The 144,179-nt window shown below is 46.5% G+C and overlaps 2 protein-coding genes, 1 non-coding gene and 1 pseudogene across 3 annotated transcripts; 1 reads left to right on the top strand and 3 right to left on the bottom strand.

Moving 5' to 3' along the window:
• Positions 1–10,467: 10,467 nt before the first annotated feature.
• On the top strand, positions 10,468–11,348 carry LOC101604398 (annotated as a pseudogene).
• A 33,470-nt stretch (positions 11,349–44,818) lies between these two features.
• Bnip3l (BCL2 interacting protein 3 like) lies at positions 44,819–75,966 on the bottom strand. The gene is made up of 6 exons (XM_004665830.2): positions 75,775–75,966; positions 64,250–64,433; positions 55,466–55,538; positions 50,685–50,788; positions 50,387–50,536; positions 44,819–47,402 (listed from the first exon to the last, which is right to left on the bottom strand). The coding sequence occupies exons 1-6, from the start codon at positions 75,872–75,874 to the stop codon at positions 47,354–47,356; spliced, it is 660 nt and encodes a 219-aa protein (XP_004665887.1). The 5' UTR covers positions 75,875–75,966; the 3' UTR covers positions 44,819–47,353.
• Positions 75,967–84,198: 8,232 nt separating this feature from the next.
• Positions 84,199–141,363, bottom strand: Ppp2r2a (protein phosphatase 2 regulatory subunit Balpha). The gene is made up of 10 exons (XM_004665829.3): positions 141,081–141,363; positions 139,300–139,374; positions 108,117–108,214; positions 99,588–99,753; positions 95,335–95,447; positions 94,356–94,533; positions 91,429–91,593; positions 90,605–90,774; positions 87,197–87,288; positions 84,199–85,198 (listed from the first exon to the last, which is right to left on the bottom strand). Exons 1-10 carry the CDS (start codon positions 141,085–141,087, stop codon positions 84,919–84,921), a joined length of 1,344 nt encoding a protein of 447 aa, XP_004665886.1. The 5' UTR covers positions 141,088–141,363; the 3' UTR covers positions 84,199–84,918.
• Positions 98,221–98,328, bottom strand: LOC123453859. The gene has a single exon (XR_006633036.1). It is a non-coding gene; the product is annotated as a U6 spliceosomal RNA (small nuclear RNA).
• Positions 141,364–144,179: the final 2,816 nt, after the last annotated feature.

Below are 144,179 nucleotides of genomic sequence, written 5' to 3'. Positions count from 1 at the left end.
AGAACATTTAAACTCCTTTCAATTTATTACAGTTATTAGGATACTTATATGTACTGATTTTCTTTTATGTTTTACATTTATTATATATATATTATTTTTTTGAGGTACGGTGTCACTCTAGCCCAGGCTGACCTGGAATTCACTCTGTAGTCTCAGGGTAGCTTTGAACTCATGGTATTCCTCCTACCTCAGCCTCCCAAGTACTGGGATTAAAGGCATGCACCACCATGCCTGGCTTTTCAGTTCTCTACTTTCTGTCTTTGCTGACTCTTGGTAGATTCTTTTTCCTCTACTGACTTGGCCATTATATGTTATAGTTATAGTTTTCTACTGGTTTGCCTTAACTTTAAACTCATTTTTTCCGGGGTGGGGGATGGTTCAAGGTAGGGTCTTGGTCCAGCCCAGGTTAACCTGGAATTTACTATGCAGTCGCAAGCTGGCCTCAAACTCACAGCAATCCTCCTACCTCAGCCTCCCTAGTGCTGGGATTAAAGGCATATACCCCCATGACTGGCTGGTTTTTTTTTTAATATTATTTATTTATTTGCAAGCAGAGAGAAGAGACAGACAGAGAGAATGAGTTTACCAGAGCCTGTAGCCACTGTAAATGAACTCCAGATGCATGACCACTTTGTGCCTCTGACTTTATGTGGGTACTGGGGAATTGAACCCAGATTGTTAGGCCTTGCAGGCAATGACCTTAACTGCTGAGCCATCTCTGCAACCCCTAAATTCATTTGTCCTATCGAAATCTAATGCTGGTTAAACTACATACTGGTGGGCTAGAGAGATGGCTTAGTGGTTAGGGCATTCCTGCAAAGCCAAGAAAACCAGGTTCAATTCCCCAGGACCCACGTAAAGCCAGATGCACGAGGTGGTGCGTGTGTCTGGAGTTTGCTTGCAGCAGCTTGAGGCCCTGGCACACCCATTCTCTCTCTTTCTCTCACTCTCTTTCCCACTTTCTTTCTCAAATAAATAACTAAATATTAACATTAAAAACTTAAACTACATATTGTACCCGAGTATGCTAAATATGCATGGTAGGAAAGCAATAACTTTGAGCTTAAGCGTTCTTTAGTAAAGAAGTGTTTTCTGTTGTTTCTAGGACCAAGGAAGGGAAGGAAAATAGATCATGTACCTGGAATGCTATTCTGAGCCAATTTTTTCCCTATCTATCTATTATCTGTCTATCTATCTATTTATCTATCTATCAATCAATCTATCTATCTATTATCTATGTACCTATCATCTATCTATCTGTCATCTATCAATCATCTATCTATCTATCTATCTATCTATCTATCTATCTATCTATCATCTCTCTATCTTGGTGTGTGTGTGATGTGTATATAAGTTCATGTGTGTGAGTGAGTGAATGTCTTGAGGTCAGGGGATAATTTTTGTGTGTCAGTCCTTCCCCCTCACCTTGTTTGAGGCAGGGTCTCTCATTGTTCATTACTCTGTTCATCAGGCTGGCCCGTGAGCTTCTGGCAGACAGATGTACTGGGGTTACAGACAGAAGCGCTGTGACATCCTGCTGTAGGTGAGCGCGGGGCATCCGCTAAGCACTCGTGTTTGCACGGCGCTTCAGCCGCTGGGCCATCTCCCCTCCTCCTTCCACAGCACAGCTTCTCTTTTCCTTTACTTTATGGGAAAGTAATTGAAAGGGCTTGTTTCAAAACATGAATATGAGGGCTGGAGAGATGGCTTAGCGGTTAAGCGCTCGCCTGTGAAGCCTAAGGACCCCGGTTCGAGGCTCGGTTCCCCAGGTCCCACGTTAGCCAGATGCACAAGGGGGCGCACGCATCTGGAGTTCGTTTGCAGAGGCTGGAAGCCCTGGCGCGCCCATTCTCTCTCTCTCCCTCTATCTGTTTTTCTCTCTGTGTCTGTCGCTCTCAAATAAATAAATAAAATAAAATGAACAACAACAAAACATGAATATGAGGAAAGAGGAGAACCTTATCCTCATGGAAAAGAAAAAATCAGCATTAAATTAAATGATGGAAAATGTCAGGGTGCAGTTGATTTGGGGGTTTGGGCCTTTCCGCAGAAACTTGAATGGCACTGTGAAGGTAATTCCTCCCAGCATGCTTTGGCCTCTGCTTGGGACTGGGTTGACACTTGGCCAGAGAGGAATTTGAGAAGGCCTGAGAGTCAGATGGCAGGTTGCCTTCTGACGAATGTCATGGCTAGGAACCAGGTCTCACGAGGAGGCTGCAGCGATCCAGGAATGTGGGCTGTGTTTGACAGTGATGAGGGGGCTCTCAGCTCTTGATTGGGCTGTAACTTAGGGTGCCGGACACTCACAGCCATACAACACCTCTTGTCCTACAAATTTCAACAAATGAAATCCAAACACAATAACAGTGTAAAGTTTAGAAAAACTGTATTATAATAAAATAATTTTTTTGTTGTTTTTTTTGAGGTAGGGTCTCACTCTAGCTCAGGCTGACCTGGAGTTCACTATGTAGTCTCAGGTTGGCCTCGAATTTACAGTAATCCTCCTACCTCTGCCTTCCAAGGGCTGGGATTAAAGGCGTGTGCCATAATCTCTACGGAGATTATAGAGTTTAGGAGAATAAAAGACAGTAGAGCTCCTGCTTTAGGCAGGAGGGGTTCCTGGAAAATGGGAAAGCCCACCTGGTGACCCCAATTGAGGTCTTTTATGTGAGCTTACTGGATAAGGGCTAAGATGATCACTCCAGCCCCTACCTCAGGTGTCCAGGCACCACCGTGTTTCCAGGAAGAAAATAATTTCATTTCATTTCTTTCTTTCTTTATTATTATGGTTTTTTTTCTTTTCACAATTTTTATTAACATTTTCCATGATTATAAAAAATATCCCATCCCTCTCCCCCCCCCGCACTTTCCCCTTAGAAATTCCATTCTCCATCATATTACCTCCCCATCTCAATCATTGTACTTACATATATACAATACCAACCTATTAAGTACACTCCTCCCTTTCTTTCTCTTCCCTTTATGTCTCCTTTTTAACTTACTGGCCTCTGCTACTAAGTATTTTCCTTCTCACACAAAAGCCCAGTCATCTGTAGCTAGGATCCACATATGAGAGAGAACATGTGGCGCTTGGCTTTCTGGGCCTGGGTTACCTCACCTAATATAATCCTTTCCAGATCCATCCATTTTTCTGCAAATTTCATAACTTCATTTTTCTTTACCACTGAGTAGAACTCCATTGTATAAATGTGCCACATCTTCATTATCCACTCATCAGTTGAGGGACATCTAGGCTGGTTCCATTTCCCAGCTATTATAAATTGAGGAGCAATAAACATGGTTGAGCACGTACTTCTAAGGAAATGAGATGAGTCCTTAGGATATATGCCTAGGAGTGCTATAGCTGGGTCATATGGTCAATCTTTAGCTGTTTTAGGAACCTCCACACTGATTTCCACAGTGATTGGACCAGATTGCATTCCCACCAGCAGTGTAGAAGGGTTCCTCTTTTTTCACATCCCCGCCAACATTTATGATCATTTGTTTTCATGATGGTGGCCAATCTGGAGTGAGATGTTTTTTTTTTTGTTTTTTTTTTTTTTTTGTAAGTAGGGTCTTGTTCTAGCCCAGGCTGACCTGGAATTCACTATGTAATCTCAGGGTGGCCTTGAAGCCAAGGCCTCCTACTTCTGCTGAGATTCAAGGCCTGGACATTTCTTCATTTCCTCTTTTAGGAAAGGAAAAGATAAGGAAAAATCCAAATTCCTCCTTGGGTTCCTGCCTCTAGCAAGTGGAGGCTGCCAGGCTCCTGTAGGGATAGAGAGATAAGACAAACCAGATCCCCTCATACTGGCTAGAAGACATTTCTCATCTTTAGCCACTTTTAGTTGACTGCTCCCCCTAAACTGTCTCAACAGAACTTACCAAAATTTGAGCTGAAAAAGAGGCCAATAGTTGCTGTCAACTGCACCTAGGACGTGTGACAAAGCATCAACGTGCAGCAGGGAAAAGCACATCCCTAGAAGCAGGAGGCTTGTCACTTGTGGCCAGTGGGGAAGCACCAGGGCGGGTCAGGAGAGAGCAGGGAATGGGGACAACAGGCTTCGTGAGAAACGCCGGCGTAAACTGGGGAGGAGTGCGTCTGCATCATCTGCCCGGGCCCCGGGAGCAGGGCTGCCCCTGGTTGCCTGGCACGTGGCCCAGGGATGATTAGGCCTGAGCTAGACAAGAGCTGGAGGAAAATCCTCACTGGACTTTGGACTGAATGTCTAGCATGTGAAAGGCACTCTTGGGGCAGTCTTGAAATCAACTGGCTCTGGGAGGAGCAGTTTCTCTGGAATCAGCAAGGTCTCAAATGTGCCAATTTCTGTGTGAGGTCGGGACAGGCTACCAAAATGGAATCACCAAGGACAGCAGGATGGCCACAGAGACTTACCCACATTCCTCAAGAAGTCGCCCAGCCATTATCCCTTCCTTGCCTAACAATGTCCTCAGGTCATGGTTTCCTGCCCCCTTTTCTCCTAAGTCACTTGCTCACTGCTCTGGTTTCACACCCTGGCTATTTGGCCTTTCCCTCCCCCTTCACCCCAACGGAAAAGCCCTATGAAGCCCACTATCTGGAAACTCAGGTTGGCCCTGCTCCTCTCTTCTGATCAGCCCTGGCTTCTCGTGTTTCTCCCAAATAAACGCTTTCTTCTTTGCCTCGGAGGGGTTTGTGTAGTCTTGATCACTCCAGAACCTCACAATCTGAAAACACAGAAAACTAAAATGAAATGAAAACATGGTTAATACAGAAATCTCAGCTCAGAGTGGGAACAGAGACCAGGAAACAGGAGCAGAGTGACGGCGGTACAAGGTGGTAAGCAGACGTGACATTAACGGGACCCACTTTTCTCCAGAGAAGCTCTGGGGCTTCTAGACGGTAGCCTGCAAAGGTCCAGACTTGGCCTTCTAACGTCCTGTGTCAAAGGCTATATTATATACACAGTGTTGCTCAGATACAGAGAACCGTGTTCCAGTTACCCCTTCCCTCTCAGCTTCCCCAAGCTTCACGTAACAAAAACATAGTGAAAAATGTGTGCAAAATATTGGATTATGCACATGTGTGGTGCATTCATATGTGTGCGAGTCTGGGCTCGTGTGTGAGTGTGCATATACACGTGTGCACATGCATGTGCAGGCCAGAGGTTAATGTTGGGTGTCTTCGATCACTTTCTGCCTTATTTATTGATTTTTTTGAAACAGGGTGTGGTAGTTTGACAAGATATTCCCCAATAGATTCAAGAGTTTTATTAAAGCTTCTTAGATCTGCAGCTGTCTGGCTGGAGGAGGTGTCGCTGGGGGCAGACCCTAGGCTCCAGCCCTAAGGTGTGGGGCTGGGCATGGAATTCCAGTCTAATGATAGGCAAAGTACTGGAGCTTTGCTGGAGTTCTGCTCGTGTTCCTGAAGGGTGCTTGTTTTTTCTGGTGGCTTCTCCTTGTTTGCCTGGGCCTGTGAAAGGGGGGCCAGCTTCTTCTGCCCTGATGGAACGTCGCTCAGATCTTAAAGCTTCAAATAAATCCATTCCTTCATAACTGTGCCTGGTTTGGGAGTTCAGCCCAGCGACCTGAAGCTGTCTGCCACACAGGGTCTCTCACTAACCTGGGGCTCCTGGAGTTGGCTAGACGAGCTAGCCAGCAATGGGATTACAGGCACACGTCACTATACCTGGCTTTTTTTTTTTTTTTTTTTTTGGTTTTTCGAGGTAGGGTCTCACTCTAGCCCAGGCTGACCTGAAATTCGCTATGTAGTCTCAGGGTGGTCTTGAACTCTCAGCAATCCTCCTACCTCTGCCTTCTGAGTGTTGTGATTAAAGGCGTGCTCCACCATGCCTGGTTTATACCTGGCTTTTTATACAAGTGCTGAGGATCCAAATTCAGGATGCAAAGCAAGCACTTTACCAACTGACCCATGTCTCCAGTGCCCCCTGAGAAAAGATTGTATGTGTGTGTGTGTTAGACTACATGTGTGATGTGTTGTGCATGCATGTGTGAGTGCAGATATATGCACCTATGTGAATGTATACAGAAGGCAGAGAACTTTAAGTATCTTTCCCTCATCCCTCATTCCTGTACTTAGTTGAAATGAGGATCTCTCCCTCAACCCAGAGCCTCTGACCCTCAGCAGGCCCCAGCGATTGTCCAGGTTCGGCCCTACCCTACCACCCATGGACTTGGAGTTACAGACATATGTGGACATAGCCAGCTTTTTAGGTGGCTTTTAAGAAGTTGAACTTGGGCTGGAGAGATGGCTTAGCGGTTAAGCACTTGCCTGTGAAGCCTAAGGACTCCGGTTCGAGGCTCGGTTCCCCAGGTCCCACGTTAGCCAGATGCGCAAGGGGGCGCACGCGTCTGGAGTTTGTTTGCAGAGGCTGGAAGCCCTGGCGCGCCCATTCTCTCTCTCTCCCTCTATCTGTCTTTCTCTCTGTGTCTGTCGCTCTCAAATAAATAAATAAAATATTTAAAAAAAAAAAAAAGAAGTTGAACTTGGTGGTTCCCAGCCTGAGAAGCCCTCATGTTAAAGCAGCAAAGGCTCTTAACTGTTGAGCCATCTTCCCAGCCCAAAAGACTTTAGTTAATTTATTCATGTGTGTGTGTGTGTGTGTGTGTGTGTGTGTGTGTGTGTGTGTGTGTCTTGCTGCTGCAATTGAATGTCTGTCCAGCTTTATGTGGGTAGTTGAGGAAATAAACTTGGGCCAGCACACTTTGCAACCCTGAGCCATTTTCCCAGGCCCCAAAGATATATTTAACTAATGAATTTACATGGAAAATTTCAGAGACAACTTAGATGCCACTGAACTGTTACATTTAGCAGTTCATCTACACTTCACTGAATAACAAAAAAGAAGCTGAGCTAATCTGGAAAAACCCAGCCCAGCCAGCCTGCATCTCCATACGCCTGGCAGTTGGTTTCCAGTAAGTAACTCAATAGGTCCGCTGCCCCTGCTGATGAGCTTCCAGGAGAAGCAGAGGACAGAGTGCCAGGCCCCCAGAAGAGATCCCCTACGGGACATCCACTTGCATGGGCCCTTGAAGCCCCCCATTTAAGTAACTCAATAGGTCTGCTGCCCCTGCTGATGAGCTTCCAGGAGAAGCAGAGGACAGAGTGCCAGGCCCCCAGAAGAGATCCCCTACGGGACATCCACTTGCATGGGCCCTTGAAGCCCCCCATTCTGCCAAGTCCAGCTGAGACATGAAACAGAGTCCACAGTGACCGGAAGGCCTCTGAGAGCCGGGGTCTGACGTCATTGAAAAGGCTTCTGGCTGTGGCCCTAGAAGCAACATGTGACATTCTTCCCCCCTCTGCAGTCTTGGCAACTGAACGCGCTGCAGCACAAAGCAATGTGGAACCTTAGGATGGCTGCGGCCCAGATGTTGTGATTCACAGGGAGCAGGAGAAAGAAGGACTCTGTCCAGGGCTGGAGAGATGGCTTAGCGGTTAAAGTGCTTGCCTGCAAAGACTAAGGTCCCTTGTGTGACTCTCCAGATCCCACATAAGCCAGTCACACAAAGGTGAGGCAAGCGCAAGGTTGCACATGTCCACTAGGTGGCACAAGCGTCTGGAGTTCGATTGCAGTGGCTGAGGCCCAGGTGTGCCAATTCTCTCTCTCTCAAAAAACAAAGAAAAGCACTCAGTCCCCGCCTTCCGGGCTTCTCATCACAGGTAGAGGCAAAACTGGGGACTGTGGGTTCAAAGAGTTTACAACTATCCAGTACTGCCCGGCACTGGGGACTATGCTGTGACAGGGTATGCAGATGGCCACATTCGGAAGGAGATTTATTAGACTGGCTTACAGGACGAAGGCTGACTAGTCCTGAAGTGGCTGTCTGCAGCCAGAGAAGCCCACAACCCCATGGATGCTCAGTCCAGGAGGCTGGAGACTTCAGCCAGTCCCAATCTGGCCCTGAAGGCCTGGAAGATTCCTGGCAAGCTGCTGGTCTTCGATCTGCATTGAAAGCCTGAAGAAGCTGGGTTCCGGCGTCCACAAAGGATGGAAGCAGCAGGGTAGATGCACTCACCAGCCAGCAGCAAGGGCAGCCGGGCACCAGGGACCGCCTTTTCCTGGAATCTCTCTCTCTCTCTCTTTTTTTGAGGTATGGTTTCACTCTAGCCCAGGCTGACCTGGAATTCACTGTGTCGTCTCAGGGTGGCCTCAACCTCATGGAAATCCTCCCTGCCTCTGCCTTCCCAGTGCTGGGATTAAAGGTGTGCGCCACCACGCCTGGCCTCTTCTGCTTTTTTTTTTTTTTTTAAGTTTCTCCTGGGTCTTTAAAAAAATATTTTATTTTTATTTGTTAGAGAGAGAGAATGGGACCACCCAGACCTCCAGCCACTGCAAATGAACTCCAGACACATGCACCACCTTGTGCATCTAGCTTACATGGGAACTGGGGAATCGAACTTGGATCCTTTAGGCTTCACAGGCAAGCATCTTCACTGCTAAGCCATCTCTCCAGCCCCACTGAATCTCTTTCTTTTTATTTAATTTATTAACCACCTCCAAACATACACATGGTGTAGCCTGATCATAATCCCCTCCCACAACCCTCCTCTGTGGAACCTCTTAATATTTTTGAGAGAGAGAGAGAGAGTGTGTGCATGAGAGAGAGAAAGAATTGGCACGCCAGGGCTTCTGCCACTGCGATTGAACTCCAGACGCTTACGCCACCTAGTGGGCATGTGTGGCCTTGCCCTTGCCTCACCTTTGTGTGTCTGGCTAACGTGGGATCTGGAGAGTCAAACATGAGTTCATATTTACAGCACCCCTGTAATGCTGGATGGGCATAGAGGCCCACCTATGATCCCAGTGCAAGCCGGGGTAAGCTGGCTAGTCAAACTGCTTAGCTCTCTGTTCAAACGAGAAACCCTGTCTCAATAAAATAAGGCAGAAAGGATCAAGAAGGACATTCAATGACAACCTCTGGCCAGTACACATACCAGCTCATACACATGCATCTACACCCGTGTGATCACACCACACACATGCGAAAATATGGTTAAAAATAAAAACAGTCTCTGGGTGTGATGGTGCACACCTTTAATCACAGTACTCTAGAGGCAGAGGTAGGAGGATTGCTGTGAGTTCGAGGCCACCCTGAGACGACATAGTGAATTCCAGGTCAGCCTGGGCTAGAGTGACACCCTACCTTGAAAAACAAACAAACAAAAAATAAGGAAATGGTAAATTTTATGTCATGTATGTTTAATCCCAATATTCTTTTCAAGGAAGGTTTCCAGGCTGCCTCAGGAAGACAGCATTCTCTGGCCTTTAGTCTCATCATCTTTAATAAGAAAGGCTGGACCTGAGGCCTCTGGGTCTGCAGTCTCATGTTTCCATGGTAACCATAATAGGCCGATGCCTCTCAGGCAGGATCTCGCTATGAAACCAGCAGATCTCACCCCACTGGTCTCCCTGCATCTACTCCAAGCTGCCACTCCAAGAAGGAAGACTCACTGCCAAATCTGTAGCTGATGGGTGACAGAAATGGGCTAGGCAGTTAGAGTAACCGAAATTTGGCTTTGTATTCCTTGACTAAAAGCAGGAAATGTCATTCATCTTGCAGAAACCCAGATGTCACACCCACCAGGAAAGATCTCTAGATTAAGCTTGCACCCTTCCTGGAGGGACAGAAACTCTGATCCTTACCTAAGACAAAAAATAAATAAATAAATAAAAGCTGTAAAATCTGGTCTTTGTCCATAGCAACCTGGAGATCTGGTCTTCCTCAGTAGCCACTCTCCATTAAGGAAAAAAACAGATCTGATGGGCTGGGGAATTGGTTTAGGGGTTAAGGCCCTCGCTGCGAAGCCTAAGGACCCAGGTTTGATTCCCTAGGACCCATGTAAGCCAGATGCACAAGGGGGCTCATGCATCTGGAGTATGTTTGCACTGGCTACAGACCCTGGCATGCCCATTCTCTTTTTCTCTCTTCTGCCTCTTCCTCTCTCTCTCTCTCTCAAATAAATAAATAAAATATTTTTTAAAAAAAGATCAGAGTCTCGAGGTGGGCTTCTCAAAGGCCCTCTTCCCTCCCTGGACAAGAACTCCACCTTCTCTTATGTTCCAGGCTCACACCCCTTTCTCTTCATTTTCCTAAAGCTTCAAACTGTAATAAAATCTTCCTGAACCTCATCCTCTAGTCAGTGGATTTCATTCTTCAAATTCATAGGACAAAGATCCAGGGACACCCTAAATTACTGGTGCATTGGTGTACAAGGAACCTATAACTCCTATACCATAGCCTCCACCCTCGGAGGCTGGCTGGTCTCTGGGGGTCCTCCGTGCCCCTCTCTCCACGCTGCGGAGGCTTTCTTCCTCCCCTCCCTCGCTTCACTGCTTCCCCTACTCCTTCTCTTCCTTGGCATTCCTCTGAGCTGCTGGGGCATAAAAATATTAACACCCTAACGGGTGACACCTTGACACACTGACAGGCCTCGGAAGCTTGCTCGGAGGGTCAGGCGTAGTGATGCACTCTTGTCATCCCGGCGTGTGGGGAGCAGGTGCCGGAGAATCAAGAGTTCAAGGTCGCCCTTGGCTATATAGCAAGTTGGAGGGCAGCGTGGGTTGCGTAACATCAGTATCAAACCGCCCTCCCCCACGTACATCCAAAAGGCTAGGGAGGTGGCTTAGCCAGTCAAGTGGTTGCACAAACATGGGCTGTGCAGTTTCAGCGGGTACAAGATCTACCCCTGGCATAGGCGGCAATACGCCAGGACCAACTGCAAGATTTTCCTCTTTCTTTCTTTCCTTCTTTCTTTCTTTTTCCTTTTTTTTTTCTTTCTTTTTTTTTTTCTTTTTTGTTGTTGTTGTTTGTTTTTCGAGGCAAGGTCTCACTCTAGCTCAGGCTGACCTGGAATAATTCACTGTGTATTCTTAGGATGGCCTCGAACTCACTGCGATCCTCCTACCTCTGCCTTCGCAGCTGCTGGGATTAATTAAAGGCGTGCGACGCCTCGCCCGGCTCTGGTTTTCCAGTTTCCTAATGCAAAATGCGAGTCAGCATTCCTTTCCAAGAGGACTCCTCGGCAGATAAAATGGACTGTCTTCTACACAAAGAGGGACAGCGGGAGGAAATTCAGAGGAGACCCCAGCGGGCAGCCAAGTTCCAGAGGGCCATGCACTGGGCCACCCCTTGCTGATGTCACCGCCAAGAGGAACCAGAGATGGGAAGTGGGAGAGGCTCAGCGAGAGCAGGTCATCTGCGCTGCCAAGGAAGTAAAAGAGGCAAAGCAGGCCCCCAAGAAGACGGCCATGGTTGCGGCTAAGTCTCCCGCAAAGGTGGCGCCTAAGCAAAAGGTTGTGAGGCCTGTGAAGGTTTCTGCTGCCAGAGCTGGTGGAAAACGCTAACTGGTGGATCAGATTTTTAAATAAAGGTCCTTCGATTAAAAAAAAATTATATATATATATGTGGCTGGGGAGATGGCTTAGCGGTTAAGGTGCTTGCCTGCAAAGGCAAAGGACCTTGGTTCAATTCCCCAGGATCCACATAAGCCAGATGCACAAGGTGGCGCATACATCTAGAGTTCTTTCGCAGTGTTTGCAGTGGCTGGAAGCCCTGGAATGCCCATTCTCTCTCTCTCAAATAAAAATAGAATATTTAAGATATATACATATATACGTGTGTGTGTGTATGTATGTTGGGCATGGCGGAATGCTGGGAGGCCAGGATAGGTGGCTCCCCGCGGCTCTTTGGCAGCCAGGCTAGCCTGCCTGGTGAGCTTCAGGCTGTTAAGAGACACCATCACAAAGAACTTGGGTGCTGCCTGAGGAGTAACGCGCAAAGTAGTCCTCTGGCCCCCACAAGCTTGGGCACACATACCCACACACATGTACGTACATAGAGAAAAGGAGGAAGAGGAGGAAGGGAGGAGGGGAGAGAAGGAGGAGGAGGAAGCTGACCCTTATCTCAGGCTGGATCTCCCAGGGAGAGGCGGGGTTGCCTTTAGTCTTCTCACTGGAAGCTCATTGGTCAGAAAGAACTAAAGATGACCCAGGGAAGAAAGACTGAAGTGGACTGCAGACATGGCTCAGTGGATAAGGCCCTGGCCTGCAAAGCCTAATGACCTGGCTTTGATTCCCCAGGACCCACGTAAATCCAGATGCACAAAGAGGTGCATGCATCTGGAGTTGTGGCTAGAGACCCTGGCATGCCCATTCTCTCTCCATATCTGCATCTTTCTCTCACTCTCCCTCTCTTATAAATAAATGGATAAATAAATAAATAAAATAAAGATACGGGTGTGGTGGCACACACCTTTAATCCCAGCACTCGGGAGGCAGAGGTAGGAGGATCACCATGAGTTCAAGGCCACCCTGAGACTACAAAGTGAATTCCAGGTCAGCCTGCGCTACAGTGAGATCCTACCTCAAAAAAACAAACAAACAAACAAAAGTCATTTAGTATTGCCCTGACCTTCTCCATTCTCCTTTCTCCTACAGAAGAAGGGGTATAGCGCTGGGAGGTGGCTCAATGGGTAGGAGTGCTTCAGTGCAAGCTTGAGGGTCTGAGCCCAACCCCCGCCACTTGCATAAAAACCCAGGCACAGGGCTGAAGAGATGGCTTAGCGGTTATGGTGCTTACCTGCAAAGCCTAAGGACCCATGTTTGACTCCCCAGATCCCAGGTAAGCCAGATGCACAAAAGTGAGGCAAGTGCAAGGTCACACATGCCCACTAGGTGGCACAAGTGTTCAATCGCAATGACTGAGGCCCTGACATGCCAATTCTCTCTCTCTCTCTCTCTCTCTCTCTCTCTCTCTCTCTCTCTCTCTCAAATTAAAATAAAATAAAATAAAAACCAGGCACAGCTATGCACCTCTGTAAGCCCAGTGCTGAGGCAGGCAGAGACAGGAGGACGGCTGGGCCTTGCTGGTCACCCAGTCTAACCAAGAAATGGCACAAAGCCCAAGTTCAGTTGAGACCCTGTGTCAAGGAAATAAGGTAAAAGCATGACAGAACATCCGGTGTCCTCCTCTGGCTGTTGCATGTGTGTGCGAAAGTTTGGGTATTTTTTTCCCTGTTAGTGTTAATAAATTTGTATGCCTTTTCTTTTTATTTATTTATTTATTTGAAAGCGACACAGAGAGAGAGAGAGAGGCAGATAGAGAAAGAGAATGGGCGCACCAGGGTCTTCAGCCACTGCAAACGAACTCCAGATGCGTGCACCGCCTTGTGCATCTGGATTACATGAGTCCTGGAAAGTCAAGCCTCGAACAGCGGTCCTTAGGCTTCACAAGCAAGTGCTTAACCACTAAGCCATCTCTCTAGCCCCTATATGCCTTTTGTATCAATCTGCCAATTCTCTCTCTCTCTCTTTTTTTTTTTTTTTTTTTTTGAGGTAGAGTTTCACTCTAGTCCAGGCTGACCTGGAATTCACTCTGCAGTCTCAGGGTGGCCTTGAACTCATGGCAGTCCTCCTACTTCTGCCTCCTGAGCGCAGGAATTAAAGGCATGAGCCGCCACTCCCGGGTTGCCTCTTCTCTCTTAATTCCAGCCAACCTGCGGAGGGCGGAAGGGAGATTTCTCTTCACCCCAGCAGGGTAGAGCTGATGCACTCCTTCCTTCCTCTACACGCTTCTGCTGACTGCCCCAAGCATGGGCCTGCTCTCAAGAGAAGACAGTCACGGGGCAAACGACAGGCAGGTGAAACATTTCCAAGACGGGTGGCTCTTCCCAGGTGCCTTTGTTTAGTTTAGAGAGAGCTTGTGGGCACAGACTTTGGACTCAGAACCCGTAGGACAGGAAACCCAGGTCACTCTACCAGCTGTGTGCCCCTGAGCAAGTCACTCTGTCCTCCCTATCAACTGGGGTCACATTTCCTAACTCTTCAGGATGTTGAAATGACCAGATGCAGCAAGGGAAGAGAATCCATCCAGTCAAACACCTCTTTTTTAACCTAGACACCCCGATTCCTGCTTGCTCTACATCCTCCCCAGCTCGTTTCCCAGGTGGCAGGCAGTACTGTTGTAAAATGCACAGGGGCAAAATAAATAAATAAATAAACAAATAAATAAATAAATTTTTCAAAAAGGAAAAGAAAAAAATAAATTAAAAAGTACACAGGGAGGGGCTGGGCAGATAGCTAGTAGGTAAAGTGCTCGCTGAACAAGCCTAAGGATCTGAGTTCAGATCCCCAGAACCTCTATAAAAGATAAATGTGGCAGCGTGCACCTAAAATCCCAACACCAGAGAGGCAGAGACCGAAGGATCCCTGAGGTTTTGGGGCCAGTCATCTCTAGCTCAGTTTGGGGAGGGATCCTGTCTCAAAAATTAAGAAGGAGGAGCTGGAGAGATGGCTCAGCAGTTAAGGTGCTTGCCTAAAAAGCCTAACAACGTGGGCTGGATTCTCCAGTACCCATGGAGAGCCAGATGCACAAGTGGCTCCTAGGTCTGAGGTTTGTTTTCAGTGGCTGGAAGCTCTGGCACACTCATTTTCTCTCCATCTGTTTGTTTCTTTCTCTCTCTCTGTCCCTTGCAAAAATAAATGAAATAGTTGTTAAAAATTAAGGTAAAGAGATGGCTCACTGGTTAAGAACACTTTCTGCACAAGCATGAGGGCCTAAGAGACTGCTGAAGTTCAAGCCCCAGGACCCACATAAGTAGCTGAGTGTGGCCTTGTGCACTTGTAACCCCCCCTCTCATGCGGAGTCGAGACCTGAGAATCACAAGAACTCCTGAAAAAACAGCAAGCTCCAAAATCAGAGAAAGACTCTGGATCAAGTAAGAATAGGTGGAAGGGCGATGGAGCGGGTCCCCCAACACCTGGCTCTGTCCATCCATCGCAGGCTAGAACGGGAGCAGCCGCGTGGGCACACAGAGCTGCGTACACCACACACAAGCCAAATAAGCAATGATTGAAAACTGGCTTCTAACGTTGACCCCTGGCCTCCATCTGCATGCTTGCACTCTTACCCCCACCACACACGCACATAAATATGTAAAAATAAAGTAACCCTATTGGCAGATTGAATTCATGGGACACCATGGCTCAGAAAGAGCTTCTAGGCTAGGCCAGCTGTGGCTTCAATCTGAAATGACCCCTATAGGCTCTTTTCCCTGGCTGGTGGCACTATTTGGGGAGGCTGTGGGATCTGTAGACGTTGAAGCCTGCCTTGTGGAATGAGGTCAGCGGTGGGAGGCCTTTGAAGGTAATGTCCGACCCTCTTCCTGTCTCCGGGTACACCAGTCTGTGGGATCCCTCTGTGACATCCTCCTGCCCCCACCTCATGATGGACTGAGGTCTTGTGAAGCTGTGAGCCAAATACATCTTTGATACCTTATGCCCAGTATTTTGGTCTCAGGTATGAGAAGTAAATAATGTAAGGCCCATCACTCTTTTATTGGACTTAAAAATATTTACAAAGTTCATCAAATTACACAGATTAGCTGCAGTAATGCCTATCAGTAACCTTCAAAAAGCAGTTCTTGGTCAAGGAATAATATATTTTACTACCAACCTTTCGTGGTGCTTCTTGGGCTTTTTGTGTGTGTGTGTGTTTTATCTGAATTGTATTAATTGTTTCAAGTGGCAATAAATTTCTCTACCTCTTTAAAAAACAATAATAATATAAGGCCCATCAGACCACACCAAAATGGGGTGCAGAAAAAACACACTGAAGACGCACCAAAACCAAGCCCTGGCATGCCCATTCTCTCTCTCTCTCTCGCTGTCTCCCTCAAATAAATAAATAAGTAAAATACATTTGTTTTCAAAGACACTTCTCTGACCAAAGGTGAGCGCAACACTCATCTGCAGGCACAAACATAAACATTTAGCAGGCAACTTGATGGACACAACATATGTATTTTGGCTTGTTGTTTTTAAACTCAGCACAATTACATCACGATTCATCCATGGAGTAAGCCACAATTTGTTGTTGTTATTGTAACGAGCTTTTCATTCTCTGCCACTGTGGTGGGTGTTGTGCTGAGGCCCTTATCACAGGGTTAGATGGCATTTTCCTAGGGACTAACGGCGCTGAGCGCTCTTCGGGCGTTCGTGTGTCTTGTTTGGTTGAGTGTCTGTTTGAAAGAAGTTTGCAAAGAAAATAAACGCAAAATCTAAACCCATTATATAATTGTTTTTTTTTTTTTTTTTCAGTGAAGTTCACTTCTATGGTCTATTCTCTTAGATGTAAGGTTCAGGTTCAAGAGACAGAGGACCAACCAAGATGAACTGTTTCTTGGGCCCAAGGTTTATCTAATGCCAGCATAAATTGGCAGGATCCAAAGAGAAAGGCTTCAGAATCCTGGGAAAGGGGACAGAATAGTTTTTTTTTTTTTTTTTTGCTTTGTTTTGTTTTTATATCAATTGTGAACTTTATGAAAATATTGCAAGTTGGTCATATTCCCATCAGGTTATGCTATTACGTCCCCTCCACCCCATTCCACTGAGGGCTGTATTCAATGGTCAATTAGTATTCACTGTGGGGTCATGAATGTACCAGTGTCTGTTGCGGGGGACGGGGGACGGTAATGCTTCAGGATACTCCTTCCACAATCTTTCTGTTCCCTCTTCCCAGTGTTCCCTGAGCCTTGGAGGGCATGTTAGTTATAAGTCTCCTTAGTGCTAAGTTCTCAGCAACCTCAGATTTTCTGCTTTGATGAGTTTTGAGTCTCTCCAGCATAACATCAAGAATAGATTGTAAGGGTCTGGAATAAGGGGAGTGGGGATGGACATCTCTCTATGATGAGGAGGAGGTAGCATTCATTCTCTCAGCTCAGGAGTAAGGATACTTCCTCCATTACTATACCATACTTGGGCTGCAAGGCCACTGAGAAATCCTGCTGGAACTGAGCTGATAACCTCCTCCATGTAGACCAGCTAACAGAAAGCTGGAAGAAGCCATTCTGCATGCAGTTCAATGGGAGAGAGAAATCACCAGTGAAAATACTCAACAGGGGACACTGCAAGCCTTAAATATGGCCAGCCAGGCCAAATGAGCCAACGGGTGCAACAGTGGCACACCTGTCATGGTGGAAACCAACTGCCCTCTAATTGGACTGGAAGCCTGCTCCATGGGAGGGAATACATCCCTGATACTGAAAACTTAAAACAGGAGTAGTCATGAGTCCTAGGGGTGTAAAGTCTGCTGCTGTCTGGCTAAATGTATGTACTATGCTCATCAAACTACCCAGTAAGCACTTCTCTTAATGTTCATACCCTTATATTAATGCTAATCTCACTTTTGGTTAGAGAAACTTCTCTTTTCAGATGGCAGTGACTTTAGGATGACTCAAAAGGCACCATAGTGCTGAAAAGAAGTGACAGAGGAGTGCTCAGCACTGAAATAACTCTATCACAGCTTCCAAGGCTCAGAGTCCATTGCAGAAGAGGTGGGGTAAAGAATGTAAGAACCAAAGGAAGGGCAGGATTCCTTACAACGTGCTCCTTCAGACACAAAATGGCCTGGATATCCATGACCTCACAGTGCTTGACACTATCTACTCAAGAGCATCATAATAGGAGGTAAAGATGATGACATCAAAATAAAAGAGAGACTGGTTGAGAAGGGGAGGGGATATGATGGAGAGTGGAGTTTCAAAGGGAAAAGTGGCGGGGGGAGGGAGGAAATTATCATGGGATATTGTTTACAATTGTGGAAGTCATCAATAAAAAAATAAAAAAATAAAAGTTTTTTTTAAAAAAAGAGCCCATGTGGGATGTAGGGGCTAGGGAGAAACTCACCAGAAGCTGGAGGTTCAAGAGTGGTCAGGCAGCCCAGAGACCTTGCTCTCAAATGTGTTTATAACTTTATGGTGGAAGGCCCTCCCTTCTGGCTCAGGTGAGCCAGAGGGACAGTGGTTGGTTTGGGCTAAGGGTGTTTCAGGAACAGGCTAGCCATGATGCCAAGGTCTGGGGTCTAAGCTTGACCAACCACAAGGTCAGGGTTCTAGAAAATGACTTCCCTCCTATGGGAGGGGCTCAGGTATGGAAAAACAGGTCTAGAGAACCAGGCAAGAGATCAGAAGTCAGATCATCCTTTGATCTCTAGCAAGTACAAACCTGCCTGCCTTTTTACTTCCAGGGGTCACCCTAACTACCTGACTCCCTCTCAAGACTACAGAGTGAATTCCAGGTCAGCCTGGGCTAGAGTAAGACCCTACCTCAAATTAAAAAGCATCAAAGGAAGGAAACAAGTACGTCTCACAAGGCTGTCTTCCAGACACAAAGTGGCCTTGACATTCATGACCTCACGCTACCTACACAAGACCTGCAGAGTAGGAAAATAAAAACAGGTGACAGCAAAATAGAAGAGAGACGAGTTGGGAAGAAGGGATTCAGTGGAGGGGGGACTTAGGAGGGGAAAGGAAGGGTGGTGGGAGGGATTATGATTATGGTATATTGTTTATGCTCATGGATTTGTCAATAAGACGCTTATAAACAAAATTGTTAAAAACGTGCTGTCTGTGAACTGGGGCTGGAAAGCAGGGCCTGCCGCTGCTGTGTCCCCAACTGTGCTTATGACCCTGGTGGCTCTGCCTCATAGGAGTGGATTCAAACAGCATTTGTCCTTCTGTTGTTGCTGTTTTCATTTTGTTTTGTTTCGAGGTAGGGTCTCGCTTTAGCCCAGGATGACCTGGAATTCACTATGTAGTCTCAGGATGGCCTCAAATATAGGGCGATCCTCCTACCTCTGCCTCCGGAGTGCTGGGATTAAAGGCGTGCGCCACCATGCCCGGCTTCAGTATTTGTACTTTTGTGACCATATTATTTCACTTATTATAGTGTCCTAAAGGTTCTTGTTATGCTTAAATGTTTCATAATTTCTTTCTACTTTGAAGCTGAATAATGTTTTAGAAATATTTCTATTTATTTATTTATTTATTTGCAAGCAGAGAGATACAGATAGAAAGAGTACAGCACACCAGGGCCTATAGCCACAGCAAACTCCAGATGCACGCGTCACTTTGTGCATCTGGTTTATGTGGGTACTGGGAAATCGAACCCAGGTCATTGGGCTTTGCAGGCAATCGCCTTAACCGCTGATCCTTCTCTCCAGCCCTTCTCCCCAATAATTTCTTACTGTATGTAGGGATGTGATTTTGTTCATCCATTCATCTGTGATGGAACCTTCGGTAGTCACCTTTTGGCTACTCTGAGTATGGGTATACAAGGGTCTATGAAGTCCCTTATTAACTGCATTAGCTTTTTTGCTTTTGAGGGCTATTCCCTCCCTGATGCAAGCCCGACAGACTGGCCTTTTTATGTGAGAGAGCGAGAAACAGAGTGTGAGAGAGAATTGGCACGCCAGGGACTCCAATCACTACAATCAAACTTCAGATGTGTGTGCCTCCTTGTGTGCCTGTGTGACCTTGTGTGCCTATGTGACCTTGTGTGCCTGTGTGACCTTGTGTGCCTATGTGACCTTGTGTGCCTATGTGACCTTGTGTGACCTTGTGTCACTTGGTGCATCTGGCTTACGTGGGACTTGGAGAATCAAACATGAGTCCTTAGGATTCACAGGCGAGCACCTTAACAATGGAGCTATCTCTCCAGGCCTGTTTTTGACTTGTTTTGTTTGTTTGTTTGTCTTGAGGTAGGATCTCACTCTAGTCCAGGCTGATCTGGAATTCACTATGGAGTCTCAGGGTGGTGTTGAACTCATGGTGATCCTCCTACCTCTGCCTCCCAAGTGCTGGGATTAAAGTCATGCATCACCATGCCTAGATGTTTTTTATTTTTATTTTTTGAAAAATATTTGTATTGGGCCGGAGAGATGGCTTAGCGGTTAAGTCATTTGCCTGAAAAGCTAAAGGACCAAGGTTCAACTCTCCAGGACCCACGTAAGCCAAACACACAAGGGGGCGCATGTGTCTGGAGTTTATTTGCAGTGGCTGTAGGCCCTGAGCATCCATTCTCTAGCTATCTCTTTCTCTTTCCTTCTCTGTCTCAGATAAATTAATAAAAATGTAAATATGTATTTTTTTAAAAAGGTGGAGAGATGGCTTAGCAGTTAAGGTGTTTGCCTGTGAAGCCTAAGGGCCCTGCTTCAATTCCCCAGGACCCCTGTAAGCCAGATGTATGTGGGGGAGCATGCATCTAGAGTTCGTTTGCCTTGGCTGGAGGCCCTGGTGCACCCATTCTCCCTCCCTCTCTCTCTCTCTCTGCCTCTTTGTCTCAAATAAAAAGAAAAGTTAATGTTAAATAAATATATTTATTTATTTGTTTCAGAAGAGAATGTCGGGGATGGGGAGAGGAATCTCAGGACCTCTACCCACTGCAAATAACTGCAGATGCACGCACCACTGTGTGCATCTGGCTTTATGCCTTACATGGGTACTGGAGAATTAAACCCAGGTCAGCAAGTTTTGGAAGCAGGAGACTCTAACTGCTAAACCATCTCCCCAGCCCTGTATTTGATTATTATTATTATTTTTTGTTTTGTTTTGTTTTTCGAGGTAGGGTCTCACTCTAGCCCAGGCTGACCTGGAATTCACTATGGAGTCTCAGGGTGGCCTCAAACTCACGGCAATCCTCCTACCTCTACCTCCCGAGTGCTGGGATTAAAGGTGTGCGCCACCACACCCGGCTCTGTATTTGATTTTTGAAGCAGGGTCTCAAGTAGTCCAGGCTGGCCTTGAACTTTGGATCCTTCAATATCCACCTCCCGCCCTTGGATGACAGCGATGTGCCACCCATGCCTGGCCACATCAACCTTTATTAATTGCCTTTTAATGATTTTCTCCCATTGCATACGATCATGTCTGGCATGCGGTAGGCAGTTAATGAAAGCATGTGACATTTACAGTCAAATGATGCGCGAGTGAGAAATGAGAGAGCAAATCCCCAGTGGACACAACCCAGACGGCACTGTGTCTGTCCTTTGGGTGTCAGTCACGGTCTCCTAACGCGTCATTGGTGAGTCAATCCCCCGCCTTGGTTTGTCACCCTTGCTTCAGACTGCTGCCCTACAGGAGGCCAGCTGTCTGTCACCCCAGAGGAGTTCCTTCCTCAGGGACACGTGAGGACCACCCACCACATGCCACTCTTCCCTGCCACGTTAGCTTACTCTCTCACATGGCTTGTCTGCAGGATAACAATTAATTGTTTTCGTTGTGAAGGCAGAAGGATCAGGAGTACAAGGCCAGTCTTATCTACACAGTGAGCTTGGGGCCAGCCTGTGCTACTCGAGACCCTGTCTCAAAAAACAAAAACAAAACGCCTTTAATCCCAGCACTCGGAAGGCAGTGGTAGGAGGATCGCCTTGAGTTCGAGGCCACCCTGAGACAGCATAGTGAGTCAGCCTGGGCTAGAGGGAGACCCTACATCAAAAAAAAAAAAGAGTGAAAAGAGTGATTGAAGCCAGGCATGTTGGCGCGTGTCTTTAATGCCAGCACTCGGGAGGGAGAGGTAGGAGGATTGCTGTGAGTTCAAGGCCTCCCCGAGACTACAAAGTGAATTCCAGGTCAGAGCGAGACCCTGCCTTGAAAAACCAAAAAATAGGGCTGAAGAGATGGCTTAGCGGTTACGCGCTTGCCTGTGAAGCCTAAGGACCGTGGTTCGAGGCTGGATTCTCCAGGACCCACGTTAGCCAGATGCACAAAGGGATGCACGCATCTGGAATTCATTTGCAGTGGCTGGAAGCCCATTCTCTCTCTCTCCCTATCTGCCCTCTTTCTCTCTCTGTCATTGTCAAATAAATAAATAAATAATAAATAATAAATAAATAAATAAATAAAAATGAACAAAAAACCCCAAAAATAAAAATAAATAAATAAAAATAAAAGAGAGTGATTGAGGATACTTTACATGGACCTCTGGTCTCTTCATGCGAGCATGTGTACGTGCGTGTGCGTGTGTGTGTGTGTGTGTGTGTATATGCACGCCTGTATGCAATGCGGACTGAATGTGGCTGAGTGTGCACACTAACACCAAAACCATACATGAGGACCCCTAAAGACCACACCACAAAGAATCACTGTAGCCACGTTGGGGGCTTCCCAAGAACAATGGAAGCGGGGAGGCCAGACCCCTTCCTGCCACAGTGACCAGCCACAGGGCAGGTGGAGCTTAGGGGCTGACTGGTCTCACCTGGGAAAGGCCCTGAATGACATTCTTGAACCACGTTACTCCGGAAAACCCGAAGTGCCACGCCCTGTTCCTCCTGAGCTGGGGCGGGAGGCATTCCTGGCCCTCTGGTATCCCAGAGTTGTGCTGCGGGGTGAGGTTCTTAGAGGACGGAGCTGGTCTCCTCCCATGAGAGGTCAGGGCCAGGGGGGGCAGTGGTGACAGGGCCTGGACGCCTTCACTCGCTCCTGACAGTTTAACCTTCCAATTCTAAGGTAAGTATGATGGTTCATCTCGGTTGTCAACTTGTCAGGATTTAGGATCACCATGGAGACAAATCTCTGGGCATCTCCGCTAAGGGTTTTCTAGATTAAGTCAATTTAAGTGTGAGGACCCATCCTAAGTGTGGCAGCCCCTATCCCTTGGGCCGGGATCCTTCCTGGATTATGTAAAAGGAAGAAAGTCAGCCGAGCGGTCCGCACTCATTGCTCTCTGCTTCCTCCATGTGGACTGCTTGTGACTAGCTCCCCACCCCATGGACTGCAGCCAAAATGAAGGCTTCCTCCCTTAAACTAATTTTTGTCAGCATTTTGTCCCAGCAACAAAAGGTAAGTAGCATAAAGGATGCTATTTTTCTTTTCCTCCTGAGGAATCTCAAGTCACTAGTTTGTGAGATTGTGGTTTTATTTTGTTTTTTATATTTTCCATTTTTCTGAGATAGTCTTTCTCTGTAGCCCAGGCTGACCTGGACTTCACTCAGTCATCTCAGGCTGGACTCAAACTCATGGTGATCCTCTGCTTCAGCCTCCAGAGTGCTGGGATTAAAGGCAGGCGCCGCCCCGCCTGGCTGAGATTGCGATTTTATAATGGCACATCCTTCACACCATTCCTGGCACAGCCCTCATAAGATGCTTGGAATTTCCTTAATTGTTTATAATGATGAGATGACTCTTGAAGATGGAGCTGGGCCCAGGAAATCAGCAGGTGATTCGAGGACTGGAATGTCCAGTCCTACCCTAGGCCCTGGGGAAGCAGTTGGTTTGCAGCCTGAGTCTCCAGTGACCAAGGGTTTCATGACTCACGTCTAAGGTAATGAAATCTCCCCAGAGAGGGTCAGGCAGCTTCCCCGTGTTGAAAGCACACAAGTGAGGCCAGGGTGAGCCCCAGGGAAGGCCCACGTACCCATTCCTCCCCATGCCTTGATTCCTATCTCTTTTCCATTTTCAGTGGTGCTTGAGATTGGACCTGGGGTCTCATGCACACTAGCCACGTGCTCTATTTTTTTAATGATTTATTTTTGGTTTTTCGAGGTAGGGTCTCACTCTAGCTCAGGCTGACCTGGAATTCACTATGTAGTCTCAGGGTGGCCTTGAACTCATGGCGGTCCTCCTACCTCTGCCTCCCGAGTGCTGGGATTAAAGGCGTGCGCCGGGAGCCGGGCGTGGTGGCGCATGCCTTTAATCCCAGCACTCGGGAGGCAGAGGTAGGAGGATTGCCATGAGTTCAAGGCCACCCTGAGACTACAGAGTTAATTCCAGGTCAGCCTGGACCAGAGTGAGACCCTATCTCGAAAAACCAAAAAAAAAAAAAAAAAAAAAAATTACTTTGGGGACTGGAGAGATGGCTTAGTGGTTAAGGCGCTTGCCTGTGAAGTTTAAGGATCAGGTTCAATTCCCCAATTCCCACGTAAGTCAGATGCACAAGGTCGCACGTGCGTCTAGAGTTCATTTGCAGTGGCTGGAGGCCCTGAAGTACTCATTATATCTGCCTCTTTCTCTCTCAAATAAATAAATAAATAAAATATTTTTATCAGCCGGGCGTGGTGGCGCACGCCTTTAATCCCAGCACACGGGAGGCAGAGGTAGGAGGATCACTGAGAGTTCGAGGCCACCCTGAGACTACATAGTGAATTCCAGGTCAGCCTGAGCCAGAGTGAGACCCTACCTCGAAAAACAAAACAAAACAAAACAAAACAAAACAAAACAAAACAAAACAAAAAAATTTTTAAAAATAAAGAAATGTGAGTTTAAGAAAAAATAAAATTATTTTGTTATTTTTTTTTAAAGATTGCTGGGTGTGGTGGTGCACGCCTTTAATTCCAGCCCTCGGGAGGCAGAGGTAGTTGGATCACTATGAGTTCAAGGCCACCCTAAGACTACATAGAAAATCCCAAGTCAGCTTGGGCTACAGCGAGACCCTACCTCGGTGAGAGCCAGACACACATTAGCAATGTTTGGATGCTTCAGGAGAATAGAGACTGCATGCATGGTGTCTCCGGGAGACTGAGGCTCCAGGTGAACTTGGCGTGATCCGTGTGGACAGCTGCAGGTTACAGGAGACTGTATGTAAGTGTGTGGGATGACTGGATGCCCCATACCCTCACAGCTGAGCCCAGAGGAGATGGGGAAGGATGGGGGTAGGATTGCAGTAGGATTCTGTAGATGGGAAGAAACTTTTGGGTTGGGGAGGCTCCCGAGTGTGGGGATAAAGACACAGTTTAGGGCTGGAGAGATACCTTAGTGGTTAAGGCACTTGCCTACAAAACCAAAGGGCCCAGGTTCAATTCCCCAGGACCCACGTAAGGAAGATGCACAAAGTGGTACATGCATCTGGGGTTCATTTGCAGTGGCTAGAGACCCTGGTGTACCCGGTCTCTCTCCCTCTATCTGCCCCTCTCTCTTGCTGAAATAAATAAATAAGTGTATATATATTTTAAAGACACGATTTAGCTTGCTGAGGTGACTCCAGTAATGCTGCATGGATGACGAGGCATGGAGACAGTAGCCTGGCCTTGGTAGGGGAGGGGCTCTCACAAGCCATCTACCCCCTGAGCCACGCCTTCCGGTCCTCAGGATGTCCCGGACATAACTGCGGACACCACAGAGACCCCCTGTGAAGTTGTATTATGTAAGCTCTGTGGAAAAGCACTACCTCTTAGAATGTGCCTGTCACCAAGACAGGAATCAAGAGCTGGGCTTCTGAGGAGGGACACTCTGCTGTCACTCATGGCCACACTGCAGCTTAGTCCCCACTATTCCGTGAAGTAGGCTCCTGGCTCAGTCCACAGCTCTGGAAAGCAAGCCGCAAATGGCTAGCATGGCCCACACAAAGCCACACTCTGTCACTGGGGAAGCTCAGCGTCACGAGGCCACCTCCCCGTAGCCCTGTTCCTTCTTTCCCGTTGCGGACGGCGCCTCCCCGGCCAGGCTGGTCCGGACTCCCTTCCTGTCTTTGTCACTGTTGCAAAGATCCAGGGCTCATTCCACTCTATGGAAATGCTGGTCCCATCCACCTGCCAATTGCCTCACCGAGGGAGGAACTGCACCTGCCCCAAGAAAAACTAAACAGCCAGGGCTCTTGTCTCGGATTTACACGTGGAAAAGCATCCTTAACACTCCAGTGACTCAGGCAGGTCAACATTCCACCGAGCCAATAGCGTGCCTCCAGGCAAGTGGCCTTGCCCTGTGTGTGGACGTGGGTTCTGGCCAGTGCCAGCCATGATACCAGTAATTCTGCAGGCCCAGGCCTTGCCTTCACTCAGACTGTCGTGTCTGGGCTACTGAAACTGGAATCCCAGACACGTGTGGTGGCAAAGGACTGACATCACCACACTCAAGAGGTTTAGGCACAAAAGGTCAGCCTGGTTATGTAGACAGACAATGTCTCAAACAAGCCAGTGGCATAAATGGTGGAGCCCTTGCCTAGCATGCAAAGCCCTGGATTTGATCCTGGGGGCAGGGCTGTAGACCCCTGCGTGCAACACAGACTTGCAAATCCAATTCCATGGACTCTGGCTAGGGCGGTGTTATAGTCAGGTTCATGTTGCTGGGATGAACTTCCAAACCAGGCACAGTTTATGGGAGGAAGGGATTTTTTTTTTCAAAAATTTTTTTTATTAACAACTTCCATGATTATAAAAAATATCCCATGGTAATACCCTCCCTCCCCCCATTTTCCCCTTTGAATCTCCATTCTCCATCATATCTCCTCCCTCTCTCAATCAGTCTCTCTCTTATTTTGACGTCATGATCATTTCCTCCTATTATCATGGTCCTGTGTAGGTGGTGTCCGGCACTGTGAGGTCATGGATATCCAGGCCATTTCGTGTCTGGAGGAGCACGTTGTAAGGAGTCCTAGCGTTCCTTTGGCTCTTACATTCTTTCCGCCACCTCTTCTGCAATAGACCCTGAGCCTTGGAAGGTGTGATAGAGATATTGCAGTACTGAGCACTCCTGTCACTTCCTTCCAGCACCATGATGCCTTCTGAGTCATCCCAAGGTCACTGCCATCTGAAGAGAGAAGGTTCTCTACCCAAAGTGTGGGAGAAAGGGATTTATTTGAAGCTTACAGGTCCAGGGAAGGTTCTGCAGTGGCAGAAGAGGCCGGCCCCCTTTCACACAGAGAAACACCACCACGGGCACCATCGAAAGCAAGCGCACTCCAGGAACCCCAGACAGCGCTCAGACACTCTGAATACCTCAGGCTGGAATTCAGATCCACCCCCAAACACACCCAGGGCTGGCTCACCCGCAGTGAGCCTCCTCCAGCCAGGCCGCTGGCCATTTAAAGCTTTACTAAACTCTTGAGTGTATTGGGGGCCCATCCACTTAAACTACCACAGGTGGTTATCTTTGAGACACAGTCCATTCTGATGCAACTCAGAGAAGGAATCCTCTTTTGTGCTCAAGAAGCCCAAAGCCCTGTGTGGTGGTACATGCCAGCCAGGCCTAATGTGCCAGCCAGTGCAATGGTGGCATATCTGTTATGGGATAAACCAACTGCTCTCTGGTTGAGTTTGAGATCTGCTCAAAGGGAGGAAGTCACGTCTGGTACTGAAAACCTAATCAAAAGCCTTTGGCTGCAGAGGTCATAGGCCCTAGAGGAGAGGGGAGAGTACTATGACCCCAGGCTAAATGGATATATTATATGCCCACCACACTGCCCTCTAAATACTTATTTCCATGCCCATATATCTCAGCTTTGGGTCAGAAAAGTTTCTTTTTTCAGATGGCTGTGACCACTGAGGATACTCAAAACTCACCCAAGTGCTGAGAAGTCACGGTGGTGGAGAGTTCAGCACTAAATGACATATCTCTATCCCACCCTCCAAGGCTCAGAGAACATTGCAAAAGAGGTGGTAGAAAGAATGTAAGAGCCAAAGGAAGAGAGGAGTGCTTTGCAATACTGTCTTCCAGACTTAAAGTGGCCTTGACACTCATGACTTTACAGTGGCTGATACTGAAGGAGGACAGGAGAAAGCTAGCTTTAGAAATATTTACTTATTTATTTATTTGAGATAGAGAAAAAGAGGTAGAGAGAGACTAGATGGGCCAGGGCCTCTAGCCACTGCAAACGAACTCCAGCTGCATGTGCCACCTTGTGCATCTGGCTTATGTGGGTCCTGGGGAATCGAACCAGGGTCCTTTGGTTTTGCAGGCAAGCACCTTAACCGCCATCTTCTCCAGCCCTAGCTTTTTTTTTTTTTTTTTTTTTTTTTAAGGCGGTTTCAGTTAGGGATTGAGACTCCAAGAGAACCATGAGATGTCACTGCCAGGCCACAGGCCACCTTGCCCTGAAGCAAGAAGAGAACTCTTGGCAAAAAATGGAACTCGTGTCTGAGACTGCTCCACAGTGCCCCCTGCTGGCTACAGTGTAGCACGCTATCTAAATAAAATGGTTCTGGTGGCCTGGCTCTGAAATCCACCCCCCAGATTTACTGGGCAATCAGGTCTTCCCTTTATATACCTAAATCTGATCCTATAAAGGTTTGGACCTTCCAGCCCCTCTGTGTGCATGCGTGGGTCTCCAGATTTTATCTGGTGCTACTCCAACGCACACCCAGCCTGGGGTAGGACAGCATTGCACTGTTTCTTTTTCTTTGTCTTTTTTTAGTTTATTTTTATTTATTTATTTGACAGTGACAAACAGAGAGAGAAAGAGGCAATGAGAGAGAAAGAATGGGCACGCCAGGGCCTCAAGCCATTGCAAATGAACTCCAGACGTGTGTGCCCCCTTGTGCATCTGGCTAACGTGGGTCCTGGGGAATCGAGCCTCCAACCAGGGTTCTTAGGCTTCACAGGCAAGCACTTAACCGCTAAGCCATCTCTCCAGCACTGCACTGTTTCTTGATCTAAACTTTTCCACTTGCCTCAGCTTTATAGTTTGGGGTAACTTCTCACCTTGATTTCGTACATGGTTTTCCTCTGGTCTCCGAAGCTACCACATGGTGCTCTCACCAACTCTAGACTTGCTACCTGTGCGCTTGTCCTAAACTCGGGGTGACCATGAGTGTACCCCTCTTCATCACTCATTTCTCCTCTGGATTTCTTGGTCTCTGCTTTGAGTCTCCGTCTCTGGAAAGCACATGGCGGATGCCCTGTGTGCTCTTGCTGAGTCTCTGCGCATGCATCTAAGTTCTACTTTCCATGTGCTTGCAACTCCATTCCAGTCTTCTTTCTCTTAAATGAACCTTATAAAGTAGACAGTGTTTCCTCGCTTCCATGTGGTTAGCCTCCCCTCCTAGACCCCAATCTCCCTTAATGAACCCACAATTTGTGATTTCCCCCTAAACAAACTTAATTTATCCTCCTTGCGGCTGTCTTTATTAATTTTTTTTTTTTTTTTGAGGTAGGGTCTCGCTCTAGCTCAGGCTGACCTGGAATTCACTATGTAGTTTTAGGGTGGCCTTGAACTCACAGTGATCCTCCTACCTCTGCCTCCTGAGTGCTGGGATTAAAGGCACGCGACACCACGCCCGGATTCTTTATTAATTTTTTTAAATTTTATTATTTATTTATTTGAGAGCAACAGACAGAGAGAGGAAGAGGCAGATAGAGAGAGAGGGAGAGAATGGGCATGCCAGGGCTTTCAAGCCATTGCAAACAAACTCCAGACGCATGTGCCTCCTTTGTGCATCTGGCTAATATGGGTCCTGGGTCCTTAGGCTTCACAGGCAAGTGCTTAACCACTAAGCCATCTCTCCAGCCCTTTATTAATTTTTTATTAAAGGTAGGTCAGAACCCAAACTTGGAGTTCATAAATTCTGAGAGAACCCTCCTACTGCAGTCAGCTTTGCATTGCTGGCACAGATCACCTGACCACGAGCAGCTTGTAGGGGAAAAAGGTTCATTTTGGCTTACAGACTCGAGGGGAAGCTCCATGATGGCATGAACAGAAAGGGTGGACATCACCTCCCAGCCAACAGCCCGTGGACAACAGCAACTGGAGAGTGTGCCAAACACTGGCAAGGGGGAAGAGGCTATAACACCCATGAGCTGGCTCCCAACAATGCACTGCCTCCAGGAGCGTTAATTCCTAAATTGCCATCAGCTGGGAACCTAGCATTCAGAACACCTAAGTTTACGGGGGACACCTGAATCAAACCACCACACCTCCTGAACCCCCAGATCCTGCATCAATACTCCCTACACAAGATCTGCATAATAGGAGAGGGGTGGCATCAAAACAGAAAACTAATTGGAAAAAAAGGATTCAATGGAGAGAGGATTTGGGAGGGCAGCGGAAGAAGATTATGATCATGGTATATTGTCTATGTGTATGGAGGTTGTCAAAAAGTTGAAAAACAATGAAAATAAAAATTAAACTAAATTCTTCCAGGGGGCTGGAGGAATTGCTTAGCCTGCAAAGCCAAAGGACTCAGGTTCGATTCCCCAGGACCCACGTTAGCCAGATGCACAAGGGGGCGCACACATCTGGGGTTCGTTTGCAGTGTGGCTGGAGGCCCTGGCGTGCCCATTCTCTCTCTCTCTCCCTCTTTCTCTGTCAAATAAATAAATAAACATTTAAAAAATCCTGCCAGAGCTGATGGCTCAGTGACAAGGGCTAATGGAGTCATGCAATAAATAAATAAGTAAACAAACAGTGGGCTGGAGAGAGAGAGAGATGGCTGAGCAGTTAAGGCGCTTGCCTACAAAGCCTAGGAGCTGGGTTTGATTCCCCAGGACCCACATAAAGCCAGATGCACAAAGTGGTGCATGTGTCTGGAGATCCTTTGCAGCAGCTAGAGCTCCTGGCGCGCCCATTCTCTCTGGTTTCTCGTGAAATAAAATAAAAATTACAGAACAAACAAAAATCGTAACAAAATATCCACAGGTTGATAGTTAAAGTCTCCCTGCGGATCCAGGTAAAGATAAGGGCACCCAGAACTCTAACATCTAACATCTGGGCTGGGCAATACTCCTGAGACACTGAAACCCCCCTCTCTCCACACCCCTCCAGCAGTGGGACACCACCAGGTGTCCCCTTCTCCTGGCCCCCTCCAACCCGCCCTCACAACTCCAGCAGCGCGATGAGAACTGGGGGCGGGGGGGATTTCGGGGGTGCGGCGGCTATGAGCTCCCATGTATAACACTCGAGACGCCTAGACACCTGCAGTGACCCCCCCCCCAACCCGGGTGAAGCGACAGTGCACAGGTCATTGCTTGGACCGTGCAGGAAACCCATTCCGGCCCTAGAGCTCCGGGTCCCCACCCTTGCCAACTCCCTACTCCCCTAGGGGACCTGGAATCACTTAGCCAGGGACACCGGGCCTCTGCCCAGCGCCCACCCGCGCGCCCATCTCTGTCCCTACTGCTGCCCGCAGCCCTGCGTCCTTCTCCGCGGCCCCCTTCTCTCCTGCCCCGCCGTCACTGGTGCCCACTCCGGATGCCCAGCTCGTTCCTCTCCCCTCCCCCAGCCCTCGCAGCCCAGGCGCCGCCCACCCGGCCAGAAGCGACAAGGTCAACCGTGTCGCCGAAGTGGCCAAAGGGGGGGGGGCGCAGGGTGGTGGTGGCAAAAACCACGCACGCACGCGGGACACTTTTTACTATGTCCCTTCTCCAAAACGTCCTCGTCCGGGTCTCCAGAGCCGGTGCCTGTTACTGCAGCGCACAGGTACGGAGAAGCACCCGGACCCCGTCAGGACTTCACGCTGGTGGCTTTGTGTGTCAGGATCTTTTTTATGTTTTTTTTTTTTTTAAAGATTTTATTCCTTTTTACTTATTTAGTTATTTGAGACGGAGAGAGAGACATGAGTGGGAATGGGCATACTAGGGTCTCTAGCCACTGCAAAGTCCAGACGCATGCTCCACCATGTGCATCAGGCTTACGTGGGACCAGGAGAATCGAACCTGGGGCCTTAGGCTTCGCAGGCATGCGCCTTAACCGCTAAGCCATCTCTCCAGCCCCAGGGATTTTTTTTTTTTTTTTTTTTTTTTAAAGCGAGGCCAATGTCATTGATCTCTTTGCGCGGAGGAAAGGGAAGCGAGGAGAGATGGAGCGAGCCGCCCCCAGGCCCCTGGGCACACACCCACCTCCCCGACCCAGCTTGTTTCCCCGGTGCAGGGCGAAGTCCGCGGTGACAGCTTGGTGGGCAGCGGCGTGCAAGGAGGTGTGAATGGATGGATGCACGGACGGACGGACGGACGGACGGACGGACGGACGGACGGACGGACGGGGCCTCCGCAAGGAGTCGCCTCGGACCTTCAGCTTCTGCTCTCCAGGGGCCGGAGAAGAGCGACCCGAGCAGCGACGGGACGGCCGAGACCCGGGGCCGGAAGGCAGCCTCGCCCTCCGTGGTCCCGGGCTCGCTGCCTCCGCCCCAGGACGCCTGCCCCGGAGGAAGGCCGGGCAGGCGGGAGCCCGGCAGGGCAGCCGTAGTCGCCCTCCCCTCCTTCTTCTTGCGGGGTCCCCGGCCTTTCCCACCCCGCCCCTCGTCACACGCCCGCCTTAACCCGTGCCTTGCCCGGCCTCTGCTCTCTGGCGCCGACACAAACGCGGATGTGTTTAAATCACCTGCGCGTCTTACTAGGTAGGACACAGGCTGGAGGGGGCCCCCATCTCTCTGTAGAGGGCACTCAAAACAGAAAACATGCTAACGTAAATTATATAAAATTATATAAAACACTATGTGTAACACATTATGCTTTGCAGCCCCAGGGTCCCCCCCCTCCCGCCCCCCGCAAAGGACCGTATGTTAAAGACTTGGTCCTCAGCTGGGTGGGCTTGTGCGCGGGGGCGGCACCTTTAAGAGGTGGGGTTTGGTGGGAGGAAGTGAGGTCATGGGGTGTGTCCTTGAGGGGGAGAGTGGGAGCTCTATCCCGGCTCTTTCCACTCCCCCACCACGGGTGGTGAGTCCTGAGCACTGGGGTATCCTCCACAGCTCCACGGAAGCAGAGCCAAGTGACCACGGCCTACGACACCATCAGCCAAAACAAAATTAATTCTCCTCTCCCCCCCTTCCAGGTATTTTGTCACAGAAACGGAAAACTAGCATGTGCATATAAATACTGTTTTTCATATTATTGTGTTCTGCTTTCTTTCCTGCCGGCTCTGAGTCTCATAGGGTAGAAATGTTGTCTAGTCTGCTTGTGACTATGCCCACAGCCCCCAGAACCAGGCTTGACTGAAAGCACAGTGTTACTTACTCAAGGAAGAAAGGAAAGGAAGTGTTAACAGGGTGTTAGAGGTCCAGGAAAGTCCTTGAACACCAAACCCTAAGCTCATTTCTAATTTTTAAGAAATTATTTATTTAAGGGCTGGAGAGATAGATGGCTTAGTGGTTAAGATGCATGCCTGTGGAGCCTAAGGACCCAGTTTCAATTCCCCAGTATCCATGCATCTAGAGTTCATTTGCAGTGGCTAAAAGCCCTGGCCCGCCCATTCCCCAGTACCCACATAAGCCAGATAGATGTACAAGGTGGCCATGCATCTGGAGTGAGAGAGAGAATGGGCGTGCCAGGGCTTTTAGCCACTGCAAATGAACTCTAGATGCATGGGTACTGGGGAATTGAAACTGGGTCCTTAGGCTCCACAGGTATGTGCCTTAATGGGTAAGCCATCTCTCCAGCCCTTGTTTCTAATTTTAATCAAAGAATTGCTTTAAAAGACTGAGAAGGATAACAATCAAATTATTATATCTATTGAGGGAAGTACAGAGCTAAGGAAAGGTGCCCATGTGGCTAAAGATCCCACATGGAGGTCCTGTAAAAACTATGGAAAAGAAAAAAAGAGAAAAGCAAGTTCATGGAGCCCCTGCCATGTGGGGAGCTGGAGATAAAGAACCCAGGTGGAGAGGAAGGGCTAGGGGCCCTCCCCTTGCAAAGGTATTTATAACCTTATAGTGGTGGACTGTCTTTGGGCTCAGGTGACCCAGAGGGACAGCTGGTTGGTTAGGGCTGGGGGCTGTCTCAAGAAGAGACCAGCCCTGACACCAAGTTCCGGGGGCTGAACTTGATCAACCACAGGGTTTAAAATCCTATGAAAGACCTCCCTCCCAGGAGGGGTCATGATTGTGGGAAAAACAGGTCTCGGGAACTAGGCAAGTGATTTAAGTATTCAGATCATCTTTGAGTCCTAGCAAGTGCAAACTTTCCTGCCTTTCTCTTACTTTCAGGGGTCCAGTCACTCTAATTATACCCCTCTCCCAGAGGGAGGAAGGAAGGAAGGAGGACGAGAAAATCTAAGGCTGGAAGTCTAGCTTCGTGGTAGAAATGTCAGCTTGAATTTGAGCCCTAGCTGCCTACATAACCTGGGGCAGCAGCAAACCCATTCTTCCTCTGCAAGGGAACACCAGCGCTCACCTTAGAAGCTCAGTGGGAGGATGCGTGTGTATTGGTCTCCCACTGCTGCTGTAACAAACCCTGCCAACACATTCAGTGACTTGAAACAACACAGACCTCTTGCAGTTCCAGAGTCCAGGCATCACACACAGGAGGGCAGGCAGGCTGTGTTCCTTCTGCAGGAAGCACCGATCTCCTGGCCTCACGTCACCCCTACTTCTGCATCTCTCAGCCCGTCTCCACCTCTGATCTGAGAACTCTTGTCCTCCTAGTAAGGACCCTCGAAGGTCATGCGCCCACACTGCATCCAGAAAGGTCATTCTACCTCGGCAGAATCCCTTTGGCCGTACAAGCTAGCACCCTCGCAGGTGCCGGGGTCAGGACGTGGACATCTTTAGGGGACGTCATGCTGCCTACAGCATGTGTGAAGGAGCTGAAGCAACATGAGCCAGTGCAGGCTGCAGGGACAGCATCTAGAAGGCAGGGGCAGGGGAAACAGGGCTCTCACTGGTCAGCCACCAACCGCCAGGCACTGACACAGGCCTGGGCATCCAGACATGGGGTGGGGGGGAGGTGGTTACTGTCTAGGCAGCTGTGCATCTCCTAACACAAACACTCACAGGACCTCACCAGAGTCAGAGAGAGGGGAGGGGAGAAGGGACATGCTAGAGCCTGCAGGCCTTGCTGTCCTGGCGCCAGCCCCAGTTCTCCCTGCTCCCCGCACCTCACACAATGGCTGGAATTTGTTCCCTGATGGGAGGCCGAGGCTTCTCTCTCTGGACCACACAGCGCAAGTGTCTGAGGCAATTCTAAGTATTGTCAGCTGAGTCATCCTGGCTCCAGTTTTGTTGACAGAAGCGATTAATGTGTAACTAAGGTTAACAAGTCTGTTATGACCGAGTTCATCATGTCGGCTCATCGGTGAACACGGTAAGTGACACACCAGAAGTCACTGGAGGGCCGCGGAGTAGTGGGGACAGGCCCACATGGTGGGTTCCCCGAGGAGAACAGTCTGCAAGGAGGTGGTGTGTCTGGCTATGGTGACTGGGTTCATGGGCTGACGTCCCCCGGGCATGCCCCTGGGCTCACAGTCCATAGTAATGGACACCTATTATCCCTTGCCTTTTAAAATAGTTGTGGTGAGATAAGCATGAACTTTACCACATTAACAATTATTATTATTATTATTATTATTTTGTTTGTTTGGTTTTTCGAGGTAGGGTCTCACTCTGGTCCAGGCTGACCTGGAATTAACTCTGTAGTCTCAGGGTGGCCTTTAACTGACGGCGATCCTCCTACCTCTGCCTCCCAAGTGCTGGGATTAAAGGCGTGTGCCACCACGCCCGGCATTATTATTATTATTTTAATGTTTATTTATTAGAGACAAAGAGAGAGAATGGGCACGCCAGGGCCTCTAGCCACTGCAAACGAACTCCAGACGCATGCACTACCACGTGCATCTGGCTTACGTGGGACCTGGAGAATTGAACCCAGGTCCTTAGGCTTCACAGGCAAGCACCTTCACCACTAAGCCATCTCTCCAACCCTATTACTTTAGATTTGCTGGGTGTGTGTGTGGTGTGTATGTGTGCATGGTGTCAGGTGTTTCATCAGTGCAGATTTAAACTTCTGAGCCAGGTGTGGTAGTGCACCTCTGTAATGCCAGCATTCAGGAGGTCTGATACAAGCAGATCAGAAGTTCAAGGTCACCCTCAGCTACACAGTGAGATCAAGGCCAGTCTGGCCTACGTGAAACTATTACAAAAAAAATTACATCTTATATTTATGTAATTATAAATACCTTATTTATAGCATGAGACATATAAGATGATACTGTATGATGTGCGGCTGGACTTGACCGTGAGCCACGAGCTTGAGGGCCGCTGAGGAACATAAACTTCCACGTGCACAGTCCTTACAGGCCCACAACCCCTCCACCTGCGAAGTTATCCAGGCAGTTGGCAAAAGGGTCCTGTTTGGGCAATGACAGCTCATACAGCAATGATGATCCATCCACAGTCCCTTGAGGGTTGGACATCTGCCCCAGGCAAGATAAACCAGAACAAAGGTCTCTGAGCGAGAGGGCACAAGCACAGAAAGAGCCGTGCTTGGAGAGCCGGGCCTTACCCGCGGTGCTGGCTGTGAGGGCTCTGCAAGTCTGACTCAGGTGTGGAAGCGAGGGCAGCATCTCACCTGCTTGGGAGAAGCGGCACTTCATCCACACCCAAGGATCCCGAGCCTGTGGATCTCCTTCCAGTTTCAGCTCTTGAATGTGTCGAGTGAGCCAGTGGGACGCGTCCAGCTGATGTGATGACCAACTGGAGGACAATCGGAAGCACCAGGGTTCCATTCCCTCCAGCCGAGCTAGGTGATCGCCATCTCCTCAAAGCCTTTGGCATCAAAGCAGCGGAGACAGAAAGGAGGGAATGAGGACGAGCGGTAAAGGAGAAGCTGGAGTCAGGAGCAAGGTTTCCAAAGTCCTTGCGCAAACAGCAGAGTGAACACGTGGAAACCTCGCTTTCCTCACAACTTGTGGAGGAGCCCCAGACACCTGAAACAGAAGGCCCACCTGAGAAGAGGTTGGGGGTGTCGACAGAGGCAATGGGGCGACTCTGTGGATATTTACGGCTGGGTAGCTTCAATCACAGGCATCAATTTTCTCATAGAGGTTGTGAGTCCAAAGTCGACATGCCAGCAACCTTGTTTCCTGAAGCTTCTCTAGCTTACAGGTGTCCTCTTGCTGTGGCCTTATAAGGTCTTTTCTCTGAGCAAGTGTGGTGGTTCGAATCAGATGTTCTCCATAAACTGTGTGTTTTGAATACGTGATCCCCAGCTGGTGGCAATTTGGGGGACGGAGTCTCGCTGGGGGTGGACCTTGGGGTTTATGAGCCCAGCTCGCCAGTGTAGCTCAGCTCTCTCTCCCCCTGCTTCATTCCACCTACTGCGACAGGACGTCCCGCCTCTGTCCCACCGTCTCTCCCCCGTCATCACGAAGCTTCCTCTTGAGACTGGGAGCCAAAATAAACTTTCCTCCCTTCGGCTGTTTTTGGTTGGGTGTTTTGTCTCAGCAACACGAATGTAACTGTAACAGTGTCTTTCTTTAAAAAAAAAAATTTTATTTATTTGAGAGAGAAAGAGGGAAATAGGAAATGGGCACACCAGGGCTTTCGGCCACTGCCGACAAACTCCAGATGCATGTGCCCCCCTGTGCATCTGGTTTATGTGGGTCCTGGGGAATTGAACCTGGATCCTAACTGCTAAGCCACCTCTCCAGCCCAACAGTGTCTCGGTGTGGGTCTCAATCTCTTTTGATAGGCACACTGCTCAGAATGGAGCAGGGGCCACACGACCAGCCTCATTTTCACCTTAACCACATCCTTAAGTAAGGCTTCCAAGTACAGCTACACTGGGCAGGACTGGCAGTTGGAGCTTTGGCAGGTGGGTTTGGGGAGGACAGTCAACCCCAGCTGCTGCCAAGCAGTTTGCTGCTGCTGGAAGCGGCTGCAAGTGACAACAGAAAGGTAACGAAGGACTCCTCGGGACAGCCGCCGAACGAAAGCCCAGATGGACCCGAACTGACCAACACGCCTGCCTCACTAGAATCCAAGAACACACGCCAGGCCTTTCCAAGATACTGTTGTTCGTCTCTCCAAGAGGGCCAGGATTACAATGAGGGCACAGGGCTGGGGGTGATGGCTCAGTGGGTGAAGTGCTTGCCATCCCAGCACCCACATAAAACTGCCAGGCATGGTGGTACATGCTAATGACGCTGGGCGGGTGGAGACAGGCAGACTCGCCTACTTGGAGAGTTCCAGGCCAAAGAAGAGAAACTCCACCTGAAAGTACAGTTTGTTTATTTTTCCCTTTTTCGGTGCTGGGAATGGAACTCACGGCTTACTACATGCCAGGTGAGCACTCTACCACCGGGTCATGCCCGGCCCAACCATATGAACGCCTCTGTTCACATCTAGACATCACCCTGCTTTCTTTCATCACTGCGCTTACCATTATCCAAATCACACTGTCACCACAATGCTCCGCTCTTAGGGATACAGTTCACGTATAGATATTTGTAGATATGTCTTGTGTTTTTTTTTTTTTTTTTTTTCCGAGGTAGGGTCTCACTCTAGCCCAGGCTGACCTGGAATTCACTACGTACTCTCAGGCTGGCCTCAAACTCACGGCGATCCTCCTACCTCTGCCTCCTGAGTTCTGGGATTAAAGGTGTGCGCCACCAATGCCCAGCAGCAAATAACTTTTTTCAAATCCCTGTGTGAGTCCACTTAGAATCTAAGCTAGTCAAATTCACGGGGACAGAACATAGAACAGTGTTCGCAGTGGCTGAGATGAAGGGTGATGGGGAGCTATTTATTGTTCAATAGCTGTGGAGATCTGTCATATAGATGAAAAGGCTGTTACACAATAATGAACTGACAGTTCACCCTCAGGAGTCACCCTGGCTAGATTAAGGGTTATCTAGCAGCTTAGTGAGGCATTATTTTGGGGTGAGTCTGTGAGGAAGTGACCAGCCAAGGCACTGGGGGGGGGGGAAGGACCCTCCCTCGGTATGGGCAGGCACCTTCACATCAGCTGGGGGTCCTGATGGAGCACAAAGGTGAATCCCTGGACATCCTTCTACCACTGCTGGACATCAGAACTCCTGGATGGCTGGCTCCAAGAGTCACACCAGTGGCCTCTGACCTCACACTGGGTCACATCATTGTCCTCCCTGGTTATGAGGCCTTGGGAATTTAGCCACACAACTAAACATGCTGGGTTCGCCAGCTGCTGGAGGACGTGTGGGCTTACCTGGCCTCCAACCACGTAAGCCTTGCCCCTACGTCCGTCTAATATAGCTATCGTGTATCGTGTATAAATCAGCTGTCAGTCAGCTAGTTACACCTCATCTATCTACTTAACTGTCTTCTACCTATTATCTATCAATCTATTATTTATCACCTATCATCCACTTATCTATATCTCATCTATCAATCTGTCATCCCTCTATTTGTCACCTATCACCCACCTGTTTATCTGTCAGTCATCTATCACCTATCATCTATATCACCTACCTGTCATCCATCTATTGATCTGTAACCTAATTAGTTTTCTCTCTGGAGAACCCTGATGAATACAGCACCCCAAGCTACACACTGAAATGAAAAATTTGTTATAACTTATTACAACTTAAAAAACAGAAATAGTAATCGCAACAAACGCTTCTGTGGTTCCAGAGTGACTAATCAAACTGCATCCATTTCAGACACTCAGAATAGAATTCGACTTTCATGAGAAAAGACTTCTGAGTTCATATCGACAGGCTTAACTGATTTCAATAAACTACATGCGAAGATGGGCATGGTGGTATGTGCCTTTAATCCCAGCGAACAGGAGCAGAGGTAGGAGGATCGCCATGAGTTTGAGGCTACCTCGAGACTACATAGTAAGTTCCAGGTCAGCCTAGGCTAGAGCGAGACCCTGCCTGAGGTGTGTGTGTGGGGGCTTATGCTATATAGTAAATGTGATTTAATCCTGATTGCCAGATCAGTTGTATATCAACTTGAAGAACCACACTGCAAGGACTTGCTCAGGTTTTATCAGGTTGTGGAAGGAATTCTGCTCTGAGGTGCCCATTTGCCCTGTGCCACCTCTTTCCCTCCTGGCTCTCTCTGTGCGGTGCCCCCCGCCCCGCCCATCTTCCACCCCCGTCTCCTACTCTGAGTGCAGGAGCGCAAAGCTCCCCACCTGGGAGACCACAGGGAAGTCTGTCTGGGGCTGGAGGTACCTGCTTGGATGGAATCACCCTGGGCCGTAGCCAGTCCATGGAATTGCGGTAGTAAGACATCGCTGGAAAAATGTGGGTACAGGGAGGCCCTGGTGCCCTCAGTATTCATTAATATGCTGAGTCGCGGCTGCTAACGCCCACACTTGTTGTAATTACTATTTATCCCCTTTAAGTTCCTCTACTCTCATTTGGTCTCAAGAAGGGAAGGTGATATAATCAAGACTGGGTGCCATGTATGTATGACTGTGTGTGTGTGTGCACATCTCATGTTAACAGACTAATTACTAAGCACTGCCCTAGCAGCCATGAAGGCACTTGATTTTTGAAGGTGGAAAACAGAAGCCTGAGTTCCTGACTGAGCTGGGGTGGGAGGAGGAGCGAGGATCTGCTTCCCTGATCCCAACAAGAAAGGCTCAGGACAGGAGCCCGGGTCCCAGCCACGGCCACGGCCCCAATCTAGCAATGCTAATTTTAAAAGGTACCCTTGACTTGTGTCCATCCCAGGAAAGCACCAGGCAATTTTCGCTAAATCTCCTTACGTCAACATTACTTAACAATCAAAGGAATTCACCTAGCGGGCTGGTGCACTCCTTTAACCCCAGCACTCGGGAGGCAGAGGTAGGGGGATGGCTCTGAGTTTGAGGCCACCCTGAGACTACATAAATGGAAAAAAAAAAAAAATCACCTCCTCCTGCTGGATGCTTTTCACTCGGGCCCAGTTCCCTGCTGCTGCTTCCTGGTGTGGCTTTGTGATGGTTTGTGTAGATGTCAACTTGACAGACCTAGAATGACCTGGGAGAGGTTACCTAGATTAGGTTAACTGAGGTGGGAAAACCCACCTTAACTGTGGGTGGCGGCACCATCCCGTGGGCTGGGGTCCTGGACTGTATAAAAAGGAGACAGCTGGCTGGGCCCCAGCACTCGCCACTGCTTCCTCACGGGGGGCTGGGCGTGCCCCGCTGCCTGAAGCCCCCCGCCCCCCTGCCAGGCCTCCTCCACCCCGATGGAGCTATAAGCTGAAAGAAACCCTTCCTACCTGAAGCTGATTTTAGTCAAGTATTTTACTCCAGCAACAAGGAAGTAACTGAAACAGCTGCCCGCCTTTAAAAAGGCTTTATTTGGTTTCCTGAGACTCTCCCATAGCCAGGGCTGGCCTCAAACCCCTTATTCCCCTGTCCCTACCCACAAGGTACTGGGTGACAGGCATGCACCACCGTGCCCGGCCCCTTTCAGGTTTTTAATTTGTCATTCCTCGTGCTGAGAACAGGCTGCAGGGGGGTTTCTACCCCATCATTTGAACAGATAAATATTGTTTGTATAGTTATTTTAAAAGGCATATTTACCACCACATCCAGCACTTACAATTATGGTCTAATTAATATACATATTTTTGTCTGTCCCCTCCCCTTTTTAACAAGTTTTTTTTTTCAGGTAAATAGTATAAACATACAAAACTACCACTGACTAAGGCTGTGTCTAGTCCTCTCTTTAGATTTTATTCATTTTTTGAGTTGGGGTCTATTTTGTTAAGGCTGACCCTTTCTCTACTCACGGACTCAAGCGAAATCTCAACCCCGAATGCTGGGATTAAAGATGTGCACCACCATGGCCAGCTCTCCCCATACTTTTTGGGTTTTTTTTTTTTTTTTTGGTTTTTTCAAGGTAGGGTCTCACTGTAGCCCAGGATGACCTAGAATTCACTATGTAGTTTCAGGGTGGCCTTGAACTCATGGCAATCCACCTACCTCTGCCTCCTGAGTGCTGGGATTTAAGGCCTGTGCCACCATGTGTGGCCTCCCCCACTTGTGAAATACAGCCCGTCACTAACGTGGCCTTCAGGGGCTACCGCCTCTGGTGTCACTTTCCGGCTCTCACCGAGCCATCTTTCGGCTACCTGCTTGATGACAAGCCCGTAAGCTGCCTAGCGGGCTCTCTGCCCGCTTCTCCTGGCAGTGAAGGGCTTCCCAGCTGTGGCGGCTGCGAGTCTTCAAGAGCGCACCCTGTGGGACCTCATGTTCAGCCACGTTCCCATGTTACAGGTCCTCTCTCTTCTTTGTCATTAACATGTGTCCTCGTCATTTTTGCAGCTACTTATTTCCTGTTAAGACAGAAGTCCAGGTCTAATGGTCTAGTCATGGAAGTCACATGGATCTTTGTTTTTGATGACTCAACATTTAAATGCCCCCACCCCGCCTCTTTTTTCTGGGGCGGGGAAGAAGCTGTTACTAGGGACTGATGCCAGGGTCATGCACCAGCTAAGCAGACTCCGTTCTATGCTGGAAGAATCATCACGCCACATGTCCTGAGGGCAAGGGTGGGCAAAAGTCCTCCACTCTTCTTTCCCGGCCTCTCTTGCAGCAGGCAGGGCGCAACGGATTGGGAAAGTCACTCCTGTCCTGGGGGTGGTTGCAGCGATGGCAGGTGTTTCAAGGGTGCATTGGAAGCACACCTGGGGCTGCAGAGTGAGGTCCTGGGAGCGGATGTGGAAACGGAGCACCTGGCGTTCAACTGCTTCCAGCTGCTCTATGGCCATCAGAGCTTCACTCAGCTTGCAGCAGTCTTCGCTAGGCTGGCGTGTGCATCCCAGTCACAAAAGCCCTAAGCCTGGTACCATGCAGTCCCTTGTCATGGCTGGCTCCTGTGTGGAGTACATGAACCTACACTGGGTAATAGGATGTATGACACAGGAGTCAGACTTGCTTGTGTGATATGAAGAATCTTTACTCTCACATAGAATTAATTTTAAAAAGTCTCAGTGGCTAAAGATGCTTGCTTGCAAAGTCTGATGGCCTGGGTTTGATTCCCTAGTACCCATGTAAAGCCAGATACACAAAGTGACACATACATCTGGAGTTCAGTTACAGATACAGCTGGCTCACAAACAGTCCACTAAACTTGTGCAAACCCCAAAGAGTAATGGTCTCAAGTGGGTGTTCCAAGAACCAAAGGAAGCGCTCCCAGCTGGTGCCTGGCTTACAGTCAGCACCCACCTCTGCCTGTGCATGCCCAGCATGAAGTGCGAAGCTTCGCTGCCTCACACTCCTGCCCCCTTGATAATCTGCCCAAGCCCCACAGGGCCAAGTGTCTGTGGGCTGGACCCTCAAACTGTGAGCCAAATGTTCTTTCCTCCTTTACGCTATTCTCTCAGGAGTTTTGGTGACAGCTGTGCAAAGCAACTAACACAGTGAGTCAGTGAACTGCACTGGGCCCCAGATCCTCCATCTGCGCAGCCACCCATGTCTGCTGTTAACTATTAACCAAGAGTACCTCAATGCTCAGTGAGGAAACAGTCCTCAGCAGATGGCGTCTCTCAAAAGGCAATGGGGATGCCCTGTTGGGAAGGCAGCTGACAGATGTGCAACCCTCCATACCTTCCTCTGAGGCTGGGTACTAGTCCAAACTCAGTTCAGGCCAAAATTCTAATCACAGCCTCATGCTTATGGGGGAGAGGGGCTAAGGTCCCAGGGAGTGACAGCCCAGTCCCACAGGTAATGTCATGCCAGTCAGCTCTGCAGTTATTATCCACTCCTATTACCAAAGCAAAAATCACTAGTCTAGGGCTGGAGAGATGGATTAGTGGTTAAGGCACCTGCCTTTGAAGCCTAAGGACCCAGGTTCGATTCCCCAAATCTCATGAAAGCCAGATGCACACGGTGGCACATGCATCTGGAGTGTGTTTGCACTGGCCAGAGGCCCTCGCAGGCCCATTCTCTCTAATAAAAATATTTTTATTTTATTTTATTTATTTGAGAGCAACAGAGAAAGAGGAGAGAGAGAGAGAATGGGCCTGCCAGGGTATCTTCCTTGCAAAGAGAATGTTAGAGGCTTTATCAGAATCTTTTTTTTGTTTGTTTTTGTTTTTGTTTTTATAGGTAGAGTCTTGCTCTAGTCCAGGCTGACCTGGAATTCGCTATGTAGTCTCAGGGTGGCCTCGAACTCACGGCAATCCTCCCACCTGTGCCTCCCCAGTGCTGGGATTACAGGCGTGTGCCACCAGGTCTGGCGTTACTGGAATCTTAACCCATCACTTCATCCTGTCACTGTAGATTCAGGGTCCCACACACTTGAATGAATCATCTCTCAGTCTCTCACATTTCTCTAAATATGGAAAAATTTAAAATTTAATGCTAAACTATGCAACTTGCCTTAGGGATCAACTATTTCTGATTCCTGGGTTACCTCAAAATCTTATAGCTTGCTACTCTACCTCAGCTAACTCCAGTAATGCTAGCTTGAAAATGTTTTTATTTTGGTGTTGAAAATAAAATTTGATTATTTGCTTTCAATTTTACTTAAGGCAGGGTGTCAGTTTCTGGCTGACCTGCAACTTACCCATAGCCCCAGACTGGCCTCAACTCACTGCAACCCTCCAACCTCAGCCTCCTGAGTGCTGGGATTAAAGGCCTGCCCCAACACACCCGGTTCAAAATTTAGTAATTTTCAATACCTACATTTAGCAAGTATAAGGCGACAATACTGAATGGTGGAAATCAGTAGGAAATAGAATGTTTGAGGCACTTACCAGAGGAAACCAGTCTGTGAAGCAGCTTCGCGGCTGGGAGACACAACAGCAGCTGCCCCAGCCCGGAACGAGAGGCCAGCTGAGCCGAGCCTGGGGAATGAAGGTGGGGCAGGGATGGACCACCCTGGGCAGGGGAGGTGGCATTTGTGAGGGCCAAGAGCGGTAGGGAGGGAGGGCCGATGGGTAACCAGGATGGAGGTGAAAGGCCCAGCAGCCACTTGAGGGAGTTTTAACTCTACTCTGAGACAAGGGTCTTGGGCGACAGTGCTGGAAGAGTTATTGTGCCTGGTTAGCAGCTCTCAGAATAACTTGGCAAAGCACTCTGGGAGCAGGAATTGGGCAGTGGAAGGTGGGAACAGAGAGTGGCCAGTGCAGCAGCCCTTGGTCTCCTGGATGGACTGGGCCCAGGAACTCAGACACCAAACTCCAGAATTGCCCAAGTTCCTTAGATACAACTGTATGCTGTTGTTAGCATAGAAATTAAGCCCTTCTCTCACATTTTTACTTTTTGCTTGTGTGTGTGTTGTGTGTGTTATATGCACCTGTATGTAGCCTTGCAGGGCCCAAACACTTGCCTGCAGTGGCAGGAGTGGGTCACCGAGTGTCCTGCTCCATCAATCTTACACAGGTCTTATTTGGAGCCAGAAGTCTCTTTTAACTAATTCCGGAGCATGAAGGGCTCCAAAGATTCTCAGGTCTCTGCGCCCCTGCAAGACGGGTTTCAGGCACTCATGGCCACGCCCAACGGGGATCTGGACTCAGACAGTCCTGCACACACACGCTCCACACGTCACAGGGCAGCGCCCTGCCCTCTTGTGCACAGTTAGGTCCTCTGATAGTGGGGAGCTCTACCAATGGAAGGCTTTGTGTGGACACAGGAAGGCTTGTCACCTCTAAGTTCTAGGCAATACATGTGGCATATAAATGATACACGGCCAGAAAATGTTTTGTGAGAGCTTTAATGGCACAGAATGTTTATAGCTACAAGTTATACATGTACTGTAAACTTACATAATGACACAAAGTGCTAACTAAGCAGATGAAGAACGCACAATCACTTTGGCTCAGTGAATTCCAATCACTTCAACACTGGCTCCTTCAGAAGGTCGTCTCACTGGCTAAGTCCTCTGTTTTCATTTTTTACCGCAGTCAAGGTGATATGGTGCACTTTCCAAGTGCAAGTTTGTGCAGTTTCCCTCTTGATTTTTATTTATAAATAGTTGAGCCAGTTTTCTTCAGACATAAGAATAATAAAGCCTACCTTTCCATCACCACATTGTAAACAGGTGTAAAGCTTTTTAAACATTAATCTTAAATTTTCAACCGCTAACTGTTGATTTCTGCTTTACGATCAAACAATCTGTTTCCATTCAACAGAAGTCTGGGTAGACGCAGCAACCTGTGCCCCATACGTTAGGCTGGCTACTAGTGAGTGAGTCCTGCACGAGCTCACCGTGTAAGCTCCACCTGACAATGTGCTCAACGCTGCCATTAATATTCTACACTCTGATAATCAGAAAATGGAAAAACTAATCTTATTTGTAATGTTAAAAAATCATAAATATTTTTGAAGTTCAATGGTACTGCTGATAGGATTGCTACTGAACTAAGAAAGAAGGCAGTGCCTGTAAAAAGGTGCTTGTATTTGAAGTTGACTCAGACCCTCCTCCCCGGGGAGCCTGCCGGAACGCAGATTGCACGCGCAGGCAGCCCTGCTCCGCCAGCCCTTACTCAGGCTTTGCAAAACCAGCAGGCCATCAGATTTACTTTCTTCCTAAAGAAATTCAAATGCAAACACTTGAAATAAATAGGCAAGAAGGCAAATCAAGTGTTACCAGGCGTAAGGGTTAAGACAGAGATAGTATAGAAGACATCCACAATTATTCAGGCATCAAATGTTGGAAAGAAAAGGAACTGACAAAACTAGTTTGGATATATTATTATTTTCAAAGAGACAGCTATGTTCTTGAAAAATGATAGAAAATTTATTTTTTACTCCTCTGTGCTTCTGTCCACTACAACACACCTTATGTGAGAGAGAAGAGTTAGCTGCTGCAAAGTGGCATCCGGGTTGTCATGGTGTTTTATTCAAGTCAACCCGGTGCACTTTATGGATGGCTAGCTTCAAAATTCACAATGCGCTCTAAGCCCCGAGAACAACGTCTCTATTACAAACAGTAATTATTTATGTAGAAAACACAAAGCAGAGTCTTTCAGGCGTGCTGGTACTGCACAGTCCAAAATCCAACAAAATCTACTTGCAGTGTATCTGCAATCCCGATGCTCTCTAACAATTTGGTCCTAAAGCTTCACATTTGAGAAACAAACAAAAAGGAAAGTCTGTCACTGGAGGAATTTGCTGAGTGTTCTGGAACGTCAAAAGTTGAACAGAACTGCAAAGAGGGCTACGTGAGAGAATCACCAGTGCCCGCGAGATCACAGGGCGCGCGGTGACTGCCAGGAAGCCAAGGGTCAGAAGGGAGTGGATGGCATCTTTCCAGAACTGTCAAGTGTCCTCACAACCCAAGTCTGTTTCCCGAAGTTACATGTGGGCTTGGGCTAACGCCAAAGCAACTTCTTCAGAATTTAAAAGCTTCCAAGTATAAGCAAAGCTTCCGAAAACAAGAAGCCTGTATTAACACCATGAAATGGACTCCTTCCAAAGTCTCAGAAAAGTGAAAGAAACTTAAAAAAAAAAAAAAATTAAAGTCATGACAACTTCACATGCAGGTAACATGAAAATCCCAAACACACAAGAATCTAAAAAGCAATGTCATGTATGTCTAGGCCTGAGACGCCCCTCACCAGAAATAAAGATTCTCTACTACAGAAATGATAACAGGTGAATTTTAGTTCTTCTGTTTCCCACTATCATTGAACAGACTGCCTCCTACAAATTAAAGGCGCTATCAGGAGGCTTAGGAAAAAAAGTGCCTCAAAAGCTTGTTTACAAGAATTTTTTATTGCCCAGGATGTTATTTTTTTCTTGAGTTTTCCTTTGTCTGTTTTTGTTTTCTTTTAATAACTATAAATTCAAGCCTAGGGTGCTTGTTTTTGTCTTGAAAAGCAAACGACAAAGCTGTTGTGAGACGCACTGCCCTGAGCTCACAGCGAGAGCTGGTGGCTGCGCGGCTCCCAACGGACCATCAGGTCTGGTTCTGGTGCTGCTAAGAGGAGACGAGAGCCCTGGTGACAAGTGATAATCTGCTGGTGGCGTTCGCGGAAAAGAAGCCCTTGCGAATTTCTAAACAGTAAACTTTGTTAGGAAATTCTAAAGTTTCTTACAGGCCAAAAAGAGAACAAGGTAAGTAAAATGCCTCATCAGAGTTTGAATAAAATACTGGATTTGAGAGTTACTGGAACTGGATATGTAAAAATAGAGTGGCAGGTTGGGTCATGCTTACAATGGTCTCAAGTTCAAAGAAACTACAATACACCACTTCACAGGCCACGCGCATGTCCAGGGCGTTTCCTCCCCTCAGTAGGTGCTGGCAGAAGGTGTGCTCAGTCGTTTTCCAATATAGATGCTGAAAGGAAGCAGAGGGCGTCATGTCTCGTGTGTTCCCACAGTTCACACCAGCTGCTCCACAGGCTGCTCCTGCTCAGAACTCAGAGCCTCAGTCACGGCAGAGGTGTGACAGCTTAGCTGCACAGCCCCTGACACCTCAAGCCACCACTCTCCTTTCCCCTTGAACCCTGGGCCTTGGACCTGCCAGGCAATCACGCAGCCAATGGTTCCTCGCTGCGTTAGGCCTGACAAAGCAGGAGGAGTGAGAGAGAAAGCCAAGCGAGAAGAGGCCCTTCACCGAGAGCAGCACAGGGAGCCCCTCCTAGGCTGCTGCGTTTTAGAAAAAAAGCTCATTTGCTATTTCAGCTACAGATATGCAGGCATATGCAGATGACCTGAGCACCTGGTACAGGGTTTTTAAGATGGCTCTTACTAGTAACTATTAGGGGCCTGTGATCAGTTTTCCATGTCAAGCAAGTACCTGATCCCTTCAATAGCAAAAGCAAGAGGGGAAAGTAGCACCACCCCCAATGCAATGAAAAGAAACTGATTTGTAAGCCCCCCTTTTTTATATTCATCTTCACCGTAAAAATAGTGAAGCCTAACTGAAGCAACACAAACGGTGTGAAGATGCACACAAAGGAAGTACTGCGAAGCAACCACATGTGAACTCTCGAGAGTAACTCTCGAGTAACTACGCAACCAGCACCACATTCAGTTTCCCCTGGACCCACAGGGTCCACACCTCCCTTCCTTCATGGGTACTGCCCACTGGACCATTGTGAATACTGTCACCGCCTTTGCAAAAGCAGATCATCATTCAAGCTGGCTGTGGTGGTGCATGCTTTGGATCCCAGCACTTGGGAGGCAGAGGTAGGACTGCTGTGAGTTCGAGGCCACCCTGAGACTACATAGAGAATTCCAGGTCAGCCTGAAGCAGAGGGAGACCCTACCTCAACAACAAACAAAGCAGATCATGTGACTAGGAGAGACAGAGTGGACAGGTGCAACGTCCCCTCACAGGAGAGTGGACAACCCCTCCGCTAGCGAGGCTCAGCACCTTACTGGGAAGACCACATACATACACATCGGGCTGGATAGATGGCTTAGCGATTATGGCCCATGCCTGCAAAGGCTAAGGACTCACGTTCAACTCTCCAGGCCCCACGTAAGCCAGATGCACAAGGTGACACAAGTGCACGGGGCTGTATATGCATACAAGGTAGTACACGCATCTGGAGTTCAACTGTAGGGGCTGGAGGCCCTGGTGTGCCAATTTTTCCCTCTCTTTCTCGCTCTCTTGAATTAAAAAAAAAAAAAAGGCCAGTATGTTGGGCTTGCCTTAAAAAAACGATATATATATTTAAAGTCATTCAAGCTGGGTGCGTGGTTGTGTAGGTCTTTAATCCCAGCACTTGGGAGGTAAAGGTAGGAGGATCACTATGAGTTTGAGGCCAGCCTGGGACTACAGAGTAAACTCCAGGTCAGCCTGGGCTAGAGTGAGACCCTACCTCAACCCTTCCCCACTAAAAAAAGTCATTCAATCCAAAGGGGAAAAAAAAAAAAGAATTATCAATCATGATGGCATATTTTGTAATCTGAGGAATAAAACATTTTGTGTTTATTCCCAAGTTTACATGTGAAAAATTATTTTATATATTACTCAAGATTAGTTGAATTTTCTTTTTTTTTTTTTTTAGGAAAGGCATCTCTTCCACACCGTTCTATTTTATTTATTTGTTTGAGAGAGAGAGAAACAGGCAGGGAGAGAGGGGGAGAGAGAGACAGAGAATGGGCATGCTAGGGCCTCTAGCAGCTGCAAACAAACTCCAGATGCACGTACCCCCTTGTGCATCTGGCTTATGTGGGACTCTAACCTGGATTCTTTAGCTTTGCAGGCAAAAGCCTTAACCACTAGGCCATCTCTCCAGCCTCTCCCTTTTGAATTTTGTGTTGTTTAAAATTTAGCTAATGCTGGGCTGGAGAGATGGCTTAGCAGATAAGGCACTTGCCTGCAAAGCCAAAGGATCCCAGGTTCCACTCCCTAGTACCCATATAAAGCCAGATGAACAAAGTGGCTCATACATCTGGAGTTCATTTGCAATGGTTAGAGGCGCTGGCATGCCTACTCTTTTTTTTTCTCTTTTCTTTTTCGAGGTAGAGTCTCACTGTAGCCCAGGATGACCTAGAATTCACTATGTAGTCTCAGGGTAGCCTTGAACTCATGGCGATCCTCCTACCTCTACCTCCTGAGTGGCAGGATTAAAGGCATGTGCCACCATGCCTGGCTCTACTCTCTCTATCTGCCTCTTTCTCTGTTCTCTCTCTCAAATAAATAATTAAAGTTTAAAAGGAAAAATAAATCACAGAAGTCTACTTAAAAATCAATACCCAGAAAATTAATATAAGCACGTTTCCTCTTCTGCTTTAGAACACTTTTTTTTTTCCTTTTCTTTGGTTCTTCAAGGCAGGGTCTCTCGGAGATCCTCCTACCTCTACTTCCTGAGTGCCGGGATAAAAGGTATGTACCACCACACCCAGCTCTTTTCATTTTGTTTTTAATTTTTATTAGCATTTTCCATGATTATAAAAAAAAAAATCCCATGGTAATCCCCTCCCTCCCCCACGCTTCATTTTTTTAAAAAGTATTTTTATTTATGGGCTGGAAGGATGGTTAAGGCACTTGGTGGCAAAGTCAAAGGACCCAGGTTTGATTCCCCAGTACCCACATAAAGCCAGATGAACAGGTGGCACAGGCATCTGGAGTTCGTTTGCAGTGGCTAGAGGCCCCTGGTGTGCCCATCCTCTCTTAGTACCTTAAACACTGAGTCATCTCTCCAGCCTGGACATCTTACTTTCAAATAAAAACCATATTATTCAGTCATGTACCAAGTTTAACCATTTCTTAAGCTCATTTGTTCTTAAGCAGTACAAGCCAAGCCACACAGACTGAGTTTACAACATCTGAAAAAAAGTACAAGGAAGGAGTTTAAATATACTCACCCTAGCCCTAAAGCCAAAACATGAGAAAGGAAGAGAGACGGAATGAACACCTTCAAAAACTCTGCAGAGAAAATGCCCCCTTTCTTCATGGCTCCACTTTTCCGCATGCTCAGAGACACAGCCCGCTTTGGATGCCTGAAGTGGAACTCTCTAGAAGGAAGTTTACAGGCATGTGTCAGGCCCACATTGCTGGAAATATTCTGGGGATCACAACAGACCCCTGCCCCCACACCCCACTGGGGCACACACTCCTAAAACAGAGGTAGGGCCCACTGCAAAGAACCTTGGGAGGACTTACTTGGGTGGAATGTTCTCAGGCCGACTGGACCAGTCAGAAACCCAGTCTGCACTTTTCTTCAAAGTCTCGGCTTCCTTGTCACCTTCTCCAACCTCTTCTTCAGACTGAAAAGAAGAACTCAGACTTGAACACCACGAGAGGCAAGAGGAGCTAAAGGAACACTGAGGCCTGCCTCTCTCTTTTTTTAAAATAGGGTCTCACTCTAGCTAGCTAAGGCTGACCTGGAACTCACTGTAGTCTCAGGGTAGCCCCAAACTCAGTGATCCCCCTACTTCTGCCTCTTGAAGGCATGAGCCAGCCACCAGGCCCAGATATCCCGAGTCCTCTTTGTTTGTTTGTGTTTCAAGGTAGGGTTTCACTCTAGCTCAGGCTGACCTGGAATTCACTATGTCATCTCAGGGTGGCCTCGTACTCGGGAGGCAGAGGTAAGAGGACTGCTGTGAGTTCAAGGCCACCCTGAGACGACATAGTGAATTCCAGGTCAGCCTGGGCTGGAACAAGACCCTACCTTATAAAACCCAATATATAGCTGGGTGTGGTGGCACATGCCTTTAATCCCAGTACTCAAGAGGCAGAGGTAGGAGGATCTCGGAGAGTTTGAGGCCATCCTGAGACTACATAGTGAATTCCAGGTCAACCTGAGCTACAGTGACACCCTACCTTGGAAAACCAAAATAATACACATACACACACACACACACACACACACACACACACACACACACATTTATTTATATATGTAAATATACTGTATAAATTTTCCTAACTAACCTAAATAGAATGGTGAGAAGTGGGGGCTGCGATAATAAAATAACTCACAGTATTGCTGAGGATTTCAAAAGACACAAACACCACTCTGAACACTTCACATATATACCTTTTACCTAGCAGCAGCCCTACAAAACAGAAACTGTTGAAATCTCATTTCACACATGAGGAAACTAGGACAGAACTTAGGGAACTTGCTCAACATTTGACAACTTGTATCAGGGCCAGAGTTCAAATCCAGGCAAGCTGTCTCTAATGTCCTCTGGTTTTGCTCTCTGTATATATATATTATCCAAACATTTCCCAAGGTTTTGAAACTACATTAGCCATAACTTTTTAAAAATAATTATTTTGAACTGAGTCAGAATTTAACATGTACCATGTCAAATTAATGAAAAAGAAATTCTTTTTATTGCTAGTAATAATCTAAACTTTCAAGCCAAGAACAGTATTTCCAGAAACCTTGGCTTGTGTGTGCATGTTCGTGTGTGTGTGTGGGGGGGGTGGAAGACAGAGGTCAGTGTTGGGCGTCTTCCTCGATGGCTTGCCACCTTCTTTCTTTGGGACATGAGCTCCATGAACTCGGGGCTCTACAACTGAGTTAGACAAGTCCTGGACATCCTTCTGTTTCTGCCTTCCTAGCACCAGAACTAAAAGCGTGTCACCATCTTCAGCTTTTACCTAAGTGCTGGGATCTGAACTCAGGTCCTCACACTTACAGGCTAGCCCTTCACTGACTAAGCCATCTCTCCACTCCCCATCACCCCCACGGTCTCTCAATTTGCACATGTATGTATGAGTGTGTATGGGCATGCCAGGATCTCTTGCTACTGTAAATGGAATGTTAGGTGCTGTGGTGGTTTGATTCAGGTGTCCCCTATAAACTTAGGTGTTCTGAATGCTAGGTTCCCAGCTGATGAAAACTTGGGAATTAACGCCTCCTGGAGGAGTGTATGGTTGGGGGCGGGCTTATGGGTGTTACAGCCAGCTTCCCCTTGCCAGTGTTTGGCACACTCTCCTGTTGCTGCTGTCCACCTTATGTTGGCCAGGGGGTGATGTCCACCCTCTGCTCATGCCATCATTTTCCCCTGCCATCATGGAGCTTCCCCCTCAAGCCTGTAAGCCAAAATAAATCCTTTTTCCCCACAAGCCGCTCTTGGCTGGGTGATGTCTACCAGCACATGAACCTGACTGCAACAGGTGCTTATGCCACTTTTTGTGTCAGACTTTATGTGGGTGGCTGCGTAACTGGACCTGGGCTGGCAGGTTTTGCAAACAAGTACCTTTAACCAGTGAGCAATCTTTATAGCCCTGTTTTGTTTCTTGAGACAGTATTTCATTCTGTTGCCCAGGCTGACTTTGGATTTGCAGCCATCCTTCTGCCTCAGCTTCCAGAGTGCTTGGATTACAGTCCTCCAATAACATGTCTAGCAAGCTCCTCTTTCTCTGCCTCTGCCTCTCCCTCTGTTGTGTTTTGTTGCTTTGAGGCATGGTCTCACACTAGCCCCAGCTGACCTGGAGCTCACTCTGTAGTCTCAGGCTGCCCTTGAACTCACAGCCATCCTCCTACTTCAATCTCCTGAGTGCTGGGACTAAAGGTGTGTGCCATCATGCCCAGCTGAAAGCTCTTTAAAAAAAAAAAAATTGTATTTATTTATTTGAGAGAGAAAAAAAATGCAGATAAAGAAAGAATGGGTACACCAGGGCTTTCAGTTGCTGCAAACAAACTCCAGAAGCATGTGCCACCTTGTGCATCTGGCTTACATGGGCCCTGGGGAATCAAACCTGGGTTCTTTGGCTTTGCAGGCTAGTGCCTTGGCTGCTAAGCCATCCCCCCAGCCCAAAAGCTTTTTAAATAGTGCTCAAAAGAATGAGGAGTTCTAAAATTGACATGGCATTATTTATTTAGTACTAAATGTGTGGCTATGACTCCAAACCAAAGGAGCCTCAAAGCTACACAGTACTCATCTGTTTTTCCTTCTGCAGTGCAAGGACTGAGCCAGGGCCTCCACTGAAGGGCTGTGATTTTTGAATGACTATGACTAAGTCACTGACCAGTGCTTTCATTCTGTGCAATAGAAAAAGCTGGGAAACAAAGTTGGGCATGTTCACAGGAGTTCCTCTAGGTGACACAGCTGGAAGTCTAACCGGACCCACACACTCAGTTCCTTTTACTACCAAATCAGAACAGAGTCCCTGTAGATGTTTGCAGTATCATTCTTATCTAGTTATGCTGAACTTGGCACATTCCACCTAATGACACAATGCAGCACAGAGCTTCCCCAGGGCTTCCGGATTACTCAGAACCCTGCGTTGGCTCTTCAGAGCGACTGGAATCATCCCAAATCACAATCAATCAACTGTTACAAGTTACAAAGAGAACAGTTGGTGTGCACACAGAATGGGACTCTCCAGCACCCTGCAGGTCATTTCCTTTGGGTTCTGGCAGTGCTGGAGAATCCCTCACAGATGCCAGGCAAGGGCCTTGCCATGGAGCTGCACTTGGCCCTACTAGAGGTCAGCGCTGCCTAGCATCCTCCACAGCTCACTAACTTTACTCATTGATTGAGGTCTAAGTTGACCATCTGACCATATTCTAGGTTGGTATCCTCAAACTCACTTTGTAGCCCACGTTGATCTTTGCAACCAGGCCTGGCCCACTTTCATGTTTTAAATCACTGTGGTGGTTTAAACTAGGTGTTCCCTATAAACTAATGGGTTCTAAGTTCCCCAGCTCTTTGAACTGGCTGCTCTGTCAGCACAATTCTCCCGCTTACTCTCCACTGGTCAGCATTCTCCTGGGCTCATTTGTGGAGAGGCATTGCTGGAATCTCATGTTTTCTCTCCTGAATTTCACACATGTCTTTGCAATTCTGAGATCAGTCCATTCAGTGCTAGAATGCTACATAAACTCAACAATCACTTCAGCCACTGATTCCATGAGTCAGGACTGCAAACCCAATGATCCACTGGGTTGAGCTAGCAGAGGAATGGAAGGGGGTCCAAGGCCAAGACAGTATGGGAAACATCTGGTTGAAATCAATTCCTCCTTTACTGCAAGGATTTTCAGAGCTGCTCTCAATATGACTGACTACTCATGATAGGGGAGACAAAGCTGCATTACTTCCTATTTGTCTTCAGAACTATTTTATGGAGACTCCTAATTGGGCAAGTATTCATCAAACACATTTTGGAAAATGCTAAGTTGATATAGACAGAAGACATATTCCTGAGGGAATGCTACTGTAAAACTCGAGCTTCCTTTCTCCCATCCTTGGTATCCTTTTTGCTGTGGAAATGTTCTGTATTTTATCTATGCTAGTCACAGCTTACAGCATATGACTAAATTCATATACATGGGCAAATGCTCCAAAAATTCCAATCAGACCATATTAGCATGCAAGCACCTCACCATCACAGTTGGGTGGTCCGGCTCAAGGATGGTCTGTCATTAGCAACCATTATAGACACATTGGGTTTTTAGTTGTATGACACAAGGTGCCTTTGTAAGATTTTAGTACTACCCAACTATTCCCACTGTTTCTAACCATGTCAACATTCCTAGTTCATCTTTAACTTGGAGAGGTACCCTAATTTAGATGACCTTTTCTCTGCAGCTACTAAAATTCTTGGCTTTAATTTCAGTTGCAGAGTGTTCACACCTGGCTCTAACACAACCACTTTAATCTATTTTTTGACTTTAAATGAGATATCTGCCTCTGTTTTTCTATTTATAAGTTCAAGAAAACTAGCCCAGAATACTGGGATGGTACATTTTAAACAAGAATTTCCCAATTCTTTTAGGAGAAAAGGGTCCCTAATGCTTACTTTATAAAGAAGTCTAATAAAAATTACGTAGTCTATCTTAAATTCTAAAATCAGAAATTAAATAACATAAAAGGACTTTAAACTCTTTTGAAGCCTTCTTCTTTAGTATCATTCAATAAGCTTTCTTTCTAGACCCTGCGTTTTTCCGATCACTAACCACAAATGACAATGGTAAATCCACACACCTGAGAGCTATGGTCCCTGCTGGTGTGCATCTCCACATCAAACATGATCTGCCCGTCTTCCTGTGGTGAAGGGCTAGGAGAGAGAGAACTCAGTCATTAGTTTCATCCTCGTTTTGGCACCTCTTAGCGTCCACTGGAAATAAGAGAATTCAAAGTTACAGTGAGATGACTCTGGAAAAGGACCACGACCCTGTGCAAGCAAATGCAATGTAGTGAGTGACCAAATGCCATGCATCCTCTGACACAGTGTTCTGGCCTTTGTCAGTGGTCATTAACTCCAATGGCAATGCAGTGAAGAGAATGCTACTGAACATGTCTTAACTTTGTTCCTGTTCCAACAGAAACAAAATGAGCTTCAAACTCCAAAACAGCATGGGTTTCTCTTTCTCATCATCCTTACAAGACACCAGTCTGTGAGGTGAAAGCTACCTGCTTTCCTATTAAGATATGAATCTGCCACTTCCCACTGTCAATTCTCTGCTGAATGTGTAGTGGAGCATTACAAAGAATGCAAAAGCGATGAGAATCCAGCTGCTCCCTATTAATTCAGTTTTTAAGAGATTTGCAAAAATGTAAGATAATTGCTATTATTCTTAATTTTTGGTCATTTAGAAGTTGTTATTTTCATTAAGAAAGAACTGCTTGGGGCTGGAGAGATGACTTAGCAGTTAGGGCATTTGCCTGAAAAGTCAAAGGATCTCAGTTTGATTCCCCAGGACCCATGTAAGCCAGCTGCACAAGGTGGTGCATGTGCCTGGAGTTCGTCTGCAGCGGCTGGAGGCCCTGGCATGCTCCTCCTCTCTCTCTGCTCCTTTCTCTCTCTTGTGCTCTCAAATAAATAATTAATTTATTAAAAAAGAACTGCTTATGTTAAAATGTGATGAGTTATTTGTGAATGAGTAATATTTTAACTTTTTCCATGTTTCATTTCTTTCTCTCTCTGTCTCTCTCTCTCTTTTTAAGGTGTGGGTGGAGTTCAATCTGGTCCAGGATGACCTAGAATTCACTATGTATTCTCAGACTAGCCTGGAACTCACGGCAACCCTCCTACCTCTACCTCCCAAGTGCTGGGATTAAAGACGTGCGCCACCACGCCTGGATCTTTCTCGTTTTCCTTTGTGTGTGGGGACTTTGATGCTGGAGACGAATTTGACCACGTGTGCTCTGCCACTGAGCTCCAAAGAGCACAAGTCACAACTTTAACTTCCACTACAGTACACAATCAAAACTACAATCTACAGCTGGGCATAGTTGTGCACACCTTTAGTTCCAGCACTTGGGAAACCAGAGGTAGGAGGATTGCTATGTGTTCGAGGCCAGCCTGAGACTACACAGTGAATTCCAGGTCAACCTGGGTTAGAGCAAGACCCTACCTCAAAGAAAGAAACAAAACAAAACAAAACAAAAAACACAACCTATAAACAAATGAGGTCTGTGGTAGTAGTGTGAACGGATATTCCCCAATAGATTCAGTTTTATTTGAAGCTTCCTGGATTTCCAGCTGCCTGGCTGGAGGAGGTGTCACTGTGGGCAGATCCTAGGGCCCAGCCCTAAGGTGTGTTTGGGGCAGATCTGATTTCCAATCTAAGGAATGCAGAGAGCAGTCTGAGTTCTGCTGGGGTGTGCTTGCTTGCTTGTGCCGCTGGTGGCATTTCTCTCTATGTGGACCTCGTCTGCCATTATGAAACGTCCCCTGGATCTGTAAGTTTCAATAAACCCCTTCCTCCCATACACTGTGTCTGGTCTGGAGGTTCAACCTAGCAACACGACAACTGTAACAAGGTGTAGAAATGTAGGTTTAGGGGCTGGAGAGATGGGCTTAGCGGTTAAGGCACTTGCCTAAAAAGCCAAAGGACCAGGTTTGACTCCCCAGGACCCACATAAACCAGATGCACAAGGGGAGTGCACACATCTGGAGTTCATCTGCAAAGGCTGGAGGCCCTGGCACACCCATTCTCTCTCTCCCTCTACCTGGTTATTTCTGTATCTCTTTATCTCTCAAATAAATTAAAATGAATAAATAAATAAATGCAGGTTTAGGAATCTATTTTACTTATTTCGGAAACATGCTGAGATGTTTCAGAGTAAGTTATATAAACATCTGAATATTAAACCCTTATGATCACACAAGATTCACTTCCCAAGTTACATTAATGTAAAATTCTTAGGCAAAAACACATGATCACAAACTGTACTTGATATAACAGACTAACAAAATAGCCTAAGTTCTTTTAGTTTATCAATGACTGCTGTAGAAAAGGGAAGTCTCTAAGACTATCATCCCACACCATTTTTAACATAAGGCATAACAAGCAGAGCAAACACACTTTGCTCAAAGGACAGGTGGTAACTGTGAATGGTACAGAGCATGTCTGTAGTGTAGCTAAACAGAGATGTTAAGTCTGACTCAAAAATGAGTGGGAAATGCTGGGCCTGGTGGTACATGCCTTTAATCCCAGCAGAGGTAGGAGGATCGCTGTGAGTTTGAGGCCACCCTGAGACTACATAATGAATACATCAGCCTGGGATAAAGTGAGACCTTGCCTCAAAAAAAAAAAAAAAAAAAAAAAAAAGGAAAAAAGTGAGAGCACCAGAAATGTATTGGACTGACAAGGTCCACATCTCTTAGTAGACTAAGGCTCTCAAGTAGGGACAGGAAAAGGTTTTACATCAAATAAGCGGCCTATGAGTTCAGAAAATTTTCTCTTGGACAAGATGTCAGGTTAAGTAAAGCACAAGAAGCAAACAATGGTAGGGACTCCGCCTAGTACCTGTCACTGTCACTGAGCTCCCAACACCAATGGCACTCCGGTCCATCCTTCCTCAGCTGTGACCAGGTCATGAGCGTGGCCAGGGACAGCGTCCCACGGAAGCCCTGCGCTCCCGCGCTTGCTCGTGATGCTTGGACTCTTCACAGGTGAGCTGTTACTGCCCTGAGGCTTTGTAAGGCAACAGGGTCTCCACACTGGCCCCCTTAGTCAGTCATGGAGCCCAGAAACCACTGTTCTGCCCTGGCAAACAAAGAAGCTCCAGGGTAGGCTGCAAGCTGAGGGTCAGGGCTGAGGCACTCTGTGGTGAGGCGGAAGGCACACTAAACAAAGAGGGTCTCCTGACCCCTGCCCCAGGACAAGACACACTCACAGAACAGTAATGCTCAAGTGAGAATCTACGTGAACTGGGACGGCCTGGTGGTGTGGGCCTGTAGTCACGGTGATTCTGAAGGCTGTGGCAGGACAATTGTAGGTTTAATGCTTGTCTGGGCTAAAGGGAAAGATCAAACCCAGCCTGGGCCACTTAACAAGACAGTTTAAAAAAATAAAAAGTAGGGCTGGAGAGGTTGCTCCATGGTGCTTGCCTGCAAAGCCTAACAACATAAGTTCGATTCACCAGTAGCCACACAAAGCCAGATGCACAGTGCCCCAAACAACGGGAGTTCATTTTCAGTGGCTGGAGACCCTGGTGTGCCCATTCTCTATCTCTGTTTCTCCTCTCTCTCTCTGCTTGCCAATAAATAAATAAAAATAAAGGCACACGCCTTTAATCCCAGCACTTGGGAGGCAAAGGTAGGGGGACTGTCGTGAATTCGAGGCCACCTTGAGACCACACAGTGAATTCCAGGTCAGCCTGGGCCAGAGTGAGACCCTACCTCAAAAACCCAAAATACATATATAATAATAATAATAATATTATAAGATAAAAAGTAGCGCACATGGTGGCACACATCTTTAATCCCAGCACTCAGGAGGCAGAGGTCTCTGTGAGTTTTAGACCACTCTGAGACTACTTAGTGAATTCCATCCAGGTCAGCCTGGATGAGAGCAAGAACCTACCTCGAAAAGCCAAAAAAATAGAAGTAAAAAAAAAAAAGAGGAGACAGGCCAGTGGTGAATGCCTCTAATCCCAGTGCTTGGAAGGCTGAGGGAGGAGGACTGCCGTGAGTATGAAGACCAGCCTGGGCTACAGTGTAAATTCTGGGTCAGTCTGGGCTAAAGTGAAACTTTGCCTCAAAAGAGAAAAAGTGAGCTAGGGAGACGGCTCACTGGTTAAAAGCACTAGCTGCTTAAGTACTAGGCCCTCTCTGGCCAGAGTCCAATAAGTTCATCTCCTCAGAACCCTGGGTTAAAAAAAACCTGGGTGTTGTTGCCAGGTATGGTGGCGCACGCCTTTAATCCCTGCACTTGGGAGACACAGGTAGGAGTATCTCCCGTGAGTTCAAGGCCACCCTGAAACAACATAGTAAAATTTCAGGTCAGCCAGACTACAGTGAGACCCATGTTAGCCAGATGCACAAGGAAGCGCACACGTCTGGAGTTCCTTTGCAGTGTTCCTTATAGTGAGAGTTGAAAAAAACAAACAAACAAAAAAGCCCTGGGTGTGGGCTGGAGGGATGGCTTAGCAGTTACAGCACAGGACCCAGATTTGATTCCCCAGGACTCACATAAGCCAGATGCACAAGCTGGCATATGCGTCTGGAGCATGTTTACATTGGCTGAAGGCCCTGGCATGCCCATTCTCTCTCTATTCTACCTGCCTCTTTCTCTCTCTCTCAAATAAATAAATTTTATATACATATGACCTGGAATTCACAATATATACATAAAAGTTTTTTAAAGCCTGGGTATGGCCACACACCTCAGTAACCTGTCTGTGAGAACAGAGAATGGCAAATCACTGGGACTTGCTGAGACAGTGGGTCCAGGTTGAGAGAGACTCCCCCCCTCAAGGAAATACAAGGGCAACTGAAAAGAGAATGATAGCCTCGGCATGCACATGCATGGAGCATATACATCTCATACACATGTGCATACGTCACACACTACACACATACACCTGTGTACGCATCACCCTCCCACATACATACTACACATACACACTCCACACAAAACAAAAGTGGGCATGCAGCTCAGTGGTACAGCACCTGCTTGCCTAGCCTGTGAGAAGCCCTAGGTTCATCCCAGTACTATGCCAAGGAGAGGACAGGAGGGGGTGAGTGTAAATAAGCTCCGAGAGAACGTCCAGTAACTGAAACTCTTTTGCCCCCAAAAAACACTTCCCAGGGCTGCAGAGATGGCGTAGCGGTTAAGCGCTTGCCTGTGAAGCCTAAGGACCCAGGTTTGAGGTTCAATTCCCCAGGACCCACGTTAGCCAGATGCACAAGGGGGCGCACGCGTCTGGAGTTCCTTTGCAGTGGCTGGAAGCCCTGGCACACACATTCTCTCTCTTTCTCTCTCTCTCTCTCTCTCTCTCTCTCGCTCTCTCTCTCGCTCTCGCTCTCTGCCTGCCTCTTTCTTTCTCTGTCTGTCGCTCTCAAATAAATTTAAAAAAATACTTCCTAACAATCTCAAACACAAGCCAGGTGACTGAGCTCTGAAGACACTTTTTGTAAAAAATTTTTTTGTTTATTTTTATTTATTTATTTGAGAGTGACAGAGAAAAAGGCAGATAGACAGAGAGAGAATGGGCGCAACAGGGCCTCCAGCCACTGCAAACGAACTGCAGATGCATGCGCCCCCTTGTGCATCTGGCTAACGTGGGTCCTGGAGAATCGAACCTCAAACCCAGATCCTCAGGCTTTACAGGCAAGCACTTAACTGCTAAGCCATCTCTCCAGCCCTCTGAAGACACTTTTAAGTGGTAGGTGTGTTACTCAGATACCCCAGCAGTATTGCTGGGCTCGAACCCTTCCTTGAAAATGAGTCACTAGAGTCTGGAGACGCAGCTGACCCGAAAGCCTTTGCACTCCTCTCCACACACTGAGAAACCTCAGCTTTGGGATGGTGACCTCACTCACATGCCGTCACAGACAACACTGCAACCATAAATGAGACAGGATGGCCAAGCGGGTAGGCAGGTGACCTTTACTCTGTACATGCGAACATCAACATCAAGCTTAATGGCACATGGTACCAACCACCAAAACTCTAAAATAGGCCATAGCAAGTAAAAAGATTCAGAAACCCAAACATGAAAAACACTTCAAGCTGCATTACATAAAGCTCCATCTGGGGTTAGGGAGATGGCCCAGCAGATAAAGGCACTTGCTCACAAAGCCTGCAAGCCCAGGTTCAATTCCCAGAAGCCCATATAATGCTGGACCCAAAAAGTGGTGCAAGAGTCTGGTGTCCCATTTGCAATGGCAAGAGGCCTTATCATGCCTACATAAACGCATGAATGAAAATAAATAAGTAAAAACAAAATCTTCACTCTGAAAGGCAGGCTGATGCTGCAACTATCATAACCAACAGTAATGCGCAGAGAGCCACCTGCTCATTCTGCTTACAAAACAAGAGCCACTCAGGCCCTAAGAAGCACGGGGCGGGGGGAGGGGGCTGGAGAGACGGCTTACTGGGTAAGGCGTTTGCCTACGAAGCCAAAGGACCCACGTTAGCCAGCCAGATGCACAAGGGGGCACATGCGTCTGGAATTCGTTTGCAGTGGCTGGAGGCCCTGGCGCGCCCATACTCTCCCTTTCCCTCTCCCCCTCTCAAATAAATAAATAAAACTAAAGTTTAAAAAGAAGCATGGGATACGTCAGAGATGACAGGGTGGAGGGAGTGCAGTGTGCCAGAGCCAAACACAGAGTCCTCCTGCTGTCTCAAGACCTCAGTTATCACAAACCTCGCAGGAAGGCAGGAATTAGATTTAAGCTGCTTCTCCTTTTCCCTGTAAGTACTAGCACATGCTAAAAGCAGGATGTTTACTAAGTGCAAAATGCTAAAGACACCCATAACTCTGTCACCCAGACACAACCAATGCACAGCTTAACAGTCCCCTCGTTCCTCTGTCTATGCATGTGATGTTCACATGGTTGGTGACCAACAACTGCTGGTTAACCAGGTTGGCATCACCCAATAGTCTACATGCTGACTATGCGTCCATCATCACCAGCGTCCCACAATGCTAACAGCGTGTCCGCCATCGTCACCAGCGTCCCACAATGCTAGCAGCGTGTCCGCCATCGTCACCAGCGTCCCACAATGCTAACAGCGTGTCCGCCATCGTCACCAGCGTCCCACAATGCTAACAGCGTGTCCGCCATCGTCACCAGCGTCCCACAATGCTAACAATCACCAGCGTTCCACAACACTAAGTGTGTCCATCATCATCCCCAGTCAACAGTGCTAACAGTGTACCAGTCTTTGCTCTAACAATTTTTTTAATTCATTTTACTTTTATTTATTTATTTGAGAGAGGGCAGGGGAGGAGAGAGAGAGAATGGGCATGCCACGGCCTTTAGCCACTGCAAATGAACTCCAGAAGCACGCGCCCCCTTATGCATCTGGCTTACGTGAGGCCTGGGTAATTGAACCTGGGTCCTTTGGCTTTGCAGGCAAACGCCTTAACTGCTAAGCCATCTCTCCAGCCCAAACTTAGTCTTTTTGGGTTTTGTTTTGTTATTCAAGGTAGGGTTTCACTCTGGCCCAGGATGACCTGGAATTCACTACATAATCTCAGGCTGGCCTTGAACTCACAGTGATCCTCCTACTTCTGCGTCCCAAGTGCTGGGATTAAAGGTGCGCACCACCATGCCTGGCTAACATATTTTGTTTTGGTCTTTCAAAATGAGGTCTCACACTAGCCCAGCCTGACCTGGAACTCACTCTGTAGAACCAGGCTGGCCTCAAACTCCTGGGAATCCTCCTACCTCTGCCTCCTGAGTACTGCAATTAAAGGTGTGAGCCAGCACGTCTGACAGTTTTTTTTTTTTCCCCGAGACACAGTATCTCACTATGTAGTTCAGGCAGGCCCCAAACTCATGGCAATCCTCCTGCCTCAGCATCCCAAATGCTGTGATTAAGGGCATGCATCACCACATCTGGCGTAGATGTTTGGTGTGGGTACTTATGCAGAAGCATACATGTGCGGAGGCCAGAGGAGGACATCCAGTGTCTTCTGCCTTATTTCCTTGAGCAGAGTTTCTTTTTGAGTCTGAAGCTATGGAGTGTTTCAGCGGGACTAGGTGACCAAAGAGTCCTAGCGATCCTGTGTCTGCCCTACTCAGGGCTGCGCTATGGGCATGTGTGGCCAGCCCCAACTTTACTACACGGGTGCAGGAGCTACACTCAGGTCCTCGTGCGTGCACAGGAAGCGCTGTCGTCACTGAGCCATGGCTCCAGCCCTCAGCTCAGAACGTATACCTTGTCCCTCTGAAATGAAAGCTCAGATGGAAAAATAAGCTAACAGGTTCACCTTAGGCCTACAACCCTGTGCATTCTTCTCTATCACCATAAGCAATCCTCAACTAGTGGAATTATTTCTAGAGTGATGGAGAAAAATGAGATCTAAGTACCACTTCCGCTGAGGAAATGGGCCGCCTTCGTGACCTCTGCTGGCACTTGCCCTGTGCACACTCTGCTGTAACCTGAATCAACCTGCAGTTCCCACTGAATCAAGCATTTACTGAGTGTCTACGCTCGCCTGCCGCGCTACTGTGAAGGGCACAAAGAGGCAGCAAGGCCCTGCCTGTGGCTGTCCAGAAAGGGTGCAAGAGCGACTGGAGGCCCAACAGTGACCTGCGATGGGAGAAGGTTGGGTAATTCTATAAATTAACATGCATGCCACTAAAATGAAACTGAGAAACACCTAAGAAAGAACACAATCTGAGCAACAAAGAAGTGACAACCTGAGGGGACAGCGAGCACTCAGGTGCCCATTAATTAGTGTCCAATTGAGACAAACACTACAGTAAATCTTAAGTGAGGACAAGCAACTGAGCTTTCTTATATGAAACTGCATTGTGAACTCCCCACATCCTGAATTAAACTAGACCGGGATGTCACTTACCTGTCACAGTGAGAACTGCCCCTGGAGCTGCTCTGTCCCGATTCATGCTGTGCATCTAGAAGAATCTTTTCCATGTCCCCGTTGTGGATTGAGGATGAGGAAGGTACGTGCTCCAGCCCCCCATTCTTCCCATTGCCATTATCATTACCATTGCTGCTATTCATGGGTAGCTCCACCCAGGAACCTGTTGGGCAAGTCAGATAAAGAGTTATAACCACGGCGCACAGATGCTCATATGGTGAATTCAGATAAGAATTCTGACTGGCCTCAGACTGACGCCAAAGTGTTCTGAACAAAATAAACAAGGGGCAGTGAAAATCTGTACTGTACTGTTCTGTTCCTAAAGCAGCTCAGAATCTTAAAGCTAACTAGAAAATCTGTCTTTCAGCTCATTTTCTCTCCCACCAAAGCTTACATTATAGATAGCCAATGCTTTGCTAAAAGCTTGGGGCTGCTCTTCAAAAAGGAAAGAGCTAACATCCTAGCACTTGGGAGGAGGCAGAGGTAGGAGGACTCCTGTGAGTCTGAAGTCACCCTAAGACTACACAGTGAATTCCAGGGCAGCTTGGGCTAGAGCAAGACCTACCTGGGTGTGTGTGTGGGGGGTAGCTACTTTACTAGACTGGCTGCACACTTTTAGTATTGAGTTTTATACACACACAACACGTTTGCTATATATGCTATAGCGTTCCTAAGCCATCTTGCTGCATCTGCACCACATTATTAAGTAAGCATATGCTTAAAAACGCCACACCAGCCAGGCATGGTGAAGCGCACCTTTAAACCCAGCACTCGGAGGCAGAGGTAGGAGGACTGCCTGAGTTAGAGTGAGACCCTACCTTGAGAAAACAAAAACAAAAAGCCATATAGTTCATCTTGACAGGTTAATGACTATCCTAATTAGCACAAACTGAGAAGCTCCTGGGGAGGAAATCAAAACCTTTTTCGTTGTTGGTTTTCAAGGTAGGGTCTCACTCTAGCCCAGGCTGACCTGGAATTCACTGTGTAGTCTCAAGGTGGCCTCGAACTCAGGATCCTCCTACTCTGTCTCCAAATGCTGGGATTAAAGGCATGTATTTGACTATGACATGCTCACAAAACTTTTAATTTGCACATAAATCCGGAGAATAAATTAATGCTGTTAGGTCTTAATAAAATTGGGTGAAATTAAAAATTCTGGGGTGAGGAGCAGCTCTGGCTCTACCACACACATCTAGCCCTTCCTTTCTTCATACCCCTCTCTCCAGTCTTTCTCTTTGACACACTGAACATACCTTGTGAAGTTCTCTTCCCCTCTCTCTCCCACAAGTTCCTCTTTCTAGGGTTTTCATTAAGCTCTGATGATGCAGAACAAGAAGAAACTGCAGATGGGCTCCAGGCAGAAAGATTTCTCACAAACAGCAGAAGGGGCGGAGCCACAGGACAAGAGGGCGGGGCCACGAACATTGCAAAGTTCTTGAAAGTTTATACTGGCTCAAGGAGTTTGCTTGAATTTTAATAAGGATTAAGAACAGTAGCCAACTGATCAACTCCACAACAGAAAGAGAAATATATTTTTTTAAATAACACACTCTCTTCATGCACACAAAAAACTGCTTTAGAAAATGTAAACAAGGGCTGGAGAGATGACCTAGAGGTTAAGGTGCTTGCCTGCAAAGCCAAAGGACCAAGTCCAATTCCCCAGGACCCATATAAGCCAGATGCACATGGTGGTACATGTATCTGGAGTTTGTTCACAGAGGCTGGAGGCCCTGGTGTACCCATTCTCTCTACCTATACGCCTCTCTCAAATAAATAAATAAATAAATTTTAAATGTAAACAAACTGGGCTGGAGATATGACTTAGCAGTTAAGGCACTTGCCTGCAAAGCCTAAGGACCCATGTTTGACTCTCCAGATCCCACGTAAACCAGACGCACAAGGTGACCCGGGCATGCAAGGTCGCACATGTTCACAAGGTGGCTCATGTGGAGTTCAACTGCAGTGGCTGAAGGCCCTGCCACGCCAATTCTTTTTCACTCTCATTAAAAAAAAAAAATACAAAAAAATGAAAAATAAATGTAGCCAAAAACTGAGTATGGTGGCTCACACAGTAATCCTGGCACTTGGGAGTTTGAGGCTGGCCTGGGCTACAACAGTGAGTTCTAGGCCAACTGGGCTAGAGTAAGAGCCTGTCTCCAAAGAAAACCAACAAACCAAGCAGCAGCCTGAAAATGTAAGCAAGCAGGCTGGCAAAGCCATTTCTCGAAATCCCCAGGACGCCTGAGTTAGAGGCTGGACGTGAAGTCCCACCAACCTACAGAGCCATCACCACACCATCCGGAACTAGTTGGGATGAAGGGGCTCAGTGGATGGGGCCAAGGTGGGAGGACAAGACACGGTAACGGGATGGGGTTATGATCAAAATATATTTTAGCCGGGCGTGGGGGCGCACACCTTTAATCCCAGCACTCAGGAGGCGGAGGTAGGAGGATCAGTGTGAGTTCGAGGCCACCCTGAGATTGCAAAAACTGTCAGTGAAAAATTTTAAAACAACTAGATATACCTGGAAGAAAGTGGCAGCAACGGCTAACATATACCAAAGACGGGCGCTTCTTGTTCACTGCCTTCAAGGCCCTGCAACGAGGCGATTACTACACCAGGAAGGCGTGAACTCTGACTCCTCTGCTCACCCTCTGCCCCTTGGCCCCTCACCTGTTGAATCCAGCTGGTAACAGTGTGGGGCCTTCTTCCCAGGGCTGCAGGAGGCCTTAGCCCCGTAACATAAAGTGCCTGGCAGCTAGAACATGCTCTCTGACACACTTAACAAGTTTGTAAAGCATGTTCTCGAGGTGCATGTGCTAAAACGTCACTCTGTCCTGTCCATCAAAGGCAGCCCAGGGGCTGTCGCATGTCACACAGTCCATAAAAAACTCATTCCTTATTATGGGCTGCCAAACAACCTGGGTTACAGCAGCTCCCAGCCTCAGTGTACATCTACATGAGGTGGTACGGAAGAGAGCAAAACCCACTAGGGAAAATTGGGGGAGAGTGAACAAGAAATATGACTGAATTCTGGGAAATATTTTAGAGGGGAGAGGAAGGAAGGGAGTAAACACCCCCCCCCCACACACACACACACCCTTTTGATTTTAGGCCTTTGGAACTTCTGAAACCAATGGGACCAGTTCTTGTAGAAAGGCCAACAACATACACCAAGCAGAAACCCGAAGCGGCCCTGGCAGAAGTGGCACCAAGAGACCCGAGTTCTAGGCGGCGTCTGTGGAAGTCAGTCTTCCCCAAACCACAGCCAAGGTGCTTCAAGTATCTGACCCCAAACAATGCCACATTTTCTGCTTCTTACTTTTCTGAAGGACTTCCAACCCAATATGAATTCTCCTTTCTGTACACACACACACAAACACATCAGTAATCTAACAAACGGTTTGGGAACTTGGGGAAACATACCTACAAAAGCTGAATGAAAGGTGATCCCTGCCAACTGCCTGCAGCACAGGCTCCATGTCCATTTAAGGTGGATGGGTGGCCTCGAACTCAGTGATCCTCCTACATCTGCCTTCCAAGTGCTGGGATTAAAGGCTTGAATTTTTTTTTAAATTTTTCCGTGCGCGTGCGTGAATGTGTGTGTGAGTGTGTTAATTACATCAGAGCCTCCTGCTGCTGCAAACAATCCTAGACACTTGTGCCACTTCTGACTTACAGGTGGCTTGGGAATTGAACCCAGGCAGGCTTTCCAAGCAAGCAGCTTTAATTGCTGAGCCATCTCCTCTGACCCAGAAATAAAAATTTTAATTTTAAAAAGAAGCTAACATGAAATATATAGAAATATGTATATGAAACATGAAAAAAGAGGCTACATATTAGCTTTATCTTTTGAGTAACATACAAATATGACTCTTTTCTTTTTAGTGTGTAGGGGTTTTTGAATATTTTGTTTTTATTTATTTGAGAGAGAGAGATAGAAATAGAGTAGACAAGCCAGGTGTAGTGGTGCATACCTTTAATCCCAGCATTCGGGAGACAGAGGTAGGCAGATCACCGTGAGTTCAAGGGCACCCTGAGACTACATAGTGAATTCCACAGGTCAGCCTGAGCTAGAGTGAGACCCTATTTCAAAAATCCAAAAAAATAAATAAATAAATTAATAGAGAAGGGGGGTAGAGAAAGAGAAAGGGGTGTAGAGAATGAGCATGCCAGGGCTTCCAGCCACTGCAAACAAACTCCAGATGCATGTGCTCCCTTGTGCATCTGGCTTTTGTGGGTCCTGGGGAATTGAACCAAGGTCCTTTGGCTTTGCAGGCAAGCACCTTAGCCACTATGCCATCTCTCCAGCCCCGTTTGTTTTTTGAGGTAGTGTTTCTCTCTAGCCCAGGCGAACCTGGAATTCACTATGTAATCTCAGGCTGGCCTTGAACTCACAGAGATCCTCCTACCTCTGCCTCCTGAGTACTGGGATTAAAGGTATGCACCACCATAACCCTTAGAGTGTAGTTTTTGCATTTGGATCTTATTTTTCATTTTTATTTTTATTGTTGTTGACAGAGTCTCACTACAAGCCTAAGACAGCCTAGAACTATGTTGTCCAGGTCACCCTGAGCCTCAGTCTTTCTGCCTTGGTTTCCCCAGTGCTAGGCTTATGTCTTTCTCCACAGATGAACTACACATGCCTTTCTCCATCTCCTAATTCATCCCTGACTTCCAGTCTCACATTCTTCTAATGTTCCAGCTCTGCCAATCCTCAGAAAGTCCCCTGACTTGGGAAGGAAACTGGCAAAGCATAAAGGCTGTTATGCTGTTCGAGCAGTCGCTGTAGGACGCAGCTCCAGAGTGAACTCATTTCCTGAGGCACGTATCAAGGTGAAAGCAGGAAAGGCTGTGGAAACGGCTTAGTGACTAAAGATGCTGGCTTGTTTGCAAAGCCTGTAGGCCCAGAGTTTGACTCCCCACTGTTTCCACGGAAAGTCAGACACAGAAAGTGGCACATGAGTCTGATGTTTGTTTGGAGCAGCAGCAAGAGACCCAGGATCACCTATACAGAGACGTGCAAATATGTATTTTGAAAATAAGTAAAACAAGAGCTGGGTATGGTGGTGCACACCTGTAATCCCAGCACTACGGAGGCAGAGGTAGGAGGGTCACCATGAGTTTGAGGCCACCCTGAAACTACAGAGTGAATTCCAGGTCAGCCTGGGCTAGAACGAGACCCTACCTCGTGAAAAAAAAAAAAAAAGTGAAACAAGAGGTGGAACTCTATTTTTTTGAAAGCATGTTCCAGGCTAAAAGCTACTCCTTTATATCAGCTTGTGCACAGACACACTGGCATCTTTTCTTTTCTTTCTTTCTCCTTTTTTAAATTTTTAGTATTTTTTTAAAATTTATTATTTTGAGAGAGGAAGAGGTAGGCAGAGAGAATGGGAATGCCAGGGCCTCCAGCCACTGCACATCAACTCCAGACACATGTACTACCTTATGCATCTGACTTACATGGTTACTGGAGAATTGAACCTCGGTCCTTAGGCTTCACAGGCAAGTGCCTTAACTGCTAAGCCATCCCTCCAGCCCACAGTGACATATTTGCTAGGTTAGCTTCAGGAATGACTGCGGGGGGGGGGGGGGGGAGAGAAAGGGGGAGGGAGAGAGAGACACACACACCCATAAGGGCATGTCTGGTAACTGGTCACCGTCCCAGTAGGCAGTTTGTGATCACCAGCTCCATCCTCTTAGGAATCACAGGAGGAAGAGCCAGTTTTCACTTTCCCAGCCCTGTACTGTGTCATTCGTACTCCATCCAGAGGTGACTTCATTCACCATGTTTACTTTCTTTCCTCAAAGCCTTTTTGTTTGCTCCTTGGAGGAACCTGATGCTGGAATCCAGGCTAGACCTGGAAGTTACTAACATTCTTCTAAAAATGTTGGCTTTAGTGGTTACACACCAAGACACTGTTCCAAGGCAGGGATGTTTCATGTGGCAGAGCCTTAAGGACAACTCACAGCGAGGGAGCGAGAATGCTGAGGAAGAGCATTACGAAGGACAAGCAGCCACCCCGCAGCACACAAGAATGAGTCTCTACGGACCGCTGCACTTTCTGACTTGAATTGTTAAACATTCTTAAGGAACTTCACAGTTTTCTTAAGAATAAAGTAAGTAAGTTTAAGGGCCAGAGAGGTGGCTTAGCAGTTAGGGCGCTTACTTCCAAAGCCTGCTGGCCTGGGTTCTATTCGCCAGTACCCACTTAAAGCCAAGTGCATAAAGTGGCAGGCACATGCATCTAGAGTTCATTTGCAGTGGCAAGAGGCCCTGGCATGCCCACTTCCTCCCTCCCTCCCTCCCTCTCTGCTGACAAATAAAAATATTTTAAAATATATTTTATTTATTTATTTGGCGGGGGGGAGAGAATGGGCACACCAGGGCCTCCAGCCACTGCAAACGAACTCCAGATGCATGCGCCCTCTTGTGCATCTGGCTTATGTGGGTCCTGGAGAATCAAACCAGGATCCTTTGGCTTTGCAGACAAACACCTTATCTGCTAAGCCATCTCTCCAGCACTAAAAATACTTTTTAAAACACCTTAAAAATGGGTAAGGGGGGCTGGAGAGATTGCTCAGTGGTTAAGACGCTTGTCTGAAAAGCCTAATGATCAGAATTTGATTGCCCAGTATCCACATAAAGCCAGAAGCACAAAGTGGTGTATACATCTGGAGTTCGTTTGCAGCAGCTGGAGGCCCTGGTGTGCCCATTCTGTCTCCACTCTCTCTCTCTGCTTGCAAATATATATATTTTAATTGTAAAGGAAAGCCGGGTGTGGTGGCGCATGCCTTTAATCCCAGCACTCGGGCCACAGAGGTAGGAGGATCGCCGTGAGGCTACAGTGAGAATACAGAGTGAATTCCAGGTCCGTCTGGGCTAAAGTGAGCCCCTACCTCGAAATACCAAAAAAAAAAAAAAAAAAAAAAAAAAGAGGGTTGGTGAGATGACTTAGCAGTTAAAGTACTTGCCTGCAAAGCCAAAGGACCCAGGTTGGACTCCCAGCATTTACATAAGCCAGATGCACAAGGAAGCGCACACATCTGGAGTTCATTGGCAGTGGCTGGAGGCCCTGGCACAACCATTCTCTCCCTCTCTCCCTCCCTCCCTCTCTCTCTCCCCCTTCCTATTTCTGTATCTCTCTCTCTCAAATAAAAAAAAAAAATTTAAAATACTGATAAAACATTTAAAAACTACCAGGACTAGAGAGATGGCTCAGCACTCAAAGATACTTGTTTGCAAAGCCTGTCAGCCTTGATTCAATTCCCCAGCAGCCATGTAAAGTCAAATGCAAAGTAGTGCATGTGTGGCACACATGCACACACAAATAAATAAAAATTTAAATTCCCTATTAGGACTGAGGAGATGGCTTAGCAGTTAAAGGCACCTTTTTTTTTTTTTTTTTTTTTTGTTTGCAAAGCCTACTGGCCCATGGTTAAATTCCCCAATACCCCACCTAAAGCTAAATATGCAACCTGGCACATGTGTCTGGAGTTTGTCTGAAGCAGCAAGAGGCACAACCACCCTCTGTCTCTCTCTCTCTAGCAAGTAAGTAAAACTTCATACTAATATGTGATGTGACACTTAAAGACACATGCATCTCTACTCCACGCTGGCGTGCCCACCTGCAATGGCCTCTTAAAGAGATAGTGCCACTTGTTTTCTGCCTGCCCACCTGTGGCCTCGATGGGCCTTCAGCCCACACACCCAAGCTCAAATACAGACAAGCCACGAAGAAGCCCTGTCAAGATCCCAGATCTGAAGATGGCGGCACAGGAACCACGCAAAAGCAGCCTAGGGAAGAAAAAGCCAAAGAAAACCCAGCAAAATATACACTTTTACTAAAAAGTGAGGTGTATGAGAAATTAAAACGGCAGCAGAGAAGTAGGAGAGTCCCAGAGCATCCAGAGCCCACACAGGCAGGCCGAAGCAGCTCCGGCAGCTCCGGCAGCAACAGCAGCAGCTCCAGCACCGGCAACAGCGGCTATAGCAGCAACAGCGGCGGCTGAAGCAGCAGTGGACCCAGCAGCGGGGGTGCCTACCTGCAGGGCCACAGTTGCCAGGCTCAGTTTGCCCCACAGGAAAAGCCAGTGTACAGCTCCAGAAAACAGAACAGCAGTCCAGCGACCCAGCCAGCCTGCTTGACTGAGACTAAAATCATCCAAAAAGGTAACTGGGATTGCACCAGGGAAGGGTCTCACTTGGTCACAAGCTGACTTGGATCCCTCAACAGACCAGAAATAACCTCTTTGTTGATAGAGGATCTGGTTGTTATAACACCTACTCTTGCATAATACTCGGTGCTGTTGTTGATTGAATGTATACAGCGTTTAGTTAAATTTTAGAATGTACCAGTATTTTGTTCCACTCAGACTACTTGAATACTCCATAGCAGGCAAACTCAACCCCTAGGAACACTTTTCTAGATACTCTGAGAGTGTTAAGGGCCACACCTAACACCTTAATCTCCTACACTGAAGATATATAACATCAGATCAATTGATACAGCTAAGAATACCCAGAAAACTAGAAAACCCAAGCATTAACTTAATCCAAGATGCAAAACTACATACATTATAACACAAGATCCCAGATCTGTCACTGAACTGCTCATCCACAGCCCGCTTTTAGCACACTCTTCTTGAGAAAGAAAGAGACATACAAAGAATGGGTGTGCCAGGCCCTCCAGCCACTGCAAACGAATTCTAGACACATGCACTGCTTTGTGCATCTGGCTTTGGATGGGTACTGGGGAATCAAACCTGGGTTCTTAGGCTTTGCCTGCAAGTGCCTTACCAGTGAGCCATCTCTCCAGCCTATAAACATGGATTTTAAAATGAAAAGGGATCTCAGAGGCAACTACTAGCCTCCAGGAAAGAAGCAGGTCTGGAGACAAGGGTCTTGGCCTGCTGTATGATGACAGACCTGGAGCTGGATCTGCTCTCTCTCAGGCCCCTTCTCTTGGGTGGATCTGCTTCTTATGTAAGCATTTTAGTCTCCTGATGGACAGGGGACCACAGAATGCTTTTTATTGTCTCTCATCTGGACTCAGTGTCATCATGAGTTAGGTGTTTGGTCTTTGTGGGTCTATGACTTCACAGACAGCAAAGGGATTTTTATTTTTATTTCCTTTTTTAATTTTTGAAATACATTTTATTTTTATTTTTATTTTTGAGAGAAAGAGGCAGAAAGAATGACTTGGCTCACCAGAGCCTTCAGCCACTGCAAACGAACAGAAGCATACGTCATCTTGTGCATCTGGCTTATGTGGGTCCTGGGGAACCAAACTTGAGTCCTGTAGCTTAGCAGGCAAGCACCTTAACCACTAAACCACCCCTCCAGCCCAGCAAAGGGACTTTTAAACCTAGCCTGGTGCCCATGCCTGAAATCCCAGCACTTAGGAGGCAGAGACAGGAGGATCAGATAAATTCAAGGTTATTCTCTGCTATACAGCAAGTTTGAGACCAGCTTGGGATATATGAAATACTGTCTCAAAAAAAAAAAAAAAAAAAAAGGCAAGGAAAGAGAAAGAAAAGAAAAAGAAGTGGGCTTAGCAAAGTGTGCTGGCTTAGGTTCTAGTCCCCAGCACCTAAGTAAACCTAGATGCACAAAGTGGCGCCTGTGTCTGGAGTTCACTTGCAGGCAAGAAGCTTTGGGGTGCCCACTCTCTCTCTTCTTGCAAACAAATAGATTAAAAGTTACTAAAAAGCTTTAGATAATGCCGCAATAACTCCTTGCCTCTGATTTTGCTTGCTTTCTAAGCTCCTTACACAATGAGGGAACCAAGCAAGAAGCCTCACTGATTCCTTCATGTGGTTTTTAGGCCCTGAGCAAAACAACTTATTGAGGCATCTAATACTGTCTGAATTGCTGACAAGTACAAGTGCCTGGATGGCTGAGGATGTACAACTGTGGAAAACAGGAGATGTAACTACAGATTATCACTGCTGCTGGTTTGAGATGTTATCTCAAGTTCTGGGATCAAAGTGGCATTTTAACAGCAATGCACTGACATATATGAAATAATGAAGCCTTATTTCTCTCTTTAGTTATCCACTGTAAGTGGACTGTTAACTTTCCTTACAAATTAAGGGGGCAAGCCAGGCATGGTGGCGCAGGCCTTTATCCCAGCACTCAGGAGACTAAAATAAAGTAGGAGAATCGCTGTGAGTTCGAGGCCAGCCTGAGACTACAGAGTGAATTCTAGGTCAGCCTGAGTTAGAGTTAAGACCCTTCCTCGAAAACATCAACAACAAAAAGAATTCAGGGGTAAATACACAATATTTCCAGTTGTTAGTCTTACTTGTTTTGTTTGAGATATGGTTTCACTTTGTTTCCCTGGCTGGCCTTGAATTTCATGGTAATTCTCATGGCTCAACCACCCCAAGTGCTGGGATGCTAGGCATGAACATTTTCATGGCTGAAGGAAGGCTCTTCCTAATCTGTTGGGGGGGGGGGCCCTGTGGGAAGCACCTCCCTCTTATGAAAGACTCTGCCTGACCTTTAAGCATCCAAATGGTTTTTCAACAAATTCGCTTGACCATATGCTAACCCCCCTTCTCCCCCGCACTGCCTCTTTCATAAGACGTGCATTACAGAAAGGTTGGGCAAGACGGGGTGCCCTCACAACAGGGGACAATCTTAGGACAGGCCGTCTGGGCAGCGCAACGTTAAGAAAAGTCCTGGTCGTCGTTCAACACCATCTTGTCCATGAACTTTCTGCTGCGTTATTTTAACTCCGTCTGCGAAAATTTCATGTCCCAGCCTGAGTGACGAACGCAACCTGGACACGGAGGGGTGCATGCAGACGGTTCTCAAACAGGTTTTCCGGGCACCCCAACCTCACTAAGAGCAACCTGGGGAAAATTCCGGGGGGTGGTGTATAAGAAAAAATCAGGAGCCGAGCCTTCACCCCTCCACCATGTGACTCAAGGAACCACAGAATGATCAAATGGATTTTTTCTAGACGGGCACGTGTGCCAACCAAGGAGCCCAGGGCTCGCGGGCTGGGGGACGCGATATGCGCCGCGCACACACACACACACACACACACCTGCCCGGCGGCACGTCGTCCCGCGCCCCAGTCTCAGCGTCCATCCCACCGAGTCCCCGCTGCACGTCCCCGACCCGGCCCACGTCCCCTCGACGTCCGCTCCGCCCACCTGGCGCCCGCCCGCCCTCCCTCCGCCGGAGCCCCTCCAAAAGGCGGCGCCACCCGTTCACGTCCGCCCGCCGTCCCGAACCCCCCTCCAGCCCAGACGCCCCCCCATCACCAGCCCAGACCAAGCACCGACAGGCCGCGAGGAAGCCCCGAGCGCCTCCACCTGATAAGCTCGCGGAGCTGTCAGTCACCCGCACATTCCCCGGCCTGAGCCAATAGGCTGCCGTCTCCACCCGCCCCTCGCGCGACGCCGGCGGCCGAGCAGCTCCTCCTCCACCTCCTCCTCTTCCCCCCCCCCCCAACCCATGGCTCCACCGAGCCCTTGGGCCCCAGACTCACTGTTGAGGCCGGCTGGCGGGGGCAGGGACTGCTCCCCTTCCTCACAGTTGTTGTTATTGTTGTGCAGGGGCGGCGGCGGCTCCACTAAATGAGACGACATGGTCGGGCTTGCTGGTCAGCGCTGCGGCCGCGGAAGGAAGCCGTCTCCGGCTCTGGGGCAGCAACACAACAAGCTGAGTCCCCCGCCCCCTTTTCTGCGCCTGCGCGGTCCCTCCCCCGCGCTGACGTCAGAGCCCTGCCGGACCACGTGATGACAACACGGCCAGCGGCGGGGCGGGGACCTGGCCCCGACGTGCAAGACGCGGGAGTCACGCTGCCGCGAGCGCCCGGCACGAATTCTTGGCGTGTCATTTGGACTGACCGGAAGGAGTGAGTGATGCAGATGGCACTGGGGTTAGAGGATGGGGACAAGGGTGCCACGAGGAAGCTCGGGGTGCCGCTGGCTCTCTTGCCGCCGCGCCTACAGCATCCGCGTTCTTTTCCTCCAATCCCCGAGCGTTTGCATTTTAGCATCTGCATCCTCCCACCAACGGAGAGGAAGCAGAAAACCCCAGTTCCTCCCCCGTCCTGTACCTAAAATATCCTTGCTTCAAGAAGGAAACCATCCACGGGAGCTCTGAGCTTATCATTGTTTCACTTTTTTTTTTATTATTGCAAATGTAACATGTTAAGAAAAATGAACAATGACCGGGCGTGGCGGCACACACCCGGGAGCCCCAGGCCAAGTGCTGAGGCAGGAGAATCGCGAGTTTGAGGCCAACTCCGGCTACGTGCTGAGGACCTGTCTCCAAAGGCAAATTTTATTCTATTTATTTATTTTTATTTGGTTTTGCGAGGTAGGCTCTCAACTCGCCCAGGCTGACCTGGAATTCATTCTGTATTCTCAGGGTGGCCTCGAACTCATGGTGATCCTCCTCCCTCTGTCTCCCTCGTGCTGAGGTTAAAGACATGCGCAACCACGCCCGCTCAAAAGCAAATTTAAGTAACCAAGAAAACATACAGGAAAGAATCACCCAAACCCCAACATTTAATCTTTCTGGAATATGACCAAAGAGCACTGTAACCTGTTCATGAGTGATTCTAAATTACTTTATGTTCCTAAACTCTCCTACAGAATTTTTGTCGAATTTCCTTGACCTGATCCCCCCCCCACCCCCGAGGTATCGCTCTCTCTCTGGCTGACCTGGAACTATTTCTGTAGTCCCAGGCTGTACTCGAACTCACGACGATCCTCCTTCCTCTGCCTCCAAGTACTGGGATTAAAGGCGTGTGCCACCATGCCCAGCTGGCTGATTTTGTGTATGTTTGTGTTCCTCTCAATCTGTTAGTTACCTTTTTAACTTTACTTCAGTCTGCTGAAGTTTAAAGTTTTCATGTAATTAAATGTCCTTTTTAAGAAAAAAAGTATGAAGCTTGGCATGGTGGCGCACGCCTTTAGTCCCAGCACACTTGGAAGGCAGAGGTCGGAGGAATGCCGTGAGTTCAAGGCCACCCTGAGACTCCAGAGTGAATTCCAGGTCAGCCTGGGCTAGAGCAAGACCCTACCTGGAAAAACCAAAATAACAAAACATATATGTATGTTTTGGAATTCACTCTGAAGTCTCAGGGTGATCTCGAACTCATGGTGATCCTCCTACCTCTGCCTCCCAAGTGCTGGGATTAAAAGGCGTGCACCACCACACCCAGCTCGAGATATTTTTTAATGTAAATATTTTTTTCAACACAAATCCTTTCTTAGGGTGGCCTCAAACTTATCTTCCCACCTCAGTTTTTTGGCCAGGCCCTAATTCTACCCTCTCCCCCCCTTCACATCCAGTAGGCTCATGTGTTTGAACAAGTGGTCCCCAAATGGTGATGTTTATAGCCCGCTTTCTTTCGATTGCCTTTTCACAGTGTGCCTGACTGAGGAGCACCAGTTCCCCACACCCGCAGTGCCTTTACTGCCAAAGATGGACTGTACTTTGGAACTGGAAGCAACATAAACTCCTTCCTTCCTTAAGTTGATTGGCCAAATATTGGTTCAGAGAAAGCACATATAGAAAACGTTTATGTTTAACTCTAGCCCAGGCTGAGCTAGAATTCAGTGATCCCTCCTACCCTCAGCCTCCCCAAGTACAAGAATTACAGGCATGTGTCACCATTCCCATCTCAAGAAAACTATAAAAATCTACATTAAGTGGGCTGGCATGGTGGCTTATACCCATGAATCCAGCACTTGTGAGGGTGAGCCAGAAGGACTGCCACAAGTTCTAAGCCAGCCTGCGCTATAGTGATATCCTGTCTCAAAAAATTGCATATTTAGGGCTGGAGAGATGGCTTAGAGGTTAAGCGCTTGCCTGTGAAGCCTAAGGACCCCGATTCGAGGCTCGATTCCCCAGGACCCATGTTAACCAAATGCACAAAGGGGTGTACACATCTGGAGTTCATTTGCAGTGGGTGGAGGCCCTGGCATGCCCATTCTCTCTCTCTCTCTGTCTGCTTCGTTCTCTGTCTGTTGCTCTCAAATAAATAATTTTTTTAAAAAAATTACATATTTAGCCAGGCACACACCTTTAATCCCAGCACTTGGGAGACAGAGGTAAGAGGATCACTGTGAGTTTGAGGCCAGCCTGAGATTACATAGTGAATTCCAGGAGCCTACACTAGAGTGAGACCCTACCTCGAAAAAACAAAAACAACAACAAAAATTATATATTTGGCAAGATGTCAGGAAACAAAATCAATACCCAAAACGAATTTATTTCTGTAGTATTGCCAATAAACAATTGCAAATTATTTAATGGTAGAATTTCAGCTAGGCAAGGTGGCACACCCATTTAATCACAGCACTTGGGAGGCAGAGGTAGGTGGATCACGTGAGCTCAAGGCCACCCTGAGACTACATAGTGAAGTCCAGGGGGCTAGAGTGAGACCCTACCTTGAAAAAAACCAAACTGACCAAAAAAGGTAGATTTTCACATGCCAAACATGGCCTGGGGAAATGGCTGTGCAGTTAAATGTGATTGCTTGCAAAGCCTGCAGGTCTGAATTCAATTTCCCATGTAAAGCCAGATGTAAAAAATGGTATGAAAGCCAGGCATGGTGGTGCATGCCTTTAATCCCAGCACTGGGGAGGCAGCAGTAGGATTGCTGTGAGTTTGAGGCCACCCTGAGACTACATAGTGAATTCCAGGTCAGCCTGAGCTACAGTAAAACCCTACCTTGAAAAACCAAAAAAAAAAAAAAAGAAAAAGAAAAAGAAAAAAAAAAGTGGCATGAGTCTAGAGTTTGTCTGCAGTAGTAAAGAGGCCCTGGCGTGCCCACACACTCTAATAATAAGAGATGTCCCTGGCCTATGGGGTCAGAGCGTTTTTGAGGCCAACAAGTGATTGTAAAACATGCATATAAAGGCATGCGTTACCCATGTTCCATCCTCAACATTACAGAACTCACATGATGCTGATAAACATTTTTAGAAGTGTATATAATCAGGCCCACACGTAGATGTATTCTCCCTTGTTCCCGAGCCTCTCAATGATGGTGCTTAAAGCTAAGTTTAAAACTTCTAAAAAAAAAAAAAAAAAACAAAAAACTTCCTAGGCAGGGCATGCCTTTAATCCTAGCACTCGGGAGTTGGAGGTGGAAGGATCACCATGAGTTCAAGGCCACCCTGAGAAAATTCCAGGTCACCCTGGGCTAGAGTGAGACCCTACCTCAAGGAAAAAAAAAAAAAAAAAAAGCCTTCTCAGGCTGGGGAGCTGCTCAGTGGGCTCTGTGCTTACTGTGCCATGAGAGCCTAGGTTCAGATTCCCAGCACCCACGGAAATGCCACGTGTGGTTGTGTACTCCTTTAATCCCAGTGCTGGGGAGGTGGAGGTAGCTGGATCTCTAGGGTGCAGTGGCCAGCTAGTGTAGCCAAATCAGAGAGCTCCAGATGTGCACACACACACATACATACATACATGCATGCACACTGTAAATTTCAACTCTGCCAAGAAAAAACGGAAACAGCAAGTTTTGTTTTTTGTTTGTTCAAGGTAGGGTCTTCACTGTAGCTCAGGCTGACCTGGAATTCATTAATCTCAGGGTGGCCTCAAACACACAGTGATCCTCCTAGCTCTGCCTCCCCAGTGCTGGGATTAAAAGCGTGCGCCACCACACCTGGCGGTTTTGAGAAAAGGACTGAATTATTCACACTCCCTTCCTTATTTCAAGAATTACATATAACTACAGTGAGTTAAGATAATGTAGTATTAGGGAAACCACATTATACATAATACATTGTTAATGGAATCATGCAAATAGACTGGATTCCCAAACTGCAAACAGTCCCTTATGTCAGGATTCAGCTGAGGTCTGGGGGTGTAGTTCAGTGGTGGAGCATTTGACTAGCATACATGAGGTGAACCCCTGGGCTGGTGCATGCCTTTAATCCCAGTCATCAGGAGGCCAAGATAGAAGGACCACTGTAAATCTGAGGCCAGCCTGGGATTACATGATGAATTTCAAATCACCCTGGGCTATAGGGAGACCCTACCTTGAAAAACAGAGTGGGGCGTTTTATAGCATGCCTTTAATCCCAGCACCTGGGAGGCCGAAGTAGCTGGATCGTCACCTAGACACTGCATAGTGATTTCCAGGTCAGCCTAGGCTAGAGTTAAACTCTGCCTCAAAAAACAAATCAAAAAAAAAAAAGCTCTTCAAGGGTCCTGGAGATATGATGGTTCAGTGGTTAAAGGGGCTTGCTTGAAAAGGCCGATGGCTTAGGTTCAATTCCCCAGTACCTGCATAAAGCCAGATGCACAAAGTGGCGCATGCATCTGAAGTTTATCTGTGGTGGCAGGAGGCCCTGGCACACCCATACTTACTTTTCTGTCTGCCTCTCTTAATAAAAACACTGGCTGTGAAATAAATCCTCATGCTGAGGAAGTATTTTCTGAAGCACGTCTTATCAAAGGTCTTACATCCCGACTATAGTCAGAATCTACTGTGTAGCCGAGGATGAACTTTTACTTCTGATTCTCCACGTCTTAAGCATGAGCAGGCGTGCAGTATCATGCCTGCCTTGGGTTACCATGGTTGGCTTTTTCAAATAAAACATGAGCTTTATGCATTTAAGCAAGGAAACATGGGGAATGTCATGTAATTATGATGAAACTTTTGGGTCTCTTAGAAGGAACCTTTGCCATCATACACCTAATCTTAAATGCCATACAGTAAATATCTCTCTAGGAATGTATACATCACTTACATTTACATCAAGACTGGCATGTTCAGCACCTCTGTATTTGTACTTGCACAAGCGCAGTCAACCCCAGGTTCTGGCTACAGAACAAGCTACAAGTGAGGTTTCGTAGAAATACAACCCCCTTAATAAAGGAACGTGATGAAATGAAGAAATAGGACCTACAGAAACAGAAAACCACGCCTGAGAGGACAAAAAAATGTGAAGGAAAGCCTTCTCAGCTTAGTGAGCAAAGCACATGGACTCAGAACATAATTTACCTTCAATTTAAACACACTCCAGAGTGAACGCCACACAAATGCGCAGCATGCAGCTCAGGTCTGGGGAGGCTCGCAGGGCGCACATCTCAAATGGCAGCTCAGAGCAATTGTGTACTTTCATTCTAAGACATGCCAAGTGTCACAGCTGTCATTTGGGTCCCTCACTATCTTTACTCCAGGGTTACATTCTGTAGTCTTCTATGGGAAGATACACACACTAGACTTTCCCTTTATTCAATCCCTAGCTTGATATTAATAAAGATTTTCTGATAGGTGGCAATAATGCACAGCCATTATAGTTAAGACTAACTGTAGCAAACAGAGTCATGGTAATAGCGAGGAAATTGGTACCAGGTGTCTGGGAACCTTGTACTGCTCAATATTTCTGTAAATTTAAAACTGTCCTAAGAATAAAGTCTACTGAAAAAATAAAAATATTTTCTGATAGAGAAACATCACTCATGTCTAAATATTCTCAAAACAAAGTTACAAATGCTGTTCTGGATAGAACTGTTGCCCCCTAGTGGTTAAGTCCCCAAATAACTTTTTGCTATTACTAAGAACTTGTTTTTTTGAGGTAAAGTTTCAATCTAGCCCAGGCTGACCTGGAATTCACTCTGTAGTTTCAGGCTGGCCTTGAACTCATGATGATCCTCCTGCCTCTGCCTCCCAGTGCTGAGATTAAAGGCGTGCGCCACCACGCCCAGCTTTTTTTTTTTTTTTTAAGGACATATATGACCATTCTCCTTACACTTATTGTTCTGTAATTCCTACAAAAGCCAAGCTCGGTGATTTTGTTTTGACAGGCACTGTATTAATAAGGGACTTTTTATATTAACTCTAAGCCTGTTTTGTTTAAAACATTTATCTTAAGCACTTAAGACTTTGTAGGTTCACCAAATGTATACAGCTGAGGAGCATGTTTTTCTTTGTGCATAATCATAAAATGAAGACATCAGTTTCCAAGACTTTCCAGGATGAGTCAAACATATATTTCTGATTTTGTTGGGGAGTAGGGAGGTAACACATTAATATTGCCATTTGAATTTATGTGTGGCAGAAAAAAGACAAATTTGTTCCCAAAAATTAAATGATTTAAGTATCACTAAAAATACTTTATCAGTTTTCATGGATGTACAGTTTTCTAAGAATGCATTGCTTATGCTAAAAAAACTTTATAGTTCTAAGATAAAATTCTCATCCACAATTAAATCTCACAGTCTGAGGGGGGACAAAAATAACTTGTAAATGGGTCCCCCAAAGTGCATGGAGGCATGTTTTGAAATTCCAAGAGACTTAAGGGCCACCATCTTAGTTCCCAGCAGTTAGCTGTTATATAACGTTTAGCTTGTAAGTTCTCACTGCCCAGCCACTAAGTTAAGTATCAAAGGGAATTAGCAGTCTACCATCTTTCAAAAAGGCTGAGAGAGAAGGACAGAGTACACGTAGTGGCAGCACGAGAACAGGAAAATACAACCAAATTGACAAGGCTAAGTTTATTCTGTATTTTTTATTAATAAAAAATTAACCATGACCATATAAAATGAGTGGCTGGGCGTATAGTTCTTCTACACCAAAGAAATTAAAAAAATACTTGAGATAATGTTACAATAATTTATAATAGCATTCCTTGATAGAGGCATTTAATTTTAGCAGTTACGTTTCTCATAAATATATAAAACTAACCCTTAGTGTCATGGATGAAAATCAAAGCTACTGATGTGCCAAAAAATATATATATTTCCAAGACCTGTTTGGTGCTGTTACCTCAAGACATAAAAGGTCTTCTGGGAAGATGCCTGATGTGAAGGCAGTATAACTGACCCTTCCAGTAGGACAACCCCCGACTTGTGAGTCAAGTCAATAAATATCACAAATTAAGACTCCCAAATAAATTAGTAAAAGTGCCGTTAAGAGTTATCAGACATATAATCAATGTGTTTAGATACAAAGTCAATTTTAAGTCCAAAAGATACAGTAATTTTATTACATAAAACTCCTCCTGTGTGCTAAAAATGTTAACTTACAAGACATAATATTTGTATTAAGTGTAGAGGGAATTATGGTGACGTTCTGAAACCATACTATCCTTCATCTCTGAACAGTAGATACTGGAAATATATAGACATGTAGTCCTCTAAACTCAGTTATGTTACTGTTTAACCAAAATATCCTACCATTCTCCAAGAATATAAATGCCTGCTCAGTTCATCTCTTAAAAATAAAGTCCTCTTCTTCCTCCATTAAAGCTTCCTGCAGGTCTGACAAAGACACTTCCAACCACTCTCCTTCTTTGGACAGGCACCAACGCCTCGGAAAGGGCAGCCGTGTACACATCACTGCGCATCTGCTCGACGCAGCCGCTGGGAGTCCATCCAGCACTTTCTGAACACTAGACCTTTAACATTTTGTCTGTAATATATACCTTTGGAAAACCAAAAGAAAAAACTGTATGGCAAGGTACATTCCATTCTGATTTCATAGCACGAAAATACAAGTAATTAATGAGGTCAATTTCATCTATAAAATCACTGATGTTAGTATTTTCCTCTACTTTTTGACCGAATGACACAAAAAGTTAATTGGTTAGAACATTAGATCTTTGACTTGGTATTCAGTAAGGCAAAAATGGAATTAAGCACTATAAAAGAAATCTTTAAAAATGAAATTCTACAAATTTGGTTCTCATTTACAACTTCATTAACAGATGAATTGAACTATCATTTCTAGGTGGTGGCACCCTTAACACCAATATATATGTAACACTTGTTCACACAGAACCAACACCTCTCCTCGAGGCTCCATGGAAAAGAGTAAGTGTTAAAAACAGTTCACAAAAATACCAATGAAACAACAGGAACTTAATTCCTTTCTCTGCGCCCAAGGGTGTGACACAAAACACTGTTTAAAGAGGTAGATGAAAAGAAAAGGAAACCCAGATTCTCCGTTCTTTGTCACTTTTATTCAGTAGTAGTTTTTTTTTGTCCTTATTTTCAGTGCCAGACATGGCAAGGAGTGATTACAGCCAACTGTTATAAACATTTGTTCGCAACATATGCCCCCTTTACCACTGACCCCAAACTGACTCATTTTGTGTGCTTTCGTTCTTCCTTTTTTCTTTTTTAACTATGCCACCATCGAGAACAGGTGGAAGGGGCAAGGGTAAGAGAGATGAAGGGAAGAGTCCAGGAGGCCAGAGGAGGAATGCTACAAGCCACAGTAAGAATGAGCTGTATTTAATTTAAAAAAGAGGGGAGGGGTGTACCCACAAATGATACAGTAATGAGGATACACAATTAAATCCCATAGCATGACCGAAGGCTTTCACTGTGTTTGACGTCATCACAATGGAAGGCATAAAAAGTGGAGTAAATCAATGTTGACACAGTCCAATCTAGTCCATTAGGCAAGATGGTGCAAGAAGTCATTTAAATTAAAAGTGCCCTACCCTTACCTAACTGGCTAGCAGACATGGGGAACACCAGTGATGAATCCACAGAGCTTTCTCCATGCAGCTATAAAACTGTGTTGTCGAATGGCACACCGTCAAACACTGGAAAGCGGTGCCGCAACGGACCTCTCTCTCATAGATACGAATGCTAGGTTCAACTACCTCAACTACGCAGGAAGTGAGCCCTTCTGCTAGAAATGCCAACCTAATTAATTCACTTTGTCTTGAAATATGTACAGATTGTTTGTAGTAGCTACAGCAATGATATTCTCCTTGGGGTGCCAGGCCGTGTGAAGGATCTTCTTGTTGAAATCTAGGCTGTCAACACTTATTTCATCCTTCTTTCGCTTGCCGCTTGCACACACTTTGCGTGGCTTCAAAACCGTGCGAGGTTTGTTATTTTCTCGTGATGCTTCTAGGGTTATATCTCGCTTTGTGTTCCTGTCGAACATTCTGAAGAAATTGTTGTAGGATCCAGTCATGACAACACTGTAAAAGCAGAACATCAGTCACACAAGTGAGCCAATACAGCGATACTCCAACCACGCAGCGATGGGACCTGTCACTGCACGAACTGGAAGTATGCTTACTAGACAGGTCAGCTCTGTAGCACAGCCCTCCACTTCTACCAGTGAAGCTGACAGCACCTCCAACAATACTGAATAAATGTTTGTGCAAGTCACAGGCTATGTGAGCAACCAGACTACAGTTTCTTCAAGTGGCAAGTGTGAGTGCAGCTCGAGCTCTATCCTCCGAACACATACCACAGCTGTTTCTGAAAGAGCAATGCTTTGTTTTGGATGTAAAGGGTGAGTCATTTTACTTATGATCCCCATGTATTATCTGGCCCACATAATCTCTTGTTTTTGGAGTCAGGCTCTCACTATGTAGCCAAGGCTACCTTTGGCCTCCCTAGTGCTGGAATTATTACACCTAGCTCAGAGGTTCATACAACAAGCCTGCTACTGGTATTAGGCAGGGTGTGGGGGCGCACACCTTTAGTCCCAGCACTCGGGAGGCAGAGGGAGGAGGATCAATGTCAGTTCAAGGCCCCTGAGACTGTGTAGTGAATTCCAGGTCAGCCTGGATTAGAGTGAGACTCTACTTCAAAAAAAAAGTGGGGGAGGGGAGCTGGAGAGATGGCTTAGCAGTTAAGGTGCTTGCCTGCAAAGCCAAAGGACCGAGGTTCTATTCCCCAGGATCCACATAAGCCAGGTACAAAAGGTGATGCATGAATATGGAGTTCATTTGCAGTGGGCGGAGGCCCTGGTGCACCCATTCTCTCTCTCAAATAAATAAAAATAAAATATTTTTTTTAAAAAAGGAAAATAGTATGTAGGGCTGGAGAAATGGTTTAGCAGTTAAGGTGTTTGCCTGCAAAATCTAAGGACCCAGATTTGATTGCCCAGTACCCACATAAGCCAGGCACACATGGTGGCACATGCATCTGGACTTTGGTTACAGTGGCTGGAGGCCCTGGTGTGCCCATTCTGTGTCTCTGGCACTTTTCCTCTCTTGCAAATAAGTAAGATACTTTTAAAGCTTCTGAAGTTTGGAACCCTTCAGTTAGGAAAAGTTCACTATTTACACCACCCTCCACACAGTTCAAATTATCACTGGAAAACAGACACCAAGGAATTGTTCAAGATAACGTGATTATTATATACAAAGGGTTATGGTTTATTTGGTGTCAACCAACCCGTTTCCTCCAACAAAGGACAAATGACAACAATTTAGATCAAATTTAAGATACATGTCCCTAAAGAACGACCCCCTCCCCACAAAAAAAGGCTTCATGTCATGAGACTGTAGACTGGCCTCCGTCTCATACCCAAACTAGGTGTGTATAGAACTGAAACCTGATCATGACAGCACTTCCCTGATACTGAGACACTTCTACACAACCGGTCCAAGGTGTGAAGGGCACGGTGAAATACCGAGACAGCACGGACTGACCAAACCGCCCTGGGAAACTAACCGGTGGGCTTTAATGGGCTGAGGGCTGGTGGCAGAACTGCATCTCAGGGCTCTGCTCCAGATGATCAGATGCAAATGTCATCACTGTGTAGAAGACTGTCATTGTTTAGGACAGTGTCTTTGTCTATTAGGAAATGTTAGAAATTACTTCAAAAAACTTTCTTTTTTTATTTTTTTCCAAGGTAGGGTCTCACTCTAGCTCAGGCTGACCTGGAATTCACTATGTAGTCTCAGGGTGGCTTTGAACTCATGACAATCCTCCTACTTCTGCCTCCCAAGTGCTGGGATTAAAGGTGTGCGCCACTACACCCGGCTCCAAAAGTCTTTCTTAATGTTACGGGACATAACGTAAAACTGCTAACAATATACCTACGAGTTGAAAATAACCAGTTGTGTGTGCCATATTCAACTGCACCTGTCTTTTCTCTCTCCTTTCCTGCTCTTTTCCTGTGTCTCAGGAAACAACAAACGTCTCTCCCATAACTTGAGGCTCAAATTACAGCTAATTACCTGTCAGATCCATTCCAACAACATTCAAATTTGTCAAATATGCAGTCATTTTCATACAGTGAACACAGCTTACTTCTGAGGTATTCGTGAACCTGGGGAAACAACACATGCTTAGTCTACCTGAGCACCTCTCCACTCTAATCAGGAATGATTTAAGCAGCCCATGTATTTTTACAAGACATATGAATATAGATAAATACACACACCTTTTATTCCTCTTTAATCTCCAACATTTTGTAGCAATGAATGTGTTTTATCTTTTGCTAAAACAAGCATTCCCTCTTTCTTATGGTACAATAGGGGAAAATTAAGCCCTCCCTTTGCAGGATGGCATATGTACTCTGACAAGTCTGACTAAAGCATTTAGGCTTTAGATAATACTTGGAAATGGCAAATAAGAACATAAAGTAGTAATATTACTATTTGGCTTGCAGTCCATTAGCTGCTGATAAGAACATACTCACTTAAGTGCCATTTTCTGTAATTTTCTTTTGTTCATTTTTATTTATTTCTTTGAGAGCAACAGAGAAAGAGGCGGGGGGGGGGGGGGGGGGGGGAGAATGGGCACGCCAGGGCCTCCAGCCACTGCAAACGAACTCCAGATGCATACATCCTCTTGTGCATCCGGCTAATATGGGTCCTGTGGAATCGAGCCTCGAACCAGGGTCCTTAGGCTTTTTCTAGAACTAAATGTAACAAAGACCTGCATTTTATTTTTAATTCGAGGTAGGGTCTTGCTCTAGCTCAGGCTGACCTCAAATTCACAGCAATCCTCCTACCTTTGCCTCCAGAGTACTGGGATTAAAGGCATATGCCACATTGCCCAGCTGTATTTGCAATTAAATGGACAACATGGTAATGCCTTGGTTCGGTGATAACTCTTAAGGGAGGTGGGGCTCTCTCCATACACATTCACACCTTCAAAAAATCTGATGTCATCACTTCATATTTATATTCAAAAGCCAATGAAGGGCTGGAGAGGTGGCTTAGCGGATAAGGCACTTGCCAACAAAGCCAAAGGATCCAGGTTCAATTTACCAGTCCCCATGTAAAAGCCAGATGCACAAGGTGGCCCATGTGTCTAGAGTTCATTTGCAGTGGCTGGAGGCCCTGGCACACCCATTTTGTCTTTTCTTCTTTCTCTTTCTCTGCTTGCAAATAAATATATTAAAAAAATTTAGTGATAGAACAAATTTTTAAAAAATGGAACTTATTATTTTCAAGGTAGGGTCTTACTCTAGCCAGAGTGCCCTGGAATTCACTATGTAGGCTCAGGCTGGCCTCAAACTCATGATGATCCACCTACCTCAGCCTCCCAAGTGCTGGGATTAAAGGCATGTGCCACCATGCCCAGCTGGAATTTGTTTTTTAATATGCCAATGAAGGGGGGCTGGAGAGATGGCTTAGTGGTTAAGGCACTTGCCCTCAAGACTTATTACTGGCCAAAGCAATCTGGCTTCAATTCCACAGTACCCACATTAAAGCCAGGCACCCAAAGCGGCGCGCGCATCTGCAGCTCGTTTGCAGTGGCACTACGCCCTCGTGTGCCCATCCTCTCTGTCTCTCTTCTCTCTTCTTGCAAATAAATAAATAGCCAATGAAGATGTACCATCTTGAATTATAACTCTACATTTACTAATACTTCTCATAAAGGATAAACTTGAATAAGCAAGAATATAGGCAGCTAGTTTAATCTGGTATTTAAAATGTATTAAGAAAAACATGACATTTTTAACATTAGCCATGTAAATTACAAAGAAGTGTCTATAAATTATCCCTTACTATTGAAAGAGAAGAGCAGCTGACAAAGGCACCTTCTATTTGTTATATTTTGATGAGATACCCTAATGTTGCCCGTGCTGGTCTCAAAATGCATGTGCTTTTTAACCAGCCTCCTAGCTCAGCTTCCAGAATACTTGGGTTGTAAGTGTGCTGTACAGCACCCAGCTTCAACCTCATTTACATGTCCATTTGGGGCTGGAGAGATGGCTTAGCAGTTAAGGTGCTTGTCTGTGAAGTAAGGACCTAGGTTTAATTCCCCAGAACCCACTCACGACAGATGCACACACATCTGGAGTTCATCTGCAGTGGCTGGAGGCCCTGATGTGTCCATTTTCTCTCTCCTATCCAGTTCTCTCAAATAAATAAACACAAAATTTAAAAAAAAAAAAAACTATTCATTTGACTTTAAGCAAATAGTGGAATGACTCAAGTTGTTTGTTTTTACAAGGTAGGGTCTCACTCTAGTTCAGGCTGACCTGGAATTCACTATGTAGTCTCAGGGTGTCCTCGAACTCAAGTGATCCTCCTACCTCTGCCTCTCGAGTGCTGGGATTAAAGGCGTGCGCCACCACGCCTGGCTTGGACTAAAGTTTTATCTGTGATATTAAGTAAAAAATTGAAATACTCAAGAACTGCAAGTAGGGCTTGGACAAAATGTTTTTTTAAGTTTAATGCCGTGTGTGTGTGTGTGTGTGTGTGTGTGTGTGTGTGTGTGTGTGTGTAAGTAATCAAAAACGCCCTTCAGTGCTACTCAACTCAGTAGCTTGACGGTTAACAATTCAACACAGAAAACTGGCAAATTAGGTAACATGTAAGGCAGGTATTGTAATTTAGCCACATTTGACAACAGCGCCAGGCTTCTCACCCAGCAGTAGAGTAACAGAACTAAGTTCAGATCAACATTCTGACTTGCTGTGTGGTGTCTTTTGTCAACGGGGACCTGAGCTTGAGAACCTTTGTCCCAATTCTACTGAAATATCTGAACAATGAGGTACTATTCATTGTACTGGAAACGTCTCATAGCAAGAAGGTACTATATTTGCTACCTCTAGGCCTGGCACCATGCTGAGCATTGCCCACCATGTAGCCTTGGGCTATGAGCCCCCCCCCCAACTGAGTTGTGCACTCCTCTCCTCTAATTAGTGGGGGTGGGTCAAGCCAGGCAGCTGGCTGAGCTCCCCTCTCCTGGTAAGACAGCAAAACCTGCCAGAAGCTAGGACTCGTCCTGTGACCACAATGTGAAGGCTCAGCTTTAGTTTAGCTACTGCTACTTAATGGGGACATGCATGCCTCAGACTGCTCCCCCAGTCTCTGAGCTCACTCCTCACATCCACGTACACAGCTGGGACGTGCACCCCTCTCAGGCTGCTCTCCCCAATCTCTGCACTCCTTCCCCCGTCCACAGCAGCACACATGGTGTCAGTAATGAGCCACAGGCACAACATTATACTTTCATTCCCACAAACACAGTATGTCAGTATATACAGATTTAACATAAGGAACTGCAACATCTTCTTCATACATCTTTTGAGGAAAAAGGCCTAATGGTAAAACACTATGCCAAGATTATTCTCTAGAATACTTTCAATGGGGTATATGCTCACTGAAAGGAGAAGTTGAAAATACCTGGTATGTCTCCACAGGCCTGTTTTCCATGTTCAAGTCCCAAATTTTGACTGACAAATAATCTCGAGTCATCATGTAGCGACCACTGTGGCTGAACTTCACATCAGAAATAGAGGAGATGATTTCAGAAAAGAACGATCGGTTGCTAGGATCTTCAGGTTCTTCAAACACTGAAACAAGCAGGACGAGGGCAAGGGGTTTAATGGTGTTCCCGCCTGGACTTTCTAAAGCACTGTCCCCACACTTCCTAATAAGGTAAAACCACAGACTAGCGAAGAGCCGGAAAAGCCTTTCCCTGGCTAAGACTGTATTTCCAAGACATCACTGAAGGTAAAACTGCAGCAGAACAGGACTCAGCTAGGACCTGTGACGTCAGGGCTCAGGCCGGTCTGTCTGTTCTGCAACCTACCTCACTGAGGAAATCGGCCCTCGCCCACCAGGATCTTTGCAGTAGCTGGATAAAACTCCTTTGGCAAGAGGCATGTACAAGGCTTTATGATAGCACTCAGCAACATGTTTACTGTTTCAGTAACAGTGTTTCTTTCTTGTAATTTTTTTCTTAAGACAATGAAGCCTCTTACTGAAATAAATCTTCCCATGAAACTCAAAATGAGAAAAAGGCGAGAAGGGAAGGACAGGCAGGATACTGCCCTGCTTAAGTACTGCGTGTTGCAATGACTAGCATTCCACCATAGACCATTCACTACAATCAACGACATGTCTCAAGGGATGCCTCCGATGGAATATAGAGAGAGTGTTTGCCATGGATTTCGGAGGCCCTGGGCACACAGGCTCAGGGCTGCAGAAAGACGCAATGAACTTACACTTAGAATGCCTATCACAGAGGGCGGATGCCCTCATGTCACATAACCGGATCGTGCCTTTACTGCTGCTATACACAAATGTGTTGCAGCTGTTCGGGTGGAATTCTGCTGCCGTTATCACTTCTGTGAGCTCCTCCATGTTGGCTGGCTTGATATCCACAATATCTGGACAACATCTTATTAAGGAAATTTCCACTTGAAAAAAAATACACCAATACAAATCTGCAGTTTTCAAACCTAAAACCCATTCACACAAGTATTCATTCTGAATTGTAAGTATAAATTCCAGAAATATTAAACATTTAGTTGTTTTCTGTCTCCCTCTGTCCTTCTCTTTCCTTCCTACTGTAAATTACAAGTGTGCCCCACCACACCCACACAGTATCAAGGGAGAAAGGATGAGGGCTAGGCAGACAGCTCAGCTATTAGAGGCACTTGCTTGCAAAGCCTGTCAGCCTGGATTCAGTTCCCCAGTACCCACATAAAAGCATAAAGTGGCCCTGAGTCTGGAGTGGTTAAGAGGCCCTGGCACACTTAATCATTCCCCCTCCCACCTCTCTCTCATAAATAAATAAAACAAAAATATTTAAAACAATGCAGCCTTCCAACTTGAGCCAGGCAGAATGGCTCCTGCAAAGGAGGACAGTCTTGCTATCAATTAGGTGATGACCCCAAAACACACCATCAACATTCACAAACACATCCTATAGCAGGTTTCAAGAAGTGCAGCCAGGCGTGGTGGCCTACTGCTTTAATCCCAGCACACGGAAGACAGGGGTAGGAAGATTGCAGTGAGTTCAAGGCCACCCAGAGACTCTATAGTGAATTCCAGGTCAGCCTGGGCTAGAGCGAGACCTTACCTCAAAAAAAAAAAAAAAAAAAAAAAAAAGAGGAGGAGGAAGAAATGGAACCCCTTGGGCACTCAAAGCAGCCCAGAAATTTGGGGTCTCCAGATGTGCACATTGATACCAGATTCAGTAAAGCTGTTTGGGCCAAAGAAATAAAGAAGGTCTTGTATTGTCTCCATATGCAGCTACAAAGCATCAATGAAGATCGCCAAACAAGCTTTATACTTTGGTGATCTATACTCCACATTAAAAAATTTTCAGCCCCAGCACACGCGAGGCAGAGGTAGGTCCAGGTCAGCCTGGACCAGAGACAGACCCTACCTCGAAAAACAAACAACAAAAACAAACAAAAATCTACAGCCATAGCCAGGCATGGTGGCACACACCTTTAATCCCAGCACTTGGGAGGCAGAGGTAGGAGGAGCACTGGAATCTGAGGCCACCCTGAGACTACATAGTGAATTCCAAGTCAGCCTGAACTAGAGTGAGATCCTACCTTAAAAAAAAAAAAAAAAAAAAAAAAAAAAAAATCTACAGCCAATGTGAATGAGTATCAAAGTTATAAAAACTTTAAAACAAAACAACAGAAAAGCAAAAGGGCAAGCCAGCAGGATTTCAAAAGACAACACAAAGCTCCCAGTGCTTGGGAGGCAGAGGCAAGAGACTCTCTCAATGCAAATTCCAGGCTAGCCAGGCTACACAGTAAGGGCCATTCTCAAAACAGAAGGAAAGAGGGAAAGAATGAAGAGAAACTTAGAATGAAATAATGGCCTTTCTAACTGTACAAATCCCAGAAAACAAGGTAGGTGTGGTGAGTCAACCTGGAATCCAAGCACTGGGGAAGCTAAGCAGAATTCCCAAGTTCAAACCAAGTCTAGATTTTATTTTAAATTCTAAGCCACATTGGATTACATGGTAAAGGAAAAAAATCCAAACAAAAAGGAATCAAGCCAGGCGTGGTGGTACATGCCTTTAATCCTAGCACTTGGGAGGCAGAGGTAGGAGGATTGCTGAGTTTGAATCCAGCCTACAAAGTGAGTGCCAGGTCGGCATTGACAAGAGCAAGACACTACTTCTGAAAAACAAATGAGAAAGTTTACAACTGAAATCTTAAACACTTCAAAAATGTGGGTACTGGGGAATCAAACCATTTTGCAAGCAAACAAATACCTTTTCCCTCTGAACCATCTGTCTAGCCCTATCTGTATTTCTTACCAAGTCAACTTTTCCCCATGTTTGGTAACTTATAACAGACAGAATAAAGCTATCACATATATTCCAAGTCATTATTTTAAAAAACTCAGATGTAAGCTGGAGAGATGGTGGGTAAGGCACTTGCCTGCAAAGCGTAAGGACTCAGAATTGATTCTCTAGTACCCACATAAGCTAGATGCACAAGGTGGCACATGCTTCTGGAGTTCATTTGCAGTGTCTAGAGGCCCATTCTACCTGCCTACCTGACCTTCTCAAACAAGTAAATTTTATTTTTTAAAGTATTTTATTTAACCGGGTGTGGTGAAACACACCTTTAATCCCAGCACTTGGGAGGCAGAGGTAGGAGGATCGCCATGAGTTTGAGGCCACTGTGAAACTATGTAGAGTAAATTCCAAGTCAACCTGGGCTAGAGTGAAACCCTACCTCAAAAAAGCAAAATATTATTTGAGAGACAGAAGGGGGAGAGGAAGGGCACACCAGAACCTCTAGCCACTGAAAATGACTTCTAGACACATGCACCACCTTGCACATCTGGCTTAAGTGGGTATTGGGAATCGAACTGAGTCCTTTGGCTTTGTAGACAACACATCTCTCCAGGACCTTAGGTAAATTAAAAGGGGGGGGGGGGAGGAAATCAGATGCATTTAGGAAAGTAAATCTAATATGGGGACAATATTATTTTCTTTTTTTTGAGGTCTCACTCTAGCCCAGGCTGACCTGGAATTCACTATGTATACTCAGGGTGGCCTTGGACTCACAGTGATCTTCCTACCTCTGCCTCCCTCTGGGATTAAAGGCATGTGCCACCACGCCCAGCTATTTTCTTTACTAACTACCAAAATATCAAAAAATCAAGTGGATACTAAAACTTCTGTCTGTAATTTCCAGATGCCAAAGATTTATCCGCAAGTCATCTGCTGATAAATATGTTTCATAGTCACTGTTGATGGAGATGGAGTTGATGTGATATGTATGGGCATTGGCAAATATTCTTCGTGGACTGGCCTCGACCATTAGATCCATGGGCCTAAAGACTGGCACCTGTCAATGAGACACAATGAAAACAAAATTTTATAGGAAAAAAATAAAGCAACAACAACAAAAGCACTGTTTTTAAACAGTACTTAAGATTCTGAATACTTTAATTCAAACTAATTTTTGAAGAACAGAAAATAGGACATTATATAGATCCAGTTTTGAAAACCACTGCTGTGACTTGGTTAAAATGCTGATTGAAGAAAAATTCGGCAATGTGGGCAACCTTTCTTCTGGTAACTGCTTCCCATCTTTGTTTCCACCTTTTCAATTGAAAAAGCCACAAAAATAATACATCTATGATTCACATTGAGATTTAAAAAGCTGCTAGCTGGGTGTGGTAGTGCACGGCTCTAATACCAGCATTCGTAGGCAGAGGCAGGAGAATCACTGTGAGTTTGAAGCCAGCCTGAGGCTACACAGTGAATTCCAGGTCAGCCTGAGCTGGAGTGAGACCCTACCTCGAAAAACCAAAAAAACAAAAACAAAACAAAACAAAAAAAAAAACACAGAGCTACTAACTCATAGCATCTACTTCTTAGTATTTTTCTACTTTTAAGCTAAAATCTTTATGATTTCATCCCATTTTCACTTTTTTCATCTCCAAAATCAACTTTCAATGGCCAAAATTCCAACACTGAAGTCAAAGGAGGTGTTACAGCAGCAGCCTCGCGGTTAACGTGGACTCTGCACTCCCACTTCCGCGTGCAGCGGGAGCCACACAATCCCCGCAGCATGTCCGGAAGGGAGGCCGGGAAGACCACTATGCCGTTCTGGTTCCCCCAGGGTCTGCTCTCGAGTACTTACTCGTAGTGTAGTGACTGTAGTAGGGTCTCTATACCTTCCATCCTCTTCCTTCAAGTTATAACCCTCGGGTCTTTTGTCCCTTTCACTGATTTTCCACAACTTTATTGTTTTATCTGGGGAGAGAATTTAAAAAGTCCTCAAAACAGAGAATGAAGAAAATCCTCAAAAGATGGAGAAAGGTAATATTGACAGAAAAGACATTTTTTTAAATTTTTAATTTATTTATTTGAGAGCGACAGACACAGAGAGAAAGACAGATAGAGGGAGAGAGAGAGAATGGGCGCGCCAGGGCTTCCAGCCTCTGCAAACGAACTCCAGACGCGTGCGCCCCCTTGTGCATCTGGCTAACGTGGGACCTGGGGAACCGAGCCTCGAACCGGGGTCCTTAGGCTTCACAGGCAAGCGCTTAACCGCTAAGCCATCTCTCCAGCCCAGAAAAGACATTTTTAATAAATGTTATTTAATACTTCACGTAAAAATTATTTGCCAGACATGGTGGAGCACACTTTTAATCCCAGCACTTGGGAGTCAAAGTAAGAGGATCCCTGTGAGTTCGAGGGCGACCTGGGACTACAGAGTAAGTTCCAGGCCAGCCTGGGCTAGAGTGAGACCTTACCTTGGGGGGGAGGGATAATCCTTTACATTTAGTTATAAAATGTCTCTCTTCTCAAGTGAATAATAACATACACAGAAAAATAAAGTACTGAAATTGGAACACAAATGACACTTATGCAAATTTCACATGACTGAGACTGGCGTGGTGGCGCACGCCTTTAATCCCAGCACTTGGGAGGCAGAGGCAGGAGGATCGCTGTGAGCTTGATGTCACCCTGAGACTGTAGTTAATTCCAGGTCAGCTTGGACCAGAGTGAGACCCTACCTAGAAAAATAAAACAAATTAAAAAAGCAAAATGGACATAAATGGAGTCCAAGTCTTGGAGGACAAGGACAAGTTCAGATCCTCCCTTCTATTCTTTAACATTTTCGCTCTCCTCAAACCTGTGCTGCCTCACCCTACCCAAGTGCTGGGATTATCAGCATGAGCCCAAGCTGCTCTTTAAAAAAAAAAAAAAATCAGGGCTGGAGGAATGGCTTAGTGGTTAAAGCACTTGCCTAGAAAGCCTAAGGACTTCAGGTTCAATTCCCTGGTGCCCACATTAAGACAGATGCACAAAGTGGCTTCTGGAGTGCATATGCAGTGGCTGGAGGCTCTGGAACCCCTATTCTCTCTGTCTGTCTCTCTTCTATCTCTCTGCTTGCAAGTAAGTTTTTAAAAAATGTTCATGTGGCATTTTCACCAAGCCACAGCCATGTCTGGATCCTTTAAAAATTGTGTATGTTTATCAGCAAGACCAGACCACACATACAAACAAGAATGTGTGCACACATGCCCAGTATTTAATTAAAAGTAAGAGAATAAACAATGAATTCATCTTTAAGATTCAAATGGCACAGCACAGCTCCCGGGTCCACTGCTGGTAGATCTGCCTCAAATGGCACCAATCTCCCTACTACTGTAGGCTCTCATCAGTGTCTGACTTCCTGAGCCAGGGATTCCTATGAACAAAGGGAGTCCTTAAGAAGCTGACTGGGGGACTGGAGAGATGGCTTAGCAGTTAAGGCAAAGATAAGGAGCCAGGTTCATTTCCCTAGGACCCACGTAAGCCAGATGCACAAGGTGGTGTATGTGTCTGGAGTTCATTTGCAGTGGCCGGAGGCCCTGGCACATCCCTTCTTTCTCTCTCTCTTCCTCTATCTCTCAAAAAAATAAATTAATTTAAAAAATCAAAAACACTGACTAGGGGCCCAGCATGACACTGCACCCCTTTAATCCCAGCACTCAGGAGACAGAAGTAGGTGGGTCACTGGGAGTTTGAGGCCATCATGAGACTGGGCTAGAGAGTGAGACCCTACCTCAAAAAAACAAAAACAAGGGCTGGAGGAATGGCTTAGCAGTTAAGGCGTTTGCCTGCAAAGCCAAATGACCCAGGTTCGATTCCCCCACAGCCACATTAGCTAGATGCACAAGGGGCGCACACATCTGGAGTTCATTTGCAGTGGCTGGAGGCCCTGGTGTGCCCATTCTCTCTCTCCCCCACTTTCTGTCACAGCAAAATAAAAACAACCTAGTAAGACATTTTATAAAAGCAATGTACCCTACAAGAGATACCAGTGAGAGTGGTAACTTCTATCTGCCTGTTTATCACATTGGTTTTTGCTAGCCTTATTAATTTTGTGGTGGTTTGAATGTAAATGTCTCCCACAGGCTCAAGTGTATTTTGGCCCCAGCTGGCCTTTGGGAGGTAGAGCCCTGCTAGAGGAGGTGTCTCACTAGGGATGGGCTTGAGATTGATGAGTCCAGCTCTTTGTGATCTTAACGGTCACAAATGTTTCTTTCCAATAGCGTAAGCACAGTATCCTGAGTCTGAGAAGGCAGACTTCAGAGCTGTGCTTTAGGGAGAAGGTAGGCAGGAAATAAATATGAGACAAAAAAAGCCTTCCTAGATTCAAGTTCAAGACTAGCATGGTCTACAAAACACGTTATCTGTGTCAAAAGAGAAAAGGAAATAAATTTTGGGGTGGGGACAGAGGTTCGTGGCAGACACTTGCCAATATGTACAAGGCTCTAGATTCAATTCCCAGTAACAAACATTCCAATATGAAATGTATAATGTATCACATACTTCCAAAGTTAAGGATTATACAAATGGTATAATCACGTATCTTCTGACGTTAATGATAAGTATCTGAGTGCTACTGCAAGTAAGAGTTTACCATGCAAGTTAAAATGGAGGAAAGACTAGAAGCCACCCATGGCTCCCTCCACAACTGGATACTGGTGAGTTATAGGCTTGCTGTTTCTTAAACTTTTTTTTCCTCTTTTTCAAATGTGTGGAATGCTTCCTGGATTTGCATGTCATCCTTGGGCAGGGGCCATGCTAATCTAATCTTTTCTGTATTGTTCCGATTTTAGTAGATGTGCTGCTGAAGCAAGCTCATTTTTCTTTTTTAGTATCTTATTTTTTATTTATTTTTTCCAAGGAGGCTTTAACTGCTGAGCCATCTCTCTAGCCCTTTCTTTTAGCAAGTGAAAAAGTGAGTGTAGTAGGCACAAGTATTGGAAGTTCAAGGCCAGCCTAGACTACACAAACACATCTCAACCACGCCCCCCCACAAAACACGGAGCGCCAGTACTCGTGGGCGGCACCCCCAACAGTTCAATATAGTACGCTACAGGATGTAAGGCGGATGGAGAGGACGCTAAACTCCTTTTGCTATGTTGCCCCGGAAGGCTCAAGTTTATAATCTGCAACATTCATTTGTAAGTGCTAGAATTTGCTTCTATTAATAGAGAGAAGGAGCCAGGCATGGTGGCACAACCTTTAATGCCAGCACTGGGAGGTACGAGGATCACCTAAGTCTGAGGCCACCCTGAGACTTCATAGTGAGACCCTACCTTGAAAAACATTAAAAAAAAACAAAAATAGTCAGAAGGATGCAAAATGAGATTTTTTGCGAATCTTTGTGCTAGCCTCAAAAAGTTTTAATCTAAATTGTTATTGACCATGCCACCCAAATCCTCAAGCATCCCCACATCCATCTCTGTAATGGTTCTACGTAGTCCCAAGACCCTAATGATAAACCAAGTCACAGCAATTTACAAAAAAAGGGGGAGGTACTTTGAACAACAAAAAGAAATCACTCAGCTCTTGTTGTCATAAAGGACTATTTAGCTGTGACTCTAATCCTCACTAATAACTCTCCTTGGCCAAGTACAGGAACATGAGAAGACTATTCTGTCCATCATGTAGCTTCTAGGGAAGAAGGTGGCATGCCAGTGGAGGTCAAGTCACACAACTGCTCTCCAAGAGCATCCTGGCAGTGTTGCTGACATGGAAAAAGGAAACATACATCTACAGAGCATGTGCTGTTATCACACTAGATACCTGTAACAATGCTGCAGTACAGACATTCCTACTTCTATAGTTTGTTGGTGGAAAAATTAGGAACCTAACTCAAGGATATGGAGGCGAAAATGGTGGGAAGATGCATGGACTAAATGCAAGCGGACGGCGGCCTCCTCACTACAGAGTGCACAACCCGCAGGAACGAGCGGAAAAAGGAAAAGCAGTAGTCTGCATTCTGGACAGAGAAGCAGAACTCCCTCATGTCTCTCCACAAAGCTCTAGGGACGCGTCCTCTGCAGGCCAGGTGCCCGTACTGGGACTTAAAAGGACAGCATGTGTACTTACCATTGGTAGACAATAAAAACTGAGCAGCATTTTTCTGGGGTAACCACCTAATTTTGTTGATCTTCTCTTCTATTTCTAAACTTTTCAAGTAGTCAAATTCTGGTTCATGGCTCTGGAAGGTGCTGTAAACATTATACTCTCCTCTGCTATGAGACTGGATTTTGTTCTAAAACGGAAACAAAAATATTTGGACCAGTGTTGAGAAATATTTCAAAGTAGTCACACAATTCCAACAGACTGAAAATTTTGGATAGCTATATCTTACATGCCATTACATTATTTTCTACATGGGAAGGCTTTTAAGGAATTAAGAACACTAAAAAATGCAACTTCATAAATACAGCTTCTTTCAGTAGGAATGCAGTGCATCAATTCTAGTACACTGTGACTTTCAACGTATTAGATATTAACTAGCAGTCATGTGCTGATAAAGACGTGTTAGCATTCATCCTAAGGTCTTCATCTAAGATGCCAAGATACAAGGAAAGCTTCCTCAGAAACAGGGCCTCAAGCACTTTCCTCTCTCCACTACAGCAGCGCGGTGTCAGGCTGCCACGATACACAAGTGGTCTGCCTTTGCTTCCCGATATCTGCCCTTTGATTATGTCATTTCTGAAAACCCTCTAGGAAAGAGCTCTCATAAATGCAACATCCCCTGTGGCCCCTACTCACCCCAGACCACTTACAGAGAACTCTGTCGACAGGCAAGTACACGAGCATCCCTGGCAATGCCCACTGCCCCTCTACCGACAGGGTGCCTCTCCTGAGGCTAGGGCCTTCGCGTGCACCCTGATGACCTATTTCATCTATGGTCAGCTAAGATAGGCTACTGAAGCCACTGGATAAGGGCACTTTCTGTGGCTTCCTCAGTGAAGACGACGCTTCAGCAAAAAACAAACTGCAGTCTTGCTACAGTTTCTTCTTGTGACCTGTCATGTCATCAAAAAGCCTTTGAAAGTCGAGCGTGGTGGCGCATGCCCTTTAATCCCAGCACTTAGGAGGCAGAGGTAGGAGGATCATGAGAGTTCAAGGCCACCCTGAGACTCCATAGTGAATTCCAGGTCAGCCTGAGCTAGAGTGAGACCCTACCTCGAAAACCAAACAAGAATATAAATAAATAAATAAAAGAATTAGGGCTGGAGAGATGGCTTAGCAGTTAAGCGTTTGCCTGTGAAGCCTAAGGACCCTGGTTCGAGGCTCGATTCCCCAGGACCCACATTAGCCAGATGCACAAGGGGGCACATGTGTCTGGAGTTTGTTTGCAGTGGCTGGAGGCCCTGACATGCCCATTCTCGTGCTCTCTCTCTCTTTCTGGCTGTTGCTCTCAAATAAATCAGTAAAAATAAATAGTAAAAAAAGGAATTTAAAGAAAAATCAACGGGCCTCTGCTGGGAAGGACTTTGCACTGTGAGAAGGCATCCCTGCCCTCCGACCGCTGCTGCCCGTCTGCAGGCCATCTTGGTGTCTGCACTTGGAAAGGGGCTGCCCTTCACACCTGTGGCAGAAAGAGGAGGGCCGCAATGAAAACCAAAAGCCTCTGGAGCCTATCAACTCTAAGATCCAGCTTATTTAAAAGTGGGAAGAAAGCATGTCCTGGAACACAAGCAACTTTGAAGACGGATCAGCCGGGAGAGAAAGGTCATCCTCGCCAACAAGTTGCCCAGCTAGCTTTGAGGCAAGCTCACAGAGAGCACTACGCTAAGAGGGCCGTAAATACCGAATCTGGCACAGTTTGTGAAGAGTAGGCATGATGTCTGTCACTGGTCCAGAGGATGCTGACAGTACAAACATGCCAGAGCAGATTGCAAAGAAGTTATTATTGCCCCCTCATTTTTTTTCCACCTGAGATGGGGTCTTGCTCGAGCCCAAGCTGGCTTGGAATGCACTATGTAGTTTCAGGCTGGCCCTAAACCCAGAGCGATCCTCCTACCACTGCCTCCCAAGTGCTGGGATTCAAGGCAAGCGCCACAAAAATTTTTTTTTCAATAAAACTTGTAAGAAGTTTGTTATTAAAAAAAAAAAATCAGTAAAAAAAAAAAAAAAAAGATTAAAAGCGTGACTCCATATGCTCTGGACAAGCAAAGGCAGAACACTGATTACCTTGTTTGCAGTTACCTGATCAAAACATCGTCTGTTCTCCATAGCGGAAGGGTCAGGAGAGGCCATGCTGTGCTTTTTCCTAAAAGCTCAGGGTCACGATTGCCCACTCAATTCCCGAGAGCCCTGGGAGAGCTGCACCCGTCACTAGTGGTGGTTTGCCACTGTGAAGAATGCAGAGCACCCCCCACACAGAACACAGTTGGCCTTGGGGATGTGCTGGAGGTAAAGACCAGTTTCCTGTTCCATCACCATGCTCACATACCAAAGTAGTATCACCTCACCCAAGAACGATCAGTTCAGCAGAAATGCTGTTAAATCACTCCCCCAGTCACATGGAGTTTAGCCATTTAAAACTACAATACACTAAAATTTACAACTAAGCTTTTATGATTGCTGTTGTAGCTTTTGGTTTTTAATGTAATGCTCACGGGACTTCAATATAAAGCATTATGCATACACACACACCTAAGACTTAGAGTGACAGAAACTTATTAATACACTGTCAGAAACGGTCCATATACTTCAGGTAAGGCAGGCCACATACTTAATGAAAACAGAAAGTGCTTCTGGGAGTCGGAGCAGAACCAGAACCAGAGTATCACCTCTGGTCTCAAGAACGACATGGGTCCACGCGATCTGCCACGTGTCCCAGAACCACCTCCAGGAGGCGCTCAACAGTTGAAGAGGACTACAGGAAGAACAGGAAGGAAACTGAGGGTAAAAAGTGGGAAGAAGCCGGGCGTGGGGGCGCCCGCCTTTAATTCCAGCACTCGGGAGGCAGAGGTAGGAGGATCCCTGTGAGTTTGAGGCCGCTGAGACTACCTAGTGAATTCCACCCAGGTCAGCCTGGGCTACATCAAGACTCTTACCTCAAAAATCCAAAACTAGGCCAGAGGGTGGCACGCCTTTAATCCCAGCACTCAGGAGGCAGAGGGAAGATGACTGCCGTGAGTTCGAGGCCACCCTGAGACTACACAGTGAATTCCAGGTCAGCCTGAGCTAGAGTGAGACCCTACCTCGAAAAACCAAAACACAAAACAAAACAGAACAAAAAATCCAAAACCAGAAAAGAGGACATGAGATAGAAGCAGTTTAGCATCTTGTAATCTTGAAAAGCACTGAAAAAATTATGTATGCCCCAGCATGACTTTCCACCAAGAGACTGCAAAGACAGTCAAAAGCTAGCAGCTAGAAAAGGAATTTAGCCCATTGTACAGACTGACTCTCATAAAACAAGGGTATCTTTAGCATGCCATACATTCTGCACACAGTATTCCTGACAAATGCACAAGACTCCATTCATCCTCCTCTCCTCAGCCACACGTGTGGCTAAGGTCTCTCCAACCACTGACTCGTAACTAAGAAAGAAGGCCTACGAAGCAATGTCGCTGCATCACTCCTAACATGTAAATTTGGGCTTTCACTTAAAGAATCATCAAGGGGCTAAAGAGACGGCTGGGTGGTTAAAAGGAGTTTGATTGCAACGATGGAAAGTGGAGCCAGGAGAATTCATAGCTACTCTGGCAGAAGAGACCTTGTCTCAAAAAAGACACCTCAAAGCTGTCCTGACTCCCACACATGCACCATGGCACACAGCCCTTGGCCCCCACCTTTAATCCCAGCACTTGGGAGACTGAGGTAGAAGGATCGCTGTGAGTTCAAGGCCAGCCTGAGACCACATAGTTAATTCCAGGTTAGCCTAGGCTAGAATGATACCCTACCTCGGGGTAAAAAAATTTTTTTTAAATGAAACATCAAACCATGCCAACCCTAATGTATATGTAAACATGCATGCACAAACACATAAATCTGCACCACCAGAACACGCATACGCACCACACACAAAAGGGGGGGAGGGGAAGCAAATGGGTGGGGGAGAAAGATTTAAAAGAGAATACCATATATTAACAATCCTATTTTTCTTTTGTAATAAGCACGCTTTCTGAAGTTTCTTTATATACCAAGGGAATTTAGAAATGCAATGCTAGGACAAAGAAAGAAAGACAAGAAAGAAAGACAGAAAGACAGAGAGAGAAAAGGTGGGGGCAATAAAAACAAACAGGCTGGAAAAGGCTCAGCAGCTAAAGGCACTTGCTTACAAAGCCTGTTGACCTGGGTTCAAGTTCCCAGTACCATAGAGAAAACTGAGAGTTATCAGCAGTCTTAGAAAACAGGAATCAAAGGCCTCAATCTGAAAGAATATAGACTATAAGGTATAAAATAGCTTGGTCAGTAAAGTGCTTGCCAAATTCAATCCTTAGGATCCAAGTAAAAGCCAGAGAGGCACAGCGGTGCCCACCTGTAATCCCAATGCTCCCTACAGCTTGCTGGCCAGCTAGTAGAGCCAAAATGGTGAGCACCAGGTCCAGTGAGATACCACATCACAGTAAACAAGGTAGAGTGTGACTGAGGAAGACATCCAACATTGGCCTCTGGCCTCCACAGACACATGAGGCTGCACATGCACACTTCCGCAGATTAAGAACATGCACGTGCACCCACGAACATATATACACCAACTACAAAAAACAAACAACCAGACGTGGTGGCGCACATCTTTAATCCCAGCACTCCCAAGGCAGAGATAGGAAGACCACCATGAGTTCGAGGCCAGCCTGAGACTACACAGTGAATTCCAGATTAGCCTGGGCTGCAGTGAGACCCTCAATCAGAGGTGGGGGTGGGGGTGGAAGTCCAGACTAAGCAGAGAATTCATTACTTGGATAATTTAAATTTATTTATTTATTAGAGAGAGAATGAGAATGAATGTATGAATCGGCTCAACAGGGCCTCTACCCACAGCAAATGAACTCCACATGCATGCACCACCTTATGCACCTGGCTTTACGTGGGTCCTGGGGAATCGAACCTAGGTCCTTTGGCTTTGCAGGCAGGTGCCTTAACCATTAAGCCACCTCTCCAGCACTGAGAACCATTATTTAAACAACTGCCCACCAGTATATTTGAGTTCCACAGAAGCAAAAAACCTTGACAAACTAGTCACTACTAGCAGTTGCTCAAAATCACAAGTCACCCTTCTCGAAGTCTGTTTTCAATTTTTTGCTAACTAAGGTAAAGACCTAAAAGCTGTCATTTCCTTTGTTGTCAAAAGCTATTTCAAGCTGAATGTGGTAGTGCGCCCCTTTAATACACCAGCCCAGAGGCAGAGGTAAAGAGGATCACAGTGAGTTCAAGGCCACTCTGAGACTCTAGGTCAGCCTGGGCTAAAAAAGCTCAACAGTTAAGGCACCTGCCTGTAAAGCCGAATGACCAGAGTTCTATTCCCCAGTACCCAAGTAAAGCCAGGTGCATGTGTCTGAAGTTTCTTTGCAGTGACTGAAGGCCCTGACATGCCCATTCTTTCGGTCTCTCTTCTCTCTCTGCTTGTAAATAAATAATTTTTTTAAAAGCTATCTCAGTTGCAAGTTAGGAAGATGGCTCACTTACTTCAAGGCATGTGTACTATAATTCTGTTTACCAGAATTTGAACTCACTGATTACATATGGCTGCCATTATATCAGGGAATCCTTTTACCTTCACTCCTTTATTTCCTTACTAAACTGGGATTTAGGGCTGAAGAGACAGCTTAGTCATCAAAGCATTTGCTTGCAAAGCCTTACAGCCAAGGTTCAATTCCTCAGTGCCCTCATAAACAGTTACACCAAGTGATGTATGTGTCTGGAGTTAGTGTGCAGTGGCAGAGAGGCTGTGGTGTGCCCATACTCACTCTCTTTCTGCTAACCTTTTTCTCTCTCTCTCTAAAATAAAAGAAGTATTAAAAAAATAAATAAACCAGAATTTATCTAAAATGAGGAAAAGGTTATTTCTAAGATCCCTTCCAGTTTTCCAGCTAAATTTTACTAATTCATAGTTGTGAACTCCCAAAACCCACATGACTGTTGGGGGGAAAAGCAAACATTTATAATCAATGACATACACAGACCCTGAAGACAACAGGTGCTTAGAAGCTCCGGTAGAAGATGGAAGATGGAAATGCGGCCAGGCGTGGTGGTGCACGCCTTTAATCCCAGCACTCCGGAGGCAGAGGTAGGAGGATCACCGTGAGTTTGAGGCCACCCTGAGACTCCATAGTGAATTCCAGGTCAGCCTGGGCTAGAGTGAGACCCTACCTCGAAAAAACAAAAAGGAAATGCGCCAGGCGTGGGTGGGTGCACCCTCCATCCCAGCACTCATGCTGGGCACACCCCACACAAATGCTCTACTGCTGAGCCTCACACCCAGACTTGTCTTGTCTTGAATTCTTTACTATGGGGAAAGGATGACAGAAACAACATTTTTCCTATCAGTTACCATTCCCCAAAAGAAGTCATTCTGCTCATTTCTTCTTAGAAGAGCACTTATTTATTGAAAAGGCATTTTAGCATCGTCAGTGGGAGTGCAAAAAATGGGGGACTGTTCTTTAATATACACCTTTAGCCTTATTTTCTAACGTGTAAAATGTTTGAGCAATTTCCACTAGTGTTGGAGTTGGTTTACAAATTCATCTCTGGCAGCCTTTAGAAAACACAAGACTTTTAATGACTTGAGCTACTGAGCCCAGCTAAAAACAACCATTTGCCTCATTTTGTCCTAGATACCAGCTACTAAAGGTGAAAATGACTTCATTCTCAAAAGTATTTCCAGCTACCTTTTAAAATAACAGTAACACCAGGACCTCACTGAAGCAGCCTCCTGAGTCGCCCAGAATGCAAAGTGTATGTATTATCCCTAAGATCAAACACAAAAGGGAAAATTCATTTCCCTAAGTCTTTCTCCAAACATCTTTCTTCAACATAAAAAGTGTAGAGAACCATTAGCTTTCAGTAAAAAGGAGACTCAGAGCAAATAATGAAAAAGCCTGCTTTAAAGTCTAAATAATAAAGCTGATGCTCATATTTGAGTATCCAACATGAAAAACGACAGCCAAAAAAATACTGAAAAGACATGTCAGCTGGGTGTGGTGGCACATACCTTCAACCCCAACACTCAGTAGGCAGAGAGAGGTTTGCTGTGAGTTCAAGGCCACCACCCTGAGACTACACAGTGAATTCCAGACCTGTTGCTAGGGCAAAACCCTACCTCAAAAAACCAAAGACGTGTCAGAGTTTCTGAGTACTGGTTGTTCTATTTTTAGCTTAACTTTCTCTTTTATATCAAAAGGGAAATTGTAATGATGTCCCATGTCAACTTTAAGTACTTCAAGATTCTTTTGTTTATAATGTATTTAATTTATTTATGAATGAATGCACCAGGGCCTCTTAACACTTTGAGCTCCAGATGCATGGGCCACTTTGTGCATCCAGCTTTATGTGGGTACTAGGGAATCGAACTTGGGCCGGCATGTTTTACAAGCAAGCACCTTTTAACCACTGAGCCATCTCCTTAAGATTTTTGTAGTCAAATTTTCAGCTGTATGACAACAGGAACAGAAAACTGATCCAGCCCCCCTGCCCACAGGACAATTCTTTGTCAAGAGAATCTTAAGTCTTATTGTTATTCCCCACCCCCTCAAAAAAATTAAAATAAATTTTTAAAAAGGAGACATTTAGTGTTTGTGCATCTTCTAACCAGACACTATTAATCATTTCTTTTAAAATCAGATTACCTACCTCACTGGGGTGTTGTGAGGATTAATTCATTAGTGTTTGTAAAGCACTTTGAGATCCTCAGGTCAGAGGCGCTATAGAAGTGCAAAGTAGTAGCATTATTACTAGATTCTCTGCTCACCTACGGAACTTCACAACCCTTTAAAACCTGTGCCATGATTTAGACATTTATTTGAAATTCTTGCAATTTTTCCACATTACTTTAAGATTTTTGAGTATGTTATACACAGACTGGGCCATATGTTTCAAAGCCAATTACTGTAAAGGTTACCCTTGACCTATCAATGAAGTGAGTGTGCCAGGGACAATCCAGTGGGACAAATCATGTTTACTATAAAATTTTGGTGAGAAACCTTATCAATCAGATGTACAAAATGTGCCTACATTGATTTTAAAAAAGGAAAATATAGTTAATCGTAAATTCCTTCAACAACGTCAACTAGCATCTTGCTTATACATTACACTGTATACATAAACTTTGCATTTAAACCCCAGTACACCATCAGTTGATCTTAAAGCAGCTCAGCCTGTTCTACACACCAGCCACCCCCTCAATTACATAAAGCCTTGAGCAGCATCAGAGCAACTTTGCTTTTTGGGTTTTGAGAGAAAACTTTTATCACTGAGGGTAAAGGCTTAAAAACTGGTTAAAATCTTGGATTATTCAGCCACTCACCACCCACTCCTCTAATCTCAAATTTTAGCATTGAAAATGTTGTTTTTTTACAACACACTTACATACCCAAGGCTATGTGTAAACCCAATACTCACAGCACACACCGGGCCGTAACCTATGGCACATCACAAGTTTCCAACACTTACCTCCTGCTCCTGCTGGAAGATGACCACTCTTCCTCCTTTATCTCCGGTTGCAAGGAGTTCTCCAGAATGATTAAACTCTACTGTAGAAATGATATCCGCTGTATAAGTGAAACAAAAACAGACATCAGTGTTACTTTGCCAGCTCACTCAAAAGTTCTAGAACTCATGTGTTCCTAATGCACTGCAAGTTTTTATCAAACCTGGCATCAGAAATAAAGCAATCTAAAGTCCCGATTCACCCCAGAACAACTTCCCCAGAATATACCTACTTTAGTTTGCTAAACCGTTCCTCTACTTCCTGGAAATCTTCATTTCTCAGACTGTCTAGGATAGGACCACCGAACAATCATTCGAATTTTCTTACAGTTTTTTTAATTAATTAATTAACTTATTTATTTATTTATTTGAGAGCGACAGACACAGACAGAAAGACAGATAGAGGGGGAGAGAGAGAATGGGTGCGCCAGGGCTTCCAGCCTCTGCAAAGGAACTCCAGACGCGTGCGCCCCCTTGTGCATCTGGCTAACGTGGGACCTGGGGAACCGAGCCTCAAACCGGGGTCCTTAGGCTTCACAGGCAAGCGCTTAACCGCTAAGCCATCTCTCCAGCCCATTCTTACAGTTTTTTTGAGACAGGATCTCATACTAGCTCAGGCTTACCTGGTCTTTACTCTCTAGTTCCAGACTGGCCTCAAACTCAGTGATCCTCCTACCTTTGCCTCCCAAGTGCTGGGATTGAAGGTGTGCACCATCAAACCCAGCAGCTTGATGCTTTTAAAAAGTATTTTCTTAGCCAGGTGTGGTGGCGCACACCTTTAATCTCAGCACTTGGGAGGCAGAGGTAGGATGACTGCTTTGAGTTCAAGGCCAGCCTGACGACTACACAGTGAATTCCAGGTCAGCCTCAACTACAGTGAGACCTTACCTCGAAAAACAAAAAAATATATATATATTTAGCTTAGTAATTTTTTTAAATTTTATTTGTAAGCAGGAATGGGGGAAAAATAGTGGGCACAAAAGGGTTTCTTGATACTGCAGACAAACACCAGATACATGTGCCACTTCGTGTATCTGGCTTTAAGTGGGTACTGGGGGTTGGATCCTGGGACAGCAGACTTAAAGCTGCTGAGCCATCTTCCCAGGCCTGGCTGGTGTTTGAGAGGTCTGGCTATAGCCTGTATTGGCCTCAAGGTTGGTGCTTCTCCTTCCTCAGGCACCTATCACCACCTGTGGTTTTACTCACCCCAGACAGGCATAGCAACATGCTTTGTTTTGGGGTGCAGTGCTAAGGGCAAGCCCTTGGTCTTCACACATGCACGACAAGCACTATCCTGAAGCCGCCCTGCCATCCTCGCCAGGCTACTTAAACCAAGAAACGGGAACAGAAGGCAGGCAGATGGCACAGCCCGGCACAGTGGTGCCCACCTGTAACCCCAGCACTTGGTAAGTGGAGGCAGGAGAATCAGAAGTTCAAGGCTGGCCTTGACCACATCTTAAAAAAAAAAAAAAAAAACTACAAAATTAAGGCAGGGCTGGAGAGATGGTATAGCAGTTAAGGCATTTGCCTGCAAAGCTAAAGGACCCAGGTTCCATTCCCCAGGACCCACGTAAGCCAGATGCACAAGGGGGTGCCCATGTCTGGAGTTCGTTTGCAATGACTGCAGGCCCTGATGCACCTATTCTCTCTCCTGCCTGCTTTTTTCTCTCCCAAATAAATAATATTTTTAAAAATTAAGACACATAATTCCTAGCATGGGAGTGGACCCATTTTTAAATATAAAAAGATGAAAATCTTGTTTTCTTTTTTGGTTTTTCGAGAGAGGGTCTCAGAAACTCTAAAGTCATAAATCCAAATCATGTTGAACCCGTGAACAACGCACACATACTGACTTAGATTCACACATAATCCATATTGTTACTCCAAGTAGGAGAAGGCTGAAAACACTGCCAAGAAAGCTACTAGGGAATACTGTCAGAATTTCTTTAAGTGGTAGTGCACGCCTTTAATCCCAACACGCAGGAGAGTGAGTGAGGTAGGAGGATCATCACGAGTTCGAGACCAACCTGGGGATATAGAGTGACAGGCCAACCTGAGCTAGAGTGAGACGTTGTCTCGAAAAATACGAAGTAAAATTAATGCCATGGTATCTTGATGAAGCATGCATCGGCTCAGAACGGGCTACAGGCATGTGCCACCACACTTGGCTTTCTAAGACCAGCCACAATGGTATTTTACAATAAAAACTGCACTGTCATCTGGGGTGCTGATTCAGGGGCAATGGTGACCTGATTCAGCTCCTCAGAACCGATGTAAAAGCAGACACAGTAGCAAGCACCTGTAATCCCCCCCCCCCAAAAAAAGTGAGATGAGAGGTTGAGACAGAGCATCCGGAAGCTCGTGTGCCGGCTTGCCTGGCACGTGCAGTGTTGGTAAGAGACCCTGCCTGTGCTGCTTCAGCGGCACTTAGTAAAGCTGATATGACACAGGGAAGAATCGCCTGGCTGCACGAGAGGCCCGGCCTCAAACAAGGAGGAAGGGAGCAGACACCCAGAGTGTCCTCTGGCCTCCACAGAAGTGCCTAAGGTACATGTATGCGCACAAAGGAAGTTTAGAAAGGAAAAAACTATCTTACTCATCTGATGACGGCGCACTCTAATGTGGCTAGTGTAAAGGGAAGATGTCGCCCTCTGGACAATCTGCTGTCCCACTGTGCACTTAAGACACAGCCAAATACTGCGTGTACGAACAGCCTGTGCTACATGACACCACGTCTGAAAAAATGAACAAATAAGCACTTTTGGGGGGCGGGGAGGCTGGATGTATGGCTTAGCAGTTAAGGTGCTTGCCTGCAAAGCCTAAGGACCTAGGTTCAACTCCCCAGAACCCACATAAGCTAGATGCACATGGTGGTGCATGTGTCTGGAGTTTGTTTGCAGAGGCTAGAGGCCCTGGTGCACTCATTCTCATTCATTCTCCCTCCCCTCTCTCTCTACACACCTACACCCACACTGAATTCCAGGTCAATTTGGGCTAAAGTGAAACCCTACCTCAAAAAAAACCAAAGAAAGAAAAGGGGGAGTGGAAGAGAGGGGAAGGAGGAGGAAAGACTAGTTGGAGAGAAGGTATAGGGACATGGCGACAGACAAAAGACAGTGCTGAGAAGGGTTACAATGACCAGGGTACACTGTGTATATAAACAGAGGTTGTCAACAGAAAGTTTTTTTTAATATTTTATTTATTTATTTGAGAGACAGAGACAGAGGAAGAGGCAGAGAGGAGGAAAGAGAATGGGCACGCCAGGGCCTCCAGCCACTGCAAACGAACTCCAGACGCATGTGCCCCCTTGTGCATCTGGCTTTCGTGGGTCCTGGGGAATCGAACCAGGGTCTTTAGGCTTTGCAGCCAAACGCCTTAACCACTAAGCCGTTTCCCCAGCCCAATAGAAAGTTTTTAAAAGGGCTGGAGAGATGGTTCAGCAAGTTATGGAACTTACCTGCAAAGCCTAAAGACCCAAGCTCAACTTCCTAGTACCCATGTAAAGCCAGATGCAAAAAGTGGCACATACAAGCCCTGGTGTGCCCATATTCATTCTCATTCTCTCTTCTTGCAAATAAATATATACATTTTGAAAAGCTTAAAAAGCTGGGCATAGGCTAGAGAGATGGCTTAGCAGTTAATGTGATTGCCTGCCAAGCCAGTAGACCCAGGTTAGATTCCCCAGGACCCACGTAGGCCAGATGCACAAGGTGGCACATGTATCTGGAGTTTGTTTGCAGTGGCTGGATGCCCATTCTCTCTCTCTCTCTCAAATAAATAAATAAAAATATTAAAAAAAAATAAAACGCTGGGTATTGTGGTGCATGCCTCAAATCCCAGCACAGAGGAGGCAGAGATAGGAGGATAGCCCTGAGTTAGAGGACACCCTGAGTATACACAGTGAAGTCCAGGTCAGCCTGGATTACATTGAGACCCTACCTAGAAAAAAGAAAAAAAAAAAAAGCTTAAAAGGGACTGGAGAGATGGATTAGCAATTATGGCACTTGACAACGAAGCCTAAAGAACCAGGTTTCACCGCCCCCAGTAACCACGTAAGCCTGACACACAACATAGTGCATGGGTCTGGAGTTCATTTGCAGTGGCAAGAGACCCTGGTACACACATTCTCTCTGCTTTTTTCTCTATCTCAAATAAATAAATACACTTGGGAGACACTGGTAGGATTGCTGAGTTTGAAGCTACCCTGAGACTAGTGAATTCCAGGTCAGCCTGGCCTAGAACAAGACTCTACCTCAATAAACCAAAACAAGACAGGTCGCGCACCTTTGATCCCAGCACTGGCACAGGTAGGAGGATTGCCAGGAGTTCAAGGACAGCCTTAAGACTACACAGTGACTTCCAGGTCAGAATGGGCTAAAGCAAGACCCTACCTTGAAAAAGCCAAAGAAAAAAAAGGAGAAAAGACCAAAACAAATTTAAAAAAAAATTATCCAGATCGTTCTAATGAACTATGTGGTAATCTTAAAATCTCTTAGGGCAAAGATTAAAAATCACTATTGCAATACAAGTACTGAAAATGGCATAATGGTTGTTATAAAACTAACCAACTAATAAGAATAAGAAAGCTTGAAATCCACCCCTCCCACGAAACATCACCATAGATAACAGTGGTCTTTTTAGCAAATTCATGTAAATGGTACATACCAGATGTACTTATGTACAATATAATCTTTGTACCACCATTTGTAGTAACGGGAGTATAATGCTGTGATCTCTAACTGTATTTGGGGGACGGGAACAGTGGGCCAGGAACTTCCTCCGCAGCCCCAGGCTGACCTCCAGCTCTCGGTCCTCAGCCTTCCACACTCGGGGATGGGCGGCGCAAGTCGGCCCGCCCAGCAGCTTAACTTTTGTATTCGTACAGTCTTCAAAAGTGCGCTCTTTTTGTTGGTTTTCAAAGGAGGGCTCACTCTAGCCCAGGCTGACCTGGGACTCACCTGCAGAAGCCGCCTAGCCCTCCCCGTGGCCGTGGCTCTCCAGTACTAGAGAAACGACAGTGCTTCAACAACGATGCGAATGAGAGGGCAACAGACTGCTGCAGCCTGGGCGCGGGATGGGCTTTGTGTTAGCTGCCCATGTCCCAACAAAATACCACGGCTGGGCAGCTGGGGACCAAGGCTTGCAGGTTGGATTCAGGATTAGTAACAACTTGTGAAAGTTCCTAAGAACTCACTCCTGGGTCCCTTCCAGAGCCAGGTCCATCTCTTCCCAATGACCTGAGCATTCCCCTCCAGGCTCCACCTCACAGGTGGCCATGCTTGGAGACCAGACTGTGCGTGCGCCAAGACTAGAACCTTTAGGGGATAAACAGGCCACGCTTAGCTACCATGCTTTCCCTCACTTGAGACAGTAGTGCCCAAACCTACTTGACTGTCAGCAGCAATTATAGAGCTAAAACCAAACTTAACTCATTTCTCAAACATCACTTAGTAAAAGCTAACCAAGCTGAACCATTTTCTCCACAGCAGTGCAGCAGGACTCCTGTCCCCGCTCACCTAGTCTCCACTGCTCGCCCTGCCTCACCTCACCTCACCTCACCTCACCTCACCTCACCTCACCTCACCGCCGTGTGAGCCCAGACAGGAGCCTCATGCCACCAGTGCATCATTCCATGAACTGCACGTTACTTTCCACTAGTTTCCCCCCTGCATTCTTCTCCAGTTCCAAAACCTCACTCAGCAACCAGGATACTGTATTACATTTACTTATGTCCCCTGCAGTCTATGGATTTCTTAGACCTGCTATTTTGAGGTAAGGCCTCACTCTAGCCCGGGCTCGCTGTAGAGATACAGGTCTTTCCATGCAGACCTGCATGATGATCTTTTATCACTGCTGACCTCTAGAGGGAGCTCAAAGTTCACATTATCTTTCCCCAAGGTCAGGACAATCCTCCCACACAGACAGTGGATGCTGAAGAATTAATGTCACAGGCGCTTTGAAGCCCAAGGTTGTACCTTTGGGGGGAAACCTCCTCCCCTCAGAAGTAAAGACTTGGCCAACTCACACGCTCCTGGAAACAAGCCTCCACCTGCCCTTCCTTCTCCTTCAAGGCTCCTGCCTGAGCCCCATGCACACTTTCCACCCGGCGCTGCTAGGACGCGGGAGCAACAGGCACCTGGAGGCAATGTTTCCTCCAACCTTGCCGGGTAGCAGGAGGCCACTGTCTTCCCGCTGCCTTTGCGCCAGGCACATGCAGAATTCGACGTTTGCCAACTACAGATTAAGATGGAGCTGCTCATGACTGCTGGGGTCCACTCAGGCCCCCTACCAAGAGCTGTGGTACTCTCCCCTGAGCATATCTGCCACACTTTCTCAGGGCTACCTCTGAAGGGAACTTGCACAGGGAATGGCCAAAAATATACTGTCAAATTCTGTAGTTTATTTTTGTCTTTTGTTTTTCCAATAGGATCTCATTCTGATCCACCTGGAACTCACTACTACAGCCCAGGCTGGCTTCAAACTCATGGTGATCCTCTATTTCTGCTTCCCAAATGCTGCAATTAAAAGGGTGTGCCACCATACCCCGCTAAAACTTCCAAATTCTGACCACTGGATGAATGATGTTCAGGCCAGAACCCATCCTCAAAGCCTTAGATTCCTCGTCCCTGCCTGTCTCAGAACTGCTCTGAGGGCTAAGACTTAGGAGCACGTTTTAAAGACATGAGCTTTGTCTGAGGTGTGTGGCCAGGGCAGTAAGTGGACAGTACTGGTGCCTGGACTCTGTAATACAAAGTGGGAACAGCAGCAATTCTTTCTAGGTGTCTCTGGCAGAGCCTAGAGACCAAGCAAGCTAAGTGCTGGAACTTGCCAGCTTTGCTGCCACTGACACTCAGACACAGGGGGCGGCATCATGCCTGCTCAGGGACAGGGCTCTGTGCTCTCAGCTAAAGTATCACCTCAAGTTCACTGTCTCTCCAACCCTCAGATGATGGAGAAATATACATGGAATAAAGTAAGTATTCATGACCTTTCCTCACCTGACTCAGCAAACGGGAACATGCTATGTGATCAGCTTAACAAAGACTAATGGCTACCCACACTCTGGCAGAACCTACACTGTCATGTTCCCATGAGAATCATCAGGGTCTGCAGGGTAATTTCAAGAGATGTGATCTGGCCGGGCATGGTGGTGCACGCCTTTAATCCCAGCACTTGGGAGGCAGAGGTAGAAGGATCACTGTTAGTTCAAGGCCACCCTGACACTCCATAGTGAATTCCAGGTCAGCCTGAGCTAGTGTGAGACCCTACCTCGAACCCCCCCCCCAAAAAAAAAGATGTGATCTGGAACCAGTCACCTTTATAACTTGTTCCTGGATACTCTGATATCATATTTGGATAAAATGGAATGTAACCATACCCTCCTACAATAAAAAGTAAACAGTCTGCTAACTTATTTAGTCTACAGGTATGATCTGATTGTTGGTATAAGTTACAAAGGAAAGCTGCAGACTACACTTCAAACCTAGAATTAGAAGAGTTATCTTCACTGTATGTCCATCAACTTTTAACTGGTTTATAATGAACTCCACAAATCCAATGCGGGCACACGCAATGCATGTCTTGTGAAGGTATCTCCACAATTAGAATGGAACCTGGTACTAGTGTCTCCTGAAACCACCCCCACCACAATGGTCACGTCTCTGCTGTCAGAACCAGGACTTTCCTTGCCTTGATATAAAAAGGGTAAGAAGGGCCAAAGAGATGGCTCAGTGGTCAAAGGCACCTGCCTGCAAAGCCTGAAGGCCTAGGTTCCAGTACCCACATAAAGACAGATGTAAAAGTGAAGCATGCATCTGGGGTTCGTTTGCAGTGACACTAGGCCCCTGCATGCCCATTCTGTCTCATTCACATTCATTCTCTCTCTGCCTGTACATTTTTAAAACTAAAAAATTAAGCTGGGCATGGTGGTGCCTGGGAGGCAGAGGTAGGAGGATCACTGTGAGTTCAAGGCCAGCCTGGGATTACAAAGTGAGTTCCAGGTAAGCATAGGCAAGTGAGACCCCACCTCAAAAGTAGGGGGGCACTAGGTGAGAGGGCTGGAGAGATGGCTTAGCAGTTAAGGCACTAGCTTACAAGCCTGATAACCCAGGTTCAAATCCCCAGTAGCCACGGCCAGATGTACAAAATGACTCATGCATCTGGAGCTCATTTGCAGTGACAAGAGGCCGTGGTGCACGTGTGAACCCCCCCCCCCAAACCTCTGCAGTCAGGTTCACACCGCTGGCAAAAATCATCTAACCAAGAGCAGCTTGTTGGATAAAAAGGGTTTATTTTGGCTTACAGAGTCAAAGGGAAGCTCCATGATGGCAGGGAAAATGATGGCATGAGCAGAGGGTGGACATCACCTCCTGACCAACATAAGGTGGACAAGAGCAACAGGAGAGTGTGCCAAACACTGGCAAGAAGTTGGCTCTACCACAATGGACACCCTTTCTGGGTTTTCTTTGTCGGGGTGAGGGGCACAAGCTTATATGCTGTATTGTATCCTAGGCTGACATCCAATTAGTGATCCTCCTGCCTCAGCCTTCTGAGTGGTGGACAGGTGTGAGCCACCATACCCAGATGGAGGCATCATGTCTTGGCTCAGAGCTCACATGTCCCACTCCCTAATACCATGGTCCTCCTTGACCACCTGCCTATACGTAGCCAGCCTGGGCTACCTGGAACCCTGTCTCAAATCACACTCAATGGTCTAGGGACACAATTGTACCTTTGAAATACTGTAATGTGTTCGTGTTGCCTTGATAGGTTTGAGGTTTCTGTATTTGCAGCTATTGTCAGAGCCCATCTGTAGTTTTATGCAGGTGTCAATCCATAATATGATGTATATGCTGTGCACACCAGGTGCCCGATACCGTGAGAAACATTTCATTGCATGTAGAGCCCCGCCGGACTTGAGAATAATCGGGAGAGGTATTAAAGTGACACAAATATGTCTTGACCAAAAAAAACAAGAAGTTGGCTCTAACACCCATAAGCCCACATCCAACAATACAGTGTCCCCAGTAGACTTTAATTACAAACTGCCATGAGCTGGGGATCTAGCATTCAGAACACCTAAGTTCATGGATGATACCTGAATCAAACCACCACACCCCCTACTTGCAAAAAGTTATTTTTTTTTTTAATAAAAGCTGGACAATGAAGTAGGTGCCTGTGACCCCAGCATGCCTATAGTAAGCTGTGAGGCAGAGACAGGAGAATCTCCTAGAAGCTTTCAGGCCAGGTAGTCTATAAAATGAAGGTGTGAACAGAGACTCTGCTTCGTACAACATGGAGGGTGACGACTGACATCTGAGGTTGTCTTCTGATCACTACACGTGTGTGTACACACACACACACACACACACACACAATAAACCCACCAAACAAAACCCACCTACCAAAAAGAATGCCACATGTCTCTTCATAGAAAAAGCAATTTCAGCCCAGGTGGGGAGGTGGAGGCAGTATCCTAGTATATAGTAAATTCTAGGCCAGCAGGGCTAGAGATCCTCATGGATTCTACATTCTTGTAATGGTAACAAAGTATAGATGACTATAAAACTCATTAGGGAGGCTGGAGAGATGACTCAGTAGTTAACATTACTTGCTTGCACACCCTAATGGCCCAGGTTTAATTTCCCAGTACCCACATAAAGCCAGATGCAAAGGACTGCATGCACCTGGAGTTCATTTACAGTGGCAGGAGACCTTGGCATACCCAAGCTCACTCTGTGTCTGCCTCTTTTTGTCTGTATCCAAATAAATATATTACTACTTTAAAAAAACCTATTAGGGTAGGGCTAAGTACTCTAAAAAATATAAAGACGCCAGGTATGGTGGGGCATGCCTTTAATCCTAGCACACGGGAGGCAGAAGTAGAAGGATTACCCAGAATTCACGGCCACTATGAGACTACATACTGAATTCCAGGCCAGCCTGGGCTAGAGCAAGACACTACCTTGAAAACCAAAGAGCCTAAGGAGGAAAGAGGTTAGCAATCTTGATAAAAGCAAGAAAGCCAGCAAGACCAGACAGAGCCAGAAAGTACTGAGAAGAGACTGTGGATTTTGAGTGGTAAGAAGTCACCAGAGAGTTCCTAACTCGTGATTTAAAGTGATTATTGACTGTATGAATGTCTAAAGTGGTTGTGACTAAGAGAGGAGACAGCTAAGAGATGGGGCAGAATCAGAGATTCAGAAGACAGGCAGAGAAGCACTGTCAGAACAGGCTGGCTGCAGGGGATGGCACCGAGGTCTTAAGCAGGCCCAGCAGGTCAGATAGGGAAGCTTCCAAACAGACATCAAAACAACCCCGTTGAGCCAGGCATGGTTGTGCATACCTTTAACCCCAGCAACTAGGGAGGCAGGGATAGGAGGATTGCTATGAGCTCCAAAGCCAGTCTGACACTACAATAGTGAATTACAAGTCAGGCTAGAGCAAGACCCTAACTCCAAGTAGCAAAAAACCAGCAATGTCATACAGGGGACTAAGTAGATTTCACAAGAGCTTAGGGAAAAGATGTAACTAAGACATAATTAGCTTATAGATGGCATTTAAAGTCATGGGACAGAGTTGATTTTCTTGAGAGTAAGTAAGCAAAGAAAGAAACCCGGGCGTGGATGCTCCTGCTCCTGCTGGCAGCAGGGAGAGAAGCAGAGGCTGCTGCGTGCGGCATCTGAAAGGCTGACGGAGGAGATGGACACAATGAGGGCAGGCTGTGAGTCAAACTGGATCGTGGCGACATGGCGTCTCCAGACACCTCCAGTGATCATTGATTCCAAATAAGAAGTGTTCTTTCCCATGGCTTTGTTTGATGTTTATCAGAGGGTAAAGAGGCTCTGCAGTTAAACCACCTGGGCTGAAATTATGCTGACAGTCTCAAGCTTGGCTTGCAAAGGGAACCCTTATCATCCGCCCTAGATGGAGACCTCTCCCTATGCTACACTATTCCGGGAAGCACGTTTGAAACTGACTCATGCTGCCTCTGAGTTGATGGCTTCTCAGCTAGGCAAGCAAGAAGCAAAGTTTCCCTCCCAGAACACAAGTCTCGGGCTCTAAGACTCCCCAAGTGCCATTCCACCATCTTTCTAACAGAAATCCAACCAAAATAAGGTAATGGAAATTCAGCCCTGCTGGTACCCGCCATCTAAAATGTCCACAGTCATCAGGCATGGTGGCGAATGCCTTTAATCCCAGCACTGGGGAGGCAGAGGTAGGAGGATCTCTGTGAGTTCGAGGCCACCCTGAGAATACAGGGTGAATTCCAGGTCAGCCTGAGCTAGAGTGAGACCCCCCCCCCCAATGAAAAAACAAAACACAACAAAAAGCCAGATGCGCGAGGTGGCGCATGCATCTGGTGTTTGTTTGCAATGGCTGGAAGCCCTGGGGCACCCATTCTCTCTCTGCCTCTTTCCCTCTCTCAAATAAATAAATAAAAATAAAAATATATAAAAAGAATCATAGTGGGCTCAACCAGAAAACAATCAGAGCCAAGTTCCAAACTTTCAGACCTATGGGGGAGGACTCTTTACAATGTTACTTCTTACATAGTTCAGCATTTTTGCTCAGGAACAAATTATGCCCAAAACAGTAGCTACGAACGGCACCTGTCACTGTCAGGGGTGTGACGGGGTGTAAAACCGGGGCTCTAGCTCACAGCTCCTCAGAAGGCTGCAGTCAACGTGCTGGAAAGCTACTGTCATGTCAAGGCCTGGCTACAGGAGGACCCACTTCCAAATCACAGCGGTGGCTGTTGGCAGGTGTCAGGTGAACACGGATGCTCACTAGCCATTGTCAGTTCTTTGCCACACAGATTCAAGAGTTCTCAAGTGTGGAATATGGTTTCCCTCAAAGCAAGTGAAGGAGGACAGCCCAAGCTTTTTTGTAACCTCGTCCTTTCAATGACCTTTCATAGCTTTTGCCATGCTTGTAGAAGCTAGTCACTAGGTCCAGCCACACTCAAGGGACCAGATTACACAAGGATCTGAATACCAGAAGGCAGTATTCACTGGGGCCATCTTAGGAGGCTGCCTACCAAGTTTCCTGGTCAGCTTATAAACACAGTAATGATCATGTGGCCTAGCAGCAGAGCTGTGGCCCAACACAGCAGCTTACAGCAGTTTCTACTCTACAATTCATGGCTGGCTCTTTTCTGCCAGCATGAGTAACCCTACCCCACCCTCACCCCAACCCCACTGTGTGTGGGAGGCGGGGGGGGGGGGGGGGGGGGGAGGTCTGTACTGTTAGGGATTGAACCCAAGGTCTTGTACTTGCTAGACAAGCATTCTTATCATTAGGCTGCATCACCACTTCAAGCTGTTTGTTTTTAAATTCCTACTTCAAAATACAAAATACCAGGCTGGACGTGGTGGTGCAGGCCTTTAATCCCAGCACTCAGGAGGCTGAGGTAGGTGGATAGCCATGAGTTCAAGGCCACCCTGAGAATACAAAGTGAATTCCAGGTCAGCCTGGGCTAGAATGAAAGCCTACCTGGGGGGTGGGGGGGACCACATCAACTACTACTATGGGCCCAGCTTTCAATACTAACTCTGGCTACTCAACACTTCTTCCTCAGGAGGGCGCTCAGCCACATAAATGAACACTAGAACAGTCAGTAATGCTGTCCCATTTGCCAAGTTCTTGTCACAGTTCAGTGGCATTCGTCCCACGTTTCCAAGGATACTGATACCAATACACTTGTTGGGTCATTTCAGAATGTGTCTGTTTGTTTTAACACATGGAGTTAGATCACCAACCTTCACTAGAAATGAACACACTACTTGTGTAAGGTACTTTTACACGTCTTTACAAGTCTCTGCTGTGATAAATGTAGGAAATAAAGCGTTGGTTCAATTCAATCACTGGATAAAGCAAAAATGTTTTCATCTATGCTAGTAATTCTCACTGTATTTTCTTCTGTGGTAATTTCATTTCTACTTATTTTTTCACGTGTGTTGGATGCACATGTAAGTCTAAGTGCACAAGCCTGTCCTTCCTCCATCACTTATCCATGTAGTTCCTTCTCTGAATGCAGAGCTGCAGCTTTTGCAAGCCCCAGTGAGTCTCTCACCCCCACTCCCCACAGGACTGGGCTTACAGGCGTGCATGGCCATACCCAGCGGCTACAGGAGCCTGGGGAGCTAGGTCTCCAGCCTTGTGCTCATCGCGCAAGTGCTTCTCACTGCTAAGCCATCTATCTCGCTAGTCCTCTTCTATAATTTAATTGTCTTGTTGAACTCTACGGGGCGGGGAGACCTGCAGTGTCATTAAACTCAATTCAAAACATCAGTTCAGGCCAAGTGTGTGTAAGCCCAGTATTTAAGGGGCAGAGATAGGGGGGTCCCCAGTTCCAGACCAGCCTACATTCCATAGGAGACTGTCTCTAAAGTGCACAGGTAGTTTTTAAATTTAGATTTGTTTGTTTGTTTTTTTGAGGTAGGGTCTCACTCTAGCCCAGGCTGACCTGGAATTCACTATGGAGGCTCAGAGTGGCCTCAAACTCACAGCAATCCTCCTACCTCTGCCTCCTTAGTACTGGGATTAAAGGCGTGCACCACCACGCCGGGCAAATTTAGCTTTATTTTTATTAATAGTATTATTTTACAATCATCATCATGGTTGTGGTGGTGATAGTGGTCAGGGTTTGTATATGGGCCTCTGTGCAGAGGCCAGAGGACAACCTTGGACAACAATCCTCAGGCGCAGCCCACCTTTGAGACAGGGGCCTCTCACCTGGAATGTGCTAAACAAACTGACAGGCTAGCCATCTAACCCAAGGAATCTGCTAGCCTCCACCGTTGCCGCACCGGGATTGCAAGCGCCTGGCATTGGGGATGGGGCCTCTGGAGGTTAAATACTAAGGTCATGCCCGCAAAGCAAGTACTTTACCAAGTGAACCATCGCCCTAGTACCTATCATTTGCTTTTTTGAGATGAGAGGTCTTGCTGTGAGCCCCAGCTGGCCCAGTACTTGCAATATAGCTGCAATATAGCCTATAGCCAAGAGTAGCCTCAAACTTGTGGCAATCCAGCTGCCTCAGCTTCTGAAGTAAACAGAGTGTAAACCCTTACCCAGCTACAACACTCAGTAAGTGGTCACGTGTGCACAACACGCCAACAGTCTAAAAGAGCCAGAGACTCAGAGCTGAGCAGCAGCAGGACGCGCTGTGAGAAAAGCCCCGGCAACTCCATGAGCAGCAATGGGCACCTAGCACTGTGCCCATTAGTGGTAATCTGCAGTTACTAACAATATTTTAGCTCACAAACCAAATATCTATTTAAAAAATATATTTATTTTCACACCTCAAAAGGGCCCCAAACTAAGAGTAATTGGGGAAATGAGCAGGAGTGCTGCTTTCTTGGTGCACCTGGTACCAGCACAAGGTACACAGAACTATCAACTCCTACCCAACCAGATATCCAGAGACACAGAGCCTCCCAAGACCTCATCACCGAAGCAGACCTAAAACAAACCCAACATGGCTCAGGGAAATTCATGGAAGAGGAGGCGGAAATATTGTTAAGAGCCACAGGTTGGGACATTACACACAGAGACATTGCCTCTTACCCCGTAATTGATGGCTAACCCCACAATGCATGACTCTCATTCCCCAATGAGGAGGGTCCCTGTGGAGGGAGGAGGACATGGAAGAGACTAACAATGGTAAACATGACTGTATACACTAATAAAAAAATTATTTTTATTTATTTATTTGACAGAGAAAGAGGGAGAGAGAGAATGCACACACCAGGCCCTACAGCCACTGCAAACAAACTCCAGACACATGCAACCCCTTGTGCATCTGGCTAATGTGGGTCCTGGGGAATCAAACCTGGGTCCTTTGGCTTTGCAAGCCTTAACCTCTAAGCCACTCAAAATATCCACTTTTAAGTTAATTTGTAAGCAGAGAAATAGGAGACAGAGAATAGGTGTGCCAGGGCCTCCAGCAGCTGCAAACAAACTCCAGAAGCATACACCACTTTATGTATCTGGCTTTATGTGGGTACTGGGGTACCCAACTCGGGTCACTAGGCTTTGTAAGCAAGCACCTTAACTGCCAAGCCATTACCCCCAGACCCCAAATATTCACTTTTAATTGAATCATTTTCTCCTATGACTTATGACTCCTCTACCCCACCCTTCAACACTCCCCTCCATACTGTTTAAGGGGGGCTTCGGGGGAGGGGGTGGTGAGGAAAATCGAACATTTAACAAATATTCTGATGTGAACCCCTGGCACAAAATGTATAGTCTACTGGATAATCAGAATTTAGATTCTCTGTCCTCTGCTGATGAAGACTTACGATACAGAATTTAAGACTGTTGACCCAAGTGCATGAAGCTGGTACACAGCTACCAACCATATGACCACACAGGCCCTGATCACTACAGACAGTGCACAATGCCAAACCCAACCTGAGATTGCCAGATTTCCAGTTGATGGGTTCTTGGTCAAAGGAAGGACACCTTTCAACATTTTAGCATCTCACTTAAGGGATAGTGGTTTTTCCATAAAGTTACAGAAAACAAAGTCAATACCCCAAACCAGGCATGGTTTCTATAGGTCAGTACTGAACAAGCTGAAAAGGAAACTAAGATCAATTTCATTCATAGTAGCTCAAAATAATGTACAGGAATTAAGTTTATTCAAAAAAACTAAAGACTTTCAAAATGATGCTAAAGAAATTGAAGATTCAGGCAGGCGTGATGGTGCACACCTTTAATTCCAGCATTGGGGAGGCAGAGGCAGGAGGATCACCATGAGTTCGAGGCCAGCCTGAGACTACATAATGAATTCCAGGTCAGCCTGGGCTAGAGTGAGACCCTACTTCAAAAGAGAGAGAGGAAGGAAGAATGGAGGGAGGGAGGGAGGGAAGGAATTCACTGTAGATTCAACCGGGGACAGAAAAGAAAGCTGGTAGCGCACCACGCCTTTAATTCCAGAACTTGGAATGCAGAGGTAGGTGGATTACAGAGTTCAAGGCCACCCTGAGAGAACAGTGAATTCCAGGTCAGTAAAAAAAATAAAAGGCCTCGAAGTGAATTTGTACATGCTTGCCTAGACTACAGAATGAGGGCAAAAGATACCCAAGGAACCACGAGAGAAATATAAGCCAAAGCCACAGGATATCACTTCATGCTCATCACGACAGCTATTAATTCAAATGAAAAATAACCTTCAGTGAGGATATGAAGAAACTGCAACACTGTGTACCACTGAGAAGAAAAAGTACACTTAATTGCAGGCGTGGTGGTGCACGCCTTTAATCCCAGCACTCAGGAGGCAGAGGCAGGAGGATCGCCATGAGTTTGAGGCCACCTGAGACTACACAGTGCATTCCAGATCAGCCTAGGCTAAAGTAAGATACTACTTCAAGAAAAAAAAAAAAAGAGAGAGAGAGAGAGAGAAAGAAACCATGTATATTAAAGAAAAAATAGTAATTGCCGGGCGTGGTGGCACAAGCCTATAATCCCAGCACTGGGGAGGCAGAGGTAGGAGCATTGCCATGAATTCGAGGTCACCCTGAGGACTACATAGTTCTACTTCCAGGTCAGCCTGAGCCAGAGTGAGACCCTACCTCAAAAACAAACAAACAAAAGACCCTTGAGATTACACTTAAAGCCTAGCCAAATATTCCAATATGATCATCAATTTTAAAATCTTTTATGGGCTGGAAAGATGGCTTAGTGGTTATAAGGCATTTGCCTGCAAAGCCAAAGGACCTAGGTTCAATTCCCCAGGACCCAAGCAAACCAGATGCACAAAGTGGTATATGCGTCTGGAATTCATTTGCAGTGACTGGAGGCCCTGATGCATCCATATTCTCTTTCTCTCTAGTAAATAAATAAATTGAAAAAAAAATCCTTTATTTACTCACATCTATAAATCCCTTTACCATATAAAATAATACTTAAAGGTCCCACAGAGCCCACTACAAATTCTGAATATTGGTTTTACTAAAGTGAAGTTGAGTAAAATATTGAGAAATGGGAGAAGAGGATACAGTAATGCTTAATTGCCATTTTACCTATGTGGACATTTAAAACTGATTTGCAAGGACCATGTATTTGGCCAGCTGCAGTACCGCACTCTCGTCTGTAGGCGGAGCACTGGGGAGAGGCTGAAATTAAAAGCATCACCACAAGTTTGAGGACAGCCTGGACTACAATTTCAGATCAGCCTAAGTTAGAGTGAGAGACTGCCTCAAGAAACCAAAACTCAGGGAGCTGGAAAGATCCCTTGGTGGTCAAAGACGCTGGCTTGCTTGCTAAGCCTGAAACCCTGTGACCCAGGCAGATCTCCCAGTACTCATAATAAAGCCAGATGCACAAAGTGGTACCTGTGTCTGGAGTTCATTTGCACTAGCAGGAGACCCTGCCCCCACCCAATAAAGTAAAAATGTTAAAAATTTAAAAAAGCTGGGTATGGTGGCACACACCTTTAATCCTAGCACTTGGAAGACAGAGGTTAAGAGGATGGCCAGGAGTTTGAGGCCACCCTGACACTACATTGTGAATTCCAGGTCAGCCTGAACTACAGCGAAACCCTACCTTAAAAAACCAAAAACAACAACAAAAAGGCCAGACTTGGTGGTGACATCTTTATCCAAGCACTTGAGAGACAGAGGTAGGAAGATCACCATGAGTTCAAGGCCAGCCTCAGACTACATAGTGGAATTCCAGGTCAGCCTGGGCTGGAGTGAAACCCTCCCTCAAAAAAAGAAAACAAGAAGGGCTGGAAAGATGGCTTACTGGTTAAGGCGCTTGCCTACAAAGCCAAAGGACCCCAGGTCCAGATGCACAAGGTGCACATGCGTCTGGAGTTTGTTTGCAGCTGCTAGAAGCCCTGGCGCATCCATTCTCTCTCTGCCTTTCTGTCAAATAATGAATAAAAATTAAAATTAAAAAAATGAGGGAGGGGTTCCTCAAAAGCAGCTAGTGCGGGGCAGCTGGGGCTAAGGGAGTGGAGAGCAACTCTCTAGCCTGAGATCCACCTCACCTGCCAGGACCCTGAAATCACTGCTAGGGAAGCAGTGGCACATGTAACGCTCTCACCGCTAACCTGAAAACCAGTTCCAGGGAAATGGTGACAGACACTGGTCACTCAAACCCCTAACAACAGAGATCTGGGACTAGAGAGATCACTTAGTGGTTAAGGCACTTGCCTGCAAAGCCAAAGGACCCAGGTTCGATTCCCCAGGACCCACATAAGCCAGATGCACAGGTGGTGTTTGCGTCTGGAATCCATTTGCAGTGGCTAGATGCCCTGGTGCGCCCATTATCTCTTTCTCTATCTGCCTCTTCTTTCTCAAATAAATAAATTAAAATATCTTTCTTTGTAAGTCAGTCAAGGTAAGGGTAGGTGAGTGTGGTAGAAAATTGTTAATTTCATCAGAAGCAATTTAAAACTGCTATTTTTAAATTTATGGATTTGAATTTGTATGTTTTGGGGAGCGTCACAGTCTCTTGCTGCTGCGAATGTACTCCAGTCACATGTGGTGCCCTTGCATGCGGCTGTATGTGGGTGGGGAAAGATCACACCTAGGCTGGCAGGCTGCACCTTCAACTGCACAGCCAACTCCCGACTCCCTAGCCCCCGAAGCCGCTCTTTCCATGAGCTCTATGAAGAACTGTTGAAAAAAACAAGTCAAGCCTGAAAACAATGGACCTGAAGGCTAACACTGGGAACAGAAAAATATCTAAAGGTTCAAAGGGTTGGGACATCATGACCAGGGGCATCCCCTCCCAACAACGGACTGCTGCTCCCACAAAGCATAACCCGCATGGCCAGGGGAATACCTGCAAGCCACGGAGGAGAAGGGGCAGGACCGATGGAATGGAGGGCGCCAACACAGACATGTTCATACCAAGTATATCCATAATGAAAAACTTTGAGAAAAGGCTAAAAGGGAGCCGGGTGGGTGGTTTATGCTGTAATCCCAGTACTCAGGAGGCTGAGACAGGAGGATTGCAGAGTTCCAACCAATCCTGAGCTGTGAGACAATGTCGCAAACGTTAAAGAAAGTAAGATTCCATTTCTTAAATTCACCCTCACAACATTGGGAGACAAACTACTTTTACAGGGCAATTAGCAAAAGCAAACCTTTCCTAAGTACAGAGTAAGATCTCGTCCAGAACTAAACTTGAAATACATGCTCAAATTTAATCTAACATCTAAAGATGGCTACTGAGCATTGTGACCCAGAATGCTCACTGAACAGCTACTCTGAAGCTCCCAGACACCTTACTGGATAAATGTGAGCTGATGAGAACATCACAGAGGATCTACTCAGTCAGCAGCACCAAGAGCTAAGTGGCCCTGTTCCCCCCAAAAGGCTAAGCTGTCTTCTCTCAAAATGCAGTCCACCAGCAGCAGCACCGGTGTCCCTGGGAGCAGTTACAAATGCAAAACCACAGACACTGACGGAGAAGCATGATCCAGCTCCAACAGGTCCCTATTCCGAACAATCACTTCACACAATTCTTTTAAGAAAGAAAAAAAAGAGAACACTTTGAAGTTAAAAATCAGTGTGGCTGGAGAGATGGCTTGGCAGTAAAGGCAAAAGACCCAGGTTTGATTCCCCAGCACCCACATAAAATCAGATATACAATGCAGTGCATGCGCCTGGCGTTCTGTTTGTAGCAGCTACCAGCCCTAGGGTACCCATTCACTTCTTTACCTGCCTCTTTCTCTGTAAAATAAATAAAAATAACATTTAAAAAAAAGATGTACGAGGAGGGTACTTAATAGGTTGGTATTGTAAGTACAATGATTGAGATGGGGAGGTAATATGATGGAGAATGGAATGTCAAAGGGGAAAGTGTGGGGGGGTAGGAAGGGTATTACCATGGGATTTTTTTATAAGCATGGAAAATGTTAATAAAAATTAAATTAAAAAAAGATTATTAAGATGGGCGTGGTGGTATCTGCCTTTATCCCAGCCCATAGGAGTGCCATGAGTTCAAGGCCAGCTTGAGTGAACTACAAGGTGAATTACAGGCAGCCTGGGCCAGAGTGAGACTTCCTACAAAAATAACAATAGCCAAAAAAAAGTTAGCCTGGCATGGTGGCAAATGCCTTTAACCCCAGCACTATGAAGGCAGAGGTAGGAGGATCACCGTGAGTTGGAGGACACCTTGAGACTTCACAGAGAATTCCAGGTCAGCCTGGGCTAGAGTGAGACCCTGCCTCGGACAACACAAAAATAAAAAGCACGTTCAAGAGGCGGAGGGAGGCTCAGGTGGTGTGCGTGCTCTCTGCACGAGCATGAGGACCGAGCTCAGGCTCCCAGTGCCTGTCTAAGTGCCAGGTAGCGTGGCGGGTCACCATTAATACTGGCATTCGGAAGACAAGACTGGCAGATCCCTGGGGCAAACTGGCTAGTTAGACTATCTGAACTGGTACTCTGGGTTCTGTGAGAGAACCAGTCTCAAAACAATACAGATTTAGGCCTGCAGCGGTGGCTCAGCTTTAAGGCACTTGCCTGCAAAGCTTACCAACCTGATTTCAGTTCCCCAGTACCCACATACAAGGCAGATGCACCAAGTGGTCCATGTATCTGAGTCCCTTTGCATTGGTTAGAGGCCCTGGCATACCCATTCTCTCTGACTAAAAATAAATAAAAAGTAAGCCGGGCATGGTGGTGCATACCTTTAATCCCAGCAGAGGTATGAGGATCACCGTGAGCTCGAGGCCACCCTGAGACTAGAGTGAATTCTAGGTCAGCCTGGACTAGAGTGAAACCCTACCTCGAAAAAATATTAATAAATAAGTAAATATAAATATTTAAGAAAATAGATTGGGGGCTTATTAAACATGAAAAACATCTAGTTCCATCCATTTTCTTATATTTCTTTTTCTATGGCTGAATAAGTATCCACCGTATATATGTACTATGTTTTCTTCATCTATTCATCTTTTTAGACTAATCTAAATTACCTTCTATGTATATCGCTACTACTACTAAAATAAACACTGATGTCAAAAAGAAAAAGGAAGACACCTGACATCAACCTCTGGCCCCCAAACACACATGCACACACGAGCATGCATTCACACAAGCACATACCACATACACATGCAAAAAATCACTAAGTGAAAAACAAAATTGCTAAGTGGCTAAGGCATAAACCATGGCAGAGTTCTCTAGCAGGTATAAAATCTTGTGGGTTCAATCCTTAGCATGTAAGGATGAGGGAGAGGGAAGGAGATGAGGAGATGGGAAGTAGAGCCAGGAGTATCCTGGAAGCTTCCAAATCTGTCAGCTGCAAACTGAAGCAAGGAGCAGCACTATTCTCTGACCTCCACACATACCACAGCACACATGTGGCCATACTCTGCACTCTCATTCCTCTACATGCTCAGAAAGATTTATCTATGTTTTTTTTTTTTAATTTTTCAAGGTAGGGTCTCACCCTAGCCCAGGCTGACCTGGAATTCACTAGTCTCAAGGTAGCCTTGAACTCATGGCAATCCTCCTACTTCTGCCTCCCAAGTGCTGCAATTAAATGCATGCACCACCATGCCCTGCAAGATTTTCTATTTTGATAATAGGACTGCCATGAGTCAAGGCCACCCTGAGACTACATAGTGAATTCCAGGTCAGCCTGAGCTAGAGCAAGACCCTACCTCAAAAAAAAAAACAAAACAAAACACATACAAATACTAGAGCTCAAACATGTCAGTTGAGGGCTAGGGAGATAAGCTTAAAGGTGGTTAAAGGTGTTTGCTTGCAAAGCTTGGGTTCAATTCCCCAGTACCCATGTAAAGCTTGATGCACAAAGTGGCAAATGCATCTGGAGTTCATTTGCAGTGGCAAGAGGCCCTAAGCATGCCCATTCTCTTTCTCCTCCCTCTCACCTACTCATTCTCTCTCTCCTTCTCTTTACCTACAACTAAACAGTGCTAAGATTAAATGTGTAAGCCACCATGCCTAGCTTAAATAATTTACATTCAGTTTAAAAAAACTGATTAGCTGGGCTGAAGGTATGGCTTAGCAGTTAAGGCACTTGCCTGCAAAGCCAAAGGACCCAGGTTCGTTTCCCCAGGACCCACGTAAGCTACATGCACAAGGCAGCGCATGTGTCTGGAGTTTGATTGCAGTGGCTGGAGGCCCTGGTGTGCCCATTCTCTCTCTCTGCTTCTTTCCAGTTCTCAAATGAATAAATAAAAATAAAATATATATTAAGAAAGAGAAAGCTTAAAGAGCCTCAAGTCTCAGAAACCACTGTTATGGAAGCATTTGCCCACATCTGTACAGTACTCCCTCACCTTGTGATTCCTGAGACCCTTGAAGCAAACAGCTGGCACAGTAGTGCCCACCTTTAGTCTCAGAACCGGGGAGGCTGAAACAGGAGACTTAGAGGGCAGCCTGGGGCTAATAGCAATACTTCTCAAAAATACACACTTTTAATCCTAGCATTGGGGAGGCAGAGGCAGGAGCATCGCTGTGAATTCAAGGCCAGCCAAGGACTACATGGTTTATTCCAGGTCAGCCTGGGCTAGAGCAAGACCCTACCTCAAAAAAACAAAAAAGGGCTAAAAGAGCTGGTTCGGCGGTTAAGGTGCTTACCAATAAAATGATGAGGAAATTAACTTACTATTTTAAAATAAAATCAGGAAGCTACCTAATACTGCCACTGATGTTATTTAATGGACAAGTTTACACTAAGTGACAGCATTTCAAATGAAGTCCACTTCATTTGAGTTCTTTGTCAGTGGCAATGTCAATGTTGAAGTACGTGGCACATATGTCATGTAAGGGAAAAACGTAAACAAGACCATTAGCACAGGACGTCAGGTTCTGGAATACAACTCCCTTGCCACCATCCTGAAAGCTGCAGCACAGGGCTCTCCTAGTTTTTTCTACTAACCTGCCTTCCTTCATGCCTAAACCTAACATGCACATGCATACTACTCTAAGAAAACAGATGCAGCCAGTGTGGTGGCACATGCCTATAATTCCAACACTCTGGAAGAATAGGTAGGAGGATCGCTGTGAGCCTTTGGCCAACCTGAGACGACAGAGCGAGCTCCAGGTCAGCCTGCCCTAAAGCAAGGTCCTACTTCAAAACAAAACAAAACAAAAAAAAAAACTCTCCTGGCTGGAGTGAAGGCTTAGCAGTTATGCTTGCCTCTAAAGCCTAATGACTCAAGTTCAGTTCCCCAGTACCACATAAAGCCAGATACAAAAAGTGCTGCATGCATCTGGAGTTCATCTGCAGTGGCTAGAGGCCTTGGCACACCCATTCTTTCCCTTTGTTCCTAAAGAAAAAAAGCAACAGTGTAATCCAGCACACGCCTGTAATCCCAGTACTTGGGAAATGGGGTAATTATCAGTTCCTGACAGGGCTCATAAGAACTCTCTCACTTAAAAAGGGGGGAAGTGCTGGGCATCATGGCACACACTTTAATCCTAGCACTCGGCACACACATCTAGAGTTTGAGTGCAATGGCTGGACACACAATTCTCTCTCTCACACATAAAAAAGGGGGTGCCAGCCGGGCGTGGTGGTGCACACCTTTAATCCCAGCACTCAGGAGGCAGAGCTAGGAGGATCACCGTGAGTTCGAGGCCATCCTGGGCCAGAGTGAGACCCTACCTCGCAAAACCAAATAAAAAGGGGGTGCAGGAGAGATGGCGTAGTGGTTAAGGTGCTTGCCTGCAAAGCCAAAGGACACAGTGTCCACATAAATCCAGACGTACAAGGTGGAACGTTAAGCCTGGAGTCCACTGCAGTGGCAAGAGGCCCTAGCCAGCCTATTCATTTTCTCTCCCAGGAAATTAATAAAAGTAAAGCTGTAAGCGGGCGTGGTGGCACACACATTTAATCGCAGCACTTGGGAGGCAGAGGTAGAAGGATTGCCATGACTTCAAGGCCACCCTGAAACTACATGGTGAATTCCAGGTCAGCCTGGGGTACAGACCCTCCCTTTAAACCCAGCCCCCCCCAAAAGACCAAAACTACAGCAAGATGTTAAGAGGTAAAGTGCTGCAAGGTGACGCGTGCATATGGAGTTTGTCTGCAGTGGCTGGAGGCCCTGGCACACCCATTCTCTCTACCTCTTTCTGTCAAATAAATAGAAATAAAATATTTTTTAAAAAAGAGGCAAAGTGCTGGAGTATAAAGCGGGGCAGCACTGACCAGTTGATGACATGCAGCGAACCGGTTTATGGAGCCACGCCGCTTATTTTCTGCAGTGCTCAAGTCTGTGGAGACCGCGACGCTGAGGGTGCTGCGGCGCCTCCACTCCCAGCGCGTGGGAGGCCCGTAGAGGAGGAGCACTGTTGAGTTTGAGGCCACCCTGAGACTACATAGTGGATTCCAGGTCAGCCTGGGCTACAGTAAGCAAGAGCTTACCTAGAAAATAAAAAACCTACAATCCCAGGTAGTAGGAGGCACATAAATAGGCCATCATTTAGGGACAATAAAACAAGCAATACCTGGGGCGCCTCAAGTTCTGCAGGGAGCTAAACTGTGAAAGCAGTGACCTCCATGTCAGCACCCATGTGCTCTAGAGAACAAAGGAAGCAATGAGGAATTAAACCTCACTAGATAGAGAAGCATGACAATTTTTCTCCCTCAAAGCAACCAAAGCCCATAACGAGAAGAACTGAACACTTATCTTTAGTAGGACTACAGATCAGGAAATCAAGCAAGGCACTGCCATTTTTTCATTTTAAACCTGTGAGCAAAGTACTGGGTTCAACGAAACAGAAAAACTCCTGCTCCAATTTTTTTATTGTGAAGAATAAGAAATAATGAAAATGAAAACTTCAAGTTTATCAGTCACGACAAGCACCTAGTAACCTGGTACAACTTCATCTGCATCAGGACAGCCCTATGGTCCTCTCCCTGCCACTGCTAATCAAACCTCCCAATTGCTTAGAGGGAACCACTATAATGGCTGCCACACCAATTGCTTGGTAACTTATCCTTGTAGTTTTACCAGCATCATGTGTCTCTAAATCTACAACGTAAATATTGAAAAAGTTTAAACTTTCCTAGTCCAATCAAAAAACACGTATAAAGCTGGGTTTAATAGTGCACACCTTTAATCCCAGAACTGGAGACGCAGAGGTAGGAGGATTGCTATGAGTTGGAAGCCACCCTGAGACTACATAGAGAATTCCAGGTTAGCCTGAGCTAGAGTGAGACCCTACCTCAAAAAAAGGGGGGAAAGTAGGGGACTGGAGAGATGGCTTAGCAGTTAAGGCATTTGCCTGAGAAGCTTAAGGACCCAGGTTCAATTCTCCACGTCCTAAGTACGCCAGATAGATGCACTAAGTGGCACATTCACCTAGAGTTCATTTGCAATGGCTAGAAGCCCTGGCAAGTGCACTCTCTATGGGTCTCAAATAAAAAAATATGATAAATTAAATATAAGACAATAATACTACCATCATAAGAGGAGGAAAAGATCCTGAAATCAAAATAAAAGAGACTGATTGAGGTAGGGAGGGGATATGATGGAGAATGGAATTTCAAAGGGGAAAGTGGGTGGGAAAGGGAGGGTATGACCATGGGATACTTTTTATAATCATGGAAAATGTTAATAAGAATTGAGAAAAAAATAAAATACTACTACTACTGTCACCATGAAGACTGAAATGAGCCAGATGTGGTGGTGCATGCCTTTAATCCCAGCACTTGGGAGGCTGAGTTCCAGAGTGAATTCCAGGTCAGCCTAGGCTAGACCTAGCCTCGAGGAAAGAAAGGGAAAATATTGAAATGAAAAATGACAAGAGACTATTTCAAAGTGTCTCTACTCCCAAATAAGCTTTTCCAAAAGTAAAATACACTGCATGTGCGCCTGCTGAGCCAGGAAAGAACAAGGACTGCACGGGTTGCTACGTGTTCTTGAGGCCTAGAGGACCAAGACATAAGCATCCATAGTTGAATGTTTTGTAAGATGAGCCCTGTTACTTATGTAATAAAACCCTGAAATTGGATGTGGTGGTATATGTCCTTAATCCCAGCACTTGGGAGGCAGACGTAGGAGGACTGCTGTGAGTTCAAGGCCACTCCGAGAGACTACATAGTGAATTCCAGATCAGCCTGGACTACAGCAAGACCCTTCCTCGGCAAACCAAAACAAAAATAAATAAATAAACCTGATCCTTGAGTAAATTCGACCAGTAAAGATTTAGTTTTCGGTTTACTTTTTTTTAAATTCTCGTTTATTTATCTGAGAGGAGAGAAAGAGAATGGGCACACCAGGGACTTTAGACACTCACTGCAAAAGAACGCCAAACACATGTGCCAGCTTGTGCATCTGGCTTATGCTGGTCCTGGGAAATGAACCTGAGTCCTTTGGCCATGCAGGCAAGCGCCTTAACCGCAAAGCTGTCTCTCCAGCCTGAAGATTGGGAGGCAGAGGTAGGAGGATCGCCATAAGGCCACAACGAGACTCCATAGTGAATTCCAGGTCAGCCTGAGCTAGCTAGAGTGAGACCCTACCTTGAAAAACGGAAGGAAGGAGGAAGGAAGGAGGGTTAGGAAGGAAGGAAGGACAGACAGCAGCAATTACTTTTGCAGCCCAGTCTTTCCCTAAGCACACAGGAGCCCAGAGAACTCATGTAGAGTAACCCTAGCTGGCGGTCAGGCCGGGACACCTGACTCCTCTGTACTACACAGCTGCAGACCAGCAGTGGCTGGAAAGGCTCCCAGGTAGGAGAGGCAGTGTGCCAGCAGTACACCTCCACCATCCTTTCACCTCTTTTTCCCCTTTCAAAATCTAGTAACACGGGACTGGGGAAATGGCTTGGCGGTTACAGCATTTGCCTGGGAAGCCTAAGGACATGGGTTTGATTCCCCAGGAGCCACATGAGCCAGACGTACAAGGGGGCACGTGTCTGGAGTTTGTATGCAGTGGCTTGAGGGCCTGGTGTGCCCAATCTCTCTTTCTCTCTGCCTCTCATAAATAAATAAATGTATTTTTTTATCTAGTAACAAACTGGGCATGATGATGCACACCTTTAATCCTAGTACTTGGGAGGCAGAGGTCTAGAAAGATCACCATGAGTTTGAGAGCACCCTGAGACTACAGAGTGAATTCCACATCAGCCCAGGCTACTATGAGACCCTAACTTGAAAAACCAAAAATAATTATCATCATCTAGTAACATCTAGTAACAGTAACACAGCCAATGCCTCCCATGTGCTCTAAGCAAAGCACTTTATAGGTAAAATGCTTGCATAGAAAACAAGATTACCTAGTCTAGCCACTAAGTACACAGCAATGAAACAGAATGCTACAAAGGGAGATTCTCAAATTACTCTCACAAGAAGTAATTGAGTAGATATGGATGAAGATGATTCTGGCAAGAGAACTGCAGGACAACGTCACACATAACAGAACGGCATCAGCCCACTAGGGAAGTGAGCCAGAGGCAGAGCTCAAGCCTAGTATGCACAAGGCCCCCAAGTTGGATTTCCACAACCCCAGAACAAAACATAAGCATAGGGCTGGAGAGATGGCTTAGCGTTTAAGGCATTTGCCCGAAAAGCCAAAGAACCCAGGTTTGATTCCCCAGGACCCACATTAGCCAGATGCACGTGGTGGCACGTGCATCTAGAGTTCATTTGTAGTGGCTGGAGGCCCTGGTGTGCCCATTCTGTCCCCCATCCCCCGGTCAAATAAATAATTAAAATAAAATGAACACAGGCATAGCAAATCCAAGTCCAGATGTACAGCATACAGGCCATGCTTGGGAAACAGTGTCCGTTTTAGCTACAGCATTAGCTGCTACAGGAACAAACTCAAGGACACCCAGTACTGAAGCAGTGTGGAGCTTTCTAAACTGAACTGTTCAAATGCAGTATCTGATCCAGCAGACATAGTAATGCAAAAATTTCTGAGAAAAATGTCAGAGCTGGACTACATTAAAAAGAAGGGAGCCAGGCCTTTAATCCCACCACTCGGGAGGCAGAGGTAGGAGGATCACTGTGAGTCTGAGGCCACCCTGAGACTAGAGTGAATTCCAGGTCACCTTGAACTACAGCGAGACCCTACCTCAAAAAAACAAAAAAGGGCTGGAGAGATGGCTTAGCAGGGAAGGTGCATGCCTGCGAAGTCTAAGGACCCTGGTTCCATTCTCCAGGTCCCACATAAGCCAGGTGCCACTTGTTTGCAGTGGCTAGAGGGCCTGGAGCGTTCATTCTCACTCACTCTCTCCCCCTCTCTGTCTCTAATATATAAATAACTAAAAACTTAAAATAATTTTTTTTTAAAAAAGCCAAGCATGATGGTGCACACCTTTTATCCCAGCACTCCGGAGGCAGAGATCACCTTCAGTTCGAGGCCACCCTGAGACTATATAGTGAATTCTAGGTCAGCCTGAGCTAGTGTGAGACCCTACTTTTTAATCCCAGCACTCAGGAGGCAGAGATAGGAAGATTGCTGTGAGTTTGAGGCCACCCTGAGAATACAGAGTGAATTCCAGGTCAGCCTGAGGTAGAGTGAAACCCTACCTCGAAAAACCAAAAAAAAAAGGGGGGGGGGAGCCTGGGGAGATGGCTCAGCGGTTAGGACACTTACTTGCCTGCAAAAGCAAAGGACCCAGAACCAATTCCCCAGGACCTACACAAAAGCCACATGTACAAGGTGGCGCAAGTGTCTGAAGTTCCTCTGCAGTGGCTAGAGGCCCTGACATGCCCATATTCTTTCTTTCGAATAAATAAAATATTTTTAATAAAAAATAAGCTGGGCGTGGTGACACACACCTTTAATCCCAGCACTGGGGAGGCAGAGGTAGGAGGTCGCCTTGAGTTCAAGGCCACCCTGAGACTATATAGTAAATTCCAGGTCAGCCTGGGCTAGAGTGAGAACTTACCTCAAAAAACCAACATAGTAATAATAAATAAACAAACAAATTGGGGGCTTTTTCTGCAAAGCCAAAGGATCCTGGTTTGACTCTCCAGGACCCACTTAAGTCAGATGCACAAGAGGGCACATGCATCTGGAGTTCCTCTGCAGTGGGTGGAGGCCCTGTTGTGCCCATTCTCTCCCTCCTTCCCTTTGTGAAATAAACTACGTTTTAAAAAATAAATTAGCAGATAAGATGTTTGCCTGCAGAGCTTAAAGAACCTGGTTAGATTCCCCAGAACCCACGTAAGCCAGATGCACAATGGGGCACAGGCATCTGGAGGTCCTTTGCAGTGGTTAAAGGTAGCGGTGCGCCCATTGTCTCTATCTGCCTCTCTCTTTATCTCTCAAATAAATGGATAAATAAAACATTTAAAAAAAAATTTTAGGGGCTGGAAAGATGGCTTAGCGGTTAAGGTGCTTGCCTGCAAAGCCAGAGGACCTTGGTTTGATTCCCCAGAACCCATATAAGCCAGATGTACAAGGTGGCACATGTGTATGGAGTTCATTTGCAGTGGCTGGTGGCCCTGGAAAGCCCATTCTCTCCCCCCCCCTCTCCTTCTCCCTGTGTCCTTTTCTCAAATAAGTAAATAAAAATTTAAAAAAAAATTTTTTTAAATCAATAAGTAATTTAGGCCAGGTATGGTGACACAGCCTTTAAATCCCAGCACTTGGGAAGCAGAGGTAAGGGGATCACCATGAGTTCAAAGCCAGCCTGGGGCTAGAGTGCGGGGTGGCATGGACTGCAGTATGACCCTACCTCAATAAAAACCCTGTGTGAGGGCTGGAGAGATGGCTTAGCGGTTAAGCGCTTGCCTGTGAAGCCTAAGGACCCCGGTTCGAGGCTCGGCTCCCCAGGTCCCACGTTAGCCAGATGCACAAGGGGGCACACGCGACTGGAGTTCGTTTGCAGAGGCTGGAAGCCCTGGCGCGCCCATTCTCTCTCTCCCTCCATCTGTCTTTCTCTCCGTGTCTGTCGCTCTCAAGTAAATAAATAAAAATTAAAAACAAAACAAAACAAAAAAAAAAAACCTGCGTGATCCTCAAGGGTAGTTTATGTTCCAGGTGCCACATACCCTCAGTGCTCAGCATTTAGGAGACCTCTGATAAAAAGGATGAACACAACTAACCAACTATTTTCTGAGAGCAAAGCACTTTCCTAACTCAGTGGTGTTACACAACACAACTGAAGATCTAGTACTGAGTGCCGACTATTCAACAGGTAATGCAGTTACAAAATTAGTGATACGGGGACTCCTCCCTTCAACTTGGGATTCCTTTCTCTAAACAAACCGACTACCACAGGCTTCATCAGAAAACCAACACACTACTTGTGTGTCAGCTGGGTGTCTACAGGACTAGAGCTCTCATCAGACCTGCAAGGAAGAGGGTGAAAGCAAGCAGATGGCTAGCTCAACACAAGCCAGCATCCTCTCACGGCCAGAAAGGCCTGAGTGCCGCTCCCAATGCCAGCAGTGGGAAGGTTTGTAAATTTTCACTAGACAACTTTCTGAAAACTCTCGAGTATGTTTTGACTACCATTATTCACAACAAACAATGACATTAGAATACAAACGTTCAACGTTACCTAATGTAATAATGCAACTACTTTGTTAGATACAATGCCTCTACACCAGAAGACTGTGGCAAACAAATGTAAATCCCTGACACTTCAAAGCTTTATAAAGCTCGAAATACATTACTGAGATCCTGTCTCCCCCCCCCCAAAAAAAAGCTCCCAGAAAGTTAAATATCGGGAGGGTTATTAACCACATGCACATCCCGGCAGGAAGGGAAGTGAGCGCGTTGAGCCAGCACGTCTTCAGTGGACACACTAGACCAAACCAGAGCCAAAGGAAGCACGTTCAAGAAAACCTTCACCTAAAAAAAAGTCTTCACCTAAAAAAATCAAAACCGAGGTCACGGAGGTTCCTGGGCTGGGTCCTGCTGGCACCTACTTCTACTCATGATCCAAAGACAGCACACCAACGTGAATACCCACGCTCATGCCCGAGGAACATAAAATGGAGAAGCCTTGTTAGCGCGTGAACCTAAGCATTTAGTCATCACTTCTGCTCCTTTCAAAGTCAGGGGAACATGAAGTATAAATAAGAGACTTGAGACTTTCCCTAAGGGGGCTCTGAAAACTGCTCTTCCGTCTCTTTAGCAATCAACACAAACATTTTTAACCAGTCCAGTTTAGGATCAAGGAAATCCTCCGGTGAGATCAAGAAATTCCACATTCACATTTGCCATTATTAAACTCTTTCTTACCTTCTGCTACATCATCGTCTACTGCTCCTTTCACCTGAGAAAAACACCACTGAATATCGTTCCCTCCTCCAGCTCCTGGAAAAAAAGAAAACACAGCAATTAATACCGAGTTCTGTTCACGTTCACTCTGTAAACAGAGATGGCATCCACAACTGGCTAGCACTGCCCACACATTCAACCACCACTGAGCCCATGAACTTGGAAAAAGGGTGGTAGGCTCCAATAGCGGAATCTTAAAAATAAGGTTCCAAAGGGGAAGGGAAAAAAAAAAGATTCCACATATAAAATCGTTACAGCGTTTTCCTTCAAGTGTACCAAAAGCCTGTAGGGGAGTTAATAAGGCTAAACTACCATGAAACAGAGTAGAGAGAAAACTTCGGGAACATTACTGCCCTGATGAAAAGAAATGATTCACATGCACCCTATTGCCAAAGCGCACACACAGCAAACACAACACTCATTTCTTTACATTCATTATGAGCAAAGCAAGCTCCAGAAAGACAGGAAAAGAAGCCATGGGGAATGCTGCTCGGAGACAGCCGGTCATGGGAAGTGTGCTCTGCCTCCCTTCACCTTACCCCTGAGAATTCAAAAGGAACTCAGCTCTGCTAATCTGTGATCTCTTGCAAAACGATTTCAATCTCATCATATTCATCAAGGTCAAGCAGCAAGTCAATCCAGCATAACTTTTTTAAAAAGGGTCCATTATCTACATAAATATTGAAGAAACACAGAAAACTGGTTTAATTCCAGACTCTCTCACCGCCCAGCACTGAGGAAATGGTGGGGGGGATGGGGGAGAGTCCTAGGGTTCTAAAGAAACCGAGTGTCAGTCTAGAATTATTTCCGCTAGTTAAAGACATCTGCAAGACCAAAGTAATTTCCTCCTCCTCCTCCATCCCATTCCTTGTCAAGTATTCCCAACCTGGTTTTCTCTGCACATTATTTTTTCCCCCCTGAAAGCTTTTACGAAATCTCTCTCCCTTTGGCTATTTATATCACTGAACTCCACAACTATTTTAACTAACTCTATGAAACCCTTTTGGGAAAAGGACATCTGCACCAAAGCTAACGTGCAAAATGCAAAGTTTAAAAATCATGTTTGTTTTGTTGTTGTTTTTTCCCCTGCAACTAGCCTTATAGCTTGAAAGGCCTAGCGGTGTTGGTGCTACGGGGGTAAGAAACGGGAAGGGAAATGCAGGCTGGGACCCTCATAATCGGCCATACCCAGAGCGCGTGCGTGTGCGTGGAGAGAGGGCCGTGGGGGTCACACACCCTCATCTCCATTGGATTTTAACTTGGAAAGCGCTCTTCCTTCTCAGTGCAATGTCTATTTTATCCACCCAGAGAGGCTTGCAGCTAGACAGGGGCAACGCGAGAGAATAAAAATAAAAATAAAACAAAACAAAAACATGAAGCTCTCTGCCAAGGAAGGAACCAGGGCAGGGTGGACGAAGCAGCCGCTGGCCTCCACCCCGCCCCACCCACGCCTTGCCCCCCGGCAGCCCACACGCTCCCCACCCCCACGCCACCCAAAGCCGAGGGCCCAGCCCTGCTTCTTCCTCCTCCCCGGTGCCCGTGCCCGTGCCCGTGCCCGCCCGCCGGGCCCCGCGCAGCCTCCCCGCCCCCACGCCGAGGACCAAGTCCCCCCAAAGCCCAGGGGCGCCGGCGGCGGCGGACGCTGCTGCACGCCCGGCCGGCGCCCCGCCGTCGCTAGGGGGTGATGGAGGGAGGAAGGGAAGGGAAGGAGAAGAGGGAACGAGGATCGTTTCTCCTTTTACCTGCCATGTTGCTCTGCAAATGATGACCCCGCCGGGTGCGTCAGGGTCTCGGCTCCCCGGGCTCACCCCCCTCACCTGGGGATGGGGGGGTAGCGAGGGCGGATGGCGGCGGATGGCACCTGTGGGGGGAGGGGACGGGGGGGGCCTCGAGAAAAGAAGAGCAGGCCAGACCAAGCCAGCCGGGAATGCTGGGTTTCGCTCGGAGGCTTCCCGGCTCGTGCTCCTCCTCACCCCCTCCCCCGGGCGGCGGCGGCGGCGGCGGCGGCGGCTACGACAGCGACGACGGCGGCGGCGGCAGCGGCAGCGGCTTGGAACAGGCGACTCCACTTTCAAAATGGCGCCGGCTGGCCTGGCCAGTGACGTCACTCGGGGGGCGGGGCGGAGGGCGGAGGAGGCGGGGCCTGGAGCTGCCGCGCGGGTTCCTAGCCACGCCCCCTTCCTGCCGCGTTCTGGCCACGCCCCTCCCGCGGCGTTCCACGCAGGCGGCGGTGGGCTCGCGCGCTGCTCGGGCCCGGGCCTCTCCTCGGGCCGCTTGTGCGGCTGTGCCTGCTGGCGCTGGCCGTTCCCGTCTGCGACCCGGCCTCTCTGCGCTTCGCACTGTCCCCCAGGCGTTGCTCCGGTGCTGGAACTCTGAACTCCCTCGCGGGGTTGTTTGGAACCCTAGTTCTTGGGAGACCTGACTGCCCCTGTTGATGCTCCAGTGACCCTGGGGGTGTGATGGGTGGAGGACGTAAGCCCTGAGGCCTCTGACCTAAGGGGACAGCAGTGCAGACTTGGTTGCTGGCCAAGGTGAAAGTTTACGGCGTTTAAAAGGACATAACTGGGCACGGTCCATCTGGGTGAATTACATTCCCTTCACTGGACTCTGAGGAGCTAAAGAGAGTTCTTGGCTACCTAAGGCTGGCCCAGCTCACAGAAAGGTCAGTTTCTTGTTAGCAGGACATGAGCCAAGTGGCCCAGGCCTATCCAGTTAAAAGTGGTCCAATCAAGCTGGGCGTGGGGCACAAGCTTTTAAATCCCAGCACTCCGGAGGCAGGGGTAGGACCACTGAGTTTGAGGCCAATCTGGAACTATAGACTGAGCTGCGGGTCACACTAGGCTACCTCGGAAAAAAAAAAAAAAAAAAACAGAAAGGTGCTGGGCTGTTATCCAACGCAGCGATGCGCTCCACTAACCCCGACAATTGGGAGGTAGAGACAGGAGGCTTACTTAGTTTAAGGCCAACCTGGGCTACAAAGTAAGTACCTTGTTTCAGAAACCCAAAACAAGGGCTGGAGAGATGGTTTAGCTGTTAAGGCGCTACGTTGCGAAACCTAAGGACTTATGATCTACTGTCCAGGTCCCACATAAGACAGACGCATAAAGTGATGCAACACACAAGATCGCACATGCTCACAAAGTGGTGCACAAGTCTGGAGTTCAGCTCCAGTGGCTGGAGGCCATGGCGCTCCAATTGTCTCTCTTGCTCTTGCTCATATATATAAATAAAAATAAGAAGAAGAAGAAAGGCCAGTCTGTTGGGCTTGCCTCAAAAAAAAAAAAAAAAAAGCCAGGTAGGTGGCACATCTATAATCCCAGCACTGGGGAGGCAGAAGTAGGAGGATCTCTCTGAGTTCCAGGCCATCCTTGGATTTTAGAATGAGTTCCAGGTCATTCTGGGTTAGAACAAGACTCTTATCTTAAAAACCAAGAAAAAAAAAGTAACCTCAAGCTGGGCATGGTGGCACATGCCTTTAGTCCCAGCACTAAGAGAGACAGAGGTAGGAAGATTGCCATGAGTTTCAAGGCCACCCTGAGACTACATAGTGAATTCCAGGTCAGCCCAAGTTTGAATGAGATCCTACCTTGAAAAATAAAAAAATTAAAAATAAAAGTTAAAGGAAAGGTGGAGGGAGGGCTAGTCAAAATCTAAAAGGATATAAATAAGTCATATGGAAACCTACTGTTTTGGACAATAAAACACTCAGAAGCCATTGATGGTTACTAGAATATTTTCAGTGCCAGGGATGGGATACCTCCCAGTGAGTTGGCCAAGGAAGTCTCTGATAATCCCAAAATATTACAGGCCATTGCTGAAACCCTTGGTTTCCCACCAGGAATAGATGGTAAGAACCTATTGCTGAAGACTTTATATACTTGGGCTGCAAGGTCACTGAGAAATCCTGTTGGAACTGAGCAGAAAACCTCCTCCATGTAGACCAGGTGATGGAAAGCTGGGAAAAGCCTTTCTGCATGCAGTTCAATGGAGAGAGAGAAATCACCAGTGAAATTACTCAACAGTGGATACTGCAAGCCTTAAATTTGGCCAGCCAGGCCAAATGAGCCAACAGGTGCAATAGTGGCATGTCTGTTATGGGGGAAACCAACCACTCTCTAACTGGACTGGAGGCCTGCTCCATGGGAGGGAATACATCCCTGATACTGAAAACCTACAATGGGTAGTCACAAGTCCTAGGGGTGTAACGTCTGCTGGTGTCTGGCTAAATGTATATACTATGTTCACCAAACTGCCCAGTAAGCACTTCTCTTAATGTTCATACCCATATATTAATGCTACTCTCACTTTTGATTAGAGAACCTTCTCTTTTCAGATGGCAGTGACCTTGGGATGACTCAGAAGGCACCACTGTGCCAAGAAGAAGTGACAGAAGAGTGCTCAGCACTGAAATATCTCTATCACCTACCAAGGCACAGGGTGCATTGTAGAAGAGGTGGCAGAAAGAATGTAAGAGCCAAAGGAAGGGTAGGACTCCTTACAACATGCTCCTCCAGACACAAAATGGCCTAGATACCCATGACCTCACAGTGCCTGACACTACCTACACAAGGCCATCATAATAGGAGGAAAAGATCATGACATCAAAATAAAAGAGAGACTGGCCAGGCGTGGTGGCACATGCCTTTAATCCCAGCACTAGGGAAGCAGAGGTAGGAGGATTGCCATGAGTTTGAGGCCACCCTGAGACAACATAGCGAATTCTAAGTCAGTCTGAGCTAGAATGAGACCCTACTTGTGGGGGGGGGGCAGGGAGAAACTGATTGCAAGGGGGAGGGGATATGATGGAGAGTGGAGTTTCAAAGGGGAAAGTGGGGGAGGGA

Source organism: Jaculus jaculus, chromosome 12 (genome assembly GCF_020740685.1).
Source record: "Jaculus jaculus isolate mJacJac1 chromosome 12, mJacJac1.mat.Y.cur, whole genome shotgun sequence".
Taxonomy (NCBI): Eukaryota; Metazoa; Chordata; class Mammalia; order Rodentia; family Dipodidae; genus Jaculus; species Jaculus jaculus.
This window is presented reverse-complemented; position numbering and strand designations above follow the sequence as displayed.

Coding starts and splice junctions, on each gene's coding strand:
- Bnip3l (XM_004665830.2), bottom strand. CDS start 75,874: ATGTCGTCTCATTTAGTGGAGCCGCCGCCGCCCCTGCACAACAATAAC. Junction 55,539..64,249: donor GGCAGTTCTCACTGTGACAG/GTAAGTGACATC, acceptor TCTCTCTCCTAG/CCCTTCACCACAGGAAGACG. Junction 47,403..50,386: donor GTTTTGGCTTTAGGGCTAGG/GTGAGTATATTT, acceptor GCTTCCTTTCAG/CATCTATATTGGAAAACGAC.
- Ppp2r2a (XM_004665829.3), bottom strand. Junction 108,215..139,299: donor AGACGATGATGTAGCAGAAG/GTAAGAAAGAGT, acceptor TCACTTATACAG/CGGATATCATTTCTACAGTA. Junction 99,754..108,116: donor TCTTCCAGCAGGAGCAGGAG/GTAAGTGTTGGA, acceptor TTTCCGTTTTAG/AACAAAATCCAGTCTCATAG.